Source organism: Dipteris shenzhenensis, chromosome 32 (genome assembly GCF_047967505.1).
Source record: "Dipteris shenzhenensis isolate YYH24624 ecotype China chromosome 32, Dip_SZ_1.0, whole genome shotgun sequence".
NCBI lineage: Eukaryota > Viridiplantae > Streptophyta > Polypodiopsida > Gleicheniales > Dipteridaceae > Dipteris > Dipteris shenzhenensis.
In genome coordinates, this window is record NC_141627.1 from 9588162 (window position 1) to 9732340 (window position 144179).

Genomic DNA, 144179 nt, shown 5'->3' on the forward strand with positions numbered 1-144179 from the left:
TACAAGGCCAATGGGACTTTGGAAAAGTAGAAATTCAAATTGGTTGCATAAGGATTTTCACAGCTTGAAGGGTTTGATGTTCAGGAATCTTTCACTCCAACTGCCAGAATGACCACTATTCGCACAGTACTATCGGTGGCTGCTCATAAAAAGTGGCCAGTTTATCAAATGGATGTTAAATCAAAATTCATGAATGGTGACCTCAAGGAGGAGATGTACATGGCTCAACCACCTGGGTTTGAGGCCCCCCATTCTGAGAACAAGGTATGTAAGCTGAAGAAGGCTCTGTACAGAGGCCCCAAGAGCATGGTACCAATGGATAGACAAATTCTTTCATAAATTAAACTTCAAAAGATGTGCCTCAGATGCTAACTTCTATGTGTACAGGAAAGGTGGAAAAACTACTCTTATTGTTCTATATGTGGATGATCTCCTTATTACAAGTGACTATGAAGACATGTTCCAACAGACTACAAAGGCGTTGAGCACAGAGTTTGAGATGACAGACTTAGGCTTGATGCACTACTGTTTGGGGATTGAAGTCTGGCAAGAGCCAAGCAAGATCTTCATCTCTCAACAAAAATATGCAAGGGAGATCTTGAAGGCATTTGGTATGTCCGAGTGCAAGGAGATAGCTACACCTATGGAGGTAAATGTGAGGTTGTCTATGGAGGATGCCTCACCACCAGCAGACATTGAGAGGTATAAGAAGTTAATCGGTAGTCTCATTTATCTGTGCAACACTAGACCAAACATCAATTTTGCTATTGGCGTTTTGAGCAGGTTCTCCAATAAGCCCCGGGAGAATCATTGGAATGCAAGGATGCAGGTGCTCAGGTATGTAAAGGACACTCTTGATTATGGCATCACCTATGGTACAGGCACTTCCTTGGCTGGTCTTTGTGACTCAGATTGGGCTGGAGATGTTGATTCCAAGAAATCAGTTTCTAGATATTGTTTCTCTTTAGGTTCTGGCGATGGTATAGGGAATATTTCTTGAATATTCCCTAGACGACTAGTCAGTTCCACCCTCACCGTGGTTGCTGTAAATTTATCCACCGCGGTGGCTGGAACTTGCTCCACCGTCAAGCCAGCTAGTATGCAGTCATCAAGCATCGAGCATGGATATTAGGAGCGACAGTCAAACACCATTTTGCAGCAATGGTGGGTGCCAATGATTCCAAGGTATTAACCTATAGGCATGAGTAGTAGTGAGTGCATGAAGTGGCTGTAGATATGCTCAATGCCCCACCCTCTTGGTAACCACCAGTATTCCAAGATGCTCGAGTTGTAAGGTCCCCATATGAGGAGAAGCCATGTGTGAGCCCGAGACACTAGATGGATCTTGACTTGCATGTTAGATGAGATCTATCAATGAGACCATTGATGGTAGAAAGGTGATTATGTGGGAGCCCCTTATTCTTGCTAGGGCTTGGGGGCTAGCTGGCCCCCAGTTGGGGGGTCCCAAGGTAACGGTATAGGGAATATTCCCTAGATGACTAGTCGGTGGAAAATCGACTAGGTTGACTAGTCGGCTCCACCGACTAGGTCGACTGGTCAACTCCACTGACTCGTTGATCCGACTACCACCCTCATAGCTATAAAGAGGCAACCTCCCTAGTCCATTGTATCAGATCAGTTCAGATCAGATCAAATCTTCTAGCTAGTAGCTCTTCACCTAGTATTTGTCTAGATTGCCATATAAGCTCCACTGTGGGAGTGCACGGGTGGACGGAGCCATCATCTGTACTACATCAGTATTGGAGGAAAATTTTGTTCCTCTCCAGTTTGCTGTGTACTCTCTATTTTTTGTTCAGTTTCTATTCCATTGCATCATGTAATTTAACAACGGCCGCTAAAATGGAAGGTGGTTCTTTTTTTTTCCTTTTTTTTTTTTTTGCAAAAAGAGACTTTTATTAGGTATTAAAGAAAAACCGTTAGAGCAAGCTCCATACGGGATACATCATACAATGCACGAAAAGCTCAAGAGCAAAAAAGAAAGGATTGAGGTTGATAGTGCCATCTCAATCCGGTAGAAACCTCCGTGAAAATGGGAGAACCCCTCCAAACTCGAAGAAATATAGTCCTTCTAGAAGAGGCTACCTGTGAAGGGCCCTGCATCCTAGCCCATATGGCTATTAAAGTGTGAACCGTGTCAGTCCAGATACCCATGAACACCTTTGATGGGTGTATATGGGTGCCATCCAAGGCCTCAGTACATCTGGCTCTCCAAATGTGCCAAGAGGAAATGCTAGCCAAAATCTCCCAAGAGGTGTCCACTTAAGCATGAGAAGCTCTGAAGCAGGTAAGTGGTACATCCTGAAGAGAGCAAGGCTCTTTCACCTGTCAGTGGACCGAGAGTGCCCAAGAAGAAGGCTCACCCTCATAAAATTCCTGGGGCTTGGTAAGGGATAACCATGTGACCGAGCCCCAAGTCATGAAGAAAGGGGAAGTGTGAAAGATGCTAAGTATCCGAGCAACCCCTTTCCAAACAGTCCTCGCTTGACTGCAGTCCCAAAGGCAAAGGTGCTTCTTAGGTAGAAGTTAAGTTATAAATAGGTGAGGAAGTTTGAGAGAGCAAGTGTGTCGAGTTCTCTTTCTCTGACTTGAGTTGATAGGCTAGGAAGTGTCCATTACAAGCGGCGGCGGCTTGGTTGTACATGGGTTTCCAATTGAATGAATGAGAAATAGTCTCTCTTCTTGGTCTTCCACTTGTTGCATGTCAATAAGTGTTAAGTGTGGATAATAACTCGGTTTTCTCTCATCATCACACAGTTCTTCCCCATTAGCTAACCCCAATCTCTGAGTATTAATTGTTGGCACCTATTTGCACCCAAGCATCCCAACCTTAGTATTGCAAGAGCGTGCATCCTCATGAGGCATAGCACCAAGTTGGGAATGAACCTAAGTGTTTTGAGTTAGCGGGGTGAGTCAACACGAGCATCAATGCATGTGATCTCACCCTTGTACTATACTACAAATGTGTTGAGGCTCACCAACTAGTCCAAGTACTTTCAAATTGATAGCATGTCAAGATTTATCTATGAAGAGAGTGGGAGAGAGGGAAGGAGTCTCACTTGTAGCTTTCTCACATACACAATGGGGGAATATACACAAATGTGGAGGCTGAAAATGGTTTTCCTCTTCTTAGTTGTGAAATCCAAAAGAACTTTAAGTACAAAAGAATAGGTGAACCCTATATGAGGGTCTCAAACCAAAATCAGCTAACTAAGGTGGCATACTAACTGAGCCACTAACTAGAGTACATAAAGATAGCTGTCATCTACCTATTATTCATGGGTGGTGTACCAATCGCATCTGCAGTTAACAAATCGGTGACATAAATGCACAACAATCACCCTGGCATATCACAAGTGGATCTCGATTTCTCAACACTCCCCCTCAAGCTCAATCCCAATTCTTGCATGCTAAGCAGGTCTCTGAACTTGCGCAACTTCTCTGCACCCAATGCCTTCGTGAATATGTTAGCTACCTGATCCTCTGTGCTGACATAAATTAGATCAATAAGACCTACTAGAACCTTCTCATGCACATAGTAATAATGCACCTCAATGTGCTTTGTTCTAGCATGATAGATTGGGTTATTTGGCAAGTGTTGGCAAGTGTATACTGCTCATGTTGTCACAATAAATGACAACTAGCCCATCTGTAGACTGATGCATATCATAAAGTAGCTTATGCAACTAAGCTACCTCACATGCAGCCATTGCTGCACCCTTGTACTCAGCCTCTGTGCTCGACAAGGCAATTGCTCCGACAGCACTCCCAAAAGAGAACATATATCCACTTGTAGATCGTTTATCAGAAATACTACTGGCCCAATCAGCATTAGTGTATCCATGCAACTGTATCTGAACCCTAGTCTCATAAAATAGTCCATACTACAATGTGGACTTCGCATACTTTAGTATGCATCTAGCCGCATCCAAATGCGATTTCCTTGGAGCCTACATAAACTGACTTACCAACCCAATTGAGAGTGCTCTCAACGAAAGCAAGAATGGAAGAGGGAGAGAGAGAAACAGAGAGCCACACAAGTTTTGGTGGGTGCAAAACCACCCTAATCTTCTTTTTCATTCATTTATATATGTGTTTGAGTATTGTACACAACTAGGGTAAAGGCACAGTGACCTTTAACCCCCACAACCTCCCACTTAAAGGACAATGTGCCTTGACAAGCTCTATGCGCTTGTCCTCAAGTACCTCCCTGATGAAATGGTACCTGACCTCAATGTGTTTGGTCTTTGCATGAAAGACCGGATTCCATGCTAGCTGAATAGCACTCATGGAATCACTATGCAATATCGGTACACCTATATGAATCCCCAAATCTCCCACTACCCGATCAAGCCATATAGCCTCGTTGTAACCCTCTATGGCTGCAACATACTCAACCTCTGTGGTAGACAAAGCAACGCACTTCTATGCACGAGACATCCACAACACTGCACCACCTGCAAAGGTGAACACATAACCAGAAGTGGATCTCCTACCTGCATAGTCTGAATCTGTGTACCCAAGTACGTGGATGTCTCCTCTACCAAAGCAAATGCACATCTCCTTGGTACCCTTCATGTACCTCATGATGCACTTAACTGCCTCCCAATGCCTCTTTCCTAGATTAGCCATATACCGGCTAACAACTCCCACTACAAATGCAATGTCTGGGCTAGTAGCTATCATAGCATACATAAGACTCCTAACTGTTGATGCATAAGGAACCTTGGCCATCATGGCCCTCTCCTCATCTGATTTGGGACTATCTGTATGACTCAGTTTCACATATGGATGCAATGGAGTACTCACTACCTTCCCCCCCTCCATATTGAAATGCTGCAATACTTTTGTAACATACTCTTTTTGTGAAAGCCAAAGGAGTTTCCTACTTTGATCATGTGTGATGCGCATACCAAGAATATGACTTGCAACTCCCAAATCCTTCATATCAAAGGCCTCATGCAACTTGGCCTTTAATGCATCTAGCTTATAAGTATTCTTGCTAGCCAATAGCATATCATCCACATATAGTGCCAAGATTATCAGGCTATTATCCTTAGCCCTATTAGTGTAGAGGTAGTGATCAATTTCACTCCTTCTAAAACCTTGGGACCAAATGAAAGCATCAAACTTTTGATACCATTCTCTAGGCGCTTGCTTAAGACCATAGAGACTCTTCTTCAGCTTGCAAACTAAATGCTCTTTGCCCTTTTCTTCAAAGCCTTCTGGCTGCACCATGTAAATTTCCTCATGCAAATCTCCATGCAAGAAAGCTATCTTGACATCCATCTGCATAAGCTCCATATCCTCTGATGCCACTAGTCCAAGCATGCATCTAAGTGTGGTCATCTTCACAACTAGAGAGAATATCTCATCAAAGTCCACATTCTTCTCTTGCTTGAACCCTTTAGCGACCAAACGGGCCTTGTACCTAGGCACATCATCACCTGTGACCTTCATTTTGTAGACCCATTTACATGGCAATGCTTTCTTTCCATGTGGCAAAGAAACCAAGTCCCAAGTCTTATTCTTCATAAGTGAACTCATCTCTAATTGCATAGCATACTCCCACTTGCATTGATCCTCGCGCACTATAGCCTCTCTGTAGCAAGAAGGCTCCCTACAATCAGTAAGTGTCACATAGTCTACCCCTGGAACAAACCTATCAGGCGGTCTAGACACTTTAGATGATCTTCTCAAGGGCATTTCAGCTTGCTGTCCCACCTGCATATCAGCCACATTTGGCTCATCATTTCCACCAATAGATGATCCATCATCTACCCTTGATTGTATACCTGTGGGAGTACTTGGCGGTACCATTTCTTGCACATTTGGTGCATGGACAGCTTGCTGTCTATCAACATATGCAGGTGGATTCACATCCTGGAATGTGACTCTCCTCATTTCCACATCCCTCATGGGTGCCTTATGCATCTTCTTCTCATTGAAGACTACATCATGGCTGCGTATGATCTTCTTTGCTTCTGGATCCTAGAGACGATAGCCCATCTCTGCACTTTCACCATAACCTAGAAAGATGCATTTCCTAGACTTAGGATCTAGCTTCTTTCGAAGCTCTTTTGGCACATGTGCATATGTCTCACACCCAAATATATGCAAATGAGAGTAAGAGGGCTTCTTGCCACTCCATGCCTCTTCAGGAATACCACCATCCAAACTCTTATTAGGTGATCTATTGATCACATGCACAGCAGTCTTCATTGCCTCAGCCCAAAAACCACCAGAAAAACTTGCATTGGAAAACATGCATTGCAACCTTTCTTGAATGGTACGGTTCATCTTTTCTACAACTGGATTTTGCTCTGGAGTATGGGGGGATGTGAGCTCCCTCTTAATCCCATGTGTATCTTAGAAATGCTGAAAGTCATGAGAGAGATACTCTCCACCATTGTCAATCCGTAGGCATATAAGCGTTCTACCTAACTGATTCTCAATCAAGGCCAGCCATTTCTGAAATACCTGGAACACATCACTCTTCCGAGCTATAGCATAAGCCCACACTTTCCTAGTTGCATCATCAATGAATATCACATAGTATTCAGCCCCACCTAATGACCTTGTAGGCATGGGACCACATACATCTGAATGCACCAAATCAAGCTTTTCAAACTCTTTTTTTCCCCTTCTTTTATGGGCTGATTTAGTCTGCTTCCCATAGAGACAATGCTCACAAAATTCAAAATCAGAGAAACTCAAATGCGGTACATAACCCAAACGGCATAAGAGTTTCATTCCATTCTGGCTCATGTGCCCCAACTTGCAATGCCACAAAGAAGTGCTTGGCTACTCGGTTATTGCAACAACATGATCAAATACCCTTGATACATGTAAGGGATACAAAGTCCCACACTTGGCACCCCTGGCCAAAAGCATAAGCCCTTCTGAATTTTCCAACTCTGAAAGCCAAAAGTGGTGTGAAAACCAGCATCATCTAGTTGACCCACTTAAAGAAGACTCTTGGTCAACTTAGGCACGTCTCACATGTTTCAAAATAAATGCAGACCCATTTGCAAAAGAAAACTTTATGTCACCTACTCCCACTATGTCACATGCATAGTCATTTCCAAGATGCACACAACCTATCTTTCAACTGTCATAAGTGGAGAACCATTCCCTATGGGGAGTAACATGGAATGAAGCACCAGAATCCAAAATCCAATCCTGGGAATATGCATCATCTGAAGTGGTAAGCAACTCTACAGATAAACTAGACATGAAGAGAACATGATTGTCACTATCATGTGTGACTGCATTGATCTCCTCGATTTTCATTTTTCCTTTGTCCTCCCTTGGACACTCTTCCTTTTGATTTGCACCCCAATTTGCATTCTTTTTCTTATCCTTTTGCTCTCTTTTCAGCTTGTAGCAATCCTTTTTCATATGGCCCTTCTTGCCACAGTGGTAACACTCAGTGTTCCGTGCCCTGGATTTGCTACAAGACTTCCCTCTTTCTTGGGACTTCCCCCTGAACTGTGATCTGCCCCTTTGCACATTTAAGGCTACAACCTGCTTGTTACTGTCCATAGACTTTCATCTAATCTCCTCGGTCAACAAGCTACCCACAACATCATCAAATTTCAGTACTCCACTAGGTGCAGAGTTACTGACAACTGTATGGAAGGTATCCCATGAGGATGGCAATGAACATAAGAGAAATATTGCCTTAGTCTCTGCATCAAAATTCATCTTCTGAGCCTGAAGCTGGCTGAAAATAATATTGAATTCATTCAAGTGAGAAGCAATGGAGACCCCTTCCTTCATCTGCAGCTCAAACAACCTCTTCATGAGGTAAACTTTATTAGAGGCAGTTTCCTTTTCATAAGTGGCACATAGTTTCTTCCACAAATCTTCCGTAGTCTGCTCATTTACTACTGTGAAATAAACTGGCTCTGCAAGATGAAGTCTAATAGTAGATTTTGCTAATGCATTCAATTCATTCCAATCATCCTCAGACATATTTGCAAGCTTAGCTTCAATCGCTGCCAAGGGTTTCATTTTGCTTCTTTTGAATAAGCACATCCCTTATTTGTTCTTTCCACAAAGAAAAGTTTGTCCCATCAAACTTTTTATGCTAAAAAACTCCTTTTTAGACATGGAAGAGGATGCCATGATGCAAATGAAGCAAAAATCCCAAATGCTAGTGCCTACAAGAGAGAATCACACCAAATACCAGGTGCACCCAAATGTGTATGCCACAATAGAGTGAAATATCACCAAAACTCATGTCTCAAAGCATCTGACTCATGTGCATATACTATGCATCCATATGAGCAAATCTGGCCCAAAGAAAATGCCAACTGCAATGGCAATCCAAAATGCCAATAAGTGCCAAATGACTCAAGCATAAACACCATCCACTGGCATATGCATTAATAATATCTCATCCAAGAGAGCATAGCACTAGCAGTGCATCACCTGCAATGTGTCAAAGCTGTCCCTCATCATAAAATAGCATCCATGTGCAAAGCGTCCATAAAAAATAGCATCCCACAAGGCAATTTGGGCCTATCAGCGCATCCAATAAGGACCGTAATGCATCCAAATGGCCTATAAATCATCCACTGCAACCAATGCACACCACGAATGAGCACACACTGCTCAAACTGCAACCAGAGTGATCTGCATAAGGTATGCTCAAGAAATCATAGTCCTACGGTAATGACCACTACTGAAAATAGAACTTGAGATGCCTCAAAACATGGGCACCATTGCATAATCGGACTCAGCAAGAAAAATCTGCAAATATCTCTCTTCTTTCGGAACTCCAAAATCCCAACCAATGAGTGAAAAATTGGAGTCAACACTTATCCACTGCCATGTGGCATAAATCTAAGGTTTCAAAACCTTAGAATGAAAAAATGCATAACAAAGAGACAAAATTGAATACACAGAGATCTATAACTCTAAAAATCCTCCACCGAATTGCATAAGAACTGATAGGTAGGGGTTTTTGGGCATCTGGAATGCAATGGGACAGACGGTTTTGGAAACCATGGTCTCAATCACTGGGTCCAACACACGGACTGAAAAACGTTTTTGGAAACAGAGCTATTTGTAAACTCTATCGAAGTGCAAATGATGAGCAACATAGAAGTTTTAGGACCTCTTGAGTCCACCGGAACTGACAGATCTACAAATGGTTGCTCCAAACTTGAGTTCCAACACCGGGACAAAAAAACGTAGAAACTGACATAGTGAATCAGAAATCTAATGAAATGATCCCAAATTCAAGAATGAAGGTGTTTCCAAGATCCTGAAGTGAAGTGGACACCAAAAGTAAGCAATAGTTGCCTCTACAAGTCAATACGGAGTCTCTGTCATCGAACAGAATAGGGAAAAGCTCAAAAAACGACTTTTTCTTTGAAAACACTTAACAGGCTCTCAGAACCACTTCCAAAACCAAAGTGACTTTTCCAAAGGTTCCTCCAAGGTCTCTACACACTATGATACAAGTAAAGTCACCCACAAAGATTCTCACAGAGCTTCTTCTTCCTCCCACAGAGTTGCTGAGCTTCAAGCATTCACGCACGCTCAGCTAGATCACCCGGGATCTGATACCAGTTGAGAGTGCTCTCAACGGAAGCAAGAACGGAAGAGGGAGAGAGAGAAACAAAGAGCCACACAAGTTGAGAGTGCTCTCAACGGAAGCAAGAACGGAAGAGGGAGAGAGAGAAACAAAGAGCCACACAAGTTTTGGTGGGTGCAAAACCACCCTAATCTTCTTTTTCATTCATTTATATATGTGTTTGAGTATTGTACGTAACCGAAGTAAAGGCACAGTGACCTTTAACCCCCATACCAATAGCATAGCTCAAATCTGGCTTGGTAATAGTCATATAAATCAAACTTCCTACTATGCGTCTGTACATAGTAGGGTGTTCCAGAAGCTCACGTGCATCTGCACTGAACTTCACATTCTGCTCCTAAGAAACTAAAATAGGCTTCTTACAGCCTGTCATCCCATATTTGGACATCATGTCCAATCCATACTGCCTCTGGAAGAGCCATATCCCACTTGTGGATCTAATCACCTCAATGCCCAAGAAGTAATGCAGCTCTCCCAAATCCTTCATCTCAAACTTCTACTTCAATAGCATTTTCACATGAAGGATATCTTCATCACTATCACCTATGATGATCAAATCATCAACATAAATGACAAGCAGCATAATGCCTTTCTCTGTTTTTCTCACATAAAGTGAGAAATCTGCCTTGGAAATTTGAAAGCCAATAGTGACAAGATATTGTCCTATCTTGTCAAACCATGCTCTGGTGCTTGCTTCAAGCCATACAAGGCTTTCTGTAACCTGCAAATAAACTCAGGATAAATAGCATGAACATAACCTAGTGGCTGCTCCATATAGACCTCTTCTTCCAAATCACCATGCAAGAAAGCATTCTTTACATTTATCTTATGTAAAGACCATCCCTCTGATGTAGCCATAGCAATGACTGCTCTTACAGTTTCCATCCTTGCAACCGGACTAAATGTTTCTTCATAATCAATGCCATATGTCTGTGCATACCCCTTGACAACTAATCTTGCCTTGTATCTGTTCACAGAACCATCTACATTGTGCTTCACCTTATAAACCCACTTACAGCCAATTGCATTCTTGTCTTTAGGCAAAGGCACCAATTCTCATGTAGCATTTGCTTCCAAGGCATCCATTTCTTCATCCATGGCTTTCTCCCATTTTTCTTTTCCCATGGCTTGCTTAAAAGAAGTGGGTTTTGGTTCATGTATCACTTTGACCATATAGGCATAGAGAATGGCTGTAAATCGACTGTATTTCTTCGAGTTTAGAAGGGTTCTCCCTTTTTCTTGGAGGTTTCTACTAGATTGAGATGGCATTATCAGCCCCAATTCTTTCTTTTTGGCTCTTGAGCTTTTCATGCATTGCATGGTGTATCCCGTATGGAGCTTGCTCTAATGGCTTTCTTTAATACTTAATAGAAGTCTCTTTTTGGGAAAAAAAATGGCTATAAATCCATCATATTTCAGCCTATCCACAGGATACCTAGCTCTGGTAGACATGCGCAAAATAGGCTCACTAGTAGGTGCTCTCAAAACATCCCTTGTCTTTCTTACTCTAGGTTGTAACAACAAAAGGAATACCCAACTCATCATCAAGGCTCTGTTCTGAGCCATTGGATTCACCATCCACATAAGAGTGACCTGTATTCACATCAACTATGGGCTGATCTACTTTCTCTTTTCCTTTTTGTGATACTTGCATACCACTATCTGCATTGCTTTGAGGACATCCTCCTAATCTCAATCTCCCTGTCCATGGCAAAGTATCTGAACCACTGCTAGAGGACACTATAGGTCCACTAATATTTTGTGATTGCTGCTATGAATTCTGTGCAACATTACCATTTTGTGCATCTACATCATCAATCACATTTACTGGTTTATACCAGCTACTCATCTCATCAAAAACAACATCTCTGCTCACTCTAAACTTACAAGTAGAAGGGTTATAGCACCTATACCCTTTCTACTGCAGAGAATAACCAATAAAGATGCACTTCTCAGCTTTTGGATCCAACTTGGATCTCGACTCATCTGGCACATGAACATAGGCAATGCAACCAAAAACTTTCAAATGAGAAATATCTAATTTCCTACCAGTATACCTCTCCTCTGGCGTCATGCCATGTATTGCTGCAGTGGGAGTCCTATTCATTATGTAGACTACTGTGGCAATTGCTTCAGCCCAATAATAATCTGGCAGGCCTTTTTCATTGAGCATGGCACGAGATACCTCTCCAATATGCCCGTTTTTCCTTTCTGCAAGTCCATTTTGCTGTGGGGTATGACTACATGAATATTGTTGCTTTATGCCATGCTTTTGCAGGAACCTTGCAAACTCATTTGAGAGGTACTCTCCCCCTCCATCTGACCTTAGGCATTTTATTTGTAGGCCTGTTTCTTTTTCAACCATAGCTTTAAAAGCTTTGAAATGCCCAAACACTTCACTTTCCTTTTTGATAAAATACACCCAAACTTTTCTGCTGTAGTCATCAATAAAAGTGACAAAATAATGACAGCCTCCAATAGATGTAGCTTTAGTAGTCCACACATCAGAGTGGATTAATTCCAATGGCCTCTTGCTCTCTTGAGCATGTCTAGAAAATGGTTTCCTTACTTATTTTCCAAATTGACAGGCTTCACATACCTTATGCATTTCTGCAATCTTGAACTTAGGCAATCCTGCAATAATATTTTGGGCTTCCATTAATTTAAGTCACTGTACATTAACATGACCAATGCGTTTATGCCAAATATCAATATCTGCAACTACACCGGTCCCATGTGCAAACATTGTTGCACTCAATTCAGGCATGTCCACATCCAACGTAAACATCCTGCCCTTCTTCTTCCCTTTTGCTATCAAGCGACCTTTATTTTTCATATCCTCAACAAAGTATTTCTTTTTTCCATCCTGCATAGACAAAGGAATTTTACCAATCTGCACAACAGGATGTGCAGTATCATCACCAGTCTCCACAAATCCTGGTCTTTCCATTTTCCTTGCATCCTGCATCCATTTTACATGACCTGTCATATGGTTTGATGCACCTGAGTTAACACGACCCAAGCTCTGATACCATGTGAAGAGAGTGGGAGAGAAGGAAGAAGTCTCACTTGTAGCTGTCTCACATACACAATGGGGGAATATACACAAAGGTGGAGGCTAAAAGTTGTTTTTCTCTTCTTAGTTGTGAAAGCCAAAATAACTCTAAGTACAAAAGAATAGGTGAACCCTATATGTGGGTCTCAAACCAAACTCAGCTAACTAAGGTGGCATACTAACTAAGCCCCTAACTAGAGTACATAAAGATAGCTGTCATCCAGCTATTATTCATGGCCGGTGTACCAACCACATCTGCAGCTAACAAGTCGGTGACATAAATGCACAATGGTCACCCTAGCATATCATGAGTGGAGCTCAATATCTTAACATTATCAACATATATCTGATTTGGTATTGGGTTCTTCTCATTTGGTATGACTAATGGGAATACTTTTCTTATCTTCTTAAGTATCAGTCTATATGCCCTCATACTTATACCTATAATGTCACACACTCTTGTGCAATATTGCAATGAAATGTTCCACAAATTTATGCATTGACTTTAAGGTTATATTAATCTAATTGAATAAAATTTTAAATGACATACAGAAAATTCTAGCACCCTTTTGTGAGCACTTCTTCCATAAACATTAAGACCTTGATCATGGATGTAGATGAGATCTAATACAAGAACCTTACTTAATGCATCCAATTTCACAGGAGGATCTTTCATGTATAATATTTTATTTGTAACTTTGAAATTTCATCAATTATAGCTACATTTTGCATCTAAAGGTGAAGGGTTTCTAGAGTACTTTCTACCATGTGATCATTTAGTATTTCAAAATTGCCTTGCAATTCTTGATTCCTAAATACTGGCATTGCCTCTTTCATTACCAATCCTCATGACATTTAGATCATATATAGATGATATGTTGATTCCATTCCTCTAGAATTTTAATTCTTACATCTCCTTCAGATGCTAATTACTGATAGTAAAGAAAGACAAGATGCCCATGAGCTTGTAGCCTAATACAAGCTCCTTACTCGATGCATCCAATTCCCACTTATCTCATCCAATTCATCATCGTATATAATTTCCTTTTGCACAAGCATGAACCCATAGCAGTATCTTTCGTGTATAATATTTTTATTTGTAACTTTGAAATCTCATATTACAGCTGCATTTTGCATCTAAAGATGAAGGGTTTCTATATTACTTTCTACCATGTGAGAATTTAGTATTTCCTTGCAATTCTTTGTTCCTAAATACTAGCATTTCCTCTTTCATTACCAATCCTCATAATTTAGATCATGTATAGATGATATGCAATGTTGATTCCAATCCTCTAGTATTTTAATTCTTACATCTCTTTTAAATGCTAATTAGTGATAGTGAAAAAAGACAGGATCCCCATGATCTTGTAACCTTTGACAAGATCCTAAGAAGCCATTCTCACCCTTACATTAAAAATTTTCATAAAACTGATCAACCCATGGAAACAAAGAGCTTATGAAGAGACTTGATCTCAAGGATATATCTTACCATTAATACATAGCTCCATATGTTTTCTCCCTTCATCTCAAAGATTATTGAAATCACTTTCACATGCTACCAATGATTCGTTCCTCTTTAGAAAGGGATAAAATTCTCAACATCAATTTGAATTGAATGTCCACTTCTCTTGTACTCCCAGCACACACTTTAGTTTATACAATTTACACCTAATGTAGACATATCAATAACATCAACAAAACTCTACAAAACCTCAAACCTTATTACCACAATACAAACTTCAACACATGAAATAAAAACATCTATAAACTACAAATCACATATAAATAAAATTATGAGAAAACACAGCACATGAAATATCTATAGACAAAAACAATTATAACAAAGGAAATGTGAACATTAATAGATTCAACCAAAGTTATAAACAAACACTAAAATACAAATATTCAAAAAAAAGACACAAACTTACACTCAGTTAAAAACAACAAAAAAAACATGACTCATTAATATGGACATGATTAAAGTTAATTATGCATAAATGAAACATAAATAGAATTATTCTCACTGTAAGTTACTAGTGGTATTGCAAGTGGAGCCTTCTACAAATGAATACATACCTAGAACTTCAATATATTTGAGAAGCTTGTCGTCAAAACAAAACACTACACAGAATTGAAATCACAACTCATGTCAAAACAAAACACAAAACATATTTAAATATAAACATATATAGACTACCATCTGAACACACAAAAACATTCTTTCAATTAATACACAAAAAATTATCAGCAGCTGTTGTCATACAAAATATAATTCTCATAAGAGACTTCAACATTGACATGCTTCAAAAGACAAAAAAGTCACAAATGCTACAAGAGATTATGAACATTTTTGGCTACACACTAGAATGCCATCATATCATGAACAATATATGTGTCACAACTTAGCAAAGGACCATAAACAGGACATGCATGGTAGCTCGATGTAGTGAGACCTAAACAATAAACACGATTGCATAAGCAAGGTGGGTTCTCAATGCCACATCAATTGCCAACTCATAATTAAAAGTTCAATGCTTACCCGAACTCTTTTCCTTGAAACTTGCCTACAAACAAATACATTGATCTAGAACATTTTGAATAATTTTTTGCAACAAATAAGAGAAAGAATGGGACCACATGCCCAAAATTGCATCATAAGAACTTAGAATCTAATTTACCTAAGCTTTGAGGCTCAAAAAATAAATACATAACCAGAACTTGAGTATGAGAAGCTTGTATTCTTGAGTATACTGCATTCTTCTACTTGAAAAGTGCAAATTTAGTACTACAAAATATTTGAAATCTATTTTGAATAGATTTTCATCGATAATCACAAAAAAAAAGGGAGCATATATTCATCCATATCTCTATGAATTTGAAAAGAGATCATAGTGTTTATACACATCAAAAGTGAGGGTTCACTCCAAAGATCCTTATTCTCAATATACTTTACTAGTACATAGACTCTACTATCTCATTATCTATGAAGAAATATTTAGATAGGAAAAATACATAAAATTTAATTTGAAATATAATGATAATAAATGCTCATACCAAATTGAAGATAGAATTAAATGTAAAGTAATATAATGAAATCAATGCTCATACCAAATTGAAGACAGGAAGCATGAAAGCAATCCAAATATCTATGAAAATCAAAAGATGGATGAAAGAAAGATATATTTTCATGCTTTAGTATGTCTAACCTTGAAGATTGGTATTCATTCCATATTTTTCAATGAATCACATTCATGTCCCTCCTCCAAGCTAGAAGCATTTTAAATCATTGTTCCTTGTAGAGTCACATTGATTGTGCAACAAACTCAAAGGAAGTCCCTCAAAGATCTTTCTCAAACAATGTGAAATATAGTGATAAACATACTTGAGCAAAGAAATTCCAAAGCAAGTGGGTCAGTGGTCACATCTCACTCAAAAAGCAAGTTGGTCACATGTCGCTTCAAAAATTGCAATTTTATGAAATAATGGAGATGTAGAGGTAGGGAACTCACAACAAAGGTGAATATTGAAGAGATTATGATAAGAAGAGTTCACCCAAATGTGAGGAGAGAGAATGAAATAATGTTCTCACTCAAAATAAAGAAGAGCTCTGAAATTAAGGTTCTTCAAGGGAGGAAGTAAAAGTGCACACCCAAAATCAAGGGAGAGGGAAGGTGGAAAACGTGAGAGTTGGAAAGAGGGTAGTAACAAAAAGAGAAGGTTTGGTTTCAAGAGATTTGGTTGAATCTTGGTTGACAAATTCAAATGCAAAGTTTGGTCACACATCCAAAACATGATAGGGGCAGTGAGAGCAAAAGTGGAAGAAGTGCATTAGAATATGGGCTATTTGAACGAGAAAAGGGGGAATCATGTACATCCCAATCTCCATAATCCAATTTATTCACCTAATTCTACCATATCTCCACAAGGACCCTTTTTGAGTGGAATGCGTGATACATGGCACAGATTAGCTTTGTGCATGGGCACAACAATTTTAATAATACTTTTCATGTGGGAGGCCTCCGAGTGGTGGGCTATATGGAGTGGCTTAGAGCTTTCTATCCTACTCTTGGATTTTGAGAAAGCTTATGACAAAGTAGATAAGGGCTTTTCGGAGGATACATTGTTACTTTTTTATTTTTTGGATTCATGGATCAAAAGTGTGTCTTCCTTTAAAAAGGGTCCCACAGTTAGGTTCTTATCGAAGGTGGTAGATGGCAGAGGATTCAAATTTCCAAATCAAACCATTAGGGATGTCCTCTTGCTCCTATTTTGCAGTTGTTTGTGGCAGAGGCCATGAGTATCTTGTGAAGGCCTTGTGCTCTCTATAATTAAGCTTTGTATCATAGTAACATCTTCATATCCATTGTGATTGTAAATTATTTTTTAATGAAGAATACAAAATTTGATGAGCTTTATCTTGTGTGTAATTGGTTGTAACATGCTTTCATTTCAAAGAAAGTACTAAAAGTATAAAAGAAAAACTGACCATTATTGCTCATTATGTTCACTGTCTTAATAGCTTTTTCAATGTATTCGATTATTTGCTAAGGATTGTGATAGTTTATCATTAACGTATATTGTTTTTAGCTTCTCTCTCATGTGTAAATGATGAATCAACTATATAGCTTTACATGACCACCTTATTGAGGCTTTATAATCTGCTTTTATTAAAGTTAGAGGAATGGTGGCATAGTCTTTTGCTATTATTTCAAGAAAGAATGCATATCCTTGTATTGGTCTCTTATGATTATAATCAATATCGTAGTGTCCATGTAGGATAGCTAACCTCATATGTTTTTGATTGTGAGAATTTTAGCATCTTTAATGTATCTCAATACTATACATCAGTACACACCTTTTACTAAATTCCCATGTAATTACTTTTCTTTGACCTTATGTCTTCTTTTATCAATTCTGATTGTGTTTCATGAGTCTTATTAGCATGTTGCAACCTTTCATATGAAACTTCTAAAAATAACCCCACGACCTTTTAAGTCATGAAATAAATTTTCGTCTCTAAAATTCTATCCTCAAATGTATTGCACGAAGCCTAGATCCTTCATGTCAAATTCTACTTTAACTTGGTGATACTGTGTAACACTATTAGATCGTCTACATACAAATGTAAAATAGGGATATCTTGCCCTTAAACTTTGTGATAGATAATATAAAGTGCATAAAACTTAATGTGTCCCAAATTAGCAAAAGGAACCAACTTGGGTGCTTTATTCAAATAATATAATATTTTGTTCAATCAAGCTTTTTTTTATTTGCCTTTGTCAATGTTGATGCATATATGTCCCTAAATCTAGGTATCCACTGAGGAATGCATACTTTCATAGCCAACATGTGTTCAATTTGTTAATGACTAGCATGGGTATCAAAAATGTAATGAAGTCCATTTTTGTAACTAGCACTAATGTCTCCACATAGTCTTCTCCATACTATTGTACATATATTTATTCTAATGTTTCTGTCTCCTTAATAAACCCATTTGTTTGTAATGAACTTTTTCCTGACTCAAAAAGTCACATAATTTTCATTTGTTTTTATATGTTGTATGTTCAACATGGAATGGTTGTATCTTCATTACTGTTGTTCTAAATCAAAACTTGGGGTTTTGCACAATGTATTGCAATCCTAGAGCTTGTTTTCTTTTGCTTGTAGATTCTCTTGATTCTTATTCTTCTACAAGTGCTTATTCTTCTTCTTTTCAATTTTCCCTGTCTTAGATACATTTAAGTAAATTGGCATGATTACTTTTGCATCATATTTTGTCTTGCATTTTCCCTCTTCATTACACTACAATTGTAGAAATAATGAATCTTTCTAATGGCTAGTTTATACAACACCTAGGCTTCACTTTGGTGATTGTAACCTACATTAATGCATTTTGTTGATTTAACACCTAACTTGCTTCCATGACCATCATTGATGTAAGCATATCCTATGCCCTTAAAAAATTTTAGATATCTAATTTTGGGCTTGTATTGCCTTGTCACATAAGTCATACTACAAATTGGTCCTATTGGTAACTGTACTGACAAATGTTTATGGATTCTATCTAATATAGCATAGATAGATGCCTCTCATTAAGCATTGCTCTAGCACTCTATGATATTGTCATGTTCTTTATTTTGGCTACTACATATTCAAGTATTGTATCTGTAATTGAACAATCTTTCAATTCCAACTCAACAAAAATTTAGAAGTGTTGATGGCATGTGCTCAGCACCTCTCAAGATCTTGATTCATCTACATGTATCATTTTCCCCCATGGCTTTAAATTCTATAATGTTCTCAATATATCTAGATTTATTGATGCATGAAACCGAAAAATAGTGTACCCATCGAACACGTCAGGCAATATAGTGAACCCTTTATACTTCACATATGAGCATGACCCCCGTGCAATATATATATTTGGTTATACTATCCAATCTAGTTCTTGCTTTCTTTCCAAAATAATATCATTTGCATATATTTGCATAGAATGAGTATGGGGTAAACCAATGTCCAGGTTGCCATGTTTCAACTATGTCAAGCGTGTGAATTGGACATGACCATACCTTTCTTATTGCAATTTTGTAGGATAGCCCACTTAGGTACTTTTTCAAGGGGGGTCTCGAAAAACAAAACCCTGATACTGATTATCACTTTGTGAGCTATTCAGTGATTGTTATTTTCATCTTTCTCTTCTTGATGACTTGGATCTAGCTTGATATAATCATGGAAATTCATGTTCAGATCTGTACATTGTTATTATTGTTTACGTTATTTATTCTTCACTTAGCAAAAGCAATTGTAAATCTTTTAATGATAGGCTACTTTTTAATAGCTTTGCCTTGCATTAGATTTATAAACTTATTCTTTTCTATCAAAGATTACCCAAACTAACTCATCTAGCTTCATACTCTCTCTATCTCCTTTCATATTGGTATCTTTGATTGTCAAGGTATATGCATGAATTATCTCATTGCTTTGTCAAAAAGTTTTATTTGCGCTCTAGAGGTTTTCTTTGATTTATAAAGTGATTATACCACATGCTTCTTTGGATGTTTTAACTTTGATTATGTGGCCTTTCATAACATATTCAAATATTGTGCTTTATTAGATGTGTATACACCCTTCTCATCCCGTTCTACATGCTCCTTGCTTCTTTCCACCTCCAATCAGCTTTTTATCAATGTTTGCAACACGAGAGACTCCATGCAATGCTTGCATTTGTCCTAGTTGCAATTGTCAAGCTTGTTTGATGCTTTCAAGCTAATGTTGTTTGATGGTAACATTGATGCCAAAAGCTTACCAATGAGAAACGGCTCTTTCATGAAAAATAGAATTGTCAACGTGAGTCAAATCGATCTACGAGCTATTTAATTGACGGTTAAAATTAAACAAAGTTTAATATGAAAAAAAATGCTAAAGACAATTCGTGTGAAGAGACTACAAAACTCCCGATGGATTTTGCGTGAAGGTGTAAATTGATCAAGTCTTGAGTTATCAATTGAAAAGTGTTCTTTTGTATTAAAAGCATGCCCGAGGTCTTTATCATAGCAAAGTAATCCTTGCCACACTTGTCCCCAATGTAGTGCATATTAAGTGGGATTTTATTTTTGTGGTAAGAGATACATGGCTTCTGTTTTTTCCTAAGCAGTGAGCTAGTAACAAGTAGCTCTCTCTTACTCTCAAAGCATTTGCATGTGGGTAATTCATGCAAACCTCATTATAGAAGCACTCCTTGGTTAAAAGTTTGAAAACACTCTTCATGGTAATCTTTGCATGTTCTTAATTTACCACCAACCTATCAACCACTTTTTCCTACATCCTCTCCTCATGAGGCAACTTCGAGTCCATATCTTTACTAATGTTTGTACATGTCCGTCCTAAGAAATAGGCATGATTGTTATCTAGATATACAAAAAGTAAAAAAATATATTTGTGCCCCCTAATAAATTTATTCATATTAGTTATATCGCGACCTCGTTGGGGTGGCACCTTTTGGGCCCAAATCTCCACTAATGTCAACATTTCGTATGCCCTCCTACCTCCCTTTTCCATCAGGGACATCAACCCAATGCCAACCTCCTCGTATGCAAGCTTGTTGCCGAAACAAAAAGGATCCAACAATTCAATGCCCTTATTATTATATTGGACTCATGCCCTCCTACCTCCTTTCCATCACGTGCATCAACTCAACCTCCAGACTTTCCTCTGAGGCTCCTTGTTTTACTTGGGATGATGTTGCAACCTTCAAGTCACATGTTTTCAACATCGAATTGTAATGCTCACCCATGCTAAACACTTGAGTCGAAGGGGTCATTGCTTATTCCTCAACTATATCATGAATTTAAGTGTGGAATTAAAGTAGCCTTGTGGATCACCTTTCCTATTAACAAGCTGAGACATTAGGAAAAGTTAACCATTAATGCCTCAAGAAGATGTACTACGACAACTTTTTGAATCATTACCGCACCTTCCTAGCTTCTTTCCAAGAACATTGCTACTTATTTTAGCAAAGCTATCCGCTTTATAGTTTTAACTAATGTCCGCTTGGAAGTAGAGTATTCAAGTCTGTCATCTAGTAGAAAAACCAAATTTACAACCAACGTTAACTCTGAAACAGCTCTATACTCTTTTCAACCACTTTGATGAAGTATGTTGCGTTAATCCATGAAGCGAGAATAATCGATATTATTTTTCTACTTGATTAGTAAATGTACTAAAACATAAAAGTAAAGCTTATTTTCTGTCTAATTGAAATATAAAACGTGCAACATCAAAGACTCATCAATTCAAAGGTTTTCAATTACCCATGAAGCAAGAAAACAAAACAAGAAGGTAAAGTCTTCAATTGATCCTACTTTCCATTGCATTGTCTAGTATAGGCTCAAAAAACACCTAGTATTTATAAGGACAAGTTTTCATCATAGTAGTCACACTCCACGAGTCATGAGTGTTAAACATGGCAAATGAAAAGCAATCCAAATAAATTCACCGACAAGACAAGACACAATTGAGAATGTTTATTCAATCTATCATTACTTCAAAAACATCACGTCACTCCTCGATTCATGGTATTGACAAAAGAATGATATAGACTCTATTGGAAGTCCCCCTTGCTAAGCCACATGACCTCTTTTCCCCTGTTACAGAAACATAAAATGTGCAATAAGTTCTTAAAGGTACAAATTCAATTATGTGTTTTTCTGGCCCAAGACTGGATGTTTTCATTTGCATAGAGATTGCCTTTCCATCAAAGTGAATATAAATAGCATTAGTGCTCATTGTACAATAAATACCTTTAGAAAAATTTTGAAAAAATATTATGGATATGAAAGTTTTGAAGACTTTTACGTGCATGCTGTCAACCTGCAGTCTACATCAGTTGAACCATCTACTAGGCGGAAGCTACTGCTAGGAGCAACCGTTCAATAGACCTTACAGCATATGTTCAGAGCAAAATTGCCTTCTTTTGAAAAGGTCAACTATCCTCAAGTTGCCAAGGCAAGCTACATAATATACACCCCAAATCCCAGGTCTCAAAGAAGCTTCCCATCCTCTGACCCTCCACAAACATGCAGTATATACCGGCATTAGCCATACCTATAGATTGAACTGCCTGCCACAACATAGAAAGAAAATTAAAAGTAGCCTGGATTCAGTCGAGTAGATATTTCTAACATAACACTTTCCAGGATAAAAACTTAACAATTAATGGTTGCTACTACCAAAAGATTCTGCCGTTCTCTGCTTGATATAGTCACAGAAGGCTGCCTATAGCAGTCCACAGAGAATTCTCAATAAAGCCTCCCACGGCAATCCTTTGCACCACAGTGGCATGGGCAGCCCTTTCCAGGCAATAACTTATATCGATAATCATAAGCCAGTTCTTCCCCCTCCTCAATCTGGAAATAAAAGCATTAAAGCATTCCAATGAGAGTATTTCCAATTATGAGCAAGCCAAAAACACTTTGCACACCAAAACATGCATTATCATCAACAAGCAATATATGTACATTTATTAGCATTCAATCCCATTTGAAACATTCTAAAGCACTATGTGAGGGGGACGAACACTACTGGCCATGCATGGCTGCTGCTATAATAACGGTTTCCAAAAGATGCCACCTTTTAAGGTATTCATACTCCACAGTCTCGTCTCTTACCAGCACTCAATCACCCTCACAGCTAGCCACACCTGCATATGCCTTTAATTGCTGACGTTACATGAAAATTGAAGAGAGACTGAGACGTAGGTGATGGCTCCAGCAAGACCACGTTAAGCCCTCTAAGCATCAGAGAGATCTGCCCCACACACAGGCACCATTCAGCTCATCCAACATGATGGCAATTATGCAAGCCATGCAAATACAAGCCCAACATTCAAAATCTCTCATCACAGGTTGGCCCAAGACCCTCCATGCATGCCCCAAAAGACCTTCCTAAAGACGTCTGCCAATGCGGGTGGAATATGAGGACACGTCTGCAGTGTCCTTGCCGAACGCCCTACCTGGGTGGGCCAGAACCAACCACTTGGGACCCATTGTACCCTTCCCAAATCTAAAGCCTTGACTCGGCATATTCCTCCTGAACAGTCTTGGTCAATAGTCCAGTTCCTTCATCAAATCTTCCCAATCTGATCCCTGCCACAGCATTAAGTCCAACTCCTGGTCATCCAGAGGCCCTTCAAAGCTGTTGGGTGTCAGGATGAAGGGCCTACACAGGTGAGGGCATGTCGCGTAGGATTCCAGGCTCACACCAGCTATAGGATAAGCCATGGAATCGCCTCAGAGAAGAACTCAATTCTTGAGAACTGTCCTGTCCACTGGACCTCTGTGGAATCCTCATCCTCTTGTCTCAGGCCCTCATGCCATTTCGTTGGGGTGGCTGCTTCATCTCGTCAATCTGACGTCCTGCTCCTCTTATTTGTACCAATATGCTGAGAAACTCCTCCAACTGCTAGGAAAGGCAGCTCCATGCCCCCATGGACCTGGCTGAACCACCATCCCACCGTGCCCAACTGATGTGATCCTATGATCAAGCATGTCTCTCTGCATCTTGGATCACCGAGTACCAAATAGGTGGCTAGAGCTATCTACTCTCTGCATTGTGGCCTGGTCTTAACAAGACATTACCAGAGATGGCACCAAACACCCTATCAAACTCCTCATCGGGTGGGGGGCTCTCTGTGAAGATCCATCTGTCGGAGGGTTGCCAATGCGCTCGTCTTCAGATAGCCAATGCTGCAAAAGGAGCTTCCAAGGCCCCATAGCTGTGGCCCACAAGCCACCTTAGCTGACCCATGCATCATCCATGGAGACACTAGCAGATGCTTTAGACTAGGGTGGAGCAAGCAAAACCTATTTGACCACTAATACTCGAAGCTCCAACGCAAAAGCTTCAAGCACTCTCTCAAAGGTCGGAGTCACATGTTGCTTTGCTGAGATATCAATCCCAACCTGGCATCGGAGATATCTCATGGTCAAATCCAACAGAAGCCAAAGGTCTCTGTTCATGTGAGGGTATTCCCATAAATCATGGACTCAAAAGGCCATGTACTAACATGCATCTCACCCTCTCCATGCTACCCGCAGACCCCTCCACAAAGGAGGCTGTGTCATCTTCACCTCAAGCAGCCCCTGTTGAATTGGAAGGTGCATTACCACCAGCCCTGCCTCCTGCGAATGGAGAAAATATCCCAAGGACTCTACAACAAAAACGAACGGAAACGAAGCCAAAAGACAGCCCTGCCACATTAAACATGTAAGGGAGAAAGCATGTCCTATTTAACTAGAAAAGAGAAGCTAACTGCCTGCACATCATGTAGAGACCCTGTTGATCCAGTGTGCTGAGAAGCTCAAAATCTACATGGTACCTTTCAAGAAGGCCCAATCCACCTTGTCATATGCCTATTAATTGTTGCAGCTGTTGGGGGTAAAGGCACATTGCCTACCCTTAATTAAAGAATTAAAGATAGGACACCTATGACTGTCTTAAGACAGTCATAGGGTAAACCTAATCCTAATAAAACATAAGTGAGTTTGTGGTGTGGCTCACTATCACTTCACACCCGCACTAGTGTGTCTCTCTCTCTCACTCTCACTCTCTTGCTCCCTTCCTCTACTCTTCCCCCTCTCAACTGGTATCAGAGCTATCAAGCCTTCTCTTCCCCCCTCTTCATCCACACCGTACGGACGTACGGACAGATCCGTACGGACGTACGTCGTCCGTACGACCGTACGGACGGGCTCGATAGCGTGGTCGCGGGTTTAGCGTGCATCGCAGGCGGCGCGGTTTTTCGAGGGCATCAGAGAAGGCGTGGTCGCGGGCGCATTTCGTACGGCAGCTGCGCATTTTGCAGGTCTTTGAAGCGGGCGTGGGCGTCGTCAACCTGCTGCAGTACAGCAGCATAGCTGCTGTGTTTTTACAGCAGTTCATACACCAGCTGTACGGACAGTCCGTACAGCCGTACGGACTGCCGTACAACTTTGTACGGAAGCTTTGGCATTGTTGTGTACTGTACGGCAGGTACAGTACGGTTGGCGTCGACATCAGCTGGGTACAAAAGTACAGCTTTTCTTTGCTGCAAAAATCTCGTTTTTTTTTTTGGGGGAAGTGTGCACCGATAGTACACAGGTACTCTGCAGGGACAAAAGTACAGCAGATACTTTGCAGGTACTGGAAAGTACAGCACATTTTCTGATTGGAAGAGGAATATTCCTGAAGCATTCTAGCAGTATACTGTGCATTTGTTGAGGTACATCAGGTACTCTCGTGTCACTCACACTTGAGGTGACTTGTGCCACAGTGGTGGTGTTTGTGCAGTTACTTGTCATTCAGGAAGCTCAGATGCTTGCAGAAGCTTCTATGCATTTACTGAGTGCAATTCTCAGTTTTGGGTGATCTTATCAAAGGGCTTTTGCCTGGATGTGTTTGCAGTATATGCCTTGAGGCAGTGTGTAGCCAGGGAGCACACATTTGCTTTATTTCCGCAGTGCATTTGGTGACATTTGTTGCAGGTCACATTCTTTGTACGCACTTTGAAAATCTCAGTTGAGCCACGCTTGGTCAGGGCGCATCGAGTTTACTCGGTCCCTAACTACCCATCGTTGACAGTGCTCAAAAGATTTTCTTCTTGGTGTCTGTACGTTGTGATTTGTGCTGTTACTCAGTACACAGGGGCAGCCTATGCATTACACATTGTCAGGTACAAGTGTCAGAGAGATTTCATATTGCATGCTACCTCAGTGTTGAGGTGTTCTCCACTTGATTCAGGTGTCAGATCAAGGGGCTTTTGCCCAGACTTTGTTTGATAGCACTTGGGTTACCGACAGAGATCTTCAGATGCATTTTCTCCCCTTGGTATAAGGGTGATTGCTTGGGATTTATCCCATTTACTGTTGCAGGTTTTGTGACAGGCTGAAGGGTCATTTACTGTTTTTGGGGTGTTTGTCAAGTGGTTTCTGCAATTTAACTCAGTGCAATACCTCATCTGAGGTGGGAGAAGTGATCAGTACAGTCAGTACAGCAGTGTTTACAGCAGTGTTGGTGGTTTTGTCAGATGATTATGCACTGTTAAGCACTTGTTGAGCAGCTGCAGCAGTCTGAAATTACTGTTTTTATGCCTCTTTGAGCTCAGAACAGTTTGTCAGAAGGTACAGTATTTGCAGGGACATTTACTGTTTTGCTGCAGATTTTACTGACAGTAAAAACAGCACCATTGAGAGTGCTTCTGGCTCTTGAATAGAGCAGGCTTTTCTGAAAAATCAGAACTTTTATTCAGTCTTTTTACTTCCAGGGAGTCAGGTACTTTCCTCATCTGATATGGCATCAGGAGGAGGTGATTCTTCAATTCTGAACATAAAGAAACTGGAAGGAGCACATAACTATGCATTATGGGCAGAACAGTGCTTGAATGTACTTCTGTTAAAGAAGATTGCTAAGCCCATAAGGGTAAAGGGTGTCAAGCCATCTGATATGGCAGCTGATGACTGGGAAGAGCTTGATTTGTCCGCGAGGGCAGCTATCATGCTCACTATTTCAGACACTCTTGTGTTCAATGTACAGGCTGAAAAGACCTCTTATGGTCTATGGCAAAGACTAGAAGAATTATATGCCCAAAAGAGCTCAGCCAGTAAGGTTTATTGGCTGAAGAAGCTGGTTGATCTTCGCATGAAGGAAGGTACAGCTATGACCTCACACTTGAGTGAGTTCAATGCTATCTTTACACAGCTGATTGCACAGGGGTTGAACCTTGATGAGGAGTTCAAGGCTACTTTCTCGCTGTGTACCCTCCCTGAGAGTTGGGACACTTTCAAGACCACCCTGTCAAACTCAAATGCCACTCTTATTTATGCTGATGTAGAGAGCTCTCTCCTTATGGAGGAGATGAGCAGGAAGAATAATGCGGGCAGCAAGTCTTCAAGTGCTTTGCAGGTACAGGACAGAGGCAGGACTCAGCAGAAGGGGAGATCTGCTAGTAAGTCCAAATCCCGTAGTCAGTCCCGTGGCAAAAAGGACATTGAATGCTTTTATTGTGGCAAGAAGGGACATGTGAAGTCGAAGTGCTTCAAGTTCATACGGGATCAGAAAGCCAAGAAGGCTGAAACAAAGGATGCAGGAAATGCAAGCAAAGGCAAAGGCAAGGCCAAGGCAGATGACTTGGATGCAGTGAATGTTGCAGCAGAGGACAGTGACAGTGACATACATGATGTTTTATGCTCTTCTGCTGTAATAGCACATGCTTTGGTTATTGATGGCCATGACATGCACACCTGGCTCTTGGATTCAGGTGCCTCTTTTCATGTTACACCTCATAGGGAGTGGTTTACTTCCTACACAGGTACTCATGGAGTTGTTCATCTTGGGAACAACTATGCATGTCAGATTGCAGGGATTGGCAGTATACAGATAGTATTTCCTGATGGACAGTCATTTATGCTTGATGGTGTTCGCCATGTGCCGCAAATCAAGAAAAATCTGATTAGCACTGGCTTATTAGATGACAATGGTTACCACACCACATTTGGGGATTCCAAATGGGTGATTACTGATGGCCAGACAGTAGTGGCTGAGGGTTTTAAGAGTGATACCTTGTACCCTCTTTATGTTTCTAGTGTGGGTAATCATGTTGTTGCCATAACCGAGCTGCCAAAGGTTTCATTGTGGCATAGCCGGTTGGGACACATGTCTGTTAAAGGAATGCAAGAACTGTCACGTTTGGGTTATCTGCCGCCTCTCTCTTTTTCAGATTTGCCTACTTGTGATCATTGTATTTTTGGCAAGCATTCTGTGACTCCTCATAAGAGGAGATCTCCCCAGAATAGAGCACCACTTGATCTAGTGCACACTGATTTGTGTGAGATGCCACAGTTATCACTAGGGGGTGCAAAATATTTTATTACTTTCATTGATGATGCCACACGTAAGGTGTGGGTCTATTTCTTGAAGCATAAGGGAGATGCCCTAGATGCTTTCAAGAGGTTTGTCGCTCAGGTTGAGAATCGGACAGGTCGTAGGCTGAAATGCCTCAGATCCGATAATGGGGGTGAGTATGTGTCACATGCTTTTGTGCAATTTTGCCAAGCTAAAGGCATCAAACAGGAGCTCACAGCCCCTCATAATGCATCTCAAAATGGTGCAAGTGAGCGGATGAATCGAACTATTCAGGAGAAGGTTCGATGTATGTTGTCTTATGCTGCATTACCCCATGGCTTTTGGGCAGAAGCCGTGCAAACAGCAGTTCACATTATTAACAGGTCACCAAATAAGGCTTTGGAGTTGAAAGTGCCAGAGGAGGTGTGGTCTGGCAAGCCACCCTCATATAAGCACTTACGGGTATTTGGCTGCGAGTGCTTTGCTCATGTACGCAAAGATCTACGCACCAAACTGGATCCAAAGTCTATCAGATGCATCTTTATGGGATATGGTGACGAAGGTGAAATGGGGTACAGGTTATGGGATCCCGTTAAACGGAAGATTATACGCAGCAATGATGTCATCTTTAAAGAAGATAGTGTACACAAGGAACCCGTGCAACCTGTGGAATACAGGAGGGTTATTTATGATGATGTTGGACAGCAAAGAATGCCCATTTATATGCAGCAGCAGCCTGCTGCAGATCACCCTGTTCAAGAGGGTATACAGGCTGAAAATCAGCCAGATAATTTTGCCAATGATGCACCACTGGATGTGCCAACAGATGAGGCCGTAGAACAGCCAAATATGGTGGTACAGCCACCCGTCATGCATGAACAACAGGCTGGACAGCAGCCTAATCCAGAACATTTTGTGAGGAGGAGCACCCGTGCACAACGGCCTCCTGCCAGGTTTGTTCCAGGAGCCAATAATGTGGCTGATTTTATCATGCTGACTGATTGTGGTGAGCCTTTCAGCTTCAAGGAAGCTATGGGAAGAACAGAGAAAAAGAAGTGGGAGAAAGCCATGCAGTCAGAAATGGACTCCCTACTTCAGAATGATACATGGGACTTGGTGCAGTTACCTGCAGGCAGAAAGGTTTTGCCATGCAAGTGGGTTTACAAAGTCAAAGTGGATTCAAATGCTTTACCTCGGTATAAGGCCAGATTGGTTGCCAAGGGATTTAAGCAGGAGAAGGGCATTGACTTTGATGAGATCTTTTCACCTGTAGTCAAGATGACTACTTTGAGAGCAATGTTAGCTCTTGTTGCTCATGATGACATGGATTTATGTCAGATGGATGTGAAGACAGCTTTTCTTCACGGAGATCTTCATGATGAGATCTATATGAGTCAGCCAGAGGGATATGCTGTTAAAGGGAAAGAACAGCTTGTGTGTAAGCTCAAGAGGAGCTTGTATGGACTCAAGCAGGCGCCAAGGGAATGGTACAAAAAGTTTGATGCCTTCATGCAGTCCCAAGGGTATCATCGGTGTGAGACCGATCATTGCTTATACACCAAACGGGCAAAGGATGGCAGTTTGATGCTACTCATTCTATATGTGGATGACATGCTTATTGCCAGTAAATCTCAGCATGAGATTAGTGCTTTGAAGAAACAACTGCATAAGTCTTTTGACATGAAAGACTTGGGTGATGCAAATCATATTCTTGGCATGCGTATTACTCGTGATGTTACGCTCTAGCCGAGGTAGCATGACCTCGGAAGAATCAGTCGACATTTCCCTTATAGGATCTATTTTTTGTAATATATGTGTTTGCGCTTTATGTAAATGATCGGGAGGGATTAATGTCAAGGTCCTAGGTGAGGGCTGATAGCACCAGACTAGATAGATCTGAGACCAAGGGCCTAGTGCAAAGAATGTGCCTAGGGGCAAGGAATTAAATGCATCCCAAGAGAGGGGTGAAATGTTGCATTAGAAAGGCCCTATATGGATGACATGTGGCATCTAGATCTATCTAGGGAATTGGGGTCTGTCAAGGCTAGTGAGAGAAGTGGAGATTAAAATGATTTACGTGATTTAGAGATTGCTCTCTCTCTCTCTTTTGCTGGGAAGCTTTGGCAGTTTGGCTGGGTGGAAGATCAAGGTGCTACTCCCGTGATCTGAACAAGAGACTAGGATAGTAAAATCTGGTAACATTTTGGTATCAGAGCTGAGGTAAGGCAGAATCCGTCATTTTCTGGCGGACAGCGGGTAAGGGATGAACTGAGCGACGACAGGGTTGCAAACTTTTGTTGCGACGTATGGCAGGGGTCTCTGGCTCTTGGGATTCTTCATCGCGAGAAGACTAACTGTTCAAGTCAGAGGCTGTTCTCACGAGGCCAAATTGCGCAGGTTTTCGCCCGTGGCGAGGTAGAAGCGAAAAAAAAAAAAGGTTTTATTTGCTGATGGTCTGAGGTTGCGACAATTTGCTTGTCGTAAAACCTTTAAAAGGGAGCGGGATAGCAGAACAGGAGGCGACGACGACGATGAAATAAAACCCGAAATTTGCTATCCCCAACGTTCCTTGGCTTTGTCGATCAGCGCATATGTGTTGGCAGATTTCTCGCTACTAGATTACGGCTTCTTCGTCAGTGTTCCCAATCCTAGACGTGTACGACAGGCACCGCAAGCGTGCTGAGCTACTGTGTCTCCAGCAGGGATAAGGATACCCGCAGGCATCGAAAATTTGCGCAGAGAGAGATCATAATCGCCAAAGTCAGAAGCGCACGAACGGATAGATCGCGTGGAAAATCCAGGAAGCATTTCTTTCGAAAATTTTTTTTTTCTGAGTTACAGTTAGTTCGTTCTTACAGCAGGGATTGTCGCTTGTCTTTTCTGAGCACAAGAAAAGGGGGAAATCCATTATTTTACAAAAAAAAAAAAAAAACCCCTCTTCCACTGTGAACCTATGGAAGCAGAAGGACAGAATTCAAGAATAAATCCTAGCGAGTCTAGAGTACAGTCAACACAACCAATGTCACATCAGGCAGCACCTACATTGGTTGGTAGGATTTCAATATTAGAGGATGCTTTACAGCAGATTATGAACCAGCAACTTCAGGCGAATGCTGGTCAAAATGAGATTAGGGAGATGGTGCAAGCCTTGTCGGCTAGACCGTCTAGGATTGACAAGGGCAAAGCTCCAGCAGAGCCAGAGCCCAGTGTACATTCCTTAGAGCGCGCAAGGGTCAAAGTGCCTAATATCGCTAATTATAGACCGGAGAAGTACGCTGGTCGGATGACCGAGCGCAGCTCTGATGTGATCGAGGTTTGGTTGCACAAGTGGGAAGAAGCCTTCGCCATTTGTGAGATTAAATCCGATCTAAAGAAAATCCGCGAGGCCACACACCTGTTTATTGAGGCAGCGGACAGATGGTGGATAAAGCAACAGAAGGATCAAGTTGCTCCAACCACCTGGGAAGGGTTCAAAGCTGAATTCAAGAAACACTTTCTCCCACCTGATGAAGAATCCCGAGCTTGGGATGCTTATAGAAATCTTCGTCAGAGGAGCTTGTCAGTGGCAGAGTACACTGACAAATTTAGGGAATGTGTTATGAAAATAACAGACCCTCTCCCTATGTCGGTTCAGTTAAAGGACTATATCTATGGACTGAACGACAAGATCAAAATGGAAGTTCGGGCTAAATATGTAACTACATTAGATGAATCTATTGCAGTAGCCCTGAACTATGAGGATGCCAGAGGCAGATCTGGTGGATTCGTGCAGGCAGGGACTCAGTATGAGCACCTGAGGAAAGGGGGATTTCCGAGGAAATGGGTTTCAAAGACAAGTGTCTCCCAGCCAGGTGGCCAAACCAAGCAGGTGAAGCCGGTTGAGGGACCAGTAAAGACAAGTACCACCGTTGGGGTGAAAAGGAAAATAACTCCAATGGCAGCCCGGGCTTGGTCAAAGTCCTCGTTGACCCCTGAACAAAAAGAGAAAGCTAGGAAAGAAGGATTGTGCTTCGGCTGCCTTCAGCGACATCAGTGGAAGGATTGTCCACTGAATAAAGATCGTCGCACGGCTAGTATGATAATATCTGAATGCGACGTGGAAATGCAGGAGAGTCCCAGTGCGGAACATATGCAGATGCAACTGGCGGGACCTTCTCAGAGGTTAGTACCTTGTTTGTTATGTGTATCTGTTGCTAAGTTAGTGACGAGTGCACCTGATAACATCCTATCTAAGCCCGCAGCAACGGGGTATACAGCCTTCAATGATACGGAGTTAATCAAGATGAAAGGGCAAGTGGCCAGTCATGATGTCATTGTGTTGTTTGACTCAGCGTCAACTCACAATGTGATTAACTCCAAGCTCGTGAAGAGGCTGAAACTAAGGACAAGTCCATCTGACTATGCGTATACAGTCAGGATGGCAGATGGAAGTTCAACTGAAGTATGGGACCAAAGGGTTACCCAGTTGGAGCTTCGGATTCAGGACTATGCTGAGAAGCTTGATTTTGAAATGACCAAGCTTGCTCATGCAGATATAGCCCTGGGAATGGCGTGGCATTCTAGGAAGAATCCAGCCATTGATTGGAAAAAGCACGTATATCAATTCAAGATGAATGATGTGCTTTATGTCTTACGAGGTGAAAAAGATATACCTCAGGGACCGTTGGTTTCCGTGATGGAAATCAGAAAGGCTCAAGTAGAGTTTTTGTACCTTTGCACCGCATCGGTAGAGTCGATGGATGATTCTTCGACTAGCACTGATGTTACGCAAAGTGGTGAGATGGCCAAGCTGGCTAATCTTATAACAGAGGAGTTCTCTGAATGTTTTAGGGATGAACTACCTTATGGGTTACCTCCAGAGCGGAAAGTTCAACATAAGATTGAACTAATCCCGGGGGCAGAACCTGTAAATAGACCTCCCTATAGAATGAGTTTTACGGAAGAAGCGGAGGTGCGTAGACAACTGGAAGAATACCTCAAGCTGAGGCAGATTCAACCAAGTTTCTCACCTTTTGCTTCGCCAGTGATATTAAAGAGGAAAAAGGATGATACGTTTCGCCTCTATATAGATTACAGAGCATTGAATAATATCACTGTTAAGCACAGGTATCCGATGGCTCGGATTGATGATTTGCTAGATGCATTATATGGAGCCGTGATTTTCAGCAAGATAGATCTTAAGTGCGGCTATCATCAGATCCGGATTAGAGCCGAGGATGTGCATAAAACCGCTTTTAGAAGCAGGTTTGGTCATTATGAGTTTTTAGTAATGCCCTTTGGACTTACCAATGCTCCAGCGACCTTCGTCATGCTTATGAACGATTTACTACGTCCGTATATCGGAAAGTTCGTAGTACATTTTATTGACGATATCTTGATATTCAGTAAAAGTGTTACTGAGCATCGTGAACACTTAAGAATAGTGTTCAGTACTTTGAGGAAAGCCAGTCTTTACGTGAATAAAAAGAAAACTATACTGTGTATGGTTAGGCTTGAGTATTTAGGGTTCATAATTACTCCACAGGGGGTAGAAATGGATCCGAAGAAAGTGGCTGCGATACTAACTTGGCCAATCCCTCAGAGTCTGACCGCGTTGCGATCATTCTTGGGATTTGTCCAGTTTTATAGAAGGCATATCAAAGGATATTCCGGAATAGTATCGCCCTTGACTGATCTGACCTCAGATAAAGTACCTTTTATTTGGGGACAGAATCAACAAGAAAGTTTTAACACCATAAAACAAGCTGTGGTCTCAGGACCGGTGTTAAAAATAGTTGATCCCCAGAAACCGTTGTTCCTAGAAACCGATGCAAGTGGCATTGCGGTAGGAGCAGTCCTCCTTCAAGAGGGAAGGCCAGTAGCCTTTGAAAGCAAGAAGCTTTCTCCCTCTCAAAGGAATTGGCCAACTCATGAATTAGAGTTGTATGCTGTTATCCATGCTTTGAAAACATGGAGGCATTATTTGTATGGTTCAGAGTTTTATGTGGATGTAGATCATGATACTCTGAAACATTTTTGTAAACAACCTGACTTGAGGGGCCGCCAAGCTAGGTGGGCAGAGCTCATGCAGGAGTTTAATCTAACGATTCGGTACCGAAGAGGAAAAGACAATAAGGTAGCTGATGCGTTGTCTCGCATTATGCACAACCTGAGTTTCACGGTATTAGAGAGTGCTCTAATGACCGAGATAAAAGAAACTCAGAAGGTGGACGAGTTTGTCCAGAGCTTATGGCCTAAGGCTCATGTGTTAAAACCCGGGGAAAGTGAAAAGGATGACCTGGCATCCAGAAAAGGCCAAACTTATGCAAGATATACCATAAGGGATGGTATGCTAGTTAGAAATGGCAAGGTTGTAGTACCTGGTCAGAATGATCTCAGGCAGAGAGTCATTCGACAATGCCATGATAGCCCGTGTGCGGGACATCCAGGAGTCGAGAAGACCTATGATCTCGTGAAGCGAGATTTCTTTTGGCCAAAGATGAAAAAGCATATTCATGAATATGTGACACGGTGTTTCTCGTGTCAGGTAAGTAAGGCCGAGCGGGTGAAGCCACCCGGACTTTTACAGCCCTTGGAAATACCACTAAGCAAGTGGGAGAGCATTTCCATGGATTTTATTGTAGGACTACCTGCAACACAAGGAGGGTATAATTCTATCCTTGTGGTGGTTGATCGTCTAACCAAGATGGCTCACTTCATTCCGACTAGAGAGTCTATTAGTGCCCCGCAAGTAGCGGAGTTGTTTATTAGACATATATTTCGTCTGCATGGATTGCCTAGATCCATAGTGTCAGACAGAGATGTCAGGTTTACCGGTCACTTTTGGACAGCGGTATTTGAGACACTAAGGACTGAGTTGGGAATGAGTAGTGGGGATCATCCTGAGACGGATGGTCAGACGGAGAGAGTCAACCAGACTTTAGAGGATATGCTGAGAGCATATGTGTCATTGAGGCAGCATACATGGGACAAGTAGTTGCCATTGTTGGAGTTTGCCTACAATGATAGGAAACACTCATCTACTGGGTTCAGTCCGTTTGAGCTGAACTATGGTTATAGACCAGCCAATCCAACTATAGTTGGAGTACCTCAGAAAGTGCCTAGTGCCGCGAACTTTGTAGTTCAGATGCGGGAGATGCTAGCACTTGCGAGAGCTAATATCCGCCAGGCTATGGATAGAGCCAAGGTGTATGCGGATGAAAATCGGTCTATAAGAGTATTTGAAGAAGGAGAAAAAGTTTTTCTCAGAGTTCCTTCGCACTCAAAGTCGTTGACTTCAGGAGAGTGTGCTAAGTTATCACCTCGATACTGTGGGCCGTGGTTAATTCTAAAGAGAATAGGCAGTGTAGCCTATAAATTAGAATTGCCACAGGGGTGTAAGGTGCACCCGGTTTTCATGTTTCACGTTTAAAGAAATTTTTACATACTGGTGACTCACTAATCGAAGGTGTGGTTTTGTTTCAGGAGATAGAGGATATTGCAAGGCGCAAACCAACAAGAATCCTGGACCGAGGAACAATGCAAATACGAAATCGGAAGATACCCACGGTGTTGGTTGCATGGCATGGTCAGCCTCTATCCGAAGCTACCTGGGAATCCGTATATCAGTTGCGGAGAGTGTTCCCAGACTTTATCATCGAGGACGCTGATATCTGAAGAGGGAAGGAATGTTACGCTCTAGCCGAGGTAGCATGACCTCGGAAGAATCAGTCGACATTTCCCTTATAGAATCTATTTTTTGTAATATATGTGTTTGCGCTTTATGTAAATGATCGGGAGGGATTAATGTCAAGGTCCTAGGTGAGGGCTGATAGCACCAGACTAGATAGATCTGAGACCAAGGGCCTAGTGCAAAGAATGTGCCTAGGGGCAAGGAATTAAATGCATCCCAAGAGAGGGGTGAAATGTTGCATTAGAAAGGCCCTATATGGATGACATGTGGCATCTAGATCTATCTAGGGAATTGGGGTCTGTCAAGGCTAGTGAGAGAAGTGGAGATTAAAATGATTTACGTGATTTAGAGATTGCTCTCTCTCTCTCTTTTGCTGGGAAGCTTTGGCAGTTTGGCTGGGTGGAAGATCAAGGTGCTACTCCCGTGATCTGAACAAGAGACTAGGATAGTAAAATCTGGTAACACGTGACAGGTCCAAGGGATTTTTGTTTCTGTCACAGAAAGAGTACATTGACAAAGTACTGCAGAGGTTTAAAATGGAGGGGGGAAAGTCCATTAGTACCCCGTTGCCTCCACATTTAAAACTCAGCAGTAAGGACAGCCCCAGATCAGATGATGATAAGGCTGAAATGGCCAAGGTTCCGTATGCATCTGCAGTTGGATCTTTGATGTATGCCATGGTTGCCACTCGTCCGGATATTGCTTTTGCGGTGGGAGTCATCAGCACGTATATGGCAAATCCAGGCAAGCGGCATTGGGAAGCAGTGAAAGGTGTCTTGAGGTATCTCAAAGGTACCAAAGACTTGTGCATATGCTATGGTAGGCAGGATGCATTGGTGCATGGTTTTACAGATTCAGACTATGCAGGGAATGCAGATAACCGGAAGTCTACTACCGGTTATATTTTCACATTTGCAGGAGGTGCTATATCATGGGTGTCTCGGTTGCAGAAATGCGTTGCACTGTCAACCACAGAAGCTGAATATGTTGCAGCCACTGAGGCTTGCAAGGAAGCAATATGGCTTACTCGGCTGGTGGGAGATTTGGGCATTACAGGTGACATGCCAGTTTTGCATTGTGATAGTCAGAGTGCTATCATGTTGGCAAAGAATCCGGTCTTTCATCAGAAGACCAAGCACATAGAAGTGAAATATCATTTCATCAGGGAGGTACTGGAAGACAAGCGTCTTGAGCTTGTGAAAGGACATACTGATGATAATCCTGCAGATTTGCTCACTAAGAGCTTGCCTACAGAGCGGTTTGCACATTGCCGCCACATCATGGGCTTAGGATGAGACCATTCTTACTTTATGGTCTTGTATACAGTAACTGTATATTGCTGTAATTTTTATTCTTTTCTCCCCTTTAGGCACATTGGCCTTTAGGTGGGAGGTTGTTGGGGGTAAAGGCACATTCCCTACCCTTAATTAAAGAATTAAAGATAGGACACCTATAACTGTCTTAAGACAGTCATAGGGTAAACCTAATCCTAATAAAACATAAGTGAGTTTGTGGTGTGGCTCACTATCACTTCACACCCGCACTAGTGTGTCTCTCTCTCTCACTCTCACTCTCTTGCTCCCTTCCTCTACTCTTCCCCCTCTCAGCAGCAATGCTGGCTGAATGAGTATCTAATATTGCCCTATAGTAAACTCAAATTCCCACCACGGATCCTTACCTAGGCTGGAAAAGATAAACTACTTGCAGGGACCTCGCTCTGCACACGAGACTTTGGAGACCCCTAGCTTGTGTTAGAATTAATGCTCAAGTCTAGCAATATTGCCTAGTGTTAGTATTGAACCAACCTGTGGTTGTCTTTAAATCCTGACATCAAACAAGCACATCCATGGCAGCTTATAAACAAGATGGGTCAAAAAAAGATTCACCTATCACATGACATGTCATCGAAAATTGTCATAACCCTAATTTTGTACTACATAGGTCTAGTTGTGCCTAGTCTTGTGTCATGTCCCTCTCAAGAAAGTTAAAAAGAGTTGGCAGATTTCTCCACTCTGTTGCTTCCTTCTACTGCCAACATGGTATCAAAGCCAAGTTGAAGGCCTTGACTATCAACACAAAGTGTTCTATTGCACCACAGAAGAGTTAGCTCATCTTCCAAATGAATGTTAGACTACTCATAGAGAGAGAACGAACTAGAGAGAGATGGACTCAAGAGTCTACATAAGAGAATATCTACAAGAGGGAGAGAAGGCTCATGGAAGAGGCTTGAGGAGACTAGAGCTACAGCAACATGAGGCCAATTGGTGGAAGAGATTGATGAACAAGGGAGAGAAAGGCTCCTTTTATAGAGATTTTATCACCCTCCTTCACCCATTTACAATTGCTGCCTGTAGATTCTTTTCCCCATCAATCACATAAGCCCGTATGTCACCATTCATGTCCTTTTTGGCTACTCTTGCCATGTGTCCCATCACAAGATGCTCAAGACTCTTAAAATATTGAGAAAGTCAAGAGTCTCCCACATGGAGCCCATAAGGACCCTCTCTTTTCCACATGTCCACATCCTCCTTATTCCACATAGGACTTCTAGAAGGATTCCTCTTGACTTCACACTCTTCCACATGCCTTCCACACGCTTGGCATGTGGCCTCTCTTATATTATTGGAACACATGGACATGAGCCCACCTCTTTATATGACTCGCTCTTCCTATTTTCTAAAACCCCATAATATCCCATACACAAATAACTCTCACCCCATACCAAGGTATTTATAATTCATACCCATGGTATTTACAATGATTTATTCCACTCATCCTCTCAATCCCATACAATATCTTAGAAAATAGAAATAAGTGAGAGCCGCTAGGCTATCACTTGATACTCAAACTCTTATCAAACATAGAAGAAAACAATACCAATGCCAAATAAAAATATCAATTTTTAGCATCACAGCACTCTAGCTCCCAATCTGCCAGTTGTTTGTTTGCTGAATTGTTAATGTAGCAGTGTTGGCTGGTTACTTCTTAGTTTTACTACCCTTAAAAAAACAAAAAAAAAAACCCAAAAAAATGTAGCAGTGTTGGCTGGTTACTTGTTAGTTTTACTACCCCTTAATTTATTGAAGGCCGGTTTCAACAAATCTTCTCCAAGAACATCTTCTTGACTTGATATGAGAATGCACACAGCTCAAAGAGCACTGAGAGAGCTGGTGTAGTATAATATAAGATTTGCATTAGATGAGAGAATTATTTGAGGATGCACACAGCTCAGAGGGTAGAGAGAGGTCGCATAGCGGAATACATGATTTGCATTAGATGAGAAAATGGTTACATATATGAGCAAGCATAAGAACCAACTCGGAGTAAAGATCACTCCAAAATTCCTAGACCACAAGCTCCAAATGAGCTCCCACCTGAGTAACCCACTTGCAACAGTATACTCTCCCTCTACCAAAAGGCTTCAATAGATTCACCTCAGCATCTTGCAACTAAGCTTTGACTTAATACATACTGTTGGATCCACTCATCCGATTGCTTTCTTTGAAAACAACCCAGGTACCTCCCGAAATCCCCCACATCCACATGTAACTCTATATTGCAACCTTCAATATCCCTACACTCCTCTAACTGATCCTCGAAGTCCCTCCAAAGAATTTCCTTCATGCAAGTGGTGTCAACCTTGGTTTTAACACAACAATCTGAGCAACCAATGTTGTCCTTCACCTTCACAAAGATTCCTAGTACCTCTCTCTCAAGAGACCATCTTTCATCTCAGACATTAAGACGATTTCATCTAGATTCACGTACCTAATCTCGATAACACTCAAACTCATTACTAAGAAAAGCTATCATGTTTCTATTACCACGCTAGCCACTCTTTCACTCTTGCTTGGGTACCTCACCACCTCCAAAATAGTCATCATCATCATCAAATAGCTCTAGGCTCTTCAAAATTGAGCAACTTTGACCTTTCCAAATTAGTAACACTGGTCACAAAGGTTTTGCAACCCTTTGGCATCATATTAAACATGAGCATAGACAATTGAATTGGGTCCACCCTATGACCAATGCTGCCAATTGATCTCTAACCACCTTCACTCTCACGAGGTGGTCATGCATGGCATCACTCTAGGTGGTTGATTTCTATTGTAGCAGCCTGCAAACCCTAAAAACGGGGATGAAGCAACTCTGAATCAGCTCGTATGCAAGCGTCTCTTGGAAAACGTGTCAGCCAGAAGACGGCCAAAAATGGTTACAAAAAGATGCAAAACGGAGGCGAAATGAGGGAGGCAAGGATGGCGACTGTGCAGAAACCCTAAAAGGGTAGAAAGGAGACAAAAATGAGGTAGAATCTGAGGCAGAAATGAGCAGAGACATGAGGCGACTGCAGGAAGATCTTAAGCATAATTAGGGTTTCGGGTTAGGGTCAGGATGATGTGGCGGCTATGGCAGGGTAAACCTGCTCTGATACCATGTTAGAAACATGGTGTGAGTGAGAGAGAGAGAGACAGGCTAGGGAGTGCAGAAGTGGTACACAAATGTAGAATCCATGAAGGCTTTCATTCATTCATCATCACTAAATGAGACAAGTGAAGTACAAGCCTTATAGGCTACACACTCACACACTTGCACCTAGTGCATATGGGATAAGTCGCATAGTGACACGTGGCACTCACACATGACACACACACACATGAACTAGTACTAGATCTCCTAGTACTACACATCACCAACACATCACATCAACACACTCTTTGGCTATGATATCTCCAACAAGAGCCCGACCTTGCCCTTTCTCGAGGGAAAGGAAACGGGGCTGGGTCCAGAGGGAGCATGCACCGAGATGAGCATGCTTTGACTGGGGGGGAGGGGAGGGCAAGTGAAAAGAGTGATCACAGTAGGAAGGGCAGGGGAAGGAGGGTGTTGGGGAGAGCTTTTAAGCCGGGGGGTGGGGGGTTCCAAGGGGGGGGGGGAGGGGGGCAGGACGGGGGACAGGTTTGACACAGGCGGGGGGGAGAGGGTTTGTTAGCCGATGGTGGTCCAAAGGAGGCTCGCTGTTGCATTGGTGCCCTGGAGCTCTGGACCTCCTCCTCTGCCAAGGTGGAGGGACACGTGAGAGGAGCAGCAGCCTCTGAATCCTCTACAACACCTGTGACTTGCTGTTGCTACCAGGGGGCTTGGGTGCTCGAACCCCCTACTCTTGAGAGGTCTGCTGGAGGAACAACTGAAGCACCCTCCTAAGGTGAAGGGCAGCTAGCCAGGGGATCGTCTATGCTCCTGAGAGCGGTAGTTGCCTGCGCTCTCTTTTAGTGGTTGGCTCTTTGCCTTCGGCTCTTCGTGGCCACTTGCTCGGATTTCTTTTCATTTCACCCACCTTGGTCCACTTTCCTTTAAAGGGCTCCACCCATGGGGTCTGGGACTTTGCTGTTGCTACTTTTGGGGTTGTTGGGTCCTCTTTGCTTGGTGCTCCCTCTACTGCCTCTGATCAACTTGCTGAGGAGGGGGGGAGGGCTCTAATCTCTAGTGCAATCCTTCACTATGTGGCCCATTTGTCTACAACAAAGATGCCTTCCCGACACCCATAAATCTCTAACCTCTGTTGGAGCATTCCCCTCTCACGGGTGTCTCGGAGAATCACCCTTGAAAGGAACTTTGGGCTCTCTACAACCATCCTGAGCCGAGGGACACCATCATCTGCCACTGCTAAGGCCGCGGACTTTATGGGAGACTCCAACCCCATCCGATGGAAGGAAAAATGGTTATGTACTCCTCTGGAGCATCACCAGGAAGCGAGGGACGTGATGTGTCGAGTTCATGTCCCCTACCATCAATCCTTGGTACTAGGGAAAAAGGTAGACCAAGTGTGGGCCAAGGAGAATAGGGCTCCTCTCCATTAGTGTCAAAGCGGTGGAGGGGGAGCTCAGCTGAAGGAGGAAGATGGCTCTCCTGTAGATAGTGACCTCTTGAATGTGGTCCCCATCTGAATCCAATCCGTCACATGTCTCCTCGTAGGCCTGAGGCTGACTATTCTTCCCACAACTATCTTGTCCTGAAGTGATTGCACTGCTAGCTTCACCTGCTCCTTGTTAGCTGGAGAGAGAAGAATCTTAACGATTGTGGGATCCAAGGGTGCTACCGTGGAGCCCCTTTGGCTAGACTAGTGGTCACCACCAAGGAAATCCTTCTTCAACCCAAGCAAAATCAACTACTGCAAAAAAAAGTGGAAGAAGGAAGGGGAAGAGAGGAGGGAAAAGGAAAAAGGAGGGAGAACGGACCAGCCTCAAGCTAAGGCAAGAGAAAGAGCTCTTGGACTTGGGGGCTTGTAGGGGCTAGGGAGTTCGAATGTGCCACCAAAAGACCGTACCGCAAAACTGAGGCACCTTCCACACCACCTGAAATCAGCTCCAAACTCCAATGAAAGGTACCACGTCACAAGGAGGCTGCCAAAAGCCGCCACAAGCCCACCAGTTGCTCTAGAAATCTTGAAGCAAAGAGCAGCGTCCTGCCCAGCGTAAGCAAGGCGAGGAGGCTCTCGAGAAGTAAAAGTGCTACTTGGGTTGAGACCGATTCCAAAAGGCGTCTCCAATACCACTGGCCAACTTTTCACCACATTATGTGCAGATTTTCGAGGTCTTTCGGAGCCTGTTTTGAAGCTGTTACTGCAATTTCGAGCTGTTTTGGTGCTGCTGCAGCATAACCGTCTCAAAGGTGTTTTCGGGTGTTTTCCTCATCTGCTCCAGCATTTCAAAACCCTAAATCATCTTGGTTCTGCATTTCCAGCCACTTGGGAGGTGTTTCTAGTCTTTCAGCACATCAAAATCAATCGATTCTCTGCGTGAAGACTTGCTGCAGCACCGGTACACTTTGAATAGCCACCTTTGCATTTTGGAGCTGTTTTGAGGCCTCTAGCACACCTACAACAGAGATTTTTATTGTGGAGGCCTTCAGAATACTCTAGAGGCCTGCTACATCAGTTTTGGATCTGCTGATGCCTTTTTTGTAAATCTACATGTCTACTGCAGCATCTCGTGTAGTTTGGAGCTGGTTTGCTGAAGTGCTTCACACATTTCAAGATATATCTTTGCCTTTGCCCCTAACACTACCTTCTTGAGGATATCGAACCTGCTACAGCACCTAGAGTGGTCTCCACGCCCACTAGTGCACATCTCTTGGCTGATTTTTGCGTTTTGAAGCATCTACATGCCGCTCTTTGATTCAGGTTCACTCAGTTCTATATTTTGAGGCATATTCTTGCTGCTTTTACACTAGGGTTTGCATTTTGGAACCTTTGAGGTCATCCACCAGCAGCTGGACACATTTATTCACGCATTTCTAAAGCTGCTGATTCATTTCAGAGTCCTAGAACAGCCTCTTCATTTGCTGGTTATCCATTTCAGCTTGCTGGTTTTGCTACCTCCGTTTGATACTATGGAGCCTCGTCCTCATGGTGAAGACACATCAGCACCACTTTCAGCTAGGGATGAGCAGCATGACAAAGTACGGGCGCTTATTAGTGTGAGGTTGGCCAACAAATTGATTCATCAATTTGATCTCACTACTTCAACTAAGGAGACCCTGGACAAGCTCGAGAATATCTACGCCACATCTATTGGACCTGAGCTACAAGCTTTATTAGCTATACTACATGATCTATCCCTCTCTGAGGTGGTAGATGATCCTTAGCTCTATGTGTTTTTGTGTTGAGTCAATAAAGGTTCTCAGCCTTGAGTTGTCCCTCTAAACTGAATGTATTTGGAGTCAATAAGAGGTACTCTGTCCTAGGTTGTCCCACAAAAATGAATGTATTGTCTTTTACCTTGGTTTGATGGTATTGACCACCCAGTTCAGAGTAAGGGGGGTGACGAGTGATGGTGGTTTGCCCTTGCCGGTCGCAAGCTAACTGAGAAGTCACTATCACACGGAATGGTGTTCAGATAGTTGTACTTGCTCTTCGCAATATTGCGGTGGAGGGGGGATCGGTCTACTCTTGCGTGTTGAGTCTCACACTATTTGCTCTGAAGGGGGGTGTTGGAGATATCATAGCCATACTATAGATGTACTACTATTTGGAGATATCATAGCCTAAGAGTGTGTTGATGTGTAGTACTATTTGATCTGAAGGGAGGTGTTTAGATATCATAGCCACAGAGTGTGTTGATGTGTAGTACTGGGAGATCTAGTACTAGTTCATATGTGTGTGTCATGTGTGAGTGCCACGTGTCACTATGGGACTTATCCCATATGGACGTGGTGCACGTGTGTGTGTGTGTAGCCTATAAGGCTTGTACTTCACTTGTCTCATTTAGTGATGATGAATGAATGAAAGCCTTCCTGGATTCTACATTTGTGTACCACTTCTTCACTTCCTAGCCTATCTCTCTCTCTCTCACTCACGCCATGTTTCTAACAGCTCTCTCCCCTAGCCCTACAGGATGGGAGAATTAACCCATATGCCACATGTCACTATGAGACTTATCCCATATGCACTTGGTGCAAGTGTGTGAGTGTGTAGCCTATAAGGCTTGTACTTCACTTGTCTCATTTAGTGATGATAAACAAATGAAAGCTTTCATGGATTCTACATTTGTGTACCACTTTTTAACTCCCTAGCCTATCTCTCTCTCTCTCACACCATGTGTCTAACAGCTCTCTCCTCCTTCAGCCCTCCAGGGTACTACCTCTTCACAGACATCTGGGGAAGGGATTCTGTCCTTCAAGCTTTCTGCTCTATGTTTACACGCAGGCCTCCCTCTGTCAAGAGACTTTTGGAGGTTGTGGCCATGGAGCTACCATGAGATTCCAGACCTCTACCCCATGCCACTAGAGCTGACAGCTTTGATTTTCCAACCCCACAAAGGAGGATCGATTAGTGTGGTGGGCTCCCGCACCCACCCTCTCTGGTTTCATCAGTTTGGCTCCACAAGGGTGGAGAAGTGGACTCTGACGATGTTTAATGCCATGATGGCGGAGCAGTTGTATCAGATGGTGGATGAGTTGATGGGCCCGCAACGGCAAGACCTTTGGCTAGGTTATGGAGCTTATGCTCGCTTCTAGGTCAGTTTTTCCCTAGAGAAGCCAGGCTCAGAGAGTGATTCGCTTGTCGCCTCAAGTGGTGCTGACGCATCCGCATTACTAGACGCTTCAACAATGTGCTTAGATGTTTGGAGTAGATATTTCCTTCATGCTGTAGTGTGGGCATGAAAGGTTGGCATTGAACCAGTCGACGACCTTGGTACACCAAAGCATACACATATTATTCTCCCTCCAAACGGCCTTTGGAATCACAGAGGTCTGATTTGCAGCAGGAGCAAGCTAACATCCATAGGCAAGCCTTGTTCTCTACCAACACATACCCATGTGTTGGACCATGGTGAGTTGGAATTTGCATGGGCTTCACAACCGTGCACGTAGTCAGCCACAATATCTAATACTTCAACAGGAGTTGTAGAAAGCAGTGGTAGAACGAACGGTAGATTTTCTCCTGATTCAGGAGCACATGTTTTCAGCAATAGACATTGGACGTCGACAGCACCTCCGAGGAGGAGGGGCCCATAGGTTTGGTCCCTAACAATAGGCCGGAGTGGAGGGGTCTGCATCTCAGTCTCCCAAGCAATAGCCCCAATGGTCTTTGAGCAGGGCGAGCTCATCGCAAGTCGTGCAGTTTGGATGGGTCTCCATGTTGGTGAGTCTTGAATCGCGATCCTGAATATCTATGTGCCCGCTTGCAGATCTTGTAGATAGTATCGCCCTGCTTTTTGGAGGCGGCTGACAAAGAGCCTCTCAGATTTTGACTCCTAGATTGTTAGAGGTGATTTCAACAACTTGGAGTTTGCGAAGGATGAGCAGAGAGGAGTCTCTTTCACGGAGATGGCAGCAACAGAGAGGAGCACCTGGGAGCAGTTCATCTTTGCAATCAGTAGTAGAGACCCCTAGAGGGAGCCAGAGTTTACTAGTCTCCCCGACAGCCTTCACTTCTCCTTAGGCCAATGGAGGCATGATGACATGTTGAAGCGCCACGACAGATTTTATGTTGGGGACTGGGTGCTGCATAGGGGAGGATCCACATGCATTCTAGCAAGTACCGCGATGTCAGATCATCCTTTCATTGTACTCCATCTAGAGCAGCCGTGCCTCGGACTTCCCCAAAACGGGGTCCGTATCCCAAATGACCTCTTGCAGGAGGCGGAGGTGCAGCATGTGATAGCAGAGATATGGAGACAGCTAGTAGGGGGACCTAGCGAGGGTTGGGTGTCCTGGGTTGTGGACGCAATCCAACGGAGAAGCCAAGAGCTATAGTCCGAGGCTCTTCATTGGAGACATCCTCTTTAGCAGCGGGAGAGAGCTTTGCAACGCGACCTAGGATCCATTGAGAGACTTGGAGAGCACAACCTAGGCTCCCAAGTTACAAGAGCGCACGGCTCGACTTGTAGGTCACAAAGGTCCGCAGGTTTGAACGTTTGTATTACTCCTCCAAGGCTAGATGGGTGCATCATGAACAAACGGTTTTTCCAGACCACACGGCCTCAGTCAGCTCGGACGCAACTTCACAGGTTGCAAGCTGCGTAGGGACAAATGTACACAGATCATCACGAGATCCTTAAGCTGATTTTGACAGCTATTTCAATCGAAGGTGAAACCAGCCTTCAATAACTAAAAGGGCTGTGATCTTCTATTAAGTCATAAACTTCATAAATAGCCACAAAGCAAGCTTCAATCACTTTAACCACTTCAGACAGCTTAGAAACAAACTTCAACAACAACAAAGGAGAGGCTAGAATGCCCCTGCTCAATGAAAATAGTACACAGTGCACCCACTGGCCCCAAATGCCTTGGCGCCCCTTACGATATTTATTTGATGCTTCTGAATGGAAATGCTTTACAACAAGGGTTCAACCCTACACTTGTCCTCTCTACAAATCCTCTACTTGTCTTCAAGGCATCTAATCCAAGAGCACCACTAGAATTCCCACTGGGACTCAAGCATCCACTTCTAATCTGACCCAATTGAGAGGCATTCAAGCATCCAAACCACTGGCAAAGTGAGCTCAAGCAGTCTCAAGCCTATCACATGTATCCACACTGTCCTTGGTCCTACCACAAGAACACCCTTGCCTCTGGGTGCTTGCTAGAACCTGTAGGAGTCCTGAAAGGATTGCTAACAACACGGATGCACTGTAAAAAGCTGCAAAGCAAGAATGAACAAAGAAAAACAGAACCTAAAACCAATTCCCACTGTCTGTGGCAGAGGGGCGATCTCCTTCCTCGCACCTATCCTCTATCCAAGCTCCCCGCAACGTGCAAGAGGCTTCCAGCTATCGAGAGATGAGAGAAATGAAGGAAGAGAGTAGAGAGAATGCAAGAAAGAGTTGTAGAGGTCAACGGGTAATCAAATCTGCCCAAAGCCTTGACCCTGGAATCTGATGCCTCGAAATGTGTGCCTAGCAGGCCGTACAACATCGAATCCCGCGCCAAACAATCCGTACAAACAAAAAAAATGCCTTGAAATTCATGCCACAGGCCGTACAGCCTCTTGAAATGTGTGCCTGCAACCAAGCTGCCTCGAGAAACGTGCCCAAAAAAAAAGGGGGGAAGGAAGAGAGAGCAACCAAGGCAGCAGCACAGAAGCGCAGGAGCAGCAAAAATGCAACGAAAAACACACAGGGAGCTTCTGCTTAACGTCCGGCCTCTCTGGGAGAGTGAGGGGAGAAAGATGGAAGGTGGGGGAAGGGCATGCATACACATGCATGACAAATGGCACCTCCTTCTTGCCATTTGCCCCTTCATTAAAGTCCTAACCTCCATACCAAGGACAACGTTGGTTGTCCTTGGGCCCAACCTTTAGTCCCCTCTTTTAAAGCCTTTGCCTTGCTCCTAAGACCTAGTAGTGCACCTAGACTTTGTCCCTAGGAACTTCTAGGAAGCATGCACCTCCTCTAGCCAGCCCCTCACGGCCAAACCATTACTACACTTAACCATGGTTAACCCTAGGTTAAGCGTGGGTTGAGTTACAAAGATACTTTACAACGCTTTTTACGTCCCCGTGACATACCCTCCTCTTAACAGCAAACTACCTAAGTTGCTGCTGAAAAATTACAGTGAAATAAAGGAAATAGGCAAAAATAGCCCATACCAAAATATACATCATCTGTAAGATACAACCTAGGAGAGCTCAAGAGTCCATCCATACATCCTCTGTGTCGAGTGTCACGAACACCCATCATGGAGACCTCACAGCAGAAACACTGTCAGCAAGCAGCATCTCAGGTGAGACAATCAGTGCCACCAAGCAATCTCCAGATACATGAGCAGTCTAAATCAAGGAAAGGAGTCATCGTAGGCAACGCCAATACCCTGAGAGGCAGTTTGGGCACAGGTTCCGTTGGTAGTCCCACAGAGTTTGAGCTCCACAAACGAGGATCTATGGGAGGCCCTCAAAACTCTCCTTCCATAGAAGTGCCCAGGGGAGGATGGCTTGACCCATGTTTTTTTTGTTGTTTTCGAAAGCATATCTCCACAACCTTTCATTTGGCTTGCCATGATAATTTTGAAGATTTTTTGCTCAAGCTCCCTCCCTCATTCTTTGAGCCGACGCCGGATCTACCTAACTCTGACGAGAGGAGATAGTTCAAACTTCAAACATCAAACAGTGGAGACCAATCACTTTATTGGCCACCGCGTACAAGACCATGGCCAAGGTCTTGAGCTTGCAATTGAGGACCCACTTGCTAGATGTTATTTACGACACTCGGACAAAATAGAGGAGGTGCCCTTCTTCTCGTACACAACTTGCATAGGGCGACGCCTTAAGCTAGAGGCATCCGCTTGGACGCCCTCGAGAAAGCACCACTGGGTTGAGTCATCTCCCATTTCTGGCCTGAGACCATGGAAGATTTCTTATTTCTCATGGTATTAGCTCATGGGGGATTGCCTATTGGCCCCTAGGTAGAGCAGATGTGGATAGATGGAAGGTGCTTTTGCTACACAGAGGATAGTGCTGGAGACGATCCTCCACCGCCTGTGGGGATGCCTTATGGCTCATAGGATATGGCTAGCATCCTAGGATTGTAGCGCAAACGCAGTAGATGCAGCGGGACTTCACCTAGAGGATGGTTGCATTGCTCATGGAGGGGAGGCATGCCTTCTCAATTGATTCATCTTCGCCAGCATGCAGAGTTCACTCTCAACAGGTCTCTCAAATAGAGAGATACGACGCTTCTCTACCTTCCCTAGTACACTCGGCATCCTCACCAAGGACAATGTTTGGGAGACAGTGTCCAACATTACGGCTTGGAACATCTGGGTCACACGATGCAGCCAAGTGATGAGCGGCTAGAGGCCAATCAAACAAATCCATACAAAGAAAGAAAGCTTTAATACATGTGTAGAGGCAACGTGTCTCCAGAGATTTATTTAATAAACATACGGAATTTAGAAAGCCATATGATAACAACAATAACGTCCATCATACACCCAGGGTTTAAGACATAAAACAAAGGGAGATTGGAACACCAAACCAACAATACCACATTGGGTGCAAACAAGGATCAACCCTAGCAATGCTATTCCAAAACTTTGGACCGAACAGATAGAAAACCCTAGAAAAGGCAAAGAATATTGTCTTCTCCTTAACGAATAGATAGAATTACAATGAGCTGTGACAATAGAAATGTGCCAAAAACATTACAAAAGCTTTAAAGATACATCTTTGATCGAGTTCAAAATGACTTATAAGACAAGTCATATGCAATGGAACAAGTCATATCAAGTTGAGGACTTAGGAAGTAAAGGAACTTGGAAGGAAGGTGGAGATACAAGAGAAGGAAAATGACCAGATTCCAAGCTTGATGCAGGTGAAGGAAAAAAACAAGGAAAGAAAGAAAGAAATTTTATTAGAGTCTTCGAAAGACCGATGGATCTATTAGACTGAAAGAAAACCTGATACAAATCACAGTAAGGGTGGAGCCACTGAAACGAGCATCATCACCCGTGCTGAATCCTAAGTCTGCTCATCATACATAATCAAATACATCTGGATGTAACAATGAAAAGAAAAGGATTGGAGCGGAGCGGAATCCTCCGTATGTCATGTCCCCCTGGCTAGTGCATAGCCGGTGATCGGACGCTGGTGCCCGTCAAAGGGTACCGTGCGTCTCGATCTCCTGGACGAGGCTCGATGCAAAACCAGAGCCACCGTGACTACCGTGGGACGTATCTCGGGTCTAAACAATGACGGGAGGTCCCCTAGAGTGATCTGTGTCCCCTCGATGTCTCATGTGTCGTGCTGCGATCGTCAAGTCGGGGTCTCTGTCACGTCGACGGCTAGAGACTGGACGATCAATGTCACTCGATGGAATGAACTCTGTGATCCTGCTCTGAGAGGTGTCTGATGATGTGGCCAAGCCTCGTCGCCTGAGTAAGTACTCTCTATGTCGGACTCCCTTGTGAATGAAGGCCGCGAGGCATCTCTGATCTGGGTAGGCGAGCAATCTGAAAAGGAGCCCGGAGCCGTCTCTGAAGAGGCAGTGGTAGCGACCTCGGATCTCGTAGTACAATGGGCACTTGAAAATAAAATGCTCCTCCAACTCAACCTCCTAACAGTCGCACAATATGCATAAGCGATGCTCTCCTCCTCGTTTTGACGAAGAAAAGCCTGCTTCTTTCGACGTACGAGAAGTCAGTACTTACGTACCGTGTTTGGTGTGTTCGGGAGGTGACATCTGGTTTCAAGTCGGAGCTGTCGGCGATAAGCCTTGCACTCCGCATCGTACCAATCAAGGTACAGAACCAAGAGGTGGTGGTCTAGTGGACCGTGTGGTGTGGAGAAAGATTTGGAGGACAGCCTCATGGAGTGTGCAACTAATCAAGGCAGCACGGTCCTCTACGAGTGGTATGTGATCGATGTAGGTTAGGAGTCTGTTTAGGTGTCCAAAGTAGGCCGGTGAGAGGCTGTGATCAAAGTGTATGTCGTGGTAGGTGTCGTGCTTCTTATGTGGCGTGTGTGGTGTGGCTAAGCGTGGGGTGGCGATAGTGAAGAATAGGTATGTGTGATCAGCTCCTAGAGGGAGTGGTGCTACAGTGAAGTCGGTGATACATGAAGTGAAGGTAGGGGATCCCATGATGTAATCTACTACACTAGTGCCCCCCCCCCCCCCCGGCGTGTGGGAAGCAAGTAAAACCACCTGAGAAGGGCCATAGGTTGAGCCCGTTGTAGATGATGAGATCATGCATCTTGCCTAAATCAAGGAGCGCATGTCCGTATGGTGTAACAGGCCCGTGTTGGTCCGATGAGGTCCTCGTCATACCTACTCCGTCTAGGTCCATGTCTGGCAACATGATAGAGTCGTCTCGGAAGTCCAGGAGTGGTGCATGTCGCGTACTCGTCTTGGTGTTGAAGTCCCCAACAAGGAGAACTTCCCCGCGGGCTGAAAGGTCTGGGATATCCTAATGTAAGGGTGCATATGGCGATATCTCACCCTCTTCTCATGCCACTCTGGCGAAGTGGGATGGGTCTGGCGGGAAGTAGCATATTGCTATGAAAAGTTCATGGGTGTCTATGCGTCGGATCCAGATCCACATGAATCGGGAGTGTGCATCCTTCCTGTCAATGGAGATGGCTCCAGCGAGGGAAGACCTGTACAATACTGCAACCCCGCCTGATCCTCGGACTCCTCCTGTATCCCTCGTCTCATCCCTAAAGGCTGACTCCCATGTGTCGCCACTAGCTATCGGTAGTGGACGCTCTGGGCTCTGGTGTGTCTCCGTGTAAAAGACTATGTCTCGTCCTGTATAAGACTCCGAGAAGTCGCCTGGGTCTGACCATAAAGTGCCATTACAGTTCCAAATGGAGAGAACCTGAAGTGCTACATGTGAAAGAAAAGGACAAGCAAAGGAAGAAGAAGCAAAGGAGAATGGGCGGGAAGCAATGGAGAGAGGGCGGGTGTAGAAATCGTGATTCACCAGCACAAGAAAATGGTCTGTCAGGCGCCGCGCATGAAAAATTCGGGGAAGAAAAAAAGCCTATCCGAAATTCTGTTTTACACTTTGGAAACGGCTCAGAAACATTGTACCGTTTCACACCTTCCACATGTGCAGAAATCACGATTCGCCGACACAGGAAAATGGTTCATCAGGCGCCGCACATGAAATTTTGCGTTTCGGATACAACTAAAAACGTTGTACAGTTTCAGACCTTCCAAAACAGAGTTTTATGACTAGGGATACGCTTACACCCCCAACCTCAACAACAAAAATTAGAAAAGCTAAGAAGGTATTGAAAACAACTGAACAGCTTTCTAGATTAATTAGAGTAGATATATATTGATTCAAAAAAATATTCTAACATAGGTCATTGGGAATAATATGTTTTAATTTAATTTAATACTATTTTAATCGTCCTCTAAAATTTCGCCCCATGACCCCTCTACCCATGCACACAAAGAATCACATATTAGGCCTAGAACATTTAATGTATCCTAGGCTTGCTAGGGCCACAACTTCTCAGAATTAACCCAGTTAGGGCTCATTGTATAGCATCTAATGTGCATGCAAGTGGTCAGTTTAAAGATGATTTCACTCAAAGATTGTTGGTTCAAAGATGAAGTCCCAACTCTCACGTGTAATCTATGTAATCTTGTGTCCTTGTAAACCAAGCAATATCAAACTATCAAACATGCAAATCAGGGATTTAAGCCCATATCACCAGAAAAATCAGAATCAAGCAGCTCTTCATCCTCTAATAGGCAGGGCCAACAAAAGGTTCACTCCTAAGGAAGCCAAGGCAGATCATTGAGCCCTCTAAGTAAGACAACGTAAGTTTGTCGTGAGAATTATGAACCAGAGGAAAGGGAGTGCAATATCTTTGGATATAGGGTGGCCTCCCAAAGTGAACTTTTGTATACAAAAGCAAGCCCAATGAACTTGGCCCTGTTCTATGAAATCTAAAAGAATACACAGGCAAGGGTTTGTCCTCTAGATACACAAGCCTACCCCGCATGCTTTTATTTCAAGCTAGCTCACACATCATGATGGTTGAGCATACAAATTAAGGTAACCCCTATGGCTGGCTGATGGTGGCATGCTTGCATAGTTATGTAATAGCTAACACATCTTCTTCTTAAGAATCGCAGAATTTATATTCCCACTTATGGTCTCATGCTTCAATTGAGGCTAGACCATTAACTGAACCGTCATTCCTCGATAGAATTATATTGCTTCCTACTTTGATAACAAATAAAATGCTGAAATCTATGTTTCACGCTAATTATGTGACAAAGCTCTCTCATTGGACATCACTCACATCGCGAGTTGCATATAAACCAATGTGTGCAAGTTGACAGTCCATGCTCTCCACCAATACTTGATAGTTCACCAGATTTGGCGAGCAACTGAAAGGAAAACTCATAATGCATAAATATTCAATGGATGTGAACTCGAACTCATAACAGAGGCTCATGACAATAGAAGCTGAAGATTAAGCCTGCCTTTTAATACACCCAAAAACGCCAAAAACGCAAGTCAGACTTTCAAGCAATGGAAACTTAGGTCTTCTCTATACAAATCGATAACCTTGTACTCAATAAGATTAACAGAGTGCTCTTTACCTGTGGTTGATAAACCTTGCAACATTCCCATATTTTGTGGCGTCAATTACAAAAGGCTTGGTTCTTCCAAGAAGTCCAGTGTCAATATGAGCATCAATGTCGTACAAATAGCTGCATCCTTCTTTGTCGTACCTAGTTCATCTCAAACCCATCATTAGAAAATCTCAAGCAGAGTATATGTATGCTCATTAATCAGATAAGAAAGGAAGTAACTCAATTATAGTCCTTTTTCAAACTTCAGTCATGATATCAAGGTTCCCATTTCTGATTTAGAACTTCGCCTTCCTGATCTGAACTCTCCGCTACTGCATAAGCAGATGATAGACAATGGACAGCTATGTGCTGCTGAAATGCACTGTAGATCTAGTAAATAATCAGAAATGTAGAATATAAAGAGGTAACAAAGACACGCAGAAGCTGTCTACTCGGAGTGCGCAAATTTCAACCTGGCCCAGTTCAGTCTGAATGTATCCATGAGCCTCAAAAGGGTTGTGATCTTACACAAGCACCAGTGACTATTGGATTAAGCACTAAGGAGAGCTTGATTACCAAGGGTAGCATTCCTCATGCTAGATTAACATTCTACCAAATGTTGCATGTGTGCCGCTACCAGCCAACCAACCGACCTGACTGGTCAGCCAGTTTGCCTGGCCAGTCGGCTGGTTGGTGGCCTATATAAGGGGCCTATGCCCCCCCTCCTTCATCCTCATTCAATCTGCCACCCTTCAGCCCTGCTCCAGCCTTGTGCCACGCCCCTTTCTGCTCTAGAAACTGCCATACAGAAGCCGTACAGCCAGCAGTAGGCAGGGACTTCCATGCTGCATTGGACAGCAAGGGGGTTTGAGGTTTGCACAGTTTTCTTCAGCAGTTCATCTAAAAGTTCTAGTTCAGCTCTTCATCTCTCAGCTTCTAAGCAGTCATCTCTTCAGCTCTTGCAGTCCACTTTCACTTCAGTTCATCTCTCACTCACGCAATAAGCCTGCATGCCTGTGGACAGCAGTAGCCTCATCACTACCTCGCAAAAGTGTTCTACATCATCAGCGTGGACAGCATTGAGGTCTTGGTATCGGTTTGATCTGCCTCTCCGGTCTTTATGCCTGCTCTACATGTTCACAAGTGTTTTCTTCAGAGTTGCATTTCCGTGCATTGTAGAAGAGTTTCTTTTGTATTTCAGCTCTCCAAGTTTAAAGAAAAGTCTCCCCTATATTGGTGGAGGGGGCCCTCAGCGGGTCCAGTGACCCAATCGGTTGTCGACTCTCTATCTCTTATGCTTATCTCTTACTTTCTATCTCTTACCCTTATCTCTTACTTTCTGTCTCTATCGTTAATGAGTGAATACACCTCTCTAAAGGTTAAAAGGAGGTCTTGCAGAAATTACATGATCATTAACCGTAGCATGTTACATTAGTATCAGAGCTTCAGTCTGTGATCAAGCTTGACTACCGCCAGTGCATGGTTGAGTTGAGATCAAGGAAAGATCATACATCCAAGCGCCATGGAAGACCAAAGGAGAAAGAAAGAGTTCACTGAGTAAGATTTCCAAGAACACAAAGACAGCTAGAAAACTATGCTTCCGCTAAGCACACAAGAAATGATGGAGAAGTGTCTAAGAAAAATACAATCCTCTTAGCCTAGGTTGAAGAAACTCGAGACAATTGTAAGAAAGTAGAAGACAGCTAGACCTAACAAAGAAGCAACTTGAAGACGAGGAGGCCGAAAGGCCCCACAAGTCCAACGGAGTCTCAGATTTCAAAAAATTGCTCTTGTTGATGCGAGAAGAGGGCAAAAACAAGAAGGCATTGTGACACGTAGAGCTCGCCCAGACAAAGACGTAGTAAAGACTTGACCAAGAGGCATGCTGCTTCAACACCAACCGATGTTGGCCACTATGCATGCTAGCTTGACTGTGTCAGCTTCCACACCACAAGCCCTGCACCAGCTAAGGTAGCTCCACTCACTAGGTCCACTTAACTTCACCAAATATGTCAGTAATTGTGACCACTCAGTTTATCCATCAATTCATCGCTCATTTCCCGTTAGCACAAATTCAGGATGCCCAGGACAAAGTCCATCTTGCAGCCCGTCACTCTCACCAATGAGGCAATGATGTGGTAGCAGCATCACTACTATAAATTTCATTCGGAATACTTTCGTGTCCGACCTAAAGTCACGTTTTTTACCGCCCCAATACATGCTTAACCTAGAATATGAGTTCTCTCATCTATCCAAGACGGCTTGCTTGTGTTGTCCTATAGTAGCAAGGTCATCACACTGGAGCAACAATTATGAATTTTGAAAGAAAACAAGATGAAGTAGCTTATCAGAGGTATACATTCCAATATCAAATATCCCGTTCGAAATTTTGACCCGTTTTCCTACAAGTAGGCCCTTACCCTTGCTTAGAATCAAGAGATGATGCTGAATGGGGGCAAGGACAATCATCAACGGCCAAGACCCCATAGCAGCCCTCCACACCCATGGGTAAAGGCACCCAGCAGAAGGACACACAGACCTAGAAGAAAGACCAGCAGTCTTCTGGAGTGAAAAAGACAGCAAGCCTAAGAAAACCCCATACGAGAAAGCTAAGAAGGGTATTATGGGAGCATACTCGCAGCCCTACAAAAAGAAACAATATCAATCCGAACACCCTTGTTTCTTTTGCCATCATAAGATCATGATTCCAGGCAGGGATTTCTACAGTGCATATAATTTGGGTTGGACACCAAGCGGGTTTGAGGTTTCAGCAGTTTATTTTAGCAGTCCATTTCAAGCTCTAGTTCAGCTCTTCATCTCTCAGCTTTCATTCAGTCATCTCTCAGTTTCTCAGCCATCCCTCTCAGCTCTTGCAGTCCACGTTCATTTCAGTTCATCTCTCTCCCTCACGTAGTAACCCCGCATGCCTATGGACAACACTAGCCTCATCACTAGCCTCCAAGAAGGTTCTACATCGTCAGTGTGGACAACATTGAGGCCTTGGTATTGGTTGGATCTGCCTCTCCAGTCTTTGGGTCTGGTCTACATGTTCACAAGTGTTCCCTTCAGAGTTGCATTTCTGTACGCTCTAGAAGAGATTCTTTTGTATTTCAGTTCTCCAAGTTTAAAGCAAACTCTACCCTATATTAGTGGGTACAGGGACCCAATCGGCTGTCGACTATTTATCTCGTACCCTTGTCTCCTACTTTCTATCTGTGTGGTGCAACGAGGCTCAGCTGTCAATGAAAGTTTATAATCTTGCATTCAAGAATGAAACGTGTGATAGATCAGGCCCCCTTATATAGGTATAGGCCAGGGCAAAAATGCCCCTCTGCTTATGGGATGATCTTCCTAAATTCTGGCTTTCCCTACGTAAAGTACTATTTATTTGCAAGCCATTTAAAGGCTGCCTATGCTAGAAACTACTAAATAAATTTCACCTTTGTTACAGTCCTCCCTGCCCACAAGCAAATTTGCCCTCAAATTTGCAAGGGGCTGTAACAAGGGATTACAACCAGAGTATGGAAAGAGAGCACATATCTGGTATAGTAGGTGTAAACAAAGAGCAATCTCTGTTGTAGCTGACCAAAATCCTCCAATGGTACACGCTGAACAGCAGCAAGGATGGTGGTGGAGCAGTGGGTAAGTCTCAGCAGCTCCACGTGGGTGCAAATGATTATGCCTAATCCCAACATCAGCAGATCACTGCTCCACTATGGAAGAGGGCTGCCAAGAAGAACATCATCTGGTAATCCCCTCCATTTGATGTAGTAATCTCTGTAGGATTTGTTCCTAAGGATGTGATCTCTAAAAACAACAATCCTCTCACGCATATATTGAATATGTTCCTCATCCATGGGAGGCAGCTCCTCCATTACCTGGTCTGTGGGACCCAAGTACTTCTTCAAAAGGGATACATGAAACACATTATGAATCCTAGAAAAAGGGTGCAGCTCCAACCTATAGGCCACCTCACCAATTCTCTACAGCACCTTGGAAGGTCCATAGTATCTGTGGGCCAACTTAGTGGATCTTGATACCAATCTCAATGGGAGGTTTAGGGGGGAATTATACCCCTCAAGAAGCAAGAGGGCATAGGGGGCGGCAAACCCCATAGTTGAGGGTCCAAGGGCATGCACTGTCCCTCAGTCCAAGGGTACTACTTGTATACAATCTATACTTGAGTTGACACTATGAATTCTAAAGGATTTGTAGTCGACCCATTGGTCAAACCCACATGCCACATTATAGATAGTTGCCCCTCTTGTCTTGAGTCATCTTACATCTTCAATGCTCACAATCCTTTATCTAGCATTTGCCTAGATCACAATCTAGGCTCTCTCTTAAGAACACATGGTTGGAGAGTACAATAGCCATCAGCCATCTCAAGTGTTTTGTTATATCAAAATTATTCATTCTCTCTAGTTTTGTACACAGAGCTACAAAACTTTCAACTTCAAACTTGTATTAATATTAAAGTCATGAATCATGATTCATGAAAGTTCAAAGAGTCCAGCCTCCAGAGACCAGAGTCGTCTGGAATCTGGATTCTGATACATAGCGTCAATGATAGATCAATACTACAACAAACATCATGATCAAAGGTAGTAGGTAGTAGAAACTTGGAAGTAGGTACTACACCAAAACGTCAAAGGCAAAACATCATATAAGAAAAGGCTGCCACAGCCCGGAAATAAAGCTGAAAATTGATATGCATCATCAATAACCTCAATCCTCCATTGCTAGGATATCCTAGGATGCTTAGGCTGGCAGTCACCATCTACCATGGGGTCACATGGAGTGATCATTCTAAACATCTCCTGGTTATCACCATCACACTCATGGAATTCAGTCTCTATTGTACGGTCATCTGTAATAGGATCATCCCCAATCTCTATGATCATGCTCAGTTTAGCTCTTGCATCTGCCTTGCACACACCTCTATATTCTGGGGTCCATCTCTCACCACAAGATAGCAGAAATTTTTCTTCTTCCTATCCTCAATGATGGCCAGAGATAATTGTGTAACCAATGTGTCCTTCTTGTCCTTTGAATCATCCCTGGGGTTAGGCCTGTTTGAAGGTTTTGCTTCCTCAGCCTTATAGGGCTTGAGGGTGCTCACATGGCTGCCATAAACTGAGGGATATCTAGAGATAGAAGTGACTGTGGAAGAGGGTACCACTTGCTTGGAAACCCTTGAAGGGCTACTCTTGTTTATAGGCGTGCTGTCCAATGCCCACACCCCTCTCCTTGAGGTTGTACTTATGCTCATAAAGCTCAACCAACCTCATGGCCTCTTAGAGTGCAAAGGTTTTGGGCTGACACATCAGCAGCTATGCTAGGATGGAGTCCATGAAGGAACCTGAGCAGGTTGCTTCTATCATCTATCCCAGGGGCAAACAGAGATAGCTTCCAAAACCTTTTGATGTAGTTCCTTACTGAACCCTGCTATGCTTACCCATACCATTCACACAACAACTTATCCTGAGCAAGGGGAGATACAAATGTCTGGAACATTTGCTCCTTGAAGTCATCCCAAGAAGTAATAGCATTACCTTCTTGGTGAATGTGCCTCCACCAAGTATGTGCATAATCCTGTAAGTGCAGCACAGCAAATCTTACCTTGCTTTCATCACTCTTAGGGTACAATTGAAAATAACCTTCCATCTTACCCTTAAACCTGGAGAGAACAATTTTGTATTTGGCATCTTTGTCTTGGTGATTAGATCCCTTGGATTCCATAGGTTTAACTGTCTGCAAATATTTTTGAAAAGACATGGCTGACCTGAGATCAATGTCTTGTACTCATTGAATCTCTGACACAGGACATCCACTTCTGGTTTCAGCATTGCTCCTTGGCGGCTCCTTGCTTCTATGAGCAGTGACACCATTGGAATAGATGGCTGATGACATGAAACCTGTCCCCTCAAGGTTCAGCAAGATAGGCATCATCATCATCCGAATCATCTTCTCTGACCTGTTCCATGGGCTTCTTCCCTTCTTGAACTTGACTTTTCCTAAGTTGGTCAAGTCTCCTGGTCATAGTACCAAAAGAATTCTGCATTCTCATCCCATTGGCCTTGATTTCCAAGGTAATTTCTTTTAGTGCCTGCAATATCCGATTCAATGGTCCAATACCATCCTGATCCAAACCTTGGGCAACGGGCATATGTGAAGGAATCTCCATAATGTTAACTTCATTAGGTTCCCCTCCTTCAATTTGATTCCCCTCAGTTGATCCCATGCCAAGAATATCCACACCCCCAGATCTATTAGCATCAGCAACAATTTCCATTTCAGGAATGGGATCTAAATCTCTAACTGGTTGCTTCCTTAATTGATTGGAAGTCTTCTTAGGAGGTTTTATTCAACTGGTATATGATCTGTCAAGCACTATCTGCCCAATATAGAAGCTTAGAAACACTGTTTGAACAGATTTTACAAGCAAATCCTCAGTAGAAAGCACTGTTTGCTGACTGTTTAGGCCAAGCTGTCAGGAAACACTGTGTAGGACTTAGGAACTACCATAATAGCCCATTCCTCTGCCAAACACTAAACAGAAGCAATGTTTGGAACACTGTTGGGACAATTAGTGTCTGAACAGTAAATTATAACTGTCCAGGGTAGTAGATTCACAGCAACTTAGCAGTTTGTTGACTGGACAGTTCACAGTTTGGCCAAGTTGACAATGCTAGGGTTCAAATCTCCATCCAATTGTTCAGTTTAGATTTATATAGCATATTCTAGATGAATCCAGGAATATGTCCAAACTCATCCTCTAAAACCACAACAATTAGCATGGACGTTTTAAGGAAAAACACTTGACAAAAGAAGACGGGAGCCGACCCGAGGCACAATGAAGGGTGGGAGTTATTTCAAGTTGTTGATGCAACCGTTCATCCAAGATCAGAGGAAACACATTCATCCAAGTTCAAAGGAGATGCATACATGAGGAGCCATCCCCTGTCCTCAAAGCAATTCGCCTTGCTTTGCTCGTCGTCCGAGTATTCGTCCTCGTGATCCGTGTGTGGCCTGCTCCATGCAACCACCACTGCCTGAGTGTTGTGCATGACCTGTGTTTTGTCGGTCCGTTTGGCCTTGCACCCGCCACTGCTGCCTCAATACTCTGCAGGCCCAGCTTCGTGTCACTCCATTCTTCCTCACGACCCACCGCCCCCTCAATATTGTGCACGACATGCTTCATCGTGGCCTACTTTTCACCATACCTCCATACAGTGAGCATGCAGCCCATCCCATCAGTACATTTGCCACTGTATGAATTCCAATCCATAGCTTTTTTGTTGCACGTGATTTGATCTGGTTCGGAATTTGTAGGCAAATTTAGTCAGTACATTGGGGCATTTGCAATATTGTGCCTTGTTGGCATTCCAAACTTTGGGGCTTCTGGAGATTTCAATTAAATTTGAAAACTGAATGTAAAACTTGGGGCTTTTGTCAATTTCAGGTAATATTTGTCTATAAAAATTGAGGCTTTTGCCTCAAGTCTACTTTTGACAGACAAACAAGTTCACATTTGCAAGAAAGTGCAGAAATTTTGAGTTCCGTGGGTTTGTTTGTGGACTTTTCCATGGAATTCTATGTTTTATGCTCGCATGAACTAGATTGAGATACATGATTATTATGACACAAAGAGATTGCATGGGCCTAATGTATTGCCCTACACGTGACATGTTGCAGATCTTTTTCACCAAAACACCATCTTTAGGCTTGATACCTTGTGGTGATTGATCTACTTTTCTATACATAACTACAAAGGGATTTGTTAGATTATGAGTAGTGTCGTATTGAACAGTCTTGGGGAATTTTTTCCTCTAGTTAGGTGGACAGATATTTTTCACCAAAACACCATCTTTAGGCTTGATACCTTGTGGTGATTGATCTACTTTTCTATACATAACTACAAAGGAATTTGTTAGATTATGAGTAGTGTCGTATTGAACAGTCTTGGGGAATTTTTTCCTCTAGTTAGGAGGCCTTTCCCCCTATGATTAGTATTCCTTTGTATAGGACATATTCCTCATTTGGTCATTCTATGTAACACAAATCTTGCATTCTCATTAATCTCCACATTTTGGTGTTCTCCTCTCACCCCCATTCCCAACAATTTTGACGTTGCATTATTAGCAAATATGATGACACGAAAGTTTGGTTTTTAACATTTACAATGTAAATGCAAACAAAGTATGATTGTACGTATTTTGGAAGGTCCGGACACAAAGAAAGAAGTGTAGGAGGCAAAGAATGAATGAAATAAAGAGGGGGTTCATATAAATAAACAAAGATAAAGGCAAGACTAGAAAGAGAAAAGACAAAACAAGTGCTAAAAAGAAGCATGCACTTGGGTCAGATCAAGGAAAAGGAAAACAAATTAGATTTAAAATGAAATGCAAACTCATAATGATTTATGCCATTCTGGACTTTTAGTTGACAAAAGGAACAGGGGAAGAGCTGCTGCTGCTCCCCGACTACCTTGTTGCCCCCTCTCAGCCTCCTCCTGCCTCCCTCCCCGCCCCTCTCTCCTCTCAGCCCCCTCCCCGCCTCACCTCTCCCTCCTCCCTCAGCCTCTCTCCCCCGCCCCCTACCTCGCTGCTCAGCCCCCCCTACCCCCGCCCCCTACCCCCACCTTTCAGCCCCTCTCCCTCACCCTCTACCCCTGCCCCCCTCCCCCGCTTCTCAGCCCCTCTCCCCCACCCTCTACCCCCGCCCTCTTCCCCCCTTCCCCCGCTCTCTACCCCCGTCCCCTCAGCCCCCTACCCCCGCCTCCTCCCCTCGCCCCTGCAGCCCCCCTTCCCCCACCCCCTCCCCCCGCCTCCCTCACTTCTTCTCCCACCCCTTCAGCTTGCCTCTCCCCTCCCCTCCTCCTCCATCCTCATCCTCACCCTTCTTCCTCCCTTCATCCTCACCCTCCCCCTTCATCCCCTCCCTCTACCTTCACCCTCATCTCGGACCCTCCTCTGCCTTCACCCTCTTCTTAAGCAGCTTGTTAGTCAGGCGGTGCTCAACAGTGTTCAAATCGGCCTTTCCACCCTGATTGACAATGGCTCTGCCTTCATCCAATCCTCGCCCACTTCCACTGACCGCAAAAACCATCACATTCTCAAAAGACGAGTTGCAGTAGCTCAAAAAAGATACAGTGCACGAGAGCTTGACATTGCTCTTTGCTCGCATCCATGGGTCCCACCCTTCCACATTACAGTATAGGGACTAGATGCTCGCCGCTTTACCTGAAGACCTCGCACGGCAGCTCACAGATGTTCATCTGCTTGGTCCAGGTTTCTTTCAGGTTGTTTTTGATTCCCCGGATGCAGCAGATACAATGCTTCAGGCCAGTCCTTTGGCACTGAGCTCCAAGAGGATCTACTAGACACCTTTCTCGTTGGGCTTTGAGCCTTTGGAGGAGGATGGCCAAACATTTTCACTCTTCCTCAAATTCCCCGGCCTCCCTCAGGTGTATCATCAACTCTTATCTTCCATTGGAGCCACTTTCGGGATGGTCACCGAGATTCGCCCCCCTTCTTGGGATGCCTTCTTCGACAGCAAAGGCAGTCAGATCGGATGGAGTACCACGTGTTAGGGCCATTGTCACTGACCCTAACCTTACGGATGACCACATCATGCTCCAGCGTCCAGATGGTTCCTTCATCAGGTAGAGAGTTGAGATCGCTGGGAGACAAGATTAGTGTAGGATTTGCAAGACCCCTGGACACTTTGCCAAAGATTGCCCAAGGAAGAAAAAAAGGAAATGGCCTAAAAGGTCCATGGGTGTTGCACCTCCTAGCACCACCTCGGCTGGACCTACTTCACATTCTACCTCACATCCTACCACTTCTCGTGTTGTTGGGCCTTCCACCACGTGTTGAAGAACTGTCGACTACAACCTCTCGTCCTGGACCTTCGTTTACAGCACGCACGGGACCTTCAGCACGTCCTGTTTCAATCATCCCCCGTTGGGTGCCAGTCTGAATTGTTGACCCAGCTCCACATCTGGAAGCTACTGATGGTGCCACGGATCCTCCCTTACAAGCAGAAGATATACATGTTTTAGTTCCTTGTGCTGATGAGGTTGCTCCTATCTCTTCAGCTGTTTATGTGAAGGAGCTTTCTCCTAGGGAGCAAGCCTTTGCTGAAGCTCGTGCTGTACTCAAGGCTAATGCTGCTGTTTTGGCCGAGACCCATCAGCAACAACAGCCCCCCTTCCCTCTTGTTCCTACTTTTTCACCTCTTGATAGAGGCAAGGGGATTATTAGTTCTAGTCTTTCATCCGCAAGAATTCTCTGCACACCTATGTCAGGAGCATCATTCAAGAATTCTTTTGCAGTTCTGGCAGACATGGCAGAGTTTGATTTAGAGGAGGAGTTTGTACCCCCTACCCTTGGGGAGCACTTCATTCAGAGCACCATGGATAGAACTTCCCCCTCTGTAGGTGTGGGAATACTTTCCCCAGTTGACTTCCCTCCTCTTGATAGGAGGAACTTTTTCCAGGAGAGGGGTATCTCCGCTACTAGGTCGGGTAGAGTTTTTCATCCGGCCTCTTCCTCTCATTGATGAAAATTGTCAGTTGGAACGTTCAGGGCCTTGGAGGTGTACCTCACCGCTGCCGTAGACAACTGATTCGAAACCAACTTCATCCAAGTGTTATTGGGGGACCCATTGATGTCCTCATGATTCAGGAACACAAACTAGATGTCAGGGATTGTGCCAAGTCGGGTAAGCTTCTTTCAGGGCATAGGGCATACTTCTTCTTCTATGCTACTCTCGGTGATTGGACATGGGATCACCCTCTAGAGCTCAGTGGGTCATTCTTTTGATTGGTGGGCATAAGGTTAGTTTCTTAAACCTTTATGCCCCCAATTCAAGAGGGGAGTGTGTCCTTTTCTAGAAGCAGCTGCTTTCTTGGTCATGCATTGCAGAGTATTGGATCATTGGGGGTGATTTCAACATGGTTGAAATGCCCACAGACAAAAGAGGTGGTACGGAAGGTGGCTTATATTCCCTAGAGAGAGCAGCCTAGGATGCCTTCCTTTTTCAGTATAGTGGCAGAGATACTTGGCATGATGATGCTTTTCACACTCAGCCGCATTCACTCCTGTTTGCTTGGTCGAACAAGAGGGTGAAGATGCCTATCCATGCACGGATTGACAGATTTTTTTATGTGGATGATTGGGCTCTGGACAGAGGTGGGACAGTTCAGGTGAGGGGTCGCTCTGCCAGTATCAAGATTCCAAATGCATTCTACACAGAGGAGGGCCTCACAAAGGCAGTTCTACAGACTTGGGTTTCGCACATGCACAATGGGCTGCTTTCCCCGTCAGATATAGCAGCAACCCTCTTAGATATTACCTACTTTTATCAATCAGTTGCTCGGTTCAAGAGAGGTGAGATTCTCAAGCGAGAGATTGGTATCCGCTAGCAGTTGGCTGCTCTTCAGAGGGAAGATCATAAGAGGCCTACAGATGCTTGGGTTTAGGAGCGCCTTGCTGCAACAAGGGCTCAACAGCAGTCGTTGTTGGAACAGAGAGCAGAGTATACCTTTCATGCCAAGGAGTCATTTTGGAACCAAACGGGAGGTAGGGTCAATAAGCAGTTCTTCTTTACCCTTGGCCCCAAACATAGTAGAGGAAGAGTGTTTCACTACTTGTTGACTCAGATGGAGTTTTATAAACACATCCAGATACCGTCTTGCGCTACAAATTTCTATGCCTCCCTTCTTTCAGCAGATCCTGAGACTCAGGCCAGAGATGATGCTCGACATATTATTTGGCAGCATTTACCTATGTTGGTGACTGGAGATATGATAGTCTTACTTGATACACCCTTCACCAACATAGAGTTCAGGACTTCTCTCTCTGCCCTTTACAAGGACAAGTGTCCTCGTTCAAATGGCCTTACATCCTCTTTTTTTATTATCAGATTGGGGATCACCTTACATCAGTCCTACACGACATTTGGGACTCGCGTGAGATGCCAGACTCACTTACTGAGGGCCTCATTCATCTTATCCCTAAAGGGGGTTGCAGGAATTTAGTGTCGTAGTGGAGACCGATCACTTTGTTGGGCACTCTCTATAAAATCCTAGCAAAAGCAATCAGCCTACATCTGCAGCTCTTTCTTCCAAATCTTATACATGATACGCAGACGGGTTTTGTGTCTTATCAGTTAGCCACCTCAGAGGGAGTGCAGCCAGTAGAGTGGATAGATACAGATGCCAGTAGAGTGGATAGATACAGATGACTTACCAATCACAAAGTCCACTTGGTTGGGAGCCTTTTCGGGGACGGGTGTTCCTTTACAGGTCATTGCCTTGCAGGATGCACATGAGGAGACCCTTGTCTTTGATGTTCAGTTGAGAGGCAAACTTCTCAGATCTTCAAATGATATTCTGATCCTGACCCCGTTCTCTTGGCACTTGGGTCTTGGAGACTGTTTTTATATGGTAGTTCTCTCATCAGGTTCTGAGGGGAGTGGGAATGGATTGATGAAGGACACGAGAGAAGAACATCCCCTTCTTTCACTACACAGTTAGAAATGCCACAAGATTTCTACTTAACAGTAGAGATTGGAGGCCCTCCAGAGCTCCTTATTGAGATAGTTTTCATATTTCTGCAGAGGTGCAAAAAAACTTTTGGAGGAGGCTCTGGAAATCCTTCAGAAATAGAAAGATCACTCTCTTCTTTTGGCTTTCTATTCATGGAGGGATCCAGATTCCGGGCTGACCCTACTTGTCCTCGATGCCACGCAGCAGTCGAGTTAGTTCAACATTGCCTTTGGGAGTGCAAACAGGCGAGGACGATCTGAAAGGGTGTTGCCAGGTTTCTTTGCATATTTCATAGAGCACCCTTCTTCATGACTTGGGGATCAATGGCATGATTATCTCTTACTAGACCTTAGGTGTTTTTCGAGGGACAAGAATCAGACTCATCCTTCATTATACGACGACACTCTGTGGAGTCATGCTCTCTCTAGGATGTTCCTTTCACTCCTTTCATAGCTGCTCATGCCTCGGTAGACACCTCTTGGGAGATTCTGGCTAGCATTGCAGCTTGGCATATTTGGAGGGCCAAATGTATGGAGGCGATGGAGGGTTCACAAGTTCACCCGTCCCAGTCTATGGCCAGTATATGGACTGATACTATACACACACCGATGGCCATCTGGGCGAGCATGCAGGGATCCTCCAAAGCAGCTACAGCCAAGAGATATACCTTTTTCAGAGTTTGGAGAGGATCTCCCTTCTTCTCTGAGACTTTTTTAGGGTTGAGGTGGCATTTTCAGTCTGCACCTTGGATTTTTGTTAGCTCTTTTTGGGTTTTTTTTTCTTTCATGCATGTCATGATGTACTCTTGCGGCTTTCATTCATACTCAATGAAGTAATCTTTTTGAAAAAAAATAATAATGATTTATGCCTCCCATAGGCCAATTTTTTGTAGTCCTTGAGTCGTTGCCTTTGGAAAGCGGACCATGTTTTGCATGAAAGGGCATACCAGCCAGCCCTCAAAACATTTTAAATGGAATACAGTTAATTGAACTATGATAAGCCACGTTCAGGAGGGACTTCCAGTAAAAGGGGGGGAATCACCTAGAAGTAGGACAACAACATTTGACAGATCTTACATAATAATGTCAGCAGCATAGAAGACCATTCGTCCAGAGTAAGTTAAAAAAGAGAAGGAAAAATAAGAGCATGAGGTGCACCCTCCATTAACAGATGAATTTCAATTAAGGGGAACAATTCTGGCCAAATATTATTTCAGACTTTGGTATAGATTGAATTGAAACTATGTATTTGTATACTCGTTACACAAACGTCTCTGGGAAACGAATAATACCTCTCGCCTCTTTTATTTGCCTCACCATCATCAAGCACTTCACCAATGTATTCACAAACAAATGTTCCACGAGCTATAGGCTGTGCAGCTCTCACTGCCCACCCCTGAAAATAACAATCCAAAAATCTCAATTCAAGATGGCTTAATTATCCAACCAAAAACAAAATGTGTTCCACCAACATTAGGAACATTTAAAGACATAACTTTCCATCTTTGTGGATTGTGGACACATTCATCACATCCCATACATGATACCTTGTGCCTGGTCTTGTAGACTTCCAGTTTGACCCTCACCCCCTTCTGCAACACTCTATTTTGGCAATCCTCGAAGCAATTACAGACAGAGTTACACTCGTAGACCAAATATCCTTCCTGCATAAATAGACAAACTTTGAAGGGGGAATAAAACACATCCTATCCATCAGATATCCTAATTCCTTGTACAGACACAGAGTTGTACTCTAATCAAGTAAAACAGTCACAAATACTCAGCAAACCTTCTGAGTTCACCTCAAGAATAATGCGACCATGAATGTCATAAGGAAACCTCCCAGTCATGGGCTTTCCATAAATGTCATGCGCGTCGGTGTTGTCATTGTCAAAAAGATATATATGCTCACATTTTTCAGGTAAGCAGGACCCTTGACACGTGCATCCTAACTGTGAGCTCTGCATGCATCAAAAACTCAACCAAAATCACTCAATGAACTAATTGATTCTAGAAATAAGCCACTAATCTCATTCCTGTCATACAGCTTGCACTGTGAGAATTTAAAACAAGTTTTGGAGGATACATCATACCTTAGTATCGAGGCCCAAAGATGGATCCAGCAACCTTTTTGTCACGTAAGTAAAATTAACCCAAGGTGAGAATGTGTCTGAATGGCTGCTCTGATTATCAACACACATAGGACAATTGCATGGTCCCATTACATCTGTATCTACCACACATGGAATGGGAACCATTTCTTTCCCAAAGCTCAGATCCTTACAAAGCACCATCTTATTGCTATGGTTTTCACCTATATGTGAGGATGTTGTAAGCACCAAATGGCTTTCGTCCAGAATAATGTTTCCACTCTGAAATCCATCTGCTTCAGCATTTTCAGCTTTGGCAGTAAGTTGCAGAGGGACAAAACTAGCACTTGGGAAAGAGGTGCTAAGACTTGGTTTTACATCAGTCAAAGAGGAGCCAAAATCCCCACAGCCATTAGAGCAGATGTACCCTTCACGATGAAACTGAATCCTCACGTTTGCCTCACTACAAAGCTTGGCTGCTTTTATAGACAAGCGTTCAGGCAATGTTGTGTATTTTCTGTCTAAAATAGTGTAAAGCTGATTCTTGCAGCAAGCAAACCGTGCAACAGCCAGAACGTCTTTGTTGCTTGGAAGACCTGAAATCTTTGGGCCTTGGTAATTCTCTATCTCTGCAATGATCGGATCTCTGGCCCCAAGTTGATAAGGCTGCTGCTGAGCACTGTGCATTTCAGCTTTAGACTGTGATCCACCAGGAGCTCTTCGGACATCAAGTTTCTGAAGCTTTTTCTTTTCCTTTTCAGCTCCTACATTTGAGTTCAAATCCCCTACAAGCCCTGTCGTCGGTACTTCTTCTTTGCCATTCTTCAGTCGCATGGTTTGTACAGGCTTATGCTTAGCTTGATGATGTCGCCCCAAGTCTGGCAAAAGACGGAACCGAAGACCACAAATTTTACACTTATACTTGTTCTCATTTGCAAATTGGATAGTTTTCCTTAAATTCTCCGTATTAGAGGTTCCTGCAGACTGTATATGGGCCCTATGAGCAATTTCTTCATGTTGACGGCGTTCTGCATAAGTGGAAAACCTCTGATCACAGTGGAAGCATTTGCCAATTTCCATAATTTCTAATCCCAATCGAGGTCCTGCTGCTGCACATTGCTCTGCCACAGGCCCAGTAGCACATAGCTGATCAGAATGACAGTGAATTACATGCTGCCACAAGTCTTCAAAGTCCGTGAATTGTCCACTGCAAATAATGCAGAGGGCCACAAGTGAAGATTTTGATTGAGATGGAGTGCCTGCATGGTGAACCTTTGAATGCCTCTCAAGGCCTTTTTTGTTCGTGAAGGGAAGACTACAGTGCTGACATGTATATCCTCTGAAAGATTGTTGCGCTTCCTTCCTGTGACAAGCTCGCCAATGCTGGCTCAAAACAACTAGCTCAACAAATTCTTGGTGACAAAGCCTGCATCTGAACCTTGGGATGGGTCCATTTGGTGTTGAACTGAATTGTTTTGTAAAACCAATGTTAGACATAGTATGCTCGATGGGCCTTTCTTCTACAGTTGCCACATAAGAACCGGCAGCATCTGTAGATCTAGGGATATACGGAACAAGAGCACCACTTACCTCTTCTTCCCCAAAAAACTTTTTCAAACCTTCCATTTCTGCTGTTAATAAATCATACAGTAGCTCTGACGCCTTCAAATCTCCAGCAACTTCTGACAGAATCCAATCTGTAAGCTTCTGCCACCCTTTTGGGCGGTGACTATTTCGAGCTGCATCATCAAGGCGAGCCTTCATATACTCATGAACCAGGTCTCTTAATCGTAACAAGTTCTTTTCACCTGTGCTGCTTGAACTTGTTGAAATTCCTGTAAATACTTCCTTTGGAAAGTACTTTTCTTGACTTTTTGCTCCATATCCAAGGGAGCCTGGCAAGTGTTTCTCGCAGTATGAACATCCTGGTTTGGCTCGATGTGAACACTGACCACCACTGCCTCTGCACCAACCAATGCACCGTGTCCAGCTAGCAGTTCGAGGTGCTATTCTAGGGACAAGCTTCACCTGCCCAGATGGTTCTTGAGAACTCAAATCAACAGAAGCTGGTCGACCAAAAGTTTTGGTAATCTGTTCAAGTTTTCTCTTGCCATTAGAACTCTCCTCTACAGAACCTGGAATTGGTGGCTCTGGTGTACCCAGGTTAGGAGGCTCTGTATTACACAGTTCTGGTACAGATGTATTTGACACAGAGCTTCCTATAGCAGTTCCTTTGATGGGATCAGCAACATCTTGCAGCAAATGCTTCAAACAAAAAGCTGAACCTTCCCTTGCTTTGTGAGTGCATCTCCTTGCATATTTTGTTGTTCCACTACAGATCACTGAATTTGGATCATGTGCTGCCATAACTGGAACCAAGGACTTTCCCTTTTTACGTGCATCACTACCACTTGCTCCCCCATGCTTCCAACAATACAAAGATCCTTCACCGGCAAATTTATTGCATTGTCTTCCCCTTCTTTCAGAGAAGGCAGAACAACGGTGAGAATTACTGAGTGTTTTAATATCACCATGTACAGATTGTGCTTTGCTTGTGAGTAATGCATCATTATTTGAATGTGTACTTGAGCCATTCTGCGGTGTTATGCACGTATCACGAAGCAAATCAGAGGTGGTGGGATGAGTCATGTTTGAAGGAGAAGAAATGCTAATCCTTTGTCTGTTTTCCGTCTCTTGCATAGAATTATCTCCACAATTATATAACGACTGTTGTTCTTCAAATTTCAAACGCTTGCAATGTTGTTCAGAATCCAGATTGCCAGCATTAAGTGACCTCACATGCTCAACACTCCGATCATGGATACCATCAAGAGTCCTCCTGTGACCAGTGACGCTAACAGGAAAATAGTGGAGAGGCAGGGTTGTGGTATCCTGAAACTTGTTTTCATTGAGATTTTCCCGGTGGGCATACTCCTTCCAAGTCTTCCACTCTGAATCCAGATTTGTTTGCTCCAGCTCATCCCAAATTTTGCTCACATCATCCCAGCAGACAGTATTCTTTAATTCCTGTTGCCATCACAATGCCCATCCATACATATTAATCTTATAGACCCAGCAATATATGCTACTATACTCTGGGGAACAAACTTTAACAACACGACTTTCTTCTGGCAACTATATCTCACATTCAAACATCAATAAAGTTAGAAGAGCCAGATGAGCTCTCTTACCTTAACAAGCTTCTCCATGGAACCTGCTGTGTCTGCAACTTCGCATTGGTGTTTCCATTCCTCAAAACGGGTGCTCCTCCAAGTCTCCTTGAGAAAAGTGGGTAAGATCATCTAGTCACAACCCAAACTAATCCAGGTTAGTCCATAACTCCCCACCTTCAATGTCAGGTAGTCATCCCAAGATTGCCACATGCACACCTTGCATCCTCTCATTAACGGTCTATGTGGTCATGTATGCCCACCAGTTCCAAAGTTCAAAGGTAAGAGGTTTTCTCAACAAATATGCTTACACTTTTCAGCCGCACAAGCATGGCTCCAAGTTCTTCATATTTCACAGCTTTTGCCGCTTCCTTTGCAAATTCCTTCCAAAAGCTTACATGCCGGGCACACTCCACCACAGCCTAAACAAGCAAAAAACCTTACCAAACCTCAGTAAAAATTACACCCATTCTGCAAAGAAAACCATGCAAAGATTATAAACAATGCAGATGCACAAGGTGATAAAGGTTTTGAAATTGTGCTCCACAAAAGCAAGCATTAGAATCATTCGACTGTTCACATACATTTTTATCAGACATGCAACAAAGAGAGAAAGTAAAAAGTATGAAGATTTCCTCTCAAACCTGGACAGGGAGCCGGTCACTAATATCAAGCATGGCAGCGGATATTTTTCGCAGCATGTATCGTCTAGCTGCAATCAAATCAACTACAGCATTTCTTCCACTTTCATGAGAACCAAACGCCAGTGGCTCAGGGCTCTCAGTAATAGGACAGACCAATTGCCAATCTGTCCACACGAAAGACCGTGTACTCGGAAAATAAACCACAATGTACATTTTTCTTCCATATGTTGGCATTGCTTTCACGGTTGCTGCAGGGCAGTCTTCAAGGCTGCATTGTATCCCTGCCTGCCACCTTCCCCTCCACTGCAATCATGAGATATCATAAATCTTAGGACAGCTTTTCCCAACACATGATTGCAGGATGAAATCAACCAGCAAGAAAGAAAACAGGAAAAGGACATCTCCTAGTCATCAACTTATTGCATGAGACTCAATCAGCTGGCTGCAGTGCCTTTCTCATTGCCCTAAACAAAATATCTGAATGTCAAATTAGCAAACTTCATTGATAGTACCATTGATTTCATTTCAACTTAATTAAGCACTCAGCAGCACAACCTCATCATGGTAAATATTTTGGGTAACCAAAGCAAGGCAAAAGCAAATATTTGGGTTACAAAGGCAAGACAAAAGCAAACACAAAACACTATGGTGACTACCTGATGGCCCCATTACAAACACACGTGCCGATAAGGCAATACAAACCCATCAACTTCAAGCATCCACCTGATTGGGAGCCACCAGAATGCTGCCAGCTATAAAAGTGTGACTGCAATAAATCATAATCCCCAACCCTCCAATGAAAAAAAGCCGAGGAAATCCCCACCGGTTCTCTAACCAAGATTCTGCCCTTTAAAAAATGAAACTGCAAAACTTATGACCTAAAACCCAACAAAATGTGACTGTCTGTGCCCCCTTAAGCAGCTTAGATAATGGTGCATCATACGCTGTACTATCCTAAAGAAATCTGGTATGACAGTTTTCAGAGTGACCCAAATAATTGTGTAATGTGTTTATTGTGTCTTTAAGGTTGCCTAGCAGAAAGCCTATGGCCAACTGAAGCATCCAAGAATCACTGGAGCAAGTGGTCACAAATTCACTCCCTGCTCACTGAGCTGCAACCCCCCACCCCCTGTTTCTGCTTGTCCCCCCCGGTCTGGCTCTCCTCCTCACCCCACCTGCGGCCTCTTCCAGTGCTTCACCGGCCTCCTTTTCTCCCTCATTTCCCCATCATTTGCACCCTTCCCGCCCCCTCTTGTTCTGTTTTGTGCAGGAAGCTGCGCCTCTCTTCCCGGGGCCCTGTCGCGCATTTTGTGCGCCATTGTCCTGCTGTACTGAACACCAAGGCTAGGGTCGCATGGTAGGCAGGCCGTGCCTCTCAGAATCTAGTTTCTATGGTAGTCGCTTGATTCCTAGCGTTGTAGATACAATGCCTTGTGCAGCCCAAGACAGTGAGTGACCACAGGGATGACACGATCTTGGGCCGTTTGGGCAAGGATTGGACTATCGACCCAATCATAGTCTTAGCAAGACTGGAGGGAGCACATCAACGCCTTTTGTTATGGAAGGGCAGTGGGACATGGGTGAGTGTTTCTGGCCTACTCTGTGAGGGCACTCGGATAGTGTTGAGGAGGTGACCTTTTTCTCAAACACGACTCACATCAGTCGACGCATTGAGCTAGAAGCAACAACCTGGACTCCCTCAACGTAGCGACATTGGGTTGAGCAGCAAGTCCACTTGGAGGTCATCTCATGCTTTTGGTTGCATCTCTAGACCAACCTTAGACCTCGGCATATCTCTTCCTTCTTCTCGATGGTGGCACATGGAGGCTTGCCCATTGGTCCGTGGTTGGAGCAAATACAAGTGGATGGTAACAAGTGGATGGTAGCTGCCATTGCTATATAGACAAAGTGTTAGAGACGATTCCCCACTACCTCTGATGCCCCCAATAGAATCCAATTAGTAGCTCTCAGGATTGCGGCGAATATGCAATGACGCAACAAGACAACTGGCGGCGTGGCTTATAGAGAAGGGTCACGCATCCATCGTGGCTTATAGAGGGGAGTCATGCATTCTCCATCGATCAGCTCTCTAGCTTGATCACATGATGTGTTGCCTCCTTCCCTCCACCTTTGCCAGAGGACAATTCATCGAAGACAATGTCCAACATCACCGCTTGGAACATGTGGGTTGTCTGCTACACTATGATGATGGGAGGTCATTAGATTTCCCCGGCAACGACCCCGTGGCCATCTAACAAGACATTAGATTTTTCCTACCTGTCATTTGGAGCGCAGGACTACGAGTTCGAGCGTGATCGCTGAAGGGCCCTGAAGGGGGAATGAGAGCAAGAGGGAGAGAGTGAGAGAGAGTGAACTCCAAGATGTGCGGGTGTGAAGTGATGAGCCACACCACAAACTCATTTGTTTTATTAGGATTAGGTTTGCCCTATGACTGTCTTAAGACAGTCATAGGTGTCCTATCTTTAATGAAGGGTTGGCAATGTGCCTTTACCCCAACAACCTCCCACCTAAAGGCCAATGTGCCTAAAGGGGAGAAAAGAATAAAAATTACAGCAATATACAGTTACTGTATACAAGACCATAAAATAAGAATGGTCTCATCCTAATCCCATGATGTGGCGGCAATGTGCAAACCGCTCTGTAGGCAAGCTCTTAGTGAGCAAATCTGCAGGATTATCATCAGTATGCACCTTCACAAGCTCAAGTCGCTTGTCTTCCAGTACCTCTCTGATGAAATGATATTTCACTTCTATGTGCTTGGTCTTCTGATGAAAGACCGGATTCTTTGCCAACATGATAGCACTCTGACTATCACAATGCAAAACTGGCATATCTACTGTAATGCCCAAATCTCCCACCAGCCGAGTAAGCCATATTGCTTCCTTGCAGGCCTCAGTGGCTGCAACATATTCAGCTTCAGTGGTTGACAGTGCAACGCATTTCTGCAACCGAGACACCCATGATATAGCACCTCCTGCAAAAGTGAAAATATAACCGGTAGTAGACTTCCGGTTATCTGCATTCCCTGCATAGTCTGAATCTGTAAAACCATGCACCAATGCATCCTGCCTACCATAGCATATGCACAAGTCTTTGGTACCCTTGAGATACCTCAAGACACCTTTCACTGCTTCCCGGTGCCGCTTGCCTGGATTTGCCATATACCTGCTGATGACTCCCACCGCAAAAGCAATATCCGGACGAGTGGCAACCATGGCATACATCAAAGATCCAACTGCAGATGCATACGGAACCTTGGCCATTTCAGCCTTATCATCATCTGATCTGGGGCTGTCCTTACTGCTGAGTTTTAAATGTGGAGGCAACGGGGTACTAATAGACTTCCCCCCCTCCATTTTAAAGCGCTGCAGGACTTTGTCAATGTACTCTTTCTGTGACAGAAACAAAAGTCCCTTGGACCTGTCACGAGTAATCCGCATGCCAAGAATATGATTTGCATCACCCAAGTCTTTCATGTCAAAAGACTTATGCAGTTGTTTCTTTAAAGCACTAATCTCATGCTGAGATTTACTGGCAATAAGCATGTCATCCACATATAGAATGAGTAGCATCAAACTGCCATCCTTTGCCCGTTTGGTGTACAAGCAATGATCGGTCTCACACCTATGATACCCTTGGGACTGCATGAAGGCATCAAACTTCTTGTACCATTCTCTTGGCGCCTGCTTGAGTCCATACAACCTCCTCTTGAGCTTACACACAAGCTGCTCTTTCCCTTTAACAGCATATCCCTCTGGCTGACTCATATAGATCTCATCATGGAGATCTCCGTGAAGAAAAGCTGTCTTCACATCCATCTGACATAAATCCATGTCATCATGAGCAACAAGAGCTAACACTGCTCTCAAAGTAGTCATCTTGACTACAGGTGAAAAAATCTCATCAAAGTCAATGCCCTTCTCCTGCTTAAATCCCTTGGCAACCAATCTGGCCTTATACCTTGGTAAAGCATTTGAATCCACTTTGACTTTGTAAACCCACTTGCATGGCAAAACCTTTCTGCCTGCAGGTAGCTGCACCAAGTCCCATGTATCATTCTGAAGTAGGGAGTCCATTTCTGACTGCATGGCTTTCTCCCACTTCTTTTTCTCTGTTCTTCCCATAGCTTCCTTGAAGCTGGAAGGCTCACCACAATCTGTCAGCATGATAAAGTCAGCCACATTATTGGCTCCTGGAACAAACCTGGCAGGAGGCCGTTGTACACGGGTGCTCCTTCTAACAAAATGTTCCGGATTAGGCTGCTGTCCAGCCTGTTCTTCATGCATAACGGGTGGCTGTACCACCATATATGGCTGTTCTACAGCCCCGTTTGCTGGCACATCCAGTGGTGCATCATTGGCAAAATTATCTGGCTGATTTTCAGCCTGTATACCCTCTTGAACAGGGTGATCTGCAGCAGGCTGCTGCTGCATATAAATGGGCATTCTTTGCTGTCCAACATCATCATAAATAACCCTCCTGTATTCCACAGGTTGCACGGGTTCCTTGTGTACACTATCCTCTTTAAAGATGACATCATTGCTGCGTATAATCTTCCGTTTAACGGGATCCCATAACCTGCACCCCATTTCACCTTCGTCACCATAACCCATAAAGATGCATCTGATAGACTTTGGATCCAGTTTGGTGCGTAGTTCTTTGCGTACATGAGCAAAGCACTCGCAGCCAAATACACGTAAGTGCTTATATGAAGGTGGCTTGCCAGACCACACCTCTTCTGGCACTTTCAACTCCAAAGCCTTGTTTGGCGACCTGTTAATAATGTGAACTGCTGTTTGCACGGCTTCTGCCCAAAAGCCATAGGGTAATGCAGCATAAGACAACATACATCGAACCTTCTCCTGAATAGTTCAATTCATACGCTCACTTGCACCATTTTGAGATGCATTATGAGGGGCTGTGAGTTCCTGTTTGATGCCCTTAGCTTGGCAAAACTGCACAAAAACATGTGACAAATACTCACCCCCATTATTGGACCTGAGGCATTTCAGCCTACGTCCTGTCCGATTCTCAACCTGAGCAACAAACTTCTTGAAAGCCTCTAAGGCATCTCCCTTATGCTTCAAGAAATAGACCCACACCTTACGTGTGGCATCATCAATGAAAGTAATAAAATATTTTGCACCCCCTAGTGATAACTGTGGCATCTCATACAAATCAGTGTGCACTAGATCAAGTGGTCCTCTATTCTGGGGAGTTCTCCTCTTATGAGGAGTCACAGAATGCTTGCCAAATATACAATGATCACAAGTAGGCAAATCTGAAAAAGAAAGAGGCGGCAGATAACCCAAACGTGACAGTTCTTGCATTCCTTTAACAGACATGTGTCCCAACCGGCTATGCCACAATGAAACCTTTGGCAGCTCGGTTATGGCAACAACATGATTACCCACACTAGAAACATAAAGAGGGTACAAGGTATCACTCTTAAAACCCTCAGCCACTACAGCCTGGCCATCAGTAATCACCCATTTGGAATCCCCAAATGTGGTGTGGTAACCACTGTCATCCAATAAGCCAGTGCTAATCACATTTTTCTTGATTTGCGGCACATGGCGGACACCATCAAGCATAAATATGCGTCCATCAGGAAATACTATCTGTATACTGCCAATCCCTGCAATCTGACATGCATAGTTGTTTCCAAGATGAACAACTCCATGAGTACCTGTGTAGGAAGTAAACCACTCCCTATGAGGAGTAACATGAAAAGAGGCACCTGAATCCAAGAGCCAGGTGTGCATGTCATGGCCATCAATAACCAAAGCATGTGCTATTACAGCAGAAGAGCATAAAACATCATGTATGTCACTGTCAATATCCTCTGCTGCAACATTCACTGCATCCAAGTCATCTGCCTTGGCCTTGCCTTTGCCTTTGCTTGCATTTCCTGCATCCTTTGATTAAGCCTTCTTGGCTTTTTGATCCCGTATGAACTTGAAGCACTTAGACTTCACATGTCCCTTCTTGCCACAATAAAAGCATTCAATGTCCTTTTTGCCACGGGACTGACTGCAGGATTTGGACTTACTAGCAGATCTCCCCTTCTGCTGAGTCCTGCCTCTATCCTGTACCTGCAAAGCATTTGAAGACTTGCTGCCCGCATTATTCTTCCTGCTCATCTCCTCCATAAGGAGAGAGCTCTCTACATCAGCATAAATAAGAGTGACATTCGAGTTTGACAGGGTGGTCTTGAAAGTGTCCCAACTCTCGGGGAGGGTACACAGCAAGAAAGTAGCCTTGAACTCCTCATCAAGGTTCAACCCCTGTGCAATCAGCTGTGTAAAGATGGCATTGAACTCACTCAAGTGTGAGGTCATAGCTGTACCTTCCTTCATGCGAAGATCGACCAGCTTCTTCAGCCAATAAACCTTACTGGCTGAGCTCTTTTGGGCATACAATTCTTCTAGTCTTTGCCATAGACCATAAGAGGTCTTTTCAGCCTGTACATTGAACACAAGAGTGTCTGAAATAGTGAGCATGATAGCTGCCCTCGCAGACAAATCAAGCTCTTCCCAGTCATCAACTGCCATGTCAGATGGCTTGACACCCTTCACCCTTATGGGCTTAGCAATCTTCTTTAACAGAAGTACATTCAAGCACTGTTCTGCCCATAATGCATAGTTGTGTGCTCTTTCCAGTTTCTTTATGTTCAGAATTGAAGAATCACTTCCCCCTGATGCCATATCAGATAAGGAAAGTACCTGACTCCCTAGAAGTAAAAAGGACTGAATAAAAGTTCTGATTTCTCAGAAGAAACCTGCTCTATTCAAGAGCCAGAAGCACTCTCAATGGTGCTGTTTTTTACTGTCAGGAAAATCTGCAGCAAAACAGTAAATGACCCTGCAAATACTGTACCTTCTGACACACTGTACCGTGCTCAAAGAGGCATAAAAACAGTAATTTCAGACTGCTGCAGCTGCTCAACAAGTGCTTAACAGTGCATAATCATCTGACAAAGCACAAACACTGCTGTAAACACTGCTGTACTGACTGTACTGATCACTTCTCCCACCTCAGATGAGGTATTGCACTGAGTTAATATGCATAAACCACTTGGCAAACACCCAAAAAAATAATAATAATAATAACACTTCAGCCTGTCACAAAACCTGCAACAGAAAATGGGATAAATCCCAAGCAATCACCCTTATACCAAGGGGAGAAAATGCATTTGAAGATCTCTGTCGGTAACCCAAGTGCTATCAAACAAAGTCTGGGCAAAAGCCCCTTGATCTGACACCTGAATCAAGTGGAGAACACCTCAACACTGAGGTAGCATGCAATATGAAAATCTCTCTGACAAAATCATCCACCAGTGTAATGCATATACTGCCCTGTGTAGAAATGACATACACAGATCCCAACGTACAAACACTCAATGAGGAACCTTTTGAGCACTGTCAACGATGGACAGTTAGGGACCGAGTAAACTCGATGCGCCCTGGCCAAGCGTGGCTCAACTGAGGTTCTCTGAGTGTTGCACAAGAAATGTGACCTGCAAGAAAATGTCACCTCGACACTGCGGAAATCAAGACAAATGTGTGCTCTCTGGCACCACACTGCCTCAAGGCATACAATGCATCACCTTCCGGGTAAAAGCCCTATGATCTGCTCACCTGTGAACTGAGATTCAAACCCACTAAAAGCATATGTCCTCTTGTAAAATCAAGGCATTACATTCCCAGAACAGAATAACTGTGCAATCAACCACACACTGTGGTTCTCTTCACCTCAAGCACGAGATGAATGAAAGTACTTGCTGTACTTTCAAGATAAGACAGTTTTGTGAACTGAAAAAATGACCCTGAATCAAGAGGAATGAAGAGCAGAATGCTATTCCACCTCTCTTTCTTCCCCAAACAAAAATGCCTTTTGTACTTTCGTACTTGCTGTACTTGTACAACAGCCAGATCCAAGGAGAAAAAAAAAATTTCTTCTGACAGATCCCAAAAAAAACCGAAAAATGTACCTCCCTGCTGCACAAAATCAGAAGCAGCTCCCTGCTGTAGGACCTGTCAACGTACAGTACAGTAATCTGTACCAGTTGAAGAGGGCCGTCCGTACGGATGTACGGACGTACGGCCACCGTACGACTGAGCAAGAGGGAGAGAGTGAGAGAGAGTGAACTCCAAGATGTGCGGGTGTAAAGTGATGAGCCACACCACAAACTCATTTGTTTTATTAGGATTAGGTTTGCCCTATGACTGTCTTAAGACAGTCATAGGTGTCCTATCTTTAATGAAGGGTTGGCAATGTGCCTTTACCCCAACAATCGCCGAAAGGCGAGAGCGTTTCTGCAAGGCTTAGCCTATAGGTATTTTGTACGTCATTTCCATGAGAGGTATCCACTTGATGTATAGGCCACCACCTTGGTCATTAGCTCCTGTTCCAAATATTCCCCAGGTAGTGTTCTAGATTCTCTAGAAACAAGCTGGTTTTCTTGCCTGACAATCTAGGTTTTTGTTTCCCTTTACTTTCACATGATCAACGCCTTTTGGATTGCTAATTTGAAGTGGTTGGTTTTTATAGAAGTCCTTTTCTTTGGAGAAAACGATTAAAAAATGGTCACTAACCCATGTCCAATCTGCCCATACAAAAGTGTGTGCGTTGACCCCTGCACTTTAAAAGGCCCCTATGTTGTCCATGTAGGCCATTCTATGGGCTATACATAGGTGTCACTTGTTCCTTGTATGTGTCTTGTAGGGCTAGTTACAGTCAATTAGGGCTGTTGGTACAGTTGGTTCATGTACCACCTAGTTCACTAAGTTCAGTTAGGACACTTAGTCCAGTTAGGGCATTTAGCCCTAGGCTTTTGTCATATAAATCTTGATTGTTCCCAGCCATAGCAAATGTGATACCCTGAAAAAGACCTGAAAACCCAAAAGCCTCAAGGCTATCACTGCAAAGAGCTGGCTGTCCCAAAAATGACAGCAAATATCTGCAAATTCCAGACCCAAATCAAAGGGCAAATGCAGATCTGAACCAAATGTGACTGTGACAGGCAATGTTCACTGCAAAAAACAGCAAATTTGGCAAAAGCCCCAAATTTATTGAGGGCATATAGGCCAAAAAGAGGGCAAATGCAGAAAAGCCCCAAATTTTGCTGAGATTTTGCAAATGTGACCCAATTTATTGCAGTCTGACTCAATGTCCTGCAAAAGTGACTCAATGTTCTGTAAAATGACTCAATGTCCTGCAAATGTGACTCAATGTACTGCAATCAAAAAGAAATTGCAGACGAAATCCCGAATCTCTCCTGAAGGTATTGAAAGCCCCAAATTTTGCCAAAGTCCTGCAAGAGACTTCACACATGCAACACCTGTACGGCAGTCTCAAGAGAAGTACCAGCTGTACGGACAGCTCAAGTGCAGTGTACGGCTGTACGATCAGCTCAAATACAGCTGTACGGTGAGCTCAAGTACGGCTGTACGGTGTACGGTTGTGCTACGTACGGGAATCCGAAGTACTGCATATGTACGGAGACTCCCACGTGCAGGTACGATGATGTACGTGTACGATGACGCGGATGTACGACGACGCGAAGGTACGGCGATGCAGTACGTGTTCACATACGGGCTGTACGACGCAGGCACTGTATGCAGTACCAAACAAGTGAAGCTGGACGCCTAGATCTACAGCACCAAAAAATGGCGACTGATAGACCTCGAAAAAACTGCAGCAGCTGAAGATGTGTCGACCAGCAGGGCAGTAGACTCCCAAAGAGCAATGGAGGACTCGGGGGCTGAGGAGAGCTAGAAGACGAGCAAAACCTGCTCTGATACCACTGAAGGCTCGGAGAGGAGAGTGCAGGTACAAAAGATATGTTGTAGAACAGCCGTCACGTCAAAGTCTTAGATAGATTAAAAAACACACAAGTACAAAGTACTTGTACCTAGACCTAGGACTAAGTGTCCTAGGTGTCACATAGGATTAAGTGTCCTATGTAGCCTAAAAGGCACTAACACTATAAGTGCCTACACTTATGTCTACAAAGGCACATACCATGGCCTATAGGGCATCACTAGAACCACCAGAAGATGGCCTACAGAAAGGGGCTGCCACATGGACAGCATCATGGCTGTCATGTCATGTGCATGGTGTACCTAGGGCTGGATATCAGGGGAACATGGGTTACGGGATAGCATAGGGCTGGATGGCTATTTTTAGCCAAGATTGCTATAAATAGAGATTGATTCATATATAGTGCTCGCTTTATATGGAGGGAGCTATTCATAGCATTGTGCTATCTATAGCAGGTTTCCTTCTATATACAGGGAGGGCCAGTGCTATTGTGCAGATGAGTTGACCGCTCCTCAACTGATGGATGGGGCTTGGACCCAGGCCGGGACTCTAGCCATCTACATGGCGGATCATAGGGGGTGTATCGAAGGTCCTCTAGACGGGCTCAGGTGGTATGGGACGCCTTGGTTAGATACGAACCTATGGATGAGTCGAGCTGTAGCCCACGTGCTCGGGGGTGGTCGGGAGGATCGAGGCGCCTGCGCTATGATTCTAGTTGGATTGAGGATGAGATTCTAGGTCAGTGATAGAGTCAAATCCTGCGGGGCCGTGTCATTTGGTATCACAACCGTCCTATCACGATTGAATTCAACGCGAGGTATGCAGAAAAGATGTCTTCCAAGTACACTTTTTGAGATTGCTCTTGCAAAACTGAATTTCCGCTCATGTATGGGCTGAATCGTTGGCTGATGATGTGCTGAAACCGGCCTCTAATCACTCAAAGGGCAGTGGAACTAAACCTTAATCACTTCAGCACTTATTTACAGCTCACAAAACATATATCACAACCATTAACCATTGCATGATCACCATTTGGCATTTACCCATTTGTTCACAAACAAAACCACTGAAAAAGGGATGGAGGCTAGAATGCCCCTGCTCAACAAACATAGACAAGTGCACCCGATTGGCCCCAAACACCGTGGTGCCCCTTTCGGTATGTCTTTATATTTCACAGTGAAATGATTACAAGTTGCATCTGGGAGACCTTCCCTGAAACTGAGCACGCAGCCCCAATTCACTAAGCCTTCGCAAGGTTTTCAAGCATAGAACACCATCACATAAGTGCACTTAACCCATAGGCTCAACCCAAAGGCATTCTCTTTTCCAAATGCAATTCCATTGGCTGTCCAGATGCAATCACACTGCACCCCAACTGCACTCTCTTTGAGTGGTTTCCAGATGGCATTCACAAAGCTTTTCAAAGCTCCAAAATAAAATCAGCAAAGTACCCAACCAAAGAATGACTCATGTAGCACTGCCTGGGCACCTGTGAGCCAAGAAAGAGGCGGCACACGAGGCCAACCAACAGCTTATGGCAAAAAGAAATTGCAGCAGCAAAATCACAACTCACCAAGCCTTGAAAACTCGAATCAAGTCTCAATCGCCAAGAGGACATAGTAGCCAATGCCCAATTGCATTCTCAGCCAAAGAGGAGTGCAAAGGCATGAAGAAAGAGCATTTACAAGAGCCGACCAGCAAGAATTCCACTGAAAAATGCGATGACTTATGTCGCGAAGAAATGGGAGTTCTTGGGCTCAAAGGAAGCGTGCTTCAGAGAGGAATGCATTGAGAAGGTTTTGGAGAAGTTTCATCGCCGGAAAGTCCTTCAAAACTGAGAAAAACCAGTCAACCAGTGCATGGGACCACTCGAAATTCAACAAAAAGCTGTAGCTTTGCAAGAGGAGAGGCCCAGGAGGCGGTAGAAGCAAAAAGGTCCAGAAAAAGCCACTTTTGCAAATTCAACCAGCAAAAGAAGTGCTCAGTTCTGCCCGTTCTACCAAACACACAAAGGGAAAAGCATATCACTACGAAGGGGAGGTAGAGGGGAAGCCATCGGGCCAAACGGAAGTGGAGGAATCCAAACAGGTGAGCAGTTATGAAGAAAAACGGAATTCAGCTAAAGGAGGCTGAAAAACCAGTCCAAAATCTCAACAAAGGGAGAAGATGAGAGAGAACCACACATGTGAAGTTTAGAAGGCCCAGGAAGGTCTAGGAATGGCAAAGGAGCATGTAGAAGGCACTAGAGCCACCTGGAACTCTAGGGGGGCCACTGAAGGTACATGGCTCTCTAGGGGACCCATTAAAAATGCCACATCATCATTTCCCAACAACCACTCTTTTAATTCCTTGGAATGCCTTTGGGCCTAGGGATTAATTACGCTTATGTGGTAGGCACCATGCCGCGTTTAATTACACATTATTAAGCCCATGCTTGGACTTTTAAAACCAAAGTTGTCACAGTCTTGTAGTACATTAAAGTACTTAGAATTTCACGCCCCCGTGACATATCCCTCTCTTGAAATAGCAAACCACAATTTGTTGCCCCAAAACACAAGAGTGAGCATGAAATATAGCATAAAAGAGTATACAAGAAAGCCGCAGCTATAGTATACAGAGACAGTGAAAATATGGCTAGGAGAGGCATGCATCCATCCATATACACTGCTCAAAGTCTATGTGATCCTCGGCGATCAATAGTCAAGATGCATCAATATCATGATGTCTCACTGCAGAAATACTGTCAGCTCAGTATCTCGGATGAAACATACAGTGTCATCAAGCGACCTCATGAAATCACAGTGAGCCCATCTGTACTGAGGGAGTGGAGGTGCTACCCCCCTCTCGAACACCAGGTAATGCTCGAGACACTTGCTCTGCTGAACTACCTGTAGGAGCCCAGACCACAGTCGGCTCTAATTGGAAAAGCATCAAGGTAAAGCTGCAATATCCCAGGTGAATCTGCCAGTTCACCTTCCTCCATCCATTTCGCATCAAGTGATGGGTAATTTTGAAATTTTACCAAGTAGCGACGGATAACTTTACCCTTGAGCTTTCTACCTCTATGTACCAGAATATGCTCTAGGACCAGAAGTTCATCCTGTTCTTCCACTTCAGGCTGCACCTCATCAGGTAAATCCTTGGGAATATACCTAGATGATATTGCTTTGATAAGCTCACATGAAAGGCATTATGTATCTTCCAATGCGGAGGCAACTTCAGCTTGTAAGCTACCTCGTCTATCTTTTCAGAAACCTGGAAAGGACCATAGTAACGCATGTTCAGCTTTGTGTACAACCTTTCCTTGCCTTTCTTATTTTTCAGCCTTGCCTTCTGAAAACGCAGCAAAACCCAATCACCTTCTGTGAATACCAATTCCCTGCGATGCTTATCTGCTGCTCTTTTCTGCTTGTCCTGACTTCTTTGCAAGGCATATTTGATCTTCTTGTAAGCCTCTTCAAGGCTTTTCACAAAACGATCAGCTTCGAAGATTTTCTCTTTTGTATGCAAAATGGGAGGTATCTTCCTGGCACCTTCCACTATTTCAAAAGGTGCTTTACCTGTGGATGTGTGCACCGTATTATTGTAAGCATATTTCAGCAAAGGCAAATAATGCTCCCATTTGCTTTTGTGGTATGAGACATAGCATTTAAACATATCCAAGATGGTAGAGTTTTCCTCCTCCGATTGTCCATCAGACTGAGGGTGAAAAGATGACAAAAAATTCAGCGTAGTGCCCATATTTTCAAACAGCCCTCTCCAAAAGAGGCTGGTCATCCTCGGATCTCTATCACTGATTATGGATTCAGGCATCCCATGATACTTGAAGACATGCTGCAGAAACAATTTGGCCATTTGATCTGCTGTAATTTTCTTTCTTACTGGCACAAAGTGGGCTTGTTTGCTAAACCTGCAAATTATTGTCCACAATCCATCATGTCCAGTAGGAGTACGTGGAAAATCAAACACAAAATCCATAGCTATGCTTTGCCATGGTCTATCCGGAATTGGCAAAGGGTGTAACAACCCAGGTGCCTTTTTCCTGTCAAACTTTACTTTCTGACAAGCCATGCATGTTCTCACATATTCTTCCACATCTTTTCTCAAAGATGGCCAATAAAAGTATTGCTCCACTGCTGTAATTGTTGCTGTAATTTCCCTATGTCCTGCATATGGAGGATCATGACTTCCCATTATGACTTTCTGTCGCATCTGATCAATGACAGAGTCGTCCATGCATTAAAATGAAACCCTCTTTCAACATATAGTGATCATGCCTTTGACCATCAGAACATATAGTGATCATGCCTTTGACCATCAGAAAGCTAATCATAAATAGTTGAAAAATCAGCATCATTAACATACTGATCTTTCATCACATCTGACACATTGTTGTAAGCAATGCTCACTGCTGAAACACTGGGTTTCTTGGAGACTGCTTCAAGCTGTGGTTTCCTGAAAAGTGCATCAGCCACGACATTTTTGTTACCCGGCACATGTACAATTTGAAAATGAAACATTGAGAGGAAGTTAGCCCATCTCATGTGCTTTTCAGATAATTTTCTCTGCGTGAGAAAATATCTAAGTGACTGATGATCTGTCTGCACATAAAAATCAGCTCCAAGAAGGTAATGTTTCCATGTGGTCAAAGCATGTATCACTGCTAACATTTCCTTCTCGTATGTCTGCAAGTACAATTCAGCATCTTTGAGAACTCTACTCTCATATGCAACCACTCTGCCATCCTGCATCAAAGTGCCTCCTATGCTGTTCCCACATGCATCACAAGTTACAGCAAAGGGTTTTGCAAGATCTGGCAAGATAATAACGAGTTCAGAACACAAACTTTTGCTTCAGCTCTTCAAAAGCTGCATTTTCCTTTGGTCCCCACCGAAACGGTACAGCTTTCTTTTGTAAAGCATGCAAGGGAGAAGCAATTTCTGCAAAGTACTTTATAAACCTCCGATAGTATGAACACAACCCAAGAAAGCTTCTGACTTCATGGAGATTTTTCAAAATTGGCCAACTCCTTAGGGCCTCAACTTTTGCAGGATCCATCTTGACTCCATCCTTTGACACTATATGACCGAGAAAATGAATCTCATGCATAAAGAACTCACTTTTCTTGGTATTTATTAATAGCTTGTGTCTTTTCAACTCTTGACCTTACTTCGTTTGCTGGTCCGAGTCCTCAACTGTGGTGCTGTGTATACACCTTCCAAACAGCCTGAATGGAAGGCCAAAGATCAGGGCCAACTCCGGAGGTGTTCAGGCCTGCACACAAGGGGCTGGAGGGGAGTTATTGGAGTGCTGAAGGCTTGGGGAGCTGAGTGAGGAATGAGGGCAAGGATGGCCCCTATTTATAGAGCTGGAGGGCTGAGCCAACCAGCCCAAAATGGCCGACTTTTTAGTCGGTTATTTTGGCTGGTTGGCTGGTCCCTTGGCCCCATAAAAGGTGGCCTAGGGAGGGGTGCAGGGTAGCCTATAAAGGCAGCCCTTCCCCTTCCATTCCCCTTCACTTGTTCCAGCCCTGAGGGGGCCGAAAATGGCTCCTATCCTAGGCTGGACCTTATCCTAGGCTGGACCTAAACCTATCTCTAAACCTAAGACGGAAACACTACCCTTCTGTTCTCCAGTAGGTACCAGTGAACAAGGACTGATCTATCTAACTTGACCTAAGGCTGAGAGACTGACTTACGTGGCTTGTGCCTGACTGTCCCTGGACAAGGGCTCACAAAGGGGTCACAGCATACAACAAACTATTAGGGAGCTAGTACACACTTGTCGATGTACCCAGTGTGTCACATTGCACCAAGTGCAGGGATGCATGTGACATGATGACTGGTATATCATTGGATATATTATTCAGAGTCGGTGGATGCCCTTATTGCAGCCACATCAGCTAGCCATGTCAGCATGCTGAGTCAGTCGATATCTGGTGTCATGGTAGTACAGGCGGCAGAAATTTCAAGACTCAAAAGTCTGAATTTTGACTTCGACACTCCAAGGGCATGGCATTTGCAGCTAGAATTCTCCACTTGCTCTATAAAAGAGAGGCACTAATGGGCTGTCATATTAGGTGACCATAAGCGGATACAAAAAATGGATTGGATTCGCCATCAACTACTGTCGCAGCCTAATATTATCTCTGTGGGAGAGTCTCCATGTACTGTCAGGTGCCTGCCAATACGTGTATGGAACAAAGTTAAGTCCTGTGTCTGTGAGGTCTAAGCTGACCACTGCCACTCCCTGAGATCTCAGTGAATCTAAATCATTATCAAACTCAAAGGCTCGTTAGATATGCCTCTAAAATAATGCCATGATTGGCCAGTACTTCCTTCTTTCCCCGCCATGCAAACTCTCAACCACGGGAGCCCATCTAAGGAAGCACCTGCTCATCCTCAAATCCTTCAATTTGATGGACACAGAATGAAGGTGCTGGAGTAGCTGGGGCTGGAGCTGGAGCTCTAACCTCCATCCAGTGATTCTAAAAACCAGAAGTCCCTACGACTCACTGCCATTGCCCTCAAAGGGACACCAATTGGTACCCACTGGAAGCCGTTTGTAGCGAACCACGTGGCCCCACAAGTCACCTGGGCTGGAAGAACTCCTTCCCAAGCAAATTAGAAGGGAAGCGTGACCACCAAGTTCCATATCCCACAAAAGCTGAAATGGGCACCCAAAGGAGAAGGTTAAACTAGGTCCAAGTATAGACCAATGGTCCACGTAGCCTTAAGCTAGAATCCATACATAAAGACAAACGGACTCAGCTTAGTGACTGTTTGTACGATGTTTGCACTGTTATATGCAAACACAGCCAATTACCCAGATCGTTTCCGAGAGACGTATGCTTGAAGCATATCCTCCAGGATGTGATTCACCTAATCCATTTGTCCATCTGACTCAGGATGTCCATATGAACTCCTGCTGAGCCTAATGTCCAAATTCATGCATACTTCTCGTCAAAAATGACCCCTGATTAACCATTGACAATCTCAGCCAGAAGCCCAAAAGAACTAAACAACCTCCCCACAAACACTATGACAATTGTGTGGGGCAAATTTTGTAGTCTTTGTTGAAATAAACCTGGCTATCTTGGTCAGTTTATCCACAACCACGCATACAGCATCATGCTGGCATCTGGTTCATGGCAATAATTGACAGAAATGTTTTGCCATTTTTTATCTAGGATTTCCAATGGATGCAACAAACTCTTTTCTTAGGTGTTCTGCCTTATTAACTTAGCATCACTGACATTCTTGAACATCTCATTCGACATCAGTCCGCATCTTTGGCCAGTAGAAACTCCTGCTTAGCCAAAGCCAATGCTTGTTGCAGGCTAGGATGTCCTGCACAAGAAGTGCCAGAACACTGCATGATTACCTTTTAACTTGTATCATGGACGTTGGTATGCAGACTTTGCCATTTCAGAACAAAAGACCGTTCCTAATGGATACTAATCTCGAATCTCTCCCCCTCAAACTTGAACCACTTGGTTCATCTGGGAACGCCCCTTCTTGGACCCGCTACCTATTATAGATGAAATAATAATCGTGCTCATGCATGCCTTTAAGGATCAAAAAAGACCAGTCATTAGCATCTGTTTCAACCACAAATGGTTTATTTGGATCCACAATGTACAACATAGGCACGGTAGTCACCGCATGCTTACCAATCCAAATAACAAGCCTAAACCAGATCTGTTTGTAAGGAATTCCTTTCTCTCCTCTCTTTAAAAGAAAGGAGAGGGGGTATGCAATATGCACATACTCACATATGAAAGTCTGGAAGAACTAAGTGAAAAGAATCTCACTTCTGTGACAGTATGTCGAATTGGCCACTCATTGACTACCCGGACCTTTGGATCAATATGGATACCGTCAACACAAATGATGAGGCCAAGGTATACCAAGTTCTCTTTTCAAGAACTCACACTTGGTCACCTTTGCATATAGAACCTATCAAGACAAATATATTACATACGTCTTGAGTCTAATAGATGGCATTCCAAAACCATGTAACGAGCCTTATACATTTAAGACTAACGACTGTCCAATAATTATTATGTATATTAAAACCTGAATTTTCAATGTGAATGGCTTCATTAATGCACAACTCATTTTCACCTTACAATGATTATCAAGCACACATGAGATAGCTGTAAAATCAGATTTAATGAAAGAATCATGACCAATGGAATCAAGCTCACCTAACATCAGATCGATCCCATAGACTTAAAGAAGCAGTAGCATCATGTATAACAATTGCTTGTCTTTATTATCAAACAATGGACTACAAAATTTGCCCACAAGGCCTGAGTAATTGTATAGCCCACATAATTCACATCGTTAATGCCAGCTCATGCTATAGCCTCGGGGTCATAAAACTTGGGGTCGTTTGGTAAAAAGTGGTACTTAGACCTTACGTCCTAGGTTAGGCCACTATGACTTCATTTCATTGGTGGTTAGAGATTTTACAAGGGCCACATCATGTGGCTTACCCCAACATACATCCTTTCATGGATAGAGGGAATAGGTGCCACATGACAACCTATCATAGGTCTAACTCATGTGGCTTTGCCACATGTCGCACAGACAAGCACTGATCACCTCACATGCATGCCCTCTCATTCTCTAAGTGCCCCTTGCCCTCTCTCAGCCTGCCTCTCAATTCTCTCTCATACCCTTTTGCCCTCTCCTAGCCGTCTCCCATTCTCTTCCATTTCAGTCCTCTATCAGCCCCTTCCATTTCAGCCCCCTTGCCCTCTCTCAACTTCATGCCCTCTCAAAGCCTTCTCTCATTCTCTCAGTGCCCCCTCTCAACCCTCTCTTAGCCCCCTTAGCCCTCTCAGCCACCCTTTCTCTCTCGGCCCCTTTTGCCCTCTCCTAGCGAGGACTACTATTTAAAGGGGGGCATTTAAATGGCGGCACATACATACCTTGATCCACAAAGGAACGCGTCCTTCTTCAAGAGCGCGTGGAATATTTGACGGCTGCTCAGCACTACAAGTCGAATCTTGCGCTGTTTTACTTTCCGAGCCCAACGGATTCTCATCGCCGGAGGTTGGAGCAGCACTGCCCATCTCCACCTCGGAATCCGCGCTCTGGCTCGTGCCCTGCGCTTGTGAGGACCCCAAATCCGCGGTTTCCGTGGCATTGGTTGTTTGAAAGTGAACGTCGGCGACGGTCGCGGAAGCAGCTCGATTTCCTCCCATTTCTTCCGTGCCAACTGTCCTCTCAGTGCCTTCCCAACCCATCTCCAAATCCTCTTCCAATTGTCCCCCATCCTCCGCTTCGGCAATTCTGGCATCCAAGCTTTCTCCCGTCTCTATTGGAATCGTTTGCAAAGTCTCGATTGGGGAGCTAGCTTCCGAATCTCTCAAAAAACCGAGTTCCACAAAACCCGTTTCCAAATCTTTCGTTCCTCTTTCTTGGGCGGCACCCGTGTTGCCTTCCGCTGGCCATTCGAATCCGTCGCTGGAGCTTCCCGCCATTAGGAAGGCTATATCAAACGACAAGCAGAGGTGCTGAGATTTGTATCAGGATGGGATCAAAAACACGTCCATCGATCCTTGTTCGAGGACGCATGTGCAATTATCATATGAAAGAGCTTAAAAAGAGCACGTAAGGAAATGGAGGAGATTATCAAGGGGAAGCGGGGTGCATGCTCGAATTGAGCAAGAAAACGCACAGATCGAGCAGGGGAGATGAAAAAACCTTCTTGTTTTGAGAGATTGGTATTCGCTTGCTAGGCGAGGTGGAGGATGGTAAAGCTTTGTTGTGGTTGATGCAAGGTTAGGGGATGCTAATTAAAAAACTCCAGATTTTAATGTTGCCATCAAAAATCCAAAAATGTCCAATAATAAAGGATGTTTGGGATTTTGCGCATGAAATTTATTTTTGGGTTTCTCGGGCTCCATGACACATATGTATGAGATAGAGAGGACAATCACAACAAGATCACCTCCTTTATCTCTGCCAAAAAGAATCACAACATCATTATATACCCGAGCTTGTATCAACATGACGAGCCTTCCAAAAGGCCAATGCTTGCATTACAAGCACCAATGGATCCGTGTCCCCAAACTCAAGCACATCCATAGGGCTACTTGCTCCAATGGCCATTAGTTTAACACTTTACATTATGGGTGGTCAAGGCTCAAAATCACTCTTGACCTACTAAGTCCCAAATTTGTGCTTTGACATTTGTACCATTTATTTTTAAATGTGGATCATTGGCTTTGAGTTGGGATGACTCTCATTAGAATATCTTGATAATCATCACTAGCCTTATCATCACATGTCATGTTTTAAGTCCAAGCTTTCGTATATGAAAGATTCAATAGATTTCCCAAAAGCTAGAATAGACCTATGTATTTAATTTTGTCCTTATGGTGGAGAAACTAAAAACAAAAGAGCATAAGATAAAGAACTATGATTACGAAGAATGAAAATAGATTGAATAAATGGCGATTGAGTTTTGAAGGCTTTGAAGCAAGGGATTGGCAACCCTTTGGCATGACAACAAAGGAACGAGGCTTGCCACTTTATTTGATGGACATGACATCAAAGATCAAGAGTAGAAATGATCGTTTCTCACATACTAAAGGAGGTAAACAAAGAAAATCACACTCAGAGGTAAGCCACAATATTTGTAATAAACTAGAACACAAACGAGAAATATTTCTCCATAGAGACCATCAATTTCATAATGTCAACATCCTCGTACTTATTCTCTAGAGGCAGATGTTGGGAGTTGCATATGCCAAAAACTATGCTATGCAAAAGCTATAGGAATAACAATTTGTGAAACTTTGTTGCCTCTAAATCTTGGCCTCCACTCGCCCACATTACAGACCCTCCTAGCCCGCATCTTGGGCCCTTCCTCCAGGGTTGTGAGTTTGGCAAGCTTTGAGCTTCAAGCTTTTGGGCCTTTGTCATCAAGGGCACCTTTTTGCATCAACAAAGCGTTGTCATCACAAGCTAGCAAAAGTAGCACGGCTTTCTAGCTACCTCTTGAAACCATTGTATCAAGGGAACCACACTAATCATCCAACAAGCTTCTTACTACTATCTTCCTCTACCGAGAAATAGTCTATATAATATAGCTTGCTAGGTGCTGCATATGTAGCAATGCTACCCAACAATTAGTGCATTTAATATTATGTGGAAGTTGTTGTCCTAAACCAAATCCATCCTAGGTTAAGTGACATCGATAGAGAAAATAATATTGTGACACACATGCATGAAATTAGTGAAAGATAATCTTACTTCTACTATTTTAGTATTCAACAATTGTACATCATGCATGTTTCTTCTCTTGGAAATACTTGAAACATAATTGAGGGAACAATGCTTAAGCAAGAGAACACAACATGTCATTTCCCCCACCCCCCTTGCATGTAGTGTATCACAAAAGGATCGGTGATATTGTGAAATGATGCTGACTACAACTCCAAAGCTAACTGTTGCTTCCGCCCATAAACAAACGCTTTTATTAACTAGCAAAGTGGTTACATTTAGTTAGTCCTCCATGCGAAGGTTATGTTTACACTGAGTCCCCCAAGCACCCTTTACATGGTCTCTCACACCTCCCCCCTTACATTGAAGCCACAAATGGCTCCATGTGGCAGACATGCACTTTGTTGTTACAGAATCATTGTAGTTGGTAGGTATATGTTCAAATCCATCGGATCACCTTCTAGGGACCTACCCAATTATTCATGAAACTTTCTATGTGCCCTTGCTACTTTCGGACGAGATAGTAGAGCAATACTAGATTTTCTATGTTGTATTCCACATCTGTGCATCCTGCGTTGTAGAGCCATTGCTGTCTCTATTGGGCTATCTGGAGGTTTCTCATGATTGTTGATCGGATGATTGGTTGTACCTCTTGCATGTGTTGATACCAGTTGATTTAATCGTGAAATCATGTTGGAATTTGCAGTGACGGTACTTATGGTGGAAACTGTGTATCCCATCCATATAGTGCTCTTAATGGGTTGATGCGAGTCGAGGCTTGGACTGACTGTTGTTTTGTAGGCATGTAGAACATAAGGGAGTATCTGGTTCCAATTTGTCACGGCGTGGATTGATGTAAGCTCTGATCATCTGCTCGAGTGTCTTGTTGTCCCATTCCGTTAAGCCAGTCGTCTGTGGATAATATGAACTCTAATGCTTATGGGTGGTCTAACTGAGCCCGTGTGTGTGCCTGGAGCCTGGACTCTGCTACTATAGCTCTGTGGAAGGATGGAGCAAGCCTATGGGTGCTTGTTTGAGCTGTCCAGGTGGTATTGGAACCTTGTAGAAGCCTGCAAGTGGTTTCTAGAAGTCTCTAAGTGGTTTTTCGCAAGCCTTCAGGTGGTTTTGGAGCAAAAAGGCATTTTTTGACAATTTTCCTGTTCCTTTCGATGTGACTGAGAGTCCAGAATGACCTGGAGAGGAAACCATTGCCTGCTTTTGGTGTCCATTGCACTTTGGGAGTTCGAAAACCCCTTCATTCTTGAATTTCGGATCATTTCATTGGATTTCTGACTTATTGTCTTTGCTTCAATGTTTTTCTACCAGTGTGTTGGAACTCAAGTTTGAATGAACAATTCGTAGATGTCAGTTCCGATGGACTCAGGTTGTCCTAAAACTTCTGTGTTGCTCATCATTCACACTCTGGCGGTGTTTACAAACAGATCTATTTGCAAAAACATTTTTTGGTCCGTGTGTTGGACCCGGTGATTGGGAGCATGGTTTCCAAAACCATCTGTTCCATTGCATTCCGGAGGTTTGAAAACCCCTACCTATCAGTTTTGGTACAATCTCATGGAGATTTGGAGAAGCTCTATCTCTTTGAGACACCGAATCGTCTCCTTTTTTCTCTGTGTCAGAAATTCATCCAAAGGTTCAATTTCAAGTCAACTACAAGGGTTGACTGGCTTTACTCTCACACCGGATAAGATTTTGGAGTTGCGGCAAAAAGGAGAAATGTGCAAATTGCATCACTGAGTTTGGTGATGCAGTAACATTCATGTTTATAAGGTATATCTAATTTTCTTTGCCCTATAATCATCACCATTCAGCTTTTCCAGTGGGATGGGACTTCATCGAATGTTTAGCAATGATTCTAAGTACTCCATCCTAGATTTTGACACCTCCAATCCACACAAAACTACAAGAAATAGTACGAGTTTTTTAAGCGTACCTTTCACTCTCTTTCTTCCTTTTTTAAGCTCTTTCTCTACATAAAACTCCTCAACCAAACTTCATGGCCATGGGAAGTAATGGAACAAGAATGTGCAAGCAAAAGCATACCTCTATTTCCTCGACAATGGAGCCAAAAATGTGTGGTCCAGCCATGACTCCACTAGAAAAGGGGATCTTGGAGGAATGCCAAGGGAACTTTCCACCTCCTACCACTCCACAAAAAGCAAGCAAATGCTGTCCAAGATGTCACTCCAATGGCTTCCAAAGTTGTAGCAATGTGAGTCCTCGAGAGAAGAGAAGGGAGAAGGAGGAGGGAAAGAGAGAGGGAAGAGAGGGGAAGGAGAGAGAGGAAGGGAGGGGATGCATGAAGCAAGAAGAGGGAGGGGGTGAGAGGAATTCACAAAGGCAAGAACAACAAAAACATAGACAACACTTCTTAGAAAGAAGGATATCTTATATTCCTCAAATACATACATATGTACTTATGTATGTATGTATGTATGTACATAGCACCTTATGAAGGGAGGGCCAACCCTACTCCTACTCACCACTCTCCCTATTTCACATGTTACAAGCACTTGCGCCATGCTTCCAAGGCACAATTCCATTCTCATCCTAGTCTCTCCTTGGCTCTATCTCCTGAGGTTAATAGCTCCATTGCTTGCTTGCTTTGCTAACATCTTTGCTAGCTTTGTCCTCGATTTCCTATGCCCACCTTCTTGGTTTTTGTGCTCCATTCGTGCCATTGTTTATATGACTTGCACCCTCTAGCTACTCGACTTGCAATGGAACCTCTTTATGTTTGTTGTGTTCCCTTAGCTATGTCAGTGCCTCATTCACCTCTCCTCTCACTCCCAACTATCTATTGTACTCTCACTATTCACCCTATCTATGCTGACTCTCTAAAGTCACTCTCTTCCTACCAAAGTAAAGCATCTACCTACCCTTCCCCAATAGGATCCGATTCGCCAAATTTTAATTGGGTTTACCTCACATAATGCCATGTTCTAGATTCATGGATAGGCATCATGGTTGCTAAGGTAGAAGAGAAAGAGAGAAGGAGAGAGAGGCATAGGTCTAATAGCATTGGACTCTAAGCTAAGTACACTAAAAAACAAACAATGAGATTGGCATCGACTAGCATCGTAACTAATCTATTCTATTTTACACAATTGGGTCAAAAAGCTTTACACCCTAGAGCTAGGTCTTTGAGAAAGAGAGAGATAGGCACCATCTGCAAGAGACCTATTTATAACCCATAGAGACAAAACTAGAATCTTTACATCGGATTTCATCAATATCCATAGTCTATATTCCCATGAGAGGAAGAAAGAGCTCATGATGAGAGGGGCATGCCTTTTATAGATTTTGGGCCACTGCTTCTCGCCCTTACTCTTGCATCCAGTCGCTCTCATGATTTTGCATTTTGCCATCCTTATCTTGCCATCCCCATCAACTCCCGACATGGTTGCAAGTCTTGGTTATGAAGCCTTATCACCACTATCAAGTAGCAGTCATGTCAAGGTCCCACCCTTTTAGCCTCATGACTTTGTCTTTTGGTCCTCAAATCCAACCATCTTCTGTCCTCTCTTCAAACCTTGTCCCCTTTCTTTCACCCCCCTCATCCTTTGTGTGTCACCTTTGATCTTTTGTCTTTCTCCTTCACCCTTTGCAATTTTCATTTTATCTTTTCTGATACACCTCTGGCCTATGTTGACTCCTAGTTGATGCACGAGAACCAAACCAGGTGCCGACAACCAAACACCTTGGTTGGCTCAACAAGTAGCCAAGCATCAAGCAGCAAGGATGAGCAGCATGTCGACACCAAAGTGGTCCAATGGTAGTTAGCAATCAATTAAGGTTCCTAGATAGGAATTAGTCGGTCTATTGCTAGAACTTCATGGTAGATGGGAACCAATCTATAAGAGTCGTATTGCAATGGTGAAATGAGATTCTTGGCTCGTAGTGTCTTGTATAAGAGAGTAGTCCATGCGAGTCTAGAGTCCTATTGTGAGTATGAGTGGTTCACCTTGAGTTAATGTGTGAGTCTGTGCAGCCCCCGGCTTTTTGTAGTAGTAGAGTGCCCTTGGTTTATATAATTATTGCATTCAGTTTCCATTTACTCATTATACTTGTGTACTTATGTCACTTTTCTTTCCAACCATCTTCATATAGTTTTCTTCCACACAACATAGACCCCATTAGTGCACAACATGGTTTTGCAACCAAGAACCAGTAGGAACATTGAGCTAGTTTTCTAGGAGTACAAGAGAGAGCATCTTCCACGTAGGCACTATGCATGTATGGCTCACCGAGCATTGGGCACTAGGTAACTTGAGATGTAAGTGGAACTATTCATATTTGGAAATCCGGATATGTGTTAAAAGGTTTGAGCTTAGCTCTAAGTGCACAAATAGAACCACCGAGTAACAATTTATTTTGACTATGGATGACTTATCACAGTTACTTGATCAAGTGTACTACTTCAAAAAATGTCTCCAAGTGTTTGCTATTAATTTCAGAATCTTGCAAACCTATTTTAAGATTGGTGTCTAGATTGAGGAGTGCTTTTGGTCAATCCTTCCTATCATCAAGGCAATTAAAGATGTTTGATTCATGTGTAGAAAGAAGACAATGATATGTGGCCAGGAGAGAGGAATACATGCACAAAGGCTATAAAGGGTGGCAAGATTTGGGAGATATGGAGGCTGCAAAATGAATTTTGAACCAGGTATGGATGAGCAGATGAATCCACATGTTGTAGCTACAAACCCGTGGCAATGGACTAAACAATCTCAAAGAAGTACGGGTCATGGTCCAAGAGGTGTGGGATTTGACTACTACAGCAATCAGCCGGTTTGGGGAAGCCATCTATGAGGACAAGGAATCGTCAACCAGGAAGCAAGCTTGAGGTGGTGGATGGAGGATTTTGAGTAGTCATCCATAGAAAGTTTCCATGTTTAAGAACTGGAAGAGCCCATACTCAAGTAGAGTCGATGACTTGGCATTGGGTCCATAAGGGAATCGTTCAAACCAGAGCCAAGGTTAGATCCCAACCAAGAACGATGACACGATTCTGTCCGTGAGTAAGAGGTGGAATATGGATGTGGTCACGCTAGTAGGAGGGTTCTTTATATTAGCCATGGTCAAGACTGAGCAAGCCAAGAAGCATCCCAGGGTCCAATATCCATGCCAAGTACTCTAAGCTTGGTTTTACTACAAGACTGATTGCACCCAAGCACAGTACTCCAAGAACTAATATGCCAAGTCCTCGACACCCAGCACCAAGGCTTGTACCCCCTCAAGTTCATGTGTGAGTTAGGATACCACCATAAGGGCCAATCCTAGTCACACCTAAAGTGCTTATATGTGGAGGATCGAGTCTAGTTGTAACAAAGTACCTGTACATGGGGCTGAATATGACCAAAATATTTGACCCCACCAATTCAAGGGCATGGCCATACATGGCATGGAGGTCTACCCCCTTGATAGTAGGAAGAGGATGAAGAGCAACCCAAGGAACCAAAACTAGAATTAGATCCAGTGGTTGTAAAGCCCAAGGTGACACCTCCAATTAAGGTAAAATAACTACATTATAAAGGAGCCGATGATGAATGGAAAGTTTTCTAAGAGTTTTTCATAATGGGGTCAAGACCAAAGAATCGTGTGTTAAATACTTTCCTTATACCTTGGTTATAATAGCTCAAAGGTGATATAACCAATTTTCATTTCGTTATTTCCAGGATTGGGAACATATGACCGAAGCATTTTTGAAACGCTTTTGATAGGAAATCAATGAAGAGTATCATTTGCACTAAGCTGAGTGGACTAAAGCAAAAGGAAGGTGAATCCATCAAGAATTCATCCTAATAATGAGGCCTTTGATCAGCTTAGCATAGCCACATGATGATGAGTCTTTGCATGCTTGGCTTTTGACTAGCTGTATATAGTTAGACATTCAGTCAATCCTACCAAGACATATGAAGGCTGCTTAAATGGGCTATGGCCAAGTGGCGGAGAAAAATCCAAGACAAAGAAGAAGAAGAAGAACAATAGTGATGAGAGGATGCAGATTCACCAAGTAAAATTAATCTTAAGTCCACTGACAAAAAATCTTTGAAGGAGATGACTATTGAGAGAAGCCAAGCTCCAATGAAAAGTGGTGTAATAAATGTTCCAATAAGGGACATTAAAAAGAATATTGCCACACAAAGTATTGCAATGTATGTATTAAGTGGGGCCATGATAAAACCAAATGTTGGTTTTCCAAGAAACGGACTACCGATGTGAACCATGTTACAACAATAGACACTAAGCCCAAGGAGGGATGGTCATCCAAGCTTGAGCAAAGCAATAAAAGGAATGACAAAGATAAAGGTCTTGTTAAATGTTTTTATTGTGGTGAGAATCATACTCAGATGGAGTGTAAGCTATGGCAAGAGGATATCAAAATGCTCAAAGATTTCTCTCGAGAGGCAAGAAGGTGGACCCCGATTGCCAAGCTATACTTACTGCTATTAATGATTTGGTTAGCACCAATGAAATTACTTGGTCAAAAGGTCCAGTTGTAACTCTAGAAGAGGACCCACCATCAGATGTAGATCTAGAATGGGGAACACAAAAGCAATTGGAATCCAAATTGGCATGGGAATTAAAGGGTAAAGCACCTACTATTGATTGGCAACCTGAGTTGGGTATACTAAAGTAGGCGACAGAACCTAGTGAAGCTTTTGTGAGAGAAAAACACAAGGAGAACACAAAAACACTTGTACTGAAGAATGCCCATTTCCCAGCGTAGCTAAGGCATGGGAGATTTCTCACAAAATGAAGGTTAGTTTGACCATGAATTGATGACTTTTGCTCCATATATTTGTTCTGTTTAGTAGTAGGAAGTTAAAACAAGATTGGATCTAGCATTTGGTCCTCTTGTTAATGAAGAAGCTCACCATGGTTCATCTGGCCAAAAATGTAAAATTCCCACTTATTGTAGTAATCATCAATACAGAGGCTCGAAAAAAGGAAATGGCCCTACCACTGTTGCCACAACCTCTTGCGGATCTTAAAATCCTCCTATCACTGCCTCTTCATGCCACAGTGCCTACTAAGGATGACCTAGAGGAACAACTACATACACTAGAGGTAGTGAATGGAGCATTGCAGCAAGAGATGCTACTGCTCAGTACACAATTACAGCCAACTGAGGATGCCATAGAGGAACAGCTACGTACACTGGAGGTAATGTATGGAGAATTGCAACAAGATATGTTATAGCTTGGTGCACAATTGCACCCAACGGATATCCAATAGCAAAAAGAACCACATGCTAGATCTATGCAAGAGGAACCTTCCAATATAGTGGACATTAGGGAGACACAAGGTGTTTCATCGCAAGCTCAGCAAGTATCTTGCACCCAAGTGTCAATACTACTAGTGGAGCAACCACGAGGAGCATTGCAAGGTCATTAGAATGGATGCATGGGCAACAAATGTATCAACAATTTTGACAAACCTCATCACCATCTACCATCCTCCAACATCAAGCCAACTAGATGCAACAAGTGTCAGAAATATCTGCTAGCTTGGCCAAGGAGAAGCATATTGGGAAATTGGAATCCCGTTTCCAAAAATTGTCTAATTGACAAAGACCTATGAAAAGTTGTTGAACCAAGTAGTTTCCCTATAGAAAAGAGTGGACTTGCCAACTTCAAGCCCTAGACAAGAGTGGACTTGCCCAGTCCAAGCCTAAGAAGAAAATAGATAGCAAAGGCAAGTTCCCAGATGGCTTCTTGACACATTAAGGGACAACAAACAAGATCAACCTCTTGCTGCTGCCTGGACAAGATCGGGGAATAGACAGATGCATGGTCACTTTCTTGAGTTTGCACTCCTTGCTACAGCTTGCAATGAGGAGCCTTTGTGCCATAAATATGCTTTTGATAGCAAAGAGTGGATGGATGCAATGAGAGCTGAGCTACAATCTATTGCCAAAAATGACACATGGGAATTAGAAGATCTTCCTCCCGGTAAGCATGCCATTGGTACCCGGTGGGTCTTCAAGCTTCCATTAACACATGCTTTCAAAGGCATCCACAGGCATGAAGCTTCATCATCTCTGCCATACCTATTTCTCTGCAACATCTAAGGTTTGAGGAGATGACATGTGGTAGTTAAAATTCAACCTGGGTTAAGTGAAGTAGACCCGTGGTTAAGTAATTGGTGGTCCATAGTTGGCCACGTGGTAGATAAGGCTCTCAAATTTCAAACACATGGCACCATGAATTTGTGACACGTGGCATCTTATCCTCACCTACCCAATCATCTTTCAGCCACCTCATCAGTCAATAGTTGACCAGTTAATAGTTGACTAGTCAAAGCTGAGTCATTATATGCCACATCACTAGCCTACCACCTCATCAGTCTAGTCAGTAGTCTAGTCAACTGCCACATCACTCTGACCCTTTGCAAGCACACACAGTGCTCCACAGGCACTTCATGTGAACACTCTTGTCACCTCAACACTGGGCTCCATAGGCACAGTCAAGCCATGTGACCCCCTGACTACCACATCATCATTGAGGACATTTGACTCCTTTTGCCCCTCCACTTAGATCAAGTCATATCTCTTGATCTAAAAAGAATTGGAGGGCACTCCAAGAAGGAAAATCGATTGATTTTTGTGTTCTATGCGCTCGTCACATCACGCACACGTTTCAACACAAGTATCACTCACTTTTGAGCTTCGCCACCAACAAATCCACTTCCTACATGCACATCAGCCTCTACATTAACGCATCTAACCTAGCACATAAAAAGAACCAAAGAAAAGAAATTATTTGATGTTCTTTCATCAATTGATTGTTGGTATAGATCTAGATCGGATTAGACTAGATCACCATAGAGGGGACGCTTTGAATCTCCCTAAGTTGCCAATCTAAACCATGCCCAGAATTCCAGACTAGTACCTACTCGGAGTCCAGTCCATATGTTCACATATGGTTTCGCATCATCACATTAACTGAAACCTGACGTTCATCAGTTTAGTGAGCAGGATTCAGAGTGTTCAAAGGCATTGCCGATTGTTCAATGGCAAGATAGCACATGATTTGATTTCACACACACATGCCATCATTGTAAAGCCTATTTGGCTATTTCACGGCATTGTAAAGCCTCTTGGTTATTCCCAACATTATTTGCCACAAGCCTTGTAATTCAAATCAGATTATATATTGTAATTCTATCTTCAACGATAGTTCATATTTCACTTGCCACAGTCAATGTTCTTGCAGTTGATTCAGATTGTGATTTTTACGACACTTTGAGTACATTTCTTGCACCATGTCTACGACTAACAACCTCAATCTGGAGGCATTTGCTAAGCTAGGCAACTCCAATTATAGTACGTGGAAATACCAAATGGAGCCCATTCTTGCTTTAGGACAAATGGGAGTATGTCGATGGATCTACACCTAGATCATTGGATGATCCATCCCCATCAGTAGCTCTACTCCACCTGTTGTCACAACATGAGCAGTGGGATCTACAAATACACAAATAGTTATCGCACCTATAGAAGATCCTACCATGGCTCGAGCACAGGCAGAATGGGATAAGAAAGATAAGTACACATATCATTTGATCAAGCAGAATGTGCAAGATGTCATGCTAGGATAGCTCAACACCATCAAGATATCGAAAGAAGCATGGGATATGTTTGCAGCTCTCTACAAGTCCAAGAACACATCCAAGATTCTCACATTGAGAAACCAAATCAACTAGAGTTTTTGCAATAGCAACAAAACCGGTCGTGCTTACGTACTCAGGATCAAAGACTATAACAATCAACTCGCAGCAGTAGTAGGAGAGACTATGAATCTAGCAGAAATGGTTCAAGTCATCTGGAATGGACTAGGAGAGGGATACAAGAATCTAGTCCAGAGTATTACCACTCAATGGCAAATTCCGACACTAGAAGAACTCTAGTTAGCAGTCCTACTTGGTGAAGGACTCAAGACTCAGGCCATTCATGCACGCAAAGGTCATTCTAATGATCAGGCATTCACAACTTCAGACAAAAGTAGAGGCAAAGGTAGATCATTCTAGAGAAGTGGTCATCACCATCAGCAACAAAGTCATAAGCAAAGTCAGCATCAGCATTAGGATCATCCTCAACAACAATAGCATCAGCAAAGAGGAAATCATTCCAACTGAGGAAGATTCTAAGGATGAGGGAATGCATCCACCAATGTGTCAAACATCTAGTGCAACTACTATCACAAGTTTGGACACTATGAAAGAGATTGCCGGAAGAAGCAGTACGACAAGGTGGTTAATCTTGCAGTAAAGGGAATTTCCATGGAAGAGGAAATCATCGTGGTGGACATTCTAGTCACAGTCATTTTGCAAATGAACATGGGACTATGTTTTTTGCAAATGAGGGAATGTAGCAAACTAGTACAGTGTGTACCTAGACATTGATTGCAATCCAAAAGAGAATTTTAGCTATATCAAGTTGACCAAGTAGATCAAGATCCTTGGTACATCGATAGGGGTGCATCATCTCACATGACAAATCATCAGGAATGGTTCACAGAGATGAAACCATTAGAAGGTTAGAAAATGGTCACCTACATGGTAGATAATACACCAAATCCAGCTCAAGGGACAAGTGTTATCCCTATGAACAATTTCACTAGTACAAAAGGATTGGTGAAAGATGAACTTATTGGGGCTGATTTACTTAACAGTAAATCTCAGATGGATGTGTCTGTGTAATGATTTAGTTCTATGTGGAAGGTAGCTATACCACATGTTCTTGTCATTCAATCTTCATACTAAATTGTTTCAAGATTGTTATCCTAAAGATTACTTGACACCTTTGAGGTTTATCAATGAGACCATTGATGGTAGAAAGGTGATTGTGTGGGAGCCCCTTATTCTTGTTGGGGCCTAGGGGCCAGCAGCCCCCTGGTGGGGGTCAGGGGCGAGAGCCCCCGAGGCGATGGTATAGGAAATATTCCATGAATAATCCATGGATGAGCAGTCGATTCCATCGACTAGGTTGACTGGTCGGTATCACCGACTAGGTTGACTGGTCGGTTTCACCGACTACGTTGATCCGACTGCCACCCTCATAGCTATAAAGAGGCGACCTCCCCAGTCCTTTGTACCAGATCAGATCTGCTAGCAGAGATCTTCCAACCAGTAGCTCTTTACCTAGTATCTGTCTAAATCGCCATCTAAGCTCCACTATGGGAGCGCATGGGTGGACGGCGGAGCCATCATCTGTTTTACATTAGTATTCAAGGAAAATTTTGTTCATCTCCAATTTGCTGTGTACTCTCTATTCTTTGTTCAGTTTCTATTCCGCTGCACCGTGTAATTTAACCCCCATTTTCCATTCATCAGTCAATTGTTGTAAGGGTTAAGTCCCCATTTCCCATTTATTAGTCAATTGTAAGGGTTGATTCCCCATTTCCTATTCATCGCTCAATTGTAAGGGTTGACTCCCCATTTCCCATTCATCAGTTGGGATTTTGGAGTTGCAACAGAAGAGAGATATTTGCAGATTGTCTTGCTGAGTCTGATTGTGCAGTGATACCCATGTTTTGAGGCTTCCCAAGTTCTATTTGCACTAGCAGTCATTGCCGTGGGGTCGTGATTTCTTGGATATACCTTATGCAAATCACTCTGGTTGTAGTATGATCCATGTGCACTCATTTTTTGTTTGCATTGGGTTGCAATGGATGCTTTATAGGCCATTGTGATCCTTGTTGGATGTTCTCATGGCCTAGATTGCCTTGTGGGATGCTTTATTGATGGACATTTAGCACATAGATTATGCTGAGGGACAGCTTTGACGTATTGCAGTGGATGCATAGGTTGTGCTATGATCTCTTGGATGAGATTTTGTTGATGCTTATGCCCATGGATGGTATTTATGCTTGAGGCATTTGGCTCTTATTGGCATTGGGTTTGCCATTGTTTTATCATTGTAGGTTGACATTTTCTTTTGGGCCAGATTTGCTCATATGGATGCATAGTATATGCACATGAGTCAAATGCATTTTGATGCTTTGAGCCTTGAGATTTGGTGACACTATCCTTTATTAAGGCATACATATTTGGGTGCACATGGTATTTGGTGTGATTTCTCTCTTGCAGGTACTAGCATTTGAGATTTTGTTTCATTTGCATCATGGCATCCTCTTCCATGTCTAAAAAGGAGTTTTTCAGCATTAAAAAGTTTGATGGGACAAACTTTTCTTTATGGAAAGTACAGATAAGGGATGTGCTTATTCAAAAGAAGCAGTAAATAACTATGCATGTGACATAGTGGGAGAAGGTGACATAAAGTTTTCTTTTGCAAATGGGTCTACCTTTGTTTTGAAAAATATGAGACATGTTCCTAAGCTGACTAAGAGTCTTATTTCATCAAGTCAGCTAGATGATTTTTAGACCACCTTTGGTTTCCAGAGTTGGAAAATTCAGAAGGGCTCTAAGGTTTTGGCAAGAGGTGCCAAGTGTGGGATATTGTATGTCTTACATGTATCAGGGGTGTATGATCATGTTGTTACAATAACCGCGCAGCCAAGTACTTCTTTGTGGCATTCCAAGTTGGCCAATCTTCTATGTCATCCATATATATATGCATTTGAGTATGTACATAACATAGTGGCATTTAACCCCCACAACCTCCCACTTAAAGGACAATGTGCCTTTAAGGGAGAACAACCAATGAGCATACTATCTAATGCCCATCAATACATGACAATACTCAAACTATTGACTAGGTATACTCTTTGCAAAAAATTATGTTTCAATTTGTTTTGTGAAAGAATTAATAGACATTTAGTACCTTGTCCAAAAAATGCTATGTGCTTTGTGATGTGAGTTTGTATTCCTCCACTAAAAGAATGATTCTTTGATTTTAAACATATGATAGTGTTGCAGATTGTCCTGAAAAGTTGAAGAGCTATCTTATTACAAAATTTAATCTTGCATCCAATGGTTTATGGAAACATAAATTGCCCATACCCATTGAGCACGTGTTCGAAATGAATGGCATCCACTATGAAGTAAAGAAATCAACAATACCTGGGGCAGGATATGGTTTTTTTGTACATACGAGCATTAAGAAGAAACAAGATTTGATGGTATATAATGGTCCAAAGTATGATTATGATACTTGGAGATCTCTCCTCAAGTTTTTTCCAACTCCTCCCTTCTCTCCCTCTCCCTTTCTCCCTCCTTCTCTCCCTCCCTCCCTCTCTCTCTCTCTCTCCTCCTTCTCGTCTCCTCTCTCCCTCCCTTTCTTCTATAGTGTGTGTGGCGCCACACACACCAAGAGAGAGAGTCCCGCTGCTGTGGTAGCGCAACAGTGGTGAGTGACCAAAAAAGAGAGTTTTTTGTGGTTCTTGTTGTTGCCACCGTTGCGCTATCGCTCACATGCACTGTAGTCTTCATTGCCTCAGCCCAAAAACCACCAGAAAGTCTTGCATTGGAAAGCATGCATTGCACCACGTGTATCACAAAATGCTGAAAGTCATGAGAGAGATACTCTCCACCATTGTCAGTCCGTAGGCATTTAAGCATTCTACCTGACTGATTCTCAACCAAGGCCAGCCATTTCTGAAATACCTGGAACACATCACTCTTCCGAGCTATAGCATAAGCCCACACTTTCCTAGTTGCATCATCAATGAATGTCACATAGTATTCAGCCCTGCCTAATGACCGTGTAGGCATGGGACCACATACGTCTGAATGCACCAAATCAAGCTTTTCAAACTCTCTCTTTCCCCTTCTTTTATGGGCTGATTTAGTCTGCTTCCCATAGAGACAGTGCTCACAAAATTCAAAATCGAAGAAACTCAAATGTGGTACATAACCCAAACGGCATAAGAGTTTCATTCCATTCTGGCTCATGTGCCCCAACCTGTAATGCCACAAAGAAGTGCTTGGCTGCTCGGTTATTGCAACAACATGATCAAATACCCCTGATACATGTAAGGGATACAAAGTCCCACACTTGGCACCCCTGGCCAAAGGCATAGAGCCCTTCTGAATTTTCCAACTCTGAAAGCCAAAAGTGGTGTGAAAACCAGCATCATCTAGCTGACCCACTGAAATAAGACTCTTGGTCAGCTTAGGCACATGTCTCACATGTTTCAAAACAAATGCAGACCCATTTGCAAAAGAAAACTTTATGTCACCTGCTCCCACTATGTCACATGCATAGTCATTTCCAAGATGCACACAACCTGTCTTTCCACTGTCATAAGTGGAGAACCATTCCCTATGGGGAGTAACATGGAATGAAGCACCAGAATCCAAAATCCAATCCTAGGAATATGCATCATCTGAAGTGGTAAGCAACTCTACAGATAATCTAGACATGAAGAGAACGTCATTGTCACTATCATGTGTGACTACATTAATCTCCTCGATCTTCACTTTTCCTTTGTCCTCCCTTAGACTCTCTTCCTTTTGATTTGCACCCCAATTTGCATTCTTTTTCTTATCCTTTTGCTCTCTTTTCAGCTTGTAGCAATCCTTTTTCATATGGTCCTTCTTGCCACAATGGTAACACTCAATGTTCCGTGCCCTGGATTTGCTATGAGACTTTCCTCTTTCTTTGAGACTTCCCCCTAAACTGTGATTTGCCCCTTTGCACATTTAAGGCTGCATCCTGCTTGTTGCCATCCATAGACTTTCGTCTAATCTCCTCGGCCAATAAGCTACCCACAACATCATCAAATTTTAGTACTCCACTAGGTGCAGAGTTACTGACAGCTGTACGAAAGGTATCCCATGAGGATGGCAATGAACATAAGAGAAATATTGCCTTAGTCTCCACATCAAAATTCATCTTCTGAGCCTGAAGCTGGTTGAAAATAATATTGAATTCATTCAAGTGAGAAGCAATGGAGACCCCTTCCTTCATCTGCAGCTCAAACAACCTCTTCATGAGGTAAACTTTATTAGAGGCAGTTTCCTTCTCATAAGTGGCACACAGTTTTTTCCACAAATCTTCCATAGTCTGCTCATTTACTACTGTGAAATAAACTGACTCTGCAAGATGAAGTCTAATAGTAGACTTTGCCAATGCATCCAACTCATTCCAATCATCCTCAGACATATTTGCAGGCTTAGTTTCAATCCCTGCCAAGGGTTTAATCAGTTTCTTTTGAAAAAGCACATCCCTTATTTGTTCTTTCCACAAAGAAAAGTTTGTCCCATCAAACTTTTTAATGCTGAAAAACTCCTTTTTAGACATGGAAGAGGATGCCATGATGCAAACGAAATAAAATCCCAAATGCTAGTGCCTACAAGAGAGAATCACACCAAATACCAGGTGCACCCAAATGTGTATGCCACAATAGAGTGAAATATCACCAAAACTCAAAGCTCAAAGCATCAAAAGATGCATCTGACTCATGTGCATATACTATGCATCCATATGAGCAAATCTGGCCCAAAAGAAAATGCCAACTGCAATGGCAATCCAAAATGCCAATAAGTGCCAAATGACTCAAGCATAAACACCATCTACTGGCATATGCATTAATAATATCTCATCCAAGAGAGCATAGCACTATCAGTGCATCACTTGCAATGTGTTAAAGCTGTCCCTCAGCATAAAATAGCATCCATGTGCAAAGCGTCCATAAAAAATAGCATCCCACAAGGAAATTTGGGCCTATTAATGCATCCAACAAGGACCGCAATGCATCCAAATGGCCTATAAATCATCCATTGCAACCCAATGCATACCACAAATGAGCGCACACTGCTCAAATGGCAACCAGAGTGATCTGCATAAGGTATGCTCAAGAAATCATAGTCCCACGGTAATGACCGCTACTGAAAAATAGAACCTGAGATGCCTCAAAACATGGGCGCCATTGCATAATCGGACTCAGCAAGAAAATCTGCAAATATCTCTCTTCTGCCGGAACTCCAAAATCCCAACCAATGAGTGAGAAATGGGAGTCAACAGTTATCCACTGCCATGTGGCATAAATCTAAGGTGTCAAAACCTTAGAATGAAAAATGCATAACAGAGAGACAAAATCGAATACACAGAGATCTATAACTCTAAAAATCCTCCACCGAATCGTGCAAGAACTGACAGGTAGGGGTTTTTGGGCATTCGGAATGCAATGGGATAGATGGTTTTGGAAATCGTGGTCTCAATCACTGGGTCCAACACACAGACTGAAAAACGTTTTTGGAAACAGAGCTGTTTGTAAACTCCACCGAAGTGCAAATGATGAGCAACATAGAAGTTTTAGGACCTCCTGAGTCCACCAGAATTGACAGATCTGCAAATGGTTGCTCCAAACTTGAGTTCTAACACCCGGGCAAAAAATGCAGAAACTGACACAGTGAGTCAGAAATCCAATGAAATGATCCCAGATTCAAGAATGAAGGTGTTTCCAAGCTCCTGAAGTGAAGTGGACACCAAAAGCAAGCAATAGTTGCCTCTACAAGTCAATACGAAGTCTCTGTCATCAAACGGAACAGGGAAAAGCTCAAAAAACGACTTTTTCTTTGAAAACTCTTAACAGGCTCTCAAAACCACTTCGCAAAACCAAAATGACTTTTCCAAAGGTTCTTCCAAGGTCTCTGCACACTCGGATGTAAGTAAAGTCACCCACAAAGCTTCCCATAGAGCTTCTCCTTCCTCCCATAGAGTTGCTGAGCTTCAAGCATTCACGCATGCTCAGCTAGATCACTTGGGCTCTGATACCAGTTGAGAGTGCTCTCAACGGAAGCAAGAACGGAAGAAGGAGAGAGAGAGACAGAGAGCCACACAAGTTTTGGTGGGTGCAGAACCACCCTAATCTTCTTTTTCATTCATTTATATATGTGTTTAGTATTGTACATAACCAGGGTAAAGGCACAGTGACTTTTAACCCCCATAGTTTTTGCAGCAGTAGTTGTCTTTCTCTAGGATTCATCATGTTGTGGTAGCAAATCTCCCACACCTTGGGTTTTCCCATCACCCATCCCATCCCTCTTTTCACGGTGAGCAATTCTAGTATTTTCCTCTCATTTCTCACATAGTGTCTCAACTTTCTACATAGATAGAAGGAGTCCAAAAATGGACCAAACGTGCTCTTTTGGGTGACACAAACTTCATTTGATAGCTATACTTTGACATAGTCTAGGGTATCCTGGCTCGTGTCCCACAGGATCCATGCTCTTTTTGACCCGAAGACTTTATGAGCTAATTGAGGCACCACCAAAATCCTCCCAAGGGAGTTAGCCATCGTATCCCGACTAGAGCCCATCCAAGAACGCATCGACAAAAAGTTGACCCAAATCGGGAATTCTCGATACATGAATTCATCAATACTAAATCTCGAACTCCATGGAAAGACCAATGCCACAACACCCATGAACATGTACGATTTCCCCAGAATATCATTCCTAAACTGCTTGGATACACAATGAATAAGGAAAACCCCCTTGCCCAAGAACCTAGCCTCATATCCCTCAACTGGCACACCACATTCCAATCTAAGAAACTCACACAACTCAGCAAAAGATGGCACATGACTCATAAAATAACATACAAACCTCCATTGGCCAGTTGTTCCAACTCCTACTTAATTGGGTCAAACTACAACTTGCAAAATACCTTATGCATGACTCCACACTCGTGTAGGTCCTTTTTTACAGAATGTGCTTCCCTGGGAGCCACATCTGTACATAACAAGTTCTGTGCTTCTTCATGTGAGAGACAGAGAACCCGCTTCCAAGTTTGCTAGCTAATGTTCTGGCATATGTTGGAGGGGCTGGCTCATGACTCTCATCCGAACCTCCTTCTTTCTTACCTCCTTGCTCTAGTCCTAGATCCTCCCCTCAGACCTCCCTTCTCGCACTGACTCCAACAAAGGCTGACAGACCACCTCCCCTACCTCGACTAACTTGCTACTCATTACGATATTTTCAAACTGATCTCGAAATGACTCCTCGCACCGCCTCCTCTTCAGACCCCCATGGGGAACCCAGCCCTATGAAATGACTGCTAACAGCACCAGCTAAACACATTACATGACTCGATTATGTCACAAGATCTCATGTACCTCGAAGCTTGCTCCCTCACAGATCTACCAAGTTACCAACCTTCTTACTCCCAAGCAGCCCATCCTTGTCAGGAACTTATAAACACCTTTCTCAAACTTGCCACAAATGGAAAGTGATGACTAAAAAAAGATGACCGAGTGATGGTTCTTGGTTTTCACATTATTTATAGGAGAGATGTGCTATACCCATTTTTAAACTAATCAATGGCTTATACTCTGTAAGTGCCTAGCTCTTTAGCTAGGGTACACTCCTTATACTTATGCCTACAATATCACACACTCCTTGCATAGTAGTTGCAACTAGTTATCTCGCAACTTTAAGACTGAACTGCAACTTTAAGACTGAAATCAAATGTTATGTTTGACCTATTGATTTAATTTTAGGATATTATATAATGATTTTGCAAGATGCAATGAGTTAGTGCAAAACTTTATGAATGAACTCAAATGTTGTGATTAACCTATTGATTTAATTTTAGGTGAACAGGTGGCAGGGTTTACAGTTTACAGTTTAGGGCTTATAGGTTCATTTATACGGTTAAGAATTTAGAGTCTAGAATCTAGGGTCTAGGGTCTAGGATATATGGTATAGGGTATAGGGTTTATGATTTATGGTTTAGGGTTTATAGGTTAGTGTATAAGACCGAGTTTTAGAGTCTAGAATTTAGGGTTTAGGGTATAAGATCTAGGGTTTAGGGCCTATGGTCTAGGGTTTAGGGTCTAGGGCTTAGGGCTTATAGGTTAGTGTATAAGGTTAAGAGTTTAGACTCTAGGGTGTAGCCTCTATGGTTTAGGGTCTAGGGTCTAGGATTTAGGGTTAGGGCCTAGGGTTTAGGGCTTAGGGTTAGTAAAAAATACATAAAGGCATTCCAAAATATGCAATTGATAGTCGAGGGGTACGATACTTTGCACAAGCCCTAAAATAATGTTCTAAAGCTCAGCACAAGAACCTCTTATCAGTAGGATCAAACGATGGAACACAACTACCGAGTCATCTTTGATGGAGATGAATGTACTATCAGAGACACAAATCCAAAAGATTTCAGCTAGTAACCAAAAATGTCAAGGAAGGACGCTTGTACAGAATGCTAGCTACAGTACTAGAGAAGCATGCCATGTCAGCTCAACCACAATAGATGCCACTATGCAAAATGGCACAAGAGATATGGTCATGTCAATTTCAAGAGCTTGCTAGATCTCAGAAATTAGAATATGGCAATTGGGATTCCAAAGCTAAAATTTATTGGAAAAGCATGTTGCTTCGGCAAACAAAAGCGAACCAACTTTCGTAGAAGCACCTCTCGTGCACAAGGTATTCTTGATTTGATACGTACAGATGTATGGGGTTATGCCTAGACCTACAACATCAATGGTTCACTTTACTACTTGACTTTCATTTGACAATTATAGTAGATATTGTTGGGTCTACCTTATGAAAGAGAAATCTAAAGTGTTTTCTAGATTTCAAGAATTCAAAGCCATGGTAGAAAACCACACAAGTAGAAAGATCAAAGTCATGAGATCAGACAGAGGATGTGAACACATGTCTTCAGCATTCATGAACTTTTGCAAAAGTCACGGCATTCGAAGACAATTCACTTGTGCAAATACTCCTCAGCAAAATGCAAGAGCTGAAAGGAAGAATGGTACTTTAGCAAACAATGCTAGAGCAATGCTTATTGAGAAGCATCTTCTAAATCAGTATTGGGTAGAAGCAATAGCCATAATAAACTACTTGCTTAATCGGCTTCCTACCGAACCGATTCAAGGTATGATCATTGGACATAAGCCACACATTGGGCATCTCCGCATATTTGGTTGCATCACATATGCCACATACATGAGAATCATCGCTAGAAATTGGATGTGAAGTCACGGAAATTTCGCTACAATGAAGAAAGCAAAGCATACAAGTTGTATGATCCCATCAACCACAAGGTCATTATCTCCAGAGATGTAATCTTTGATGAGGAATCAAAATGGAAAACCTCAAATACACAGGAGATAAAAGCATCAACTTCTCAGACATCTACAGAAAAGGTTGATGAAGAAGAGAAAGAATTGCTAGAAACACCCCAAGCAGAGCCACAGTAGCTCTGATGGTCTACTAGGGAAAGCAGACCACTAGCCAGATTGACATATGCTTAGAAAGGCAAAGTAATTTAGGTTGAAACCACCAACTATGCTCTTATGACTACCATCGTGGCTATAGAAGAGCTCTTGAGGGAAGGCCTACTTCATGATGTTGATCTTGAGGGAAGGTGTTCAGAGTTCATGCTCAACATCATGTGATCATGTGTGCATAGCACCATCATGATCATATGTTCATAGCACTAACCCAATAGAGTGATATAAAGGAAAGGGTTAGATGCCCTATCCCTAACCCTAAATGGGTTTGTATATATTCTACATTTTCAACTAAATCTAATGTACAGTTATTTATTTGTGGTGTGCTCTCTAGTTGTGCCCTCTCTCTTCTCCTCTCTCCTCTTCATATTTTGTCAGTGTTGGTATTGATTTGCTCTTTAATCTGGTATATACCAACACTTTCCTAGTGTTGGTATATATTCTAACACTTCTTTGGTTGATATATGCCAACACTGATACCAACACTCATTTACCGACATATATACTAACTCTATTATGATGCTTTGTGCCCACGAAAAAAAAGCAAAATAGTGTTATTTCCATCGGTATTAGTGTCAGTATAACTGACCAATACCTTGTAGTGTATAGCATTTATAATAGTTTAATGATCTCATTTAACATGTTAATTGTGTTTTTTTAAAATCTCAAATTCAAGTTTAACATGTGTAGATTAGTTTAGACACTAAGTTTGGCAAATTCCTTTGAGAAATGCATAATTTATGAATCAAGTAAGCTAGCCATATGCAATATTTTCCCTAAACTTCTCAAAAAATGGCTACACCCAATCATACATTAGCCCATATGAGGCATTCTTTTCATTTCTATCGTCATCATTGCATCATGAATAGTGGGATGATTTTGTGCTGGAAAAGAAACCTGCAAATCAGCATGGGATGCTGGCTGATCATTGCTTGTTGGGGGGCCTATAGGAGGCTCATGTTGCTGGTCAAAGTCTCCCTTTGAGGGAAGCAGAGGTAACCAAGAGTCAAAGGCATCAAACATGTCAAATTCTGGCTTAGCTTTGCAGTCCACAAGAGGAGAAGTCAAATGTTCAGCAAAGATTACATCTCTACTAAAAATAATCTTCACAGTATTTGGTTGGTATAACTGATACCTTGGTTGGTCTCCTTAAGCTTGAAGGTTTGGGAAGTTGTTGCTGGAGAGGGTCATGAGGAGTAGCCGCTGCTAGTGTTTTGTGAGCTAGGAGGTGTTATGTGAGCTAGGAGTCATGCTTTAGGTAGCTCATGTTGGAGCTAAAGCCTGTGGAGCTATGCTTAGCATGGAGGTTGGTGCACTAGCTGTAGATCCGTGAGTTGTCTTAGAGCTTTGGCATGGATGAGCATGCATTCGAAGGCTAGAACTGTTGGCGGCGATTCATCATAGAGTTGTCGTTTTGAGCCGACATATGGCATAGCATCCGATTGGTGGAGATGTAGCCAGTGGGTAGGTCGCAGGAGTTGATGGCTACTAGGTGAGTGCCATATATGAGAGCTTAGGTGTAGTGATGTTTGAAATAGGAGCCATCTAGTAGGAGCATTGCTGGAGGGGTGCCTTTTGGGCTATGGCGGATCTTTAGGCATAGAAGCTATATATAGGCATGATGCTGTGCTTGTATGATAGGCATTGAACCAGGCTGTAGTGGGTAGAAGGGCTTACTCACCTCTTTTCTTGATAGCTGCCTTACTAGAGTGTCTGTAGTTGTAGAAGACACCTTGCGCTGCTAGTAAAATAGTTGCTTATAGATAGGCTCTAGATAGCGGCTATAGAGTCTTGTTGAGTCGATGAGCTAGATAGAGTTACAGGTGTGTGCTTGAAGGAGTTGCCCTTGTAGATGCTGGTTGAGCCTTTGCAGAATGAAGATGCCTTTGTTAAATCACGGAGTCCTCACAAATTGAGCAGAATCCTTTTCTCTCACACACACAAAAAAGAAATATCCCACTACTCATGATAAACTCTCACAACAAAGATCTCCCTTTCACTCAATGGACATTCCTCTTTGCTGAAAGTCTCTAAACTCTTGTAATGAAAATATTTCAAAGGAATGGAATCTCAATGAATGGAAATCTCTCTCTCTCTCTCTCTCTCTCTCTCTCACACATGAATAGAATTGTATGACAGATTTTCTCTCAATGGAAGAGAATGAGATGAACTCACAATCACTCAAGAACTCCAATCACTCTCTCACACTCTTAAGAATTGCAATGCCTCAGTGGAAGTGTTGACTCTGTGGCAACATGGACTTATGTAGAAAGAGAATGTGTTACAACTTTGTGTTACAACTTCTACATACGACTTCTACATGTAGAAAGAGAATGTGTTACAACTTCTACATGTAGAAAGAGAATGTGTTACAACTTCTACATACGACTTCTTCATGTAGAGAGAGAATGTGTTACAATTCCTACATGTAGAGAGAGAAGCTCTCCAACTTGTATAAATACCCCATAATGGAATGAAGCCCACACTCTTTGGGGCATTGTGTTGAGTCTACTTTGGTATTCCAAGCATTTGTCTCAAGTGTCCATGCTTCCTTGCAATCCATGTCCAAAAGCATGTCCTAACCTTGCAACTCCTCCTCCCCTCTCCTCCAACCTTGCAACCCATCCTCTCCCTCTCCTCCTCCCTCCTCCCCCTCCCTCCTCCTTCTCCTCCTCCCTCCTCCTCCTCCTCCTCCTCCCTCCTCCTCCTCCTCCCTCCTCTCTCTTCTTTCCCCCATGCTCTTACACCTTCTTTCTCTCCCAATCCTATGCTCCCCCTAAACCCTTTGTTCCTCATCCCTTAAACTCCATGATCTACAAGGGAGACGAGTTCTCCACCATGTACTCTACCTGGAACCTTGGATCCTCCTTCTAACCTTGAAACTCCTAAACCATGCAACTCCTTCTAAACCTTGGAACTCCTTCTAAACCCTGCAACTCCTTCTAAGCCTTGCAACTCCTTCTAAACCTAGAACCTCCTTTTAAACCTTGGATCCTCCTTCGAACTTTGGAACTCCTTCTAAACCCAGCAACTCCTTCTAAACCTTGGAACTCCTTCTAAGTTCTAAACCCCCCAAATGTAGAGGTGGAGAAGGCTCATTTTCATGCACTTCAACAATGGGTACAAAATGAACAAGCTCAATTTGAGGCTGAGAAACAAGCTCAAGACCCAATCCATGACTTGGCCCCACAAAGTATTGATACTGTACTCGAGCCTTTGTTCCAACAATAGACTCCACAATAGAATGTAGCACCACATCAACTTGAAGGAGCCACACCCTCTAGCATCAGTGTTGCCCTGTGTCAATTCCCATCAGAATCCTCCTATAGAAGTGTCCCAATCTCTAGGAGAGTTTCAAAGGATGGGTTGAACTCACAAATCACCCTCCACCTATGAACGGCATTGAAGATATCCCTGTGCAGATGGGTGAGAGAGATGACATACACAACATTACTATGCCTTTGATCCACAAAGCATATAATGAAGTCCAAGCCATAGTGGATGATGGAGCAGGTGTAAATGTCCTATACAAGGAGCTCTATGAAGAATGGGGTCTCCCACCAATGCAAAAGGCTAATTTCAACATATGCCTTGTCGATGATTCATAGGCTAAACCCTTGGGAATAGTGAATGGCGTGTCCACAAAGATCGCAGGAGTCTGCTTTTCCCTTTAATTTACAATCTTGGGTCTCCCCAAAAAGTTCTATCAAATCTTATGGGGACGTCCTTGGTTACGGAAGTATCAGTCCTCCATGACTGGGGAACTGATAGACTGACAATCCAGAATCGAGACACTGCAGTCAGGGTGAATGTGGGGATAGGAGCTATTAAACCAATTGTGCCTAGAGCATTGGATGATACATCTTCAACAACAATCTCAAGCAAATCAGCTCCCTTATAGCAGCATGCCATAGTGGGTGACTCATAGAGCAATGTCAATAATTGGATACAAACATTGGCAACCATTGACAACTGCCATTCATTAGACCCCATCTTCTCACATATCGATGCTAAGGTGCTATAGGTAGATCCTCCACTCCAACATAAAGAACCAATCGATCTAGAGATGCCATTCTTTATGGCTGACCCTAAGTGGGATAATGAACCTGAAGAAGGTACTCATACCAATGATGACTCAGATTTTCCTTGGGACCTTGAAATAGAGGCTGCAAATGCTAAAATTGAAGGTCAAATCTTTGATAATGACTTAGCCATTCTGCATGCCCTAATGGCTCCCAAATGCTGAACCTCCAAAGTTGAATAACAGCAAAAGATCCCACAAGAAAGCTAAAGGAGGAAATCGCATAAAAGCCAAGGCTGAGCACTTCAATGAATTCAAATGAGTCCAATCAAGGATCGTCGAATTGTACCTTGCAAAGTCAACTCCCTAAAAATCAGAACCATAGCCTCTTGAATGGTCCCTTGAGGGATTGGAAGGAGTATGCACAACAAATAAACCCTTACTTGGAAACACCTTACCAGTGGAAAAGTTACCCCACAATTCCCACTATAAAAAGTTTTAGGAATATAAGCCACATGTGCGGATGAAGCTCGATCAAGAGACTTCAGAAAAAGAAAGTTAAGAAGAGCTTAACAAATTAATAAATGCAACTATGCCACCTAGTACACCTGACACATGTCAGGCTAGTTCAACTCCATCTGATCTTCAAGAAGTGCCGAAATACTTCAAGAATTATACAAGTGGCAGTGTGCCAATAGCAATGCCAAGACCACTCAGAGAATCTGAGGTTCAAGAAACCAATAGCATTGGAGAAACTTTAATCTATGAGGGACCAGCAAAAAGACACACAATAAACCTCGCCCTTGAAGGGGAGGAAGAAAAATTGGTTTTCATTGGGAAACAGCTTCGTCAAGAAGATGAAACCAAACTCAAAGAACTCCTAATGGAATACCGTGACTGCCTAGCATGGTCATACAAAGAGATGAAATGAATTTCATCAGAAGTGGCAATACACACGATACCTATATACGAAGGTTCTCACCCTAAGGTATGTGGACCTTATCGTACAAATCCTAAATATGGCATCGTGGTCTATAACAAGATGGAAAAACTCCTAGATGCCAGATTTTCTACGAGATAGAGCACCCTGATTGGATTTCACCCATTGTCATTGTACCTAAATGCAATAAGAAGCTCAGAATATTCGTAAACTTAAAAAATGTGAATGCTGCCACAATTGGGGATCACTATCCCCTACCCTTAACAAAAACAGCGTTGGAAAAGGTGGTAGGATCCGAAATATATAACTTCTTGGATGGCTATAACCAAGTGCAAATCGCTCCTCAAGACTAATCAAAAACAACATTTCTACAAAATGGGGTATTTTTGCATATAGAGTCATGCCATTCAACCTTTGTAATGCCCTGGCCACATTCCAGCGAGTCATGTTCATAGCTTTCAAGTCATTTTTGAATAAGTTTTTATAGGTGTTCTTGGATGATTTGTGCATCCATTCAAACAAACAGGACCACTTCAAATGTCTTGAAGAAGTACTAATCAAATGCAGGGAGTATGGCATCTCCCTAAATCCAACAAAATGCTAGTTCATGGTCACCCACGGAGTTGTTTTGGGACACATCATCTCTTAACATGGGATTGCAACTGACATGGAAAAAATCAAAATCATCATGGAATTGCCTCCTCCTACAAATTCCAAAGGTGTACAGGTCTTTATGGGACATGACTATTATGGAAGATTTATATTGCGGTATGCCATGATAGCTAGACCACTTTACAAATTATTAGTGGAGTTCTTATGGAGCGAAGAGTGTGACCAAGCCTTTGAGCTTTTAAAGTGGTGCCTAATCATAACACCCATCCTTATATCTCCCAATCGGGATATTGATTTTCATGTACATATTGATGGATCCAAGTATACAATTGGGAGTGTGCTTTGTCAACTTGGTGAACATAAGAAAGGCTACCCCTTCTACTTCGCCAATCGACAACTCAATGATGCAAAGATCAACTATACAACCACAGAAAGAGAAGCCCTAGCAATGGTGTATAGTGTAAAGAAATTTCGGCACTGTCTACTGGCAAATGATTTTGTCTTCTACACCGACCATCAAGCATTGCTTTATCTTGTGAACCATCCGTGTACCACAGGAAGAATAACCAGATGGCTCCTCTTGCTTCAAGAATTCAACTTCAAAATAGTGGTCCGCAAAGGTGCCCAACATTACATTGCCAATCACATGTCTTGAGTCAAGTCGGGAGAAGAAGCCATTGGAGTCAAAGATGACTTACCATATGCCACACTATTTCAAATAGATGCTATTCCAGAGTGGTGTGGAGATATCATTGGTTACTTGATGGCAGGAAGATCACCCCTTGAAATGAAAGCAGTAGATGCTAGAAAATTGATTCTAAAGGCTGCATCCTATCAACTCATTGCAGGACAATTATATAAGATGGGCAAGGACCAGATATTAAGAAGATGTGTAATGCCTCATGAGATCATGCCAATCTTGAGTGAAGTCCATGAAGGCATTGCAGGAGGACACTTCCAAGGGGAAGCCATAGCAAGAAAAGTTCTCCTCATAGGCTACTGGTGGCCAACACTATGGGCAGATGCCTATGAATATGTAAAAGATTGTGATGTATACCAATGGACTATTAAACCACAACACAAATGCTTCAATCCCCTAATACCAATTGTTGCACAAAAACCATTAAAAAAATGGGGGATTGACTATGTGGGTCCCATACATCCAGCAGCAAAAGGAACATAGGCATGCTACATCATTATGGCCACTGATTACTTTACAAAATGGGTTGAAGCTAAAGTAGTCAGAAAAGCAGATGCCATAAGAACAGCAAGATTCTTATATGAAAATGTGATCACTCAACTCGGATGCCCCATTGAAATTGTGTCGGATAGAGGCACACATTTTGTCAATGATGTAATCCAAGAACTCTTGTCTGGCTTCATGGTAATCCATAGAAAAAGCACACCCTACTACCCCCAAAGGAATGGACTAGCAGAATCCACTAACAAAATAATATGCATTATCCTCACCAAGGTAGTAGAACCATAACGTTTTGATTGGGCAAAGAAATTGAATGCTGCCTTATGGGCATACAGAACCACATTCAAGGTCCGTACAAGCAACACAACTTTTCAATTGGTGTACGGCCTTAAAGTTGTGGTCCCACTCAAATTTGTAATACCAAGTATACACATCACAGTACAGGAATGCATGGGAGACCAGGAATCCTTCAAAGAAAGGCTTTATCAGCTGGAGAAGCATACAGAGACAAGACTAGTCACCTACCATGCCATGACAATAGAAAAACATAGAAGAAAGGCATGGTTTGACAGAAACCTTAAAGCTAAAGACATCAAGGAAGGTGACTTAGTCCTGTTATACAATGACAAAGTACACAAGGGGAAACTAAAGTATCTAGGTCAAGGACCATACCAAGTACGAAAGATGAATCCCATTGGAGCTGTGCTGCTAGACACATTGGATGGAGTCCAATTCAATACAATAATAAATGGGAGCCGCTGACTGAAGCGCTACTACATCAACATGCAAGCCATCCCTGACAAAAATGAAGATTTAGGAAACCAAGTCTTCCTTAGTTAGGATTAGATTGTATCACGAGCACTCACTTGCATATGCACGTCTTCGCACATATAAGTAGCATCAATTGATTTTACCTAGGGCTCAGAAGTGATGAATGAGTTCTAGTTGCCCTATGAAAATCCCAACCAAAAAAGCATATAGTTAGTCCCTACCTAGCTACTAGGTCATGTGCACTCACATGCTTTCGCTTAGACACATAGATGATTGCATGAATAATTGTACCACACACTTTCATTCCACACTCTCAAAGCATGTATAAAAATAAGATCTCTCTCTCTCTCTCTCACACACACAGAAAGGTCATACTTGCATGCCAATCAATCTAATGATCAATGGTACACTACATGCACATGGATGCAGGTTCAGAAAAGATGCCGCCACTAAAGAGGATGCGTAGAAAGAGCCCACCGCCTCAACCATGAGACCCCCTCCAGATTTCACAGCCATCTACACCCTCTCAACCACGAAGACCATAGGCATTCGTGGTCTAAAGAGATAGCTCCAAAGAAGATTCAATGCATGACCAAGTAGAACAAATGCCACCCCAGTCACAACCGGCCTACACAGGCATTGCCAAGGCCTAATCACTAGAACTTGTTTGGCCACCCACATCGACTTATGCTCTTTCCTAGGAAGCAACATCTTACTTAGAGTACCGGGGTCTAGGCAGTTTGCATGAGAGCCTCAAATCCTTGGAGGACAGCCCTACCCTAACCACCTACATCAAGGACTACTCTACATGTGGGTTTCTTCAAAAGCCATCCCATTATGTTCTCACCATTCCTAAAGATTCATGTAAAGATTTTTGTATAAAATATGCATTGATATAATACTTTGCATATTTCTAAGTGAAACTATGTTTTCTTCTGATCCATTTTTGCCATATTTTTGCATAGTTGGAAGCTTTCTTTTTCCTTTGCTCAGATGCTCGAAATATTTTGCTCGGAAAATGCTCATCCCTAGATGAACAGCATGCACATAACCTGGTGGCTACTCCATATAGACCTCTTCTTGCAAATCACCATGCAAGAAAGCATTCTTTACATCCATCTGATGTAAAGACCATCCCTTTGATGTAGCCATAGCAATGACTACTCTTACGGTTGCCATCCTTGCAACCAGACTGAATGTTTCTTCATAATCAATGCCATATGTCTATGCATACCCCTTGACAACTAATCTTGCCTTGTATCTATTCACAGAGTCATCTGCATTGTGCTTCGCCTTATAAACCCACTTGCAGCCAATTGCATTCTTATCCTTAGGCAAAGGCACCAATTCCCATGTAGCATTTGCTTCCAAGGCATTCATTTCTTCATCCATGGCTTTCTCCCATTTTTCTTTTCCCATGGCTTGCTCAAAAGAAGTGGGTTTTGGTTCTTGTATCACTTTGACCATATAGGCATAGTGAATGGCTATAAATCCATCATATTTCAGCCTATCCATAGGATACCTAGCTCTGGTAGACTTGCACAAAATAGGCTCATTACTAGGTGCTCTCAAAACATCCCTTGTTTTCCTTACTCCAGGTGTAACAATAGAAGGAATACCCAACTCATCATCAAGGCTCTGTTTTGAGCCACTGGATTCACCATCCACATAAGAGTGACCTGCATTCACATCAACCATGGGCCAATCTACTTCCTGTTTTCCTTTTCGTGATACTTGCATACCACTATCTACATTGCTTTGAGGAGATCCTCCTGATCTCAATCTGCTTGCCCATGGCAAAGTATGTGAACCACTGCTAGAGGACACTACAGGTCCACTAATATTTTGTGATTCCTACTGTGAATTCTGTGTAGCATTACCATATTGTGCATCTACATCATCAATCACATTTACTGGTTCATACCAGCTCCTCATCTCATCAAAAACATCTCTGCTTACTATAAACTTAGGGTTATAGCATCTATACCCTTTCTGTTGCAGAGAAACACCAATAAAGATGCACTTCTTAGCTTTTGGATCCAACTTGGATCTCAACTCATCTAGCACATGGACATAGGCAATGCAACAAAAAATTTTTAAATGAGAAATATCTAATTTCCTACCAGTATACCTCTCCTCTGGCATCATGCCATGTATTGCTATAGTGGGAGTCCTGTTCATCATGTAGACTGCTGTAGCAACTGCTTCTGCCCAATAATAATGTGGCAAGTCTTTTTTGTTGAGCATGGCATGAGATACCTCTCCAATATGCCTGTTTTTCCTTTCTACTAGTCCATTTTGCTGTGGGGTATGACTGCATGAATATTGCTGCTTTATGCCATGCTTTTGCAGGAACCTTGCAAACTCATTTGAGAGGTACTCTCCCTCTCCATCTGACCTTAGGCATTTTATTTGCAGGCCTGTTTCTTTCTCAACCATAGCTTTAAAAGCTTTGAAATGCCCAAACACTTCACTTTTCTTTTTCATAAAATACACCCCAACTTTTCTACTATAGTCATCAATAATAGTGACAAAATAATGATAGCCTGCAATAGATGCATTTTTGTAGTCCACACATCAGAGTGGATTAATTCCAATGGCCTCTTACTCTCTTGAACATGTCTAGGAAATGATTTCCTTGCCTGTTTTCCAAATTGATAGGCTTCACATACCTTATGCATTTCTACAACCTAGAACTTAGGCAATCCAGCAACAGTGTTTTGGGCTTGCTTTAATTTAAGTCGCTGTACATTAACATGACCAATGCGTTTATGCCAGATATCAATATCTACAACTACACCGGTCCCATGTGCAAACATTGCTGCACTCAATTCAAGCATGTCTGCATCCAATGTAAACATGCTGCCCTTCTTCTTCCCTTTTGCTATCAAGCAAACCTTTATTTTTCATATGCTTAACAAAGCATCCATGAGGATTAAATCTAACCTGCAAGCCCTGCTCAACCATTTGACCAATAAAAACTAGGTTGTTGGTGATATTTGAGACATGAAATACATCAGACAGGTATTTCTTTTTCTCATCCTGCATAGACAAAGGAATTTTACCAATGTGCGCAATAGGATGTGTAGTATCATCACCAGTTTCCATTTTCCTTTCATCATGCATCCATTCTGCATGACCTGTCATGTGGTTTGATGCACCTGAGTCAACATACCACACATCATTGCTTTCTTCTGCACTTGTCACAGAATCAGTCATGTGTTACACCATAAACAAATGCTCATTTCTATCATCACCCTGTCTACTAGAGGATGCATATTTGCCTTGCTACAATTTTCCATTCATGATGTCATTATGCTTTTTATAGCAGTCTTTACCCATATGGTGACGCATTTTACCACAGTAGTAGCATTCAATATTGCTTTTTGCATTTTGGCCTCTTTGCCATCCACCACGACCTCTTTGACCCCCCCTGCCTCTAAAGTTACCACCTCCTCCTCCATAGAACTGGTTTTCTTGAATTTGCTGCATATTTTGATTTTTGCCACAGCCTCTAGATCGGCTTGTTCTACCTTTGCCTCTACCTCTTCCAACATTTGAGTAGAAGACAGTTTCTTTTGAAGTCCCTCCTAAAGAAGATGCACCACCATTTCTCTACTCTTCAGAAATTAGAAGAGCAATCAACTCCTCAAAATTAGGAAATTTTTCACGGACGGCAATGGATGTCTGGAATTGTGCATAATCCTTTCCTAGATCATTCAAGGTCACAGAAACTAAATCATCATCTTCCACTGGTGACCCAATGGAAGCAAGTGCATCTACAATCTTCTTCACCTTCATGTGGTAGTCATTGATGCTCATATTTTCTCTCTGCACATTATGCAACTCTTGCTTGAGTTGCATTTTCCTGGCTTGCATATTTGTGCTGTACATTTTTGTCAAAATATCCCATGCCTCCTTTGGCATGCTTGCATCCTAAATATGCACAATCATAGAATCTAAAATACTGATAGACAGCTAGTACATAACTTTTTTGGCTCTCTCATGCCATCCTTTAATTTCCTACAACTCCTGTTGATTGGAAACATTAGGAATAACTGGTTCTTGTTCAACTCCAGTAATGAACTCCCAATAGCGTTTTCCCTTAAGGAAATTCGTAATTCTAAACTTCCATGCTTGGAAGTTGTTCTTGTCAAGATTTTTAGTGAAAATCTATGAAAGAGCATCAAACACCATTACAGAACACTAGAAAATATTCTGTCACTGCAAAAAACACAATTTTTGCCTCACAAGGGCAAATCTGCAAAATTGACAGAAGTGGTATTTGACCACACAGTCACTTCCTAGTGATGATTATGCATCAATAGGCAATAAGAATGAATCTGTCACTCCCAATATCTCTGCACACAAGCATACGATGCAATTTGTGCAACAACTTTTCACCGACCTGTAGAACAGTGTGAGAGTGCTCTCAACGGAAGCAAGAACGGAAGAGGGAGAGAGAGCGAGAGAGAGAGACAGAGAGCCACACAAGTTTTGGTGGGTGCAGAACCACCCTAATCTTCTTTTTCATTCATTTATATATGTGTTTGAGTATTGTACATAACTGGGGTTAAGGCACAGTGACCTTTAACCCCCACAACCTCCCACTTAAAGGACAATGTGCCTTTAAGGGAGAACAACCAGTGAGCATACTATCCAATGCCCATCAATACACGACAATACTCAAACCGCTGACTAGGTAGACTCTTCGTCAGCATATCTGCAGGGTTATCATCTGTATGAACTTTGACAAGCTCTATGCGCTTGTCCTCAAGTACCTCCCTGATGAAATGGTACCTGACCTCAATGTGTTTGGTCTTTGCATGAAAGACTGGATTCCGTGCTAGCTGAATAGCACTCATGGAATCACTATGCAATGTCGGTACACCTGTATGAATCCCCAAATCTCCCACTAGCCGATCAAGCCATATAGCCTCCTTGCAACCCTCTGTGGCTGCAACATACTCAGCCTCTGTGGTAGACAAAGCCACGCACTTCTGTGCACGAGACATCCACGACACTGCACCACCTGCAAAGGTGAACACATAACCAGAAGTGGATCTCCTACTATCCACATGCCCTGCATAGTCTGAATCTGTGTACCCAAGTACACGCATGTCTCCTTTACCAAAGCAAATGCACATCTCCTTGGTACCCTTCATGTACCTCATGATGCACTTAACTGCCTCCCAATGCCTCTTTCCTGGATTAGCCATATACCGGCTAACAACTCCCACTGCAAATGCAATGTCTGGTCTAGTAGCTATCATAGCATACATAAGACTCCCAACTGCTGATGCATAAGGAACCTTGGCCATCATGGCCCTCTCCTCTTCTGATTTGGGACTATCTGTATGACTCAGTTTCACATATGGAGGCAATGGAGTACTCACTGCCTTCCCCCCCTCCATATTGAAACGTTGCAATACTTTTGTAACATACTCTTTTTGTGAAAGCCAAAGGAGTTTCCTACTCCGATCACGCGTGATGCGCATACCAAGAATATGACCTGCAAGTCCCAAATCCTTCATATCAAAGGCCTCATGCAACTTCGCCTTTAATGCATCTAGCTCATAAGTATTCTTGCTAGCCAATAGCATATCATCCACATATAGTGCCAGGATTATCAGGCTACTATCCTTAGCCCTTTTAGTGTAGAGGCAGTGATCAATTTCACTCCTTCTAAAACCCTGGGACCGAATGAAAGCATCAAACTTCTGATACCATTCTCTAGGTGCTTGCTTAAGACCATAGAGACTCTTCTTTAGCTTGCAAACTAAATGCTCTTTGCCCTTTTCTTCAAAGCCTTCCGGCTGCACCATGTAAAATTCCTCATGCAAATCCCCATGCAAGAAAGCTGTCTTGACATCCATTTGCATAAGCTCCATATTCTGTACTGCCACTAGTCCAAGGATGCATCTAAGTGTGGTCATCTTCACAACCGGAGAGAATATCTCATCAAAGTCCACACCCTTCTCTTTCTTGAACCCTTTAGCAACCAAACGGGCCTTGTACCTAGGCACATCATCACCTGTGACCTTCATTTTGTAGACCCATTTACATGGCAATGCTTTCTTTCCATGTGGCAAAGAAACCAAGTCCCAAGTCTTATTCTTCATAAGTGAACTCATCTCTGATTGCATAGCATACTTCCACTTGCGTTGATCCTCACGCATCATAGCCTCTCTGTAGCAAGAAGGCTCCCCGCAATCAGTAAGCATCACATAGTCTACCCCTGGAACAAACCTATCAGGCGGTCTAGACACTCTAGATGATCTTCTCAAGGGCATTTCAGCTTGCTGTCCCACTTGCATATCAGCCACATTTGGCTCATCATTTCCACCAATAGATGATCCATCATCTACCCTTGATTGTATACCTGTGGGAGTACTTGGTGGTACCATTTCTTGCACATTTGGTGCATGGACAGCTTGCTGTCTATCAACATATGTAGGTGGATTCACATCCTGGAAAGTGATTCTCCTCATTTCCACATCCCTCATGGGTGCCTTATGCATCTTCTTCTCATTGAAGACCACATCATGGCTGCGTATGATCTTCTTTGCTTCTGGATCCCAGAGACGATAGCCCATCTCTCCACTTTCACCATAACCCAGAAAGATGCATTTCCTAGACTTAGGATCTAGCTTCTTTCGAAGCTCTTTTGGCACATGTGCATATGCCTCACACCCAAATATACGCAAATGAGAGTAAGAGGGCTTCTTGCCACTCCATGCCTCTTCAGGAATACCACCATCCAAACTCTTACTAGGTGATCTATTGATCACATGCACTGCAGTCTTCATTGCCTCAGCCCAAAAACCACCAGAAAGACTTGCATTGGAAAGCATGCATTGCAACCTTTCTTGAATGGTACGGTTCATCTTTTCTGCAACTGGATTTTGCTCTGGAGTACGAGGGGATGTAAGCTCCCTCTTAATCCCACGAGTATCACAGAAATGCTGAAAGTCATGAGAGAGATACTCTCCACCATTGTCAGTCCGTAGGCATTTAAGCGTTCTACCTGACTGATTCTCAACCAAGGCCAGCCATTTCTGAAATACCTGGAATACATCACTCTTCCGAGCTATAGCATAAGCCCACACTTTCCTAGTTGCATCATCAATGAATGTCACATAGTATTCGGCCCCGCCTAATGACCGTGTAGGCATGGGACCACATACGTCTGAATGCACCAAATCAAGCATTTCAAACTCTTTCTTTCCCCTTCTTTTATGGGCTGATTTAGTCTGCTTCCCATAGAGACAGTGCTCACAAAATTCAAAATCAGAGAAACTCAAATGCGGTACATAACCCAAACGGCATAAGAGTTTCATTCCATTCTGGCTCATGTGCCCCAACCTGCAATGCCACAAAGAAGTGCTTGGCTGCTTGGTTATTGCAACAACATGATCAAATACCCCTGATACATGTAAGGGATACAAAGTCCCACACTTGGCACCCCTAGCCAAAAGCATAGAGCCCTTTTGAATTTTCCAACTTTGAAAGCCAAAAGTGGTGTGAAAACCAGCATCATCTAGCTGACCCACTGAAATAAGACTCTTGGTCAGCTTAGGCACATGTCTCACATGTTTCAAAACAAATGCAGACCCATTTGCAAAAGAAAACTTTATGTCACCTGCTCCCACTATGTCACATGCATAGTCATTTCCAAGATGCACACAACCTGTCTTTCCACTATCATAAGTGGAGAACCATTCCCTATGGGGAGTAACATGGAATGAAGCACCAGAATCCAAAATCCAATCCTGGGAATATGCATCATCTGAAGTGGTAAGCAACTCTGCAGATAAACTAGACATGAAGAGAACATCATTGTCACTATCACGTGTGACTGCATTGATCTCCTCGATCTTCACTTTTCCTTTGTCCTCCCTTGGACTCTCTTCCTTTTGATTTGCACCCCAATTTGCATTCTTTTTCTTATCCTTTTGCTCTCTTTTCAGCTTGTAGCAATCCTTTTTCATATGGCCCTTCTTGCCACAATGGTAACACTCAATGTTCCGTGCCCTGGATTTGCTACGAGACTTCCCTCTTTCTTGGGACTTCCCCTTGAACTGTGATCTGCCCCTTTGCACATTTAAGGCTGCATCCTGCTTGTTGCCATCCATAGACTTCCGTCTAATCTCCTCGGCCAACAAGCTACCCACAACATCATCAAATTTCAGTACTCCACCAGGCGCAGAGTTACTGACAGCTGTACGGAAGGTATCCCATGAGGATGGCAATGAACATAAGAGAAATATTGCCTTAGTCTCCGCATCAAAATTCATTTTCTGAGCCTGAAGCTGGCTGAAAATAATATTGAATTTATTCAAGTGAGAAGCAATGGAGACCCCTTCCTTCATCTGCAGCTCAAACAACCTCTTCATGAGGTAAACTTTATTAGAGGCAATTTCCTTTTCATAAGTGGCACACAGTTTCTTCCACAAATCTTCCGTAGTCTGCTCATTTACTACTGTGAAATAAACTGACTCTGCAAGATGGAGTCTAATAGTAGACTTTGCTAATGCATCCAACTCATTCCAATCATCCTCAGACATATTTGCAGGCTTAGCTTCAATCCCTGCCAAGGGCTTAATCTGCTTCTTTTGAATAAGCACATCCCTTATTTGTTCTTTCCACAAAGAAAAGTTTGTCCCATCAAACTTTTTAATGCTGAAAAACTCCTTTTCAGGCATGGAAGAGGATGCCATGATACAAATAAAGCAAAATCCCAAATGCTAGTGCCTGCAAGAGAGAATCACACCAAATACCAGGTGCACCCAAATGTGTATGCCACAATAGAGTGAAATATCGCCAAAACTCAAAGCTCAAAGCATCTGACTCATGTGCATATACTATGCATCCATATGAGCAAATCTGGCCCAAAAGAAAATGCCAATAAGTGCCAAATGACTCAAGCATAAACACTGTCCACTGGCATATGCATCAATAATGTCTCATCCAAGAGAGCATAGCACTATCAGTGCATCACCTGCAATGTGTCAAAGCTGTCCCTCAGCTTAAAATAGCATCCATGTGCAAAACGTCCATAAAAAATAGCATCCCATAAGGCAATTTGGGCCTATCAGCGCATCCAACAAGGACCGCAATGCATCCAAATGGCCTATAAATCATCCACTGCAACCCAATGCATACCACGAATGAGCGCACACTGCTCAAACTGCAACCAGAGTGATCTGCATAAGGTATGCTCAAGAAATCATAGTCCCACGGTAATGAGCGCTACTGAAAATAGAACCTGAGATGCCTCAAAACATGGGCGCCATTGCATAATCGGAATCAGCAAGAAAATCTGCAAATATCTCTCTTCTACCAGAACTCCAAAATCCCAACCGATGAGTGAGAAATGGGAGTCAACACTTATCCACTGCCATGTGGCATAAATCTAAGGTTTCAAAACCTTAGTATGAAAAATGCATAATAGAGAGACGAAATCGAATACACAGAGATTTATAACTCTGGAAATCCTCCACCGAATCACGCAAGAACTGATAGGTAGGGGTTTTTGGGCATCCGGAACGCAATGGGACAGACGGTTTTGGAAACCGTGGCCTCAATCACTGGGTCCAACACACGGACTGAAAAACGTTTTTGGAAACAGAGCTATCTGTAAACTCCACCGGAGTGCGAATGATGAGCAACATAGAAGTTTTAGGACCTCCTGAGTCCACCGGAACTGACAGATCTACAAATGGTTGCTCCAAACTTGAGTTCCAACACCCGGGCAAAAAACGCAGGAATTGACACAGTGACTCAGAAATCCAATGAAATGATCCCGGATTCAAGAATAAAGGTGTTTCCAGGCTCCTGAAGTAATGTGGACACCAAAAGCAAGCAATAGTTGCCTCTACAAGTCAATACGGAGTCTCTGTCATCGAACGGAACAGGGAAAAGCTCAAAAAACGTCTTTTTCTTTGAAAGCTCTTAACGGGCTCTCAAAACCACTTCGCAAAGCCAAAGTGACTTTTCCAAAGGTTCCTCCAAGGTCTCTGCACACTCGGATGCAAGTAAAGTCACCCACAAAGCTTCCCACAGAGCTTCTCCTTCCTCCCACAGAGCTGCTGAGCTTCAAGCATTCACGCACGCTCAGCTAGATCACCCGGGCTCTGATACCAGTTGAGAGTGCTCTCAACGGAAGCAAGAACGGAAGAGGGAGAGAGAGCGAGAGAGAGAGACAGAGAGCCACACAAGTTTTGGTGGGTGCAGAACCACCCTAATCTTCTTTTTCATTCATTTATATATGTGTTTGAGTATTGTACATAACTGGGGTTAAGGCACAGTGACCTTTAACCCCCACACAGTGGTCGCACAACAAAAACAGGGCACTTTTCTGAGTGCCTATGAAAAACTTCTGCCACCAAAACGGGCCCTGAAATGACCTCGAATCAAAAAAATAATGTCCTCTCGCTGCACCATGAAGGGCGTCCCAATCTGAGATAGTGCACTATTGCACTTTGCAGCTGTGCTACCTGCAGAGATTTGCTCCCAAACTCGAAAAAGGAAAGCAACACTGATCCTCTTACCAAGATACCACGAACTTGGTTTGCTTTCTTGACCTCCTTACCATGAACTAAGCTCTGATACCATGTGAAGAGAGTGGGAGAGAACTAAGGAGTCTCACTTGCGGCTTTCTCACATACACAATGGGGGAATACACACAAAGGTGGAGGTTGAAAACTGTTTTTCTCTTCTTAGTTGTGAAAGCCAAAAGAACTCTGTCTTAGTACAAAAGGAATCGGTGAACCCTATATGTGGGTCTCAAACCAAACTCAGCTAACTAAGGTGGCATACTAACTAAGCCACTAACTAGGGTACATAAAGATAGCTGTCATCTAGCTATTATTCATGGGTGGTGTACCAACCGCATCTGCAGCTAACAAGTCGGTGACATAAATGCATAATAGTGACCTTGGCATATCACGAGTGGAGCTCGATATCTCAACACCCACCTCTTTCTCTCTCTCTCTCTCTCTCTCTCTTTTTCCTCTCCTTCCCCCCACTCTCTCTCTTCTCTCTCTTTCCTCCCCTCTCTCTCTCTTCTCTCTCTTTCCCCCCTCCCCCCCCCCTCTCTCTCTCTCTCTCTCTCTCTCTCTCTCTCTCTCTCTCTCCCCCTCCCTCCCTGCGTACTCGCTAAACCTCCTCTTCCTACCTACCTAACTAAGCAAGGGCTTAAGCCCTTGCTAGCCTTAAGGCTGCAAGGCAGCTGGTGCATGTAGTGCCAAATGTGATAGAGCTGCCAGTGGTAGCACGCCATCACCGTCCCACCGACCTCCTCCATCGCGTGACCTAATTCCACCCCGCCTCATCCTGTCGGGCGCCCGCTAGCCCAGCCACGCTTTCAAAGAGGGCCTTCAAACCCTCCATCACCTCCTCTCCCAGGTCCATTCACAAACCCTCCCCCCTCCTACAACTTCAAAACCAACCCCCCCCACTGCCATTGCCACAACCCCCCCCCCCCCTCCTCTCTCCAAAAAGAAGAAGAAGAGAGGATAAACTAAACCTCAAAAACTAATTGTGGCTAGGTAAGTAAAACTTAGGATAGGTTAGTTGAACTTAGATTAGGCTAATTGACCACAAATTAGGTTAGTTGCCCATAGGTTAGGTTAACTGATCATAGGGTTAGATTAAGTTAATTGTGTAGTGACTAACTTTAGTTAGTTGGACTAACTACAGCCACAATAATTGATAAAGTTAGATAAACTAGGGTAGGTTAAGGACCAGTTATAGTAATTGAGTCAAAACTAACTAACAGTTAGTGCACAACCCTAGTTAGGACAAAGGTCAAGAACCATTCACACTTGGCCCTAAAGACAAAAGGGCCACTAAAATCCCCTAACTTTGAGGGTCCATATCTTGCTCATTTAGGACCCAAATTGGATCTAGATAGAACCACAACTTCACACACGAAACCATTGAGCTACAGGAACTTTTTCTAGCCAATCCCACACCATTTAGGCATCCATAAAACACGTTAATTTGCACCCCCATGTGGGTGCCTTTTTCGCACTAAAGATTTCGCCGAGACCTTCGATTGACAATCCATCTACACCGGCACATTTTCCCACTCACGTGGAACAATCCTAGCCACATTTTTAACATGACGGTCACTACAACACTAACGCATCTCTAACCCCCCTAACAATTTTAACTCCTTTTTTGGGAGCCCGTATCATGGCCGTTTAAAGACCAAATTGCACCCAGATTTCATGCATGTAAAGATCTATTGTAAATGAAGTTTTTCAAAGTGTTTAACCATCAATTTTGGGCTCCAGTAGTCACCTCACATAGGCACTGATTTTGACCTACCGCTTGCTTATTTTTGACCATTATCGGGTCCATGAAGGTCGAAATCATAATCAGACTTCGCAGTCATATGCACCCACCTGAAAGTCACAAATAGGACTTGTTTATGCACCTCAGATCTGGACGAAGACTAGCCCCTCCATACTTTTCGGAGATTTCTTCGGTCCTTGATGCTCTTCAAGAATTCATCCTCTCACCATCGACAAGCAGCATGGAGGAAATCACAATTGAAGAAGCAATAAGCAGTGACGATCAAAGTCCTTCAGAACACCTAAAAGAACAATGCAACTGCAACAAAAACAATAATGGTAGATGACACTTTGGTAAATGGAAAATGCCAAAGTACAATGGACGAGGGGACCCCACTAGGTTCCTTCAACTCTTTGACATAGCATGTTGTGCTGGAGGCGACCAGTCAAATGAATCCAAAGCCGCATAGTTCCCAATGGCTCTAACCGATGAGGCTTTAGAATGGTACGTGGACCTTCTCGTAGAGGAGAGAGCCACATGGGCACTGTTATCTGACCAGTTCAAAAGAATATTTTAAACAAAAAGGCTGCAAGATGACCCCACATTCCAACTCGGCAATATAGATATGCGCAAGAAAGAAAAGGTCAGAACATACCTGGGAAGAATGAAAAGATTAATAGCAAAATGTGATCCCCGTCTAGATGACAAGTACCTCATAATCTCTAGCCTGAAAAAATTCATTTGCAAGGATATGAAAAAAGTCAGCAGCTATGCACATTTTAGCGACACTCATGGAGCTGCAATTGACATTGAGGACGGCATGACTGATTTTGACAGCCACAGTGATGGCTATAAATCAAGTCATTGTGACAAGAAATCTTCAAATACGGGAAGCACTTCCCACAAAGATTGCACCACCAAAGACAAAGTGGAAGCCATGGCCCTAAGAGTAAAAGAAGAAATGATGTAGCCCATCAAGCAAAAGTTGCATGTCTCTTAGCCACCACAGTACCCAGGAGAGAAAATATTTGGTGCCCACATTGTATGGCCAACCATATAGCCAATGAATGCCCGATCTTAAGAAACAGTCTCAACCCACCAGAAATGGCTCAGCCCCCATGCTTATGGTGCCCCATTTGCAATGCTGCAAGGCATGATGTAAATACTTGCTTCTACAATATGAGGGCAGCCGCATGACAACCCTAGCCCCAACAATAGCAGCAGTTGTCTCACAAATCCCAGTATACAGATAACCAGGACTAGCACCTAATGCACAAGTGTCATGTCTTAACCCACTCCCAGTGAGAACATAAGTGCCTCAACTAATGAGGAATCCCAATCCTTTGCAATATCCATGGGCTCCCAATCTTGCTCTAGTAGTTTCGGTGCAACAACTCCAAACTGAAGAGCTGGAACCTCAATATGAGTATGAAAAAAAATACCCTATGTACTATATGGATGGTGCTGAAGGACTCATCCCGGCGTATGCAAATCAAGTAAGACCCACCACATGTCAAACACAAGTGTTTTGGTTGTGGAGAGAACCACCACATAGCAGAATGCCCACACAAGGGTAACCCCACTTCATTCCAACTTGTGTGCAAGGAATGTGGAGTTGGGCATGCTTGCATGGATTGCCCACTAAGAACAAAGCCTCAGCCAACCATGGAAGTAAAACCTGAAGTACCCCTAGAGATGATAAGTGTGGAAAATCACAGTGTGGCAACACGAAGTGTGGCATCACAGACGATCTTGATCATTACAAGACAATAGAAAGAAGTGGCACAGCAAAAACTCTATTTTGCTCAAAAAGCAAAGAGCCCTTTAGCAAAACAAGCCATGCCAATCCCACAACACAATGAGACCACCATGCCTAGCACATCCACAAAAAGTTCCACCCAAGGAGCCAAGGAAGCATACCTCAATGATGAAGCGCTACTAAGCCTAGAAGCAATGGGTTCAATAAGAACATGAAAACTTTGAGGCAGACAGGATGGCAGTAGCAGAGGTCAGAGCACCATCAGCACCTATAATTGACACAGTGATTGATCCCAACAACTTCCAAGAGGTAATAGAGCAACATGCAAAACATCCCCAATTGGATGGCACCACAGAGTACACAGATTGTGGTCAAAATAAACAATATATTTATTTCATATTTGTATACAATTGCACCATAACTTCTATTGGTGGTTGGACCCATCTGCTCCCTTCTCTCACTCTAGCTTGCAACCAATGTGTGACTCCTTGAATCCCTATGGATGCTTTCCAAGCACTATGCCTTCTATTCTTTGATACAATTTGAACTGCTTTTGCAAGTTCTAATCCCTTTGCATTTTCAGACTTCAAAGTCCTTCCTAGTAAACATCTAAAAAACTAGTCGAACATCTCATGCAATGCATTGCTGCAAGTGTCACCACCACCATGCCTTGAGTTCTTGAAGTAGGCTACCTTGGCTCTATAGTGCGACTTCTCCATGCCTTGTGTATTCCAAATTGACAAAGGACCCCAATTTTGTACAAACCATGGTCTGTGTGCATAGAGAATATGCTGCAAACAGGATGAGAATCAAATCAGCAAACAAAACTATTTATAAAGCAAGTGCTAAATATTACGGTGGTGCCAAGATTACCATGTAATGCATAATGTGGGACTCCCCTCATGCTTTCACCATTAATTGCATAAACTCTTTCAGAGCCATCTTGAACCTTTCATAACACATCTCATCGATTTGAACCTGGCGAAGCAATTTTATCAATGCATCTATCTTTGTCCATACTTTAGCTCTCAAAGTTGCTACTTGAGGATGAGAAGCCTTATTGGTTGTGCATTCACATAATGCTTTCTAGTATTCCCAACCCAAACTACTTTGAGACAATGTATGTTTGCCTTTGTCGAGATTGTGGTTTGATAGGAATCTCCTTGCCTTCCCTCCACCCATGGACACTTTTGCAGGAAGATTCTATGTTGCCCTAGACATTTTCTTATCCTCCTTAAGTTTGACCTGTCCTCCATGGGATCCCATCTCTGACAACAACTTCTCAGCTTCTGCAATGCACCGTGCGGATACTTCTTGCAGAATTAAATTCCAAGCATAAACAAGATGCAAATACAACAACTTATCAAGTACGTGCAGTTCTGCATGTAAAGTACATATGTGTACTCTCTCAAGTGGGATGGGCAAGATGGGATCCCACTTTGGATCCTTCTTATCACGATTCGGAGCTTGCGTTTGGCTGCAAGATAGAATGCCATTCTCCCATTGTAAGCCAGCCTTTTGCTTACGTTGTGAACACATGCAATAAAGGCATGTGTTCATTGCATTTGCCCCTGTATCACAACCATGCAAGCACTTGAGGGTTTTCAAATCACCAGCAAGATGCCATTCAACTTGAAAGGTTCCATGGCCATTGACTGTCAATGTTTGCCCTTCCTCTTGTCTTCGGATGGTTGATGGGATTCCTGTTCTATCTAGAACCCACTTCAATGTCTCATGGCACTCTTTTGGAGTCTCAAATACTGCAAGCCACCATATATCTTTCTTTGATTGCACTGAGAAATCTTGCTCTACTTCTTCATCCCCTTAAACAAAGGCTAAGGCTTTATTCATAATGTAGATGTTGACTCTCTCTAACTTGTGTTCTTTCACCAATTGAGCTTCATCCATTTTGATGACAAATATGAGCTTTCCATTGCAATCTGTACAACAAAAGAGAAAAATCATTAGGATGAACATGATATAGGAAATGAACTAAGTAAAGTGCAATGCTATAATGGATTTCCTCTTACCATCTTCTCTCATGCCATAGAATTTGACCATTGCTTGTTGCAGTTTCTTAACATCTAAGTAGACATTGTTGAAATCATTCATCTCAAAGGTTTGCAAGCCAGATTTCTTTTTACTCTTCCATGTCATTGTGCCCCTTATGCAATGGTACCTCTAAGCATTTCTCTTGCACATTGGTTTGTTTCTTGCCATGCACATCTCATGGACCAAGGTGTGGGTGGGGCACTATAGACTTCTTATACTTTCCCAAAATAGCAGACTTGAAAATTTTGAAAGCAGATGTGTAAGCTTCACGACTTACACCAGCGATATCACAAGTTGCAAGCATCTCCTTTGCATCCACAATATCCTTGAAGTCCATCACCTCCTCAGCAACTTGCACACATAGGTGCTTGTGTCTTGGGTCCCTTAGTATCCCAATGACATCGCTTGACTTCAATAAACTAGCTAGAGCATATGAACAATCAATATCGTTCCTGTCCGTTCTTCCCATCACATCTTCCATGAAGTTCCTAAAGAAGAGCACAATAAAATCTTAGTCACAAACAATGTAGCACAAAAGAGTGTAATCTCATTGGAACATTTGATTACCAACCTTGTAGCCTAGACTCTCCTCTTTCTAGCACCACCACTGGGTGCCAATGCATCCATGTTATGTAAGTACCTTCTTTTCCTCTCCTTCAATCCCAAAGGTATTTCTTTCATCTTTTGCACTCATTCTCCTGCCTTCTCTATGGCTTGTCGTACTTGATTGTATATAGATCTTTCCAAGCCTTTTTTGGACTTAGCTAGGTTACAAAGTGACTCTTCTAATTTATGTCACTCCAAGTCCAATGCTTTGGCTTTATCATAAAGATCCTGGTTCTCCCTTTGAAGATCCTGCATAGAGTTATGCATTGCAACAATGGTGCTATTTCCTAAATGTGCTAGCATCTCTACTTGGGCTCTGTGCATCTCGCTTGCTTGCATAGCCATTGACTGAGCATTGTTTAACCGATTGCAATAACCAAGCAACCCCGCATGTCCATTTGCAACAAACCAAACTAGCTCATGCATTGTATGGAAAGGAGGGCTCTTTTGGTTAGCAGGGTCTAAAGGATAGAAGGATCCTTCTACCTAAAGGTCGAGATGCTTCTTTCCTTGCGAACAAAGACTATGGATTTTGGAAGCTCCCCTCAATCCTAGACTACGTGTGCTTGCATATTTAGCCTCCAGCTCTAAGTGAACCTGGTACTTGTTGGAGACATCCTGGAATGGTGCCATGACTAAAGGAGTGTAGAGAAGGAGAAGGTGTGGAGATGCAAGCTTGAAGGATGCAGGAAGAGGGAGGGCGAGGAGGAGGAGGGATGGGGGAGGGAGGACCAGTAGTTGAAGAGGAGGAAAGGGGGGAAAACCAACAGGTGTGGAGGGTGAGGAGGAGTAGGTGTGCAGGAGGGAGGGAGGAGGGAGGAGTAGGAGGGAGGGGGGAGGAGGAATAGTAGTGGAGGAGGAGGGAGGGGGAGGGCAGGAGGAGCAAGCTTGGGGGAGGGAGGGAGGGGGAGGGCAGAAGGAGTAGGCATGGAGGAGGGAGGGACGGAGGGGGAGGAGGAGGTAGGGGAGGAGCAAGAGGGAGGGGAGGGCAGGAGGGAGGAGCAGGAGGGAGGGGGGAGGAGGAACAATAATGGAGGAGGGAGGGGGAGGGCAAGAGGAGGAGGCATGGGGGAGGGAGGGAGGGGCAGGGCAGAAGGAGCATGCGTGGAGGAGGGAGGGAGGGAGGGGGAGGAGGAGGAAGGGGGAGGCGAGAGTGAGGAGGGGGAGGGGAGGAGAGGGTGACAAAATATGAAGAGGGGAGAGGAGAAGAGTGGAGATGAGGAGAGAGGGCACAGCTAGAGAGCACACCACAAATGACTAACTGTACACTAGAATTAGTTGAAAAAATAGAATATATACAAACCCTTTTAGGGTTAGGGTTAGGGGATCTAACCCTTTCCTTTATAGCACTCTATAAGGTTAGTGCTATGCACATATGATCACGTGATGGTGCTATGCACACATGATCACATGATGTTGAGCGTGAACTCTCAACACCTTCCCTCAAGATCAACATCATGAAGTAGGCCTTCCCTCAAGATGATGATTCTGGGGAATCGAAGAAGGACTGAGCATTACATTCCATCACACCCCTTTAATGGGAATGTCCTTCCTCTGCATCAAACCAAGAGCTAGTCGGTGTTTCTCGAATAGCTCTTTACCGAGTGGTTTGGTAAAGATGTCTGCAACATTTTCTTTGCTATCACAATGTTGCAGTGTGATGTCACCAAGTAACACTCTTTCTCTGATGAAGTGTTCTCTGACATCAATGTGCTTTGTCTTGGAGTGATATACTGGATTTTTGGCCAATGCTTGAGCCGATTGATTATCACAGTATATTGTTGTTGGCTTTGACTCATCAAAGTAATTTGTTTCTGACAATAGTCTTCTGAGCCATATAGCCTCACATGCACCTGTAGTGAGTGCTCTATATTCTGCTTCAGTCGAAGACAAAGAAACAGTTGGCTGTTTGTTTGACAACCATGATATAGCACCTTGACCAAGGAAAAATGCATATCCCTGTGTCGATCTCCTGGTCTCATGATCTCCAGCATAGTCACTGTCACAGTATCCATGCAACCGTGGATGACTCCCTCTGTATTCTATCCCAAATTGTCTTGTACCTCTGATGTATCTCAAGACTCTTTTGGCTGCATTCCAGTGAGACTGTTTTGGATTTGCCATAAACTATGCTAGTGAGCTTACTGCATAACAAATATCTGGCCGTGTGATTGTCAGATATATAAGAGATCCAATGAGTTGCCTGTAGTATCTGTCATTGATTGTAGGCTTTTCTGAATCTTTAGTAAGTTTCAAACTTTGTTCCATGGGAGTGGCTGCAATCTTGCAATCTGCCATATGAAACTTCTTCAGGAGACTGTCAACATACTTGAGCTGACTCATGAATGTGCTATCTGAATCTCTCCAGAACTCAATTCCAAGACAATAGTGCATAAGTCCAAGATCTTTCATGTCGAACTCTACAGATAAGTCTTGTTTTAGTTTGCTGATGAAGCTATCCTTGCTTCCTGTCACAATCAGATCATCTACGTACAAAAGTGTAATAGTAATATCTTCCCCTTGAACTTTTTAGTAGAGAGTATGATCTGCATTGGACTTCATGTATCCCAGATCAGCAAAATACTTGTCAATTCTGCTGTACCAACTTCTGGGTGCTTGTTTTAAGCCGTAGAGACTTTTCTTGAGATGGCAAACCTTGTTCTCTTTTCCTGGTTCAACATAACCGACTGGTTGTTGCATGTAGACTTCCTCGTCTAGATAACCATTGAGAAATGCATTCTTGACATCGAGCTGATACACATTCCATTTACTGAGTGTCGCTAGTGATATCAAGAACCGTATGGAATCCATCTTTGCTACTGGAGCATAAGTCTCATCATAATCTTGGCCATATTGTTGTGCAAATCCTTTTGCAACTAATCTGGCTTTGTATCTCTGAATACTGCCATCTGGATTGTACTTCACTTTGTATACCCATTTGTTGGCTATGGCCTTCTTTCCTGGTGGAAGGTCGCATAATTCCCAAGTGTTATTTTTATACAAAGCATCCATTTCTTCATTCATAGCAGTTTGCCATTCTGGCTTATCTACTGCGTCTTCAAAGTACACTGGATCTTCTGTAGCCATGATGGTAGTCATAAGAGCATAGTTGGTGGTTTCCACCTAAATTGCTTTGCCTTTCTGAGCATATGTCAATCTGGCTGGTGGTCTGCTTTCCCTAGTAGACCGTCTGAGCTGCTGTGGCATTGCGTGGGGTGTTGCTGGCAATTCTTGCTCTTCTTTATCAACCTATTCTGTAGATGACTATGAAGTCGATGCTTCTATTTCCTGTGTAGGTGAGGTTTGCCATTCTGATTCCTCATCGAAGATTACATCTCTGGAGATAATGACTTTGCGGTTGATGGGATCATACAATTTGTATGCTTTGCTTTCTTCACTATAGCCAACCATGATGCATTTGCGTGACTTCGCATCCAATTTCCTGCGATGATCATCATGTATGTGGGCGTATGCTATGCAACCAAATACGCGGAGATGCCCAATGCGTGGCTTGTGTCCAGTGAATGCTTCATAAGGAGTCATACCTTGTATCGGTTCGGTAGGAAGCCGATTAAGCAAGTAGTTAGCTGTAGCTATTGCTTCTGCCCAATACTGATTCGGAAGATGCTTTTCACTAAGCATTGCTCTAGCACTATCTGCTAAAGTCCCATTCTTCCTTTCAGCTCTTGCATTTTGCTGAGGAGTATCTGCACATGTGAATTGTCTTCGAATACCGTGAGTTTTGCAAAAGTTCATGAATGCTGAAGACATGTATTCACCTCCTCTATCTGATCTCATGACCTTAATCTTTCTGCCTGTTTGGTTTTCTACTATGGCTTTGAATTCTTGAAATCTGGCAAACACTTCAGATTTCTCTTTCAGAAAGTAGACCCAACAATATCTGCTGTAGTCATCGATGAAGGTCAAGTAATAAAGTGAACCATTGATGCTGCGGGTCTAGGCATAACCCCATACATCTGTATGAATCAAATCAAGAATACCTCGTGCATGAGAGGTACTTCTGACAAAGTTGGTTCGCTTTTGTTTGCCGAAGCAGCATGCTTCACAAACTTTTCCAAGAAATTGTAGCTTCGGAATCCCAATTGCCATATTTTGATTCCTTAGATCTAACAAGTACTTGAAGTTGACATGACCATATCTCTTGTGCCATTTTGCAGATAGTGGCATCTGTTGCATTTGAGCTGACATGGCATGCTTATCTGGTACTGTAGCTAGCATCCTGTATAAGCGTCCTTCCTTGACACCTTTTGCTACTAGCTGACCTCTTTTGGATTTGTCTCTGATAGTGCATTCATCACCGTCGAAGATGACTTTGTAGTTGTGTTCCGTCATTTGACCTACTGACAAAAGGTTCTTGCTGAGCTTCGGAACATAGAGCACATCTTTGACTAATCCTTTTGTACCAGTGAAATTGTTCATAGGGATAACACCTGTCCCTTGAACCGGATTCAGTGTATTGTCTGCTGTGTAGATGACATTCTTTTGACCTTCTAATGGCTTCATTTCTGTGAACCATTCCTGATGATTTGTCATATGAGATGATGCACCGCTGTCGATGTACCAAGGATCCTGTTCCACTTGGTCGACTTGATAGCTGAAATCCTCTTTGGGATTGAAATCAGTGTCTAGGTGCATTATATCAGTCTAATGCAATTCCTCACTTGCAAGAAACATATTGCCATGTTCATTTGCAAAATGACTGTGACTAGAATGTCCACCACGATGATTTCCTCTTCCTCGGGAATTCCCTCGATTACTGCTGGATTGACCGCCTTGGTCATACTGCTTCTTGCGGCAATCTCTTTCATAGTGTCCAAACTTGTGACAGAAGTTGCATTGAATGTTTGACACATTGGTGGATGCATTCCCTCGTCCTTGGAATCTTCCTCGGTTGGAATGATTTCCTCTTTGCTGATTCTGATGTTGCTGAGGATGATGCTGATGCTGATGCTGATTCTGACTTTGATTTTGTTGATGATGACCACTTTTCTGATATGATCTACCTCTGTTTCTACCTTTGCCTCTGCTTCTGTCTGAAGCTGTGAATGCCTGATCATTAGAATGACCTTTACGTGCTTGAATGGCCTGAGTCCTGAGTTCTTCACCAAGTAGAACTGACTGAAGTTCTTCTAGTGTTGGAATTTGCCATTGGATGGCAATACTCTGGACTAGATTCTCATATCCTTCTCCTAGTCCATTCAGGATTACTTGAACCATTTCTGTGGGATTCATAGTCTCTCCTGCTGCTGCAAGTTGATTGTTGTAGTCTTTGATGCGGAGTACATAAGCATGACCGGTTTCACTGCTATTGCGAAAACTCTGGTTGATCTGGTTTCTCAGGGTGAGAATCCTGGATGTGTTCTTGGACTCGTAGAGAGCTGCAAACATATCCCATGCTTCTTTTGATGTCTTGACTGTGTTGAGCTGTCCTAGCATGACATCTTGCACATTCTGCTTGATCTGGTGATAGGCATACTTGTCTTTCTTATCCCATTCTGCTTGAGCTCGGGCAATGGCAGGATCTGCTACTGGTGCGGAAACTGATGGTGTAGATGTAGATCCCATTGCTGGTGCTGTGACAACAGATGGAGTAGAGCTACTGGTGGCTGGATCGGCCAATGGTCTAGGTATGGATCCATCGACATACTCCCATTTGTCTTGAAGCACAAGAATGGTCTCCATTCGGTATTTCCATGTACCGTAATTGGAGTTGTCTAACTTAGCAGATGCCTCTAGATTGAGGTTGCTAGTCGGCATGGTGCAAACAATGTACTCAAAAGTGCCCTGAAAAACTCTGTATGAATCAACTGCAAATACACTGAAGATGCCAAGTGAAATCTCTGTACCGTCGGTGAAGATAGAACTGCAGTATATAAGATCTGATCTGTGTTACAAGGCTTGTGGCAATGATGCCGGGAATAGCCAAGAGGCTTTACAAGGCTGAAAAATGATGTGCACGATGCCGTGAGATAGCCAAATAGGCTTTACAATGGTGGCATGTGTGTGTGAAATCAAGTGCTATCTGCCCACTGAACCAATCTGCAATGCCTCTGAACTCTGAAGTCTGCTCACTGAACTGATGAACGTAAGGTTTTAGGTAATGTAATGATGTGAAATCTGATGTGAGCGTATGGACTGTAGGTACTAGTCGGGAATTTCGGGCATGGCTTAGATTGGCAACTTGGGGAATTCAAAGCGTCCCCTCTATGGCGATCTAGTCTACTCTGATCTAGATCTAAACCAACCGTCGATCGATGAAAGAGCAGCAAATAATTCCTTTTCCTTTGTTCTTTTTAAGTGCTGGGTCAGATGCGTCGATGTAGAGGCAAATGTGCGTGAAGAAAGTGGTTTTGTTGGCGAGGCTCAAATGTGAGTGTAACTTGCGCCGAAATGTGCGCATGATGTAACGAGCGCGTAGAGCACGAAAAATCGAGCGACTTTCCTTTTTGGAGCACCCTCAATTCTTCCTGGATCAAGAGATACGACTTGATCTAGGTGGAGGGGCAAAAGGAGTGCAAATGGTGCTCAATGATGATGTGTCACTGTGAGTCACATGCAGTGATGATGTGGCATTGTGCTTAGCAAGAGGTGTGCCAGTGAAGCTCTGTGCTGAGGTGGCAGGAGTGTGCACATGCAGTGTGTGCACAGTGTGCCTGGCAAGAGACTGTGCCTGTAGGGGTCAGTGCTGACTGGACTGCTGAGGTGGCACAGATGATGTCAACAGGGTGATGTGGCAATGCTGATGGGGCACTGATGACGTGGCACAAGTGATGTGGCATGGATGACGTGGCACAGGTGACGTGGTAGATGATGTGGTAGGATGACATGTCAAGATGATGTGTCAGAATGACGTGGCAAGATGATGTGTCAGGATGACGTGGCAGGATGAGCTGGCAGGGGTGACGTGGCAGAT

At 43.2% G+C, this 144179-nt stretch overlaps 1 protein-coding gene across 3 annotated transcripts; it reads right to left on the reverse strand.

Annotated features, from left to right (window-relative positions):
- Positions 1 to 21980: 21980 nt before the first annotated feature.
- On the reverse strand, positions 21981 to 91412 carry SUVR5 (histone-lysine N-methyltransferase SUVR5). Of its 3 annotated transcripts, XR_015540532.1 has the most exons (12): positions 90505 to 91412; positions 71721 to 72023; positions 71388 to 71498; positions 71098 to 71208; positions 67910 to 70933; positions 67619 to 67777; positions 67364 to 67480; positions 67109 to 67212; positions 53289 to 53420; positions 52985 to 53072; positions 22409 to 22585; positions 21981 to 22299 (listed from the first exon to the last, which is right to left on the reverse strand). XR_015540532.1 is itself a non-coding variant. In XM_087370434.1 (11 exons), the coding sequence occupies exons 1-11, from the start codon at positions 91057 to 91059 to the stop codon at positions 22478 to 22480; spliced, it is 4812 nt and encodes a 1603-aa protein (XP_087226560.1). In that variant the 5' UTR covers positions 91060 to 91412; the 3' UTR covers positions 21981 to 22477. The 3 variants fall into 3 exon arrangements, 1 of the variants encoding a protein (XP_087226560.1); XM_087370434.1 differs by having other exon boundaries at positions 21981 to 22585; XR_015540533.1 differs by lacking the exons at positions 21981 to 22299; positions 22409 to 22585; positions 52985 to 53072; positions 53289 to 53420 and having other exon boundaries at positions 67110 to 67212; positions 67606 to 67777.
- Between the last annotated feature and the right edge of the window lie 52767 nt (positions 91413 to 144179).

Bases quoted from the DNA above. Each gene is read 5' to 3' on its own strand.
- SUVR5 (XM_087370434.1), bottom strand. From the start codon at position 91,059: ATGGCGGGAAGCTCCAGCGACGGATTCGAATGGCCAGCGGAAGGCAAC. The intron at 72,024-90,504 runs GTATGTATGTGC...TCATGATTGCAG, and splicing joins GCGTTCCTTTGTGGATCAAG to TGGAGGGGAAGGTGGCAGGC. The intron at 22,586-52,984 runs GTGAGTGATGTC...TTTTATTTCCAG, and splicing joins GTTTATATGCAACTCGCGAT to ATTGAGGAGGGGGAAGAACT.